We start from the raw sequence: 144179 nt of genomic DNA, 5'->3' as shown, positions 1-144179 counted from the left end.
TGGAGACTTCATGACCTCTCTGGGCAACATGTGCCAGTGCTTGGACACCCTCACAGTGAAAAGTGTTTCCTGATGTTCAGATGGAGTCTCCTGTGTTTCAGTGTGTGCCCATTGCCTCTGGTCCTGGAACTGGACACCACTGCAAAAAGCCTCACCTTGTCCTCTTTGCACCCTCTCTCCAGCTATTTATATACATGGATAAAATCTCCCTGAGCCTCCTGAACAGTCCCAACTCTCTCATAGGATAGATGCTCCAGTCCCTTTCTCATCTTGATGACCATTCATTGGACTTTGTCCAGTCTGCCCATGTCTCTTTCATACTGGTGAACCCAGAACTGGCCCCAGTGCTCCTGTCCAGCCACCAGTGTACTTCTGGTTCATGTGTGCCTACTTTTGCTACCCTCCTTTTGTATTTCTGTCATTTGTGTTGTCTTCAAACTATTTTCTGTTTGTTCTAAGCAAACCATACAGTGAGACTGAAGAGCCTGGAAGTCTTCTAGAGCCTATGATGTGGACACTAGAAATTGACATGAAGGTGGGAAGAAGAAAAAAGGCCAAGAAAACCTATATAGAGACAGAAGAATGGTTTTATTATAGGACAAGCAAGCGATTTCAGTACATTAGATCTTGAGAAAATATATATGCCAATGCAAATTGCAAAATGTATACAGAAACTTGCAAATTTTTCTTTTTTTTTTTTTTTACTCACCAAGTTCTTTTCATCTCTGCTTTTCCCCTCCAGCCTAGCTCTTATCCGTATGTCATCAAGTAAAAGTTTATACTTGTACCACAATTAAGCACTTTTGAAGCATTTAAAATGCCAATATTTCAAGGTATTTGACAATTGAGTGCTTTTAGCTTCACCAACAATCTTACTAGAGGAAGAAGTGTTCATTTTTAAAAATGGTATCAGAGGCAAAGAGAAGCTGTATGTTGCCAAAAGTTAAAACAGTAAGCACTATGACAAAGAATTGCAAATAACCTATAGCTCTGAATTCCTCTGAGCCAAGAAATTAAATGATTCTTTTCTGCTAAACTTATTAGAGGTAAGCATCCTGACTTCTGTTTTAAGAAAAAAGTACTTAAACAGGGTCACATAGAGATCAAAAACCAAGCTCATTAAGTGTGGAAACTGGAGCAGACTGCTCTGCATGTTCAGGAGGTATAAGCATTCCAGAGAGGTACAAATTCATACAATCTCTCTGTGTAACAGCTACCCAGAGAGTCCTCCTATTTCTTGTTTTCATTCTTCTTCTCTATTGCATCTCTGTGGTATGGTATTAACTTTTTGGGTTGTGGCTATTCTCCAGGACTTGCAAAACTACTTCTGTTCCTCAGACTCATTTCTTTATGCCCGATCCTATTTACCTGGTTCTCTCTCATCCTTTTTTTTGCATATTCACAAAGAGTCTTAAGATCTGATTTGGTGTATTAAAACTGAATATCTGCATAGATAAAATTACCAAGGCCTTTTTAATCCTGAAGATGGCATCAATGACAATTTGCTATGGTTGTTTTTGCAGTCTTGGAGGGGTTGAAGTTCTTCTACTTTTTCTTTGGTGAGTCCATTTTAAATCCACCTGCTGCTGTCATTGTGATCAAAACATTATTTGGGTTCAGCCATTTTCTCCACAGGATACTCCATCCCCCTCATCTCTGTTGTCGATGCTGTCTTCTTCCACTTTATCAAGAGTTTATCCTTTTGCTGACCTTCCCATATCATGCCATCTTCCAGTTCTTTTTCTGGTTTTGCGCTGTAATTTTTTTAAAGTCTTAAAGTCTCTGCACAGTTGTGTTTGGACCAGCCTATCAGATCTCATTGCTTAGCCTTTATTTCTAGGTTCCTTTAATTTTTCCAGTTCTTATTTGGGTCCTTTGAGGTTTCTTCAGGGCCCCCCACAATATATTCCCTGGTTTTGTAAGCCAAAACCTTCTGTCTCCTTGTTTCTTCAGAAGACACATATCCCTTCCTATCCAAGAGCTATCAGTCAAAAGATTTCTTTGTCCCATGATAGCATAAAACAGGAAATGAGAAAAGAATCCAGACAAGAAAATCAAATAACATGTAGTTGAGCTAACAGGAAACATGAACGATTTCAATAAATTGTGTAAGTTTACTGTTCTAAGGTCTTCTCTTCTTGCCCTGCTCTACCTCGTTGTTTTCATCTGGGTGACAATATAAAATTAGATCATAAACTCTTCCTGGCAGGGACGGCATCTTTTATTTGTTTTTTAATGCACCTAGCACAGCATGTAAATAACCACATTGTAAAACATGTAGAGTTTTGGTTATGTTTTTGTTTTTCAAGAAACTTCCAAAAGAATCATGAATAATGTAAGGCTTTATTTCGGCTCCTAATTTTGAACTGGCTGTAAAATCTCATCTGTTCAAGTCTGCTTTCATTACTTTTAAAGTTATCTATAAATGTCTTTGTGTTGCAACAATTGTCATTGTTTTTGGACTACTCAGAAATCTTTTTGTAATAGATCAACTTTAGCAGATTTTTGTCATAATACAGAACACATTTAGCAAATTCTGGTTTTACAAAAAAGCCACTGAAACGCTACTAAGTGAAAATGACTTTTCACTAGTTGATACAGCCATTTATTCTTAAAAAGGCTGTTATCATGAGCATAGGGACAAGAAATTGGAAGGGACCACCTCCTTGTCCTTATATATTTCCACTCATTTTTCTTGTACATTATTTTGGAATTCATTAGCATAACCAGCTACGGTGATGCACAGGAGATAACCAAGAATATAGGTCTGATCTGTGGTAGTGTGGACCCATGGACTGATGGTGATTAGAAGCACTTTATTAACTTGAAGTCTGGAGGAAAAGGTGGATCGAGCCATTCTGTATTTGCATTGTTGGAACCTGCCATGGTAGACTGAACATCTGGCTCCTTCAAGTAAACTTGTTTATCTTTTGGACAGATGGTCATTCTCAGTGTTGTTGTCATTACCTAATAGAAATAATGTTTCAGTGAGAGGTGAAAGGTGAATAAAAACAATAGCATAGACTCTACTAATAGACTAAAGATGGCTCTGAAGGTGGCTCTGAAGTGATTCCTGCTTCTAGTAATGAAAGCAAAGCACGTTGTCATAGAAATATACGTGGGAAGCCAAAAAGGGCATCTCAATATGTATTTTTCGGGCATTGGGTTTCAGAAGAGACTGCCAACAATCCAGAAAAGAAGGGAGAGAAGAGAGGCAGAAGAAAATTTGAGGCCACCATCCATGATTTAGGGAGAGTCTTTCTTTTTTTTTATAGAAAAAAAAATATCACATTGTACTATCTTAAATGAATGCTCTGTTACATCCTTCCTTCATAGCAATTCCTGTTTTTCACACACTCTGTCTTTCTTGATAGTTTCCCCTGTTTTAGTTAAGTACATTTATTCATTTTAAGATGAATAAAGACTTACATTTTCATTGCTGTGAACAACTGGTTGAAAAAGACATATTTAGTAAAAAATATAATAGAACTACAAGTTGTTTCTTTATTCTTCCACAAAGCTCAAATAAAAGTTTTACCTGATTCCTGACTGACCATTCAAAATTAGGTATTTCAAAGAAAACTATGGTAATTGAAAAGCTTGGGATTTAAGAGGAACGGGGATGGAGTTTCAAATTAACAGGGAAAATGTGTGCAACATCCATGACAGTATTTCACTGAGTGCTCTGTAAAACTCAGTTTGCTGGTCACCTGAGGTGGCTGTCGTAAAGGGGTCATCACTTTCAACCGAAAGCCATGTCTCAGGTGATGCTTCCAGAGAGGATGTTTACTGATAATGATACTTGTTTTACGAACTACAGTATTATTTCTAAAGGTGAGTAGGTCTGATTTAATCTGCTTTGATTTATAGTTTAATCTATTAAATATGGAGATATTCAAGTATCCCCAAATGGAAATGGAAAAATATCAAAAGGCAGCCTTGTGGCTGGCCAACTGGATGGTTAAATATTTGGGCATTTTGTGGGAAATTTTGTTCTTCATAGCTTTCCATTGCAAATACATTCAATATGGACTGACATTGAATTTCCAAGGAAAGGAAGCCTTAAGCATTTTAAGGCATGTGCAGTGCCATTGCATATCTGTAGTTAACTTATACTGCAAATAGTAAAGCTGATATTTAATATTTGGCTTTATTCCAACTTCTGAGAGAAAAATCAGGGGAGATTACAGCCTTAAATTCCAAATTACAAGTTTCTTGTTGTTTTTCTTTTTTTTTTTTTTTTTTTCTGTGTACTTCCACACACCCATATTCTAAAGGATAAGTTTATGAAATAATTCACACTGATAAAGTAGCCCAAGAGGCTTGAGTACTCTTAATAAGCTTTGTATATCAGTATGCATTATATTACACAAAGCATCCAAATCTTTTGGCTGTTACAACTGAAACACACATTCTGCTTAGAATATTTCTGTTTAAAAGGTTTATAGGGCTTTCTCTTTCTTCCCCTCCTCCCATCCCTTTTCTCATTTATACTCTGTGCTTGAGGCTTCTTAAGGCAAGCTGAGAGAATAATCTGCTCACTTCTAATTAATTTCAATGGGAACTGTGTGGCTAAATCCCTTAGTTTGAAAATATCAACCAGTTTTCCACCTTCACAGACTTTCCTCTGTAGTTAAAGAGACTTAATTTGTCTTTGCCCTAACCTTACACCTACTCGGTACTTGTGTAAGTAACTCCACAAGGCAGAGAGCAACAAAAAACAGGCCCAAAGGGACCTGAAGAGATTAAGATTTTTATGGGTAGAGTAGATTTGGTGTGATTGCACTGCTTGAGTTTTCTCTACAGCACATCTATTCTGGAAGTTACTAGCAGGAAATAAATATTTTGGGTTTTTGACGTGTTTTGAACAATGGAAGGAAGGTCACAACCGATTGTCATTTATTTAGGTATTTTTAAAGCAAAGAAAGCACAAGACAAAATATGCAGAAATGCCAGCACATTTAGTAAAATTTTTTGGTCATTTTCATAGTCACTGTGGTTTTTTTCTTCTTCTTCTTCTTTCCCCACGTTTTTAATCCCCACCTTCAAGTCTAAAAAGAAAACAGCATGGCTCTGATCCACGCTCCTTCAACATTCAGTGGGAGGAAGAAAGACCATCAGCCATCGAAAGTAAAGTCCCCAAACATCTCACAGTCTGGAGGAGAGTCTTTATCTGAGTGGCAGAAGTAGGGAAGGTTTTGCCTCGGCTGGGTAGGTTTTTTTGCTGTGTCATTTCTGGTATAAACCACTGTTACATCTTGAAACTGCCTCTCTGAGAAGACTCTTGCAGTTTGGAGCTAAGATTGTAATTTTCTCATCTGATGAATGGATTCATTTTTTGTCCTTTTATGGGGAAAAATTTCAAAAGTGTCTGAACAATGTAGAAGCCTAAATCCCATCGAATGTCACTTGGAATAAAATTATCAAAAGCTCTTTTATTCTTAGAGCTTATACTTGTCAGATGCACAATCTGCCATGGCTGTCACAAATCATCTCTTCTAGACCCATTTTCACTTCTAATTTCCTAATAGAAAAAAAGAGTAACTTAAAAGATCAGAGCAGCAGAATATAGTCCATCTTATTTAATGCAGGGGTAAGCTGGGCAGGAAATAGTGTGTTTTGCTAGGTAGACCGCACACAGCTATTCAGCTCTAATACGTTAAAAGATATTCTTTTGGACCACTTGACCTTTTTGTTATGCAGATATTCTTGCAAGAGTATTGTGGCAAATTGAATTTGCCTTGACACTCCCGCTCCATTCTGGCAAAATGACACAAAATCCATACTGTACCCATTAATGTCAGACTAACACATACTTGTTGCTGCAGGTTTTACTGTTATTGCTATTCCCTCAGCTCTCCTTTGCACCCCAAGGTACGTGCCTGAAAGTATGTGCACTTTATGACTCGTAAGATATATTCGGCCCGCGCATAGACAAAAGTAAACAGTTAGAAAGGAAAATGGTGGTCGAAATGGCCTGCATCGGCCAGAATGCCCATCTCTGTTCCTCTGTGGCATCCAGAGGTGCCACAATCTCTGGATCAGCTGTGTGCACCATCACCTCCCCTCTGCAGGGCTCTCCTGGCTGCCACCTTCCCTTTCAGGACGGACAAGAGCCGTGCGTCCGCTAGTTTAAGAGCAAACAGCCCAGCTTTGCATTGCAACAAATATGTTTTGAACCCAGACTGCCTTCCTAACTGGTAAAAACTACTTTCTCTGGAGAAATTAACTTCCTCAGGCACAGATAAGCTAGTAGGTTCAAAGTGCTCTTGGATAATGTGCAACCATTCACTGTGAGATTAATCTGTCACATTCATAGTCAGATTTTGATTGTTAGTATGTTGTGTTGTGAGAAAATTTTCTGGTTCTTCTTGTTTATTGGCTACAAAGTCTAGTTTCAAAACTAATTTTTTTTTTTTTTTTTTTTTTGGTCAATATTCTGAAGCTTATCTACTTAACATTGCCCAGCAAAAATAGCTGCCTGCATGTTTATTGATAACATAATGTAATGAATGTCTATTTATCAGCTGAGTCTCCTAATACAACCAAATGCTTTATCTGTTACTTATTGTTCCATTTTCTTTACATTATCTTCAATTTCTGTAGATTTGGGCAAAAGTAAGTCTGTGCAAAAGCTTTAGGGGAAAGATTTGATGTCTCAGTGTTTTCAGAAAAGGTGATATAAAACACAGAAAACATTTTATAAAGGGATTAGAAAAGAACTCCTAATACTCTGGAAAGTATTGTGCAATCTGGATTCTTACCTCTGCAGCTGAGATATTTCAAAACAAAACCAGTAATATAGTTCCTTAACAATTTGTTAGTTATTATTTGTGAAATAAGTCATTTTACATTACTAGAGAAAGATAAGATAATTTACAAAATAATGAGGTAAAGCAGATGACTGTTTTCACCATTGCTTACAGGGAGTTAATAGTACTGTTTTTCAGTATCACTGAAGTGGTAGATCATGAGCATTTATATGCACCAAATAACTAAATGCATATATTCAAATAAATGAATGCCAACAGGCATAGGACTAGCTAAGCATCTGGTTACTTTATGTGCAAGCCTAATTTCTGCACACAAACATGATGATTTTGGGGGATTTTTTTTAATGCAGAAACCAAGTGAACTGGTTTAGCAATATAGTCTGTGGCCTTACTGTGTTATAAGAGCATATACTACTTTCTTAGTCAACAAAAATGTCAACTTCTGTTGAATTTTGCATTTGAATATACGTGTTCTAGCATTTATGTGGATTGGTTAAACTGTGAAGGACGCTGGCTGATCCTGGGAATATCGTGTTAGAATTTGCCTCATATTTTTCAATTTTTGATTTATCAATAGAGTTATACACTTGATTCCAAAACACAAAGTTTCCTTCCTAGTATGCCCTCCTAAATTACTTTTCATATTCAAGATAACAATAAGGATACTCCATTCTGATTAACGCTGAGCGGTAATTAACCCTTCCCCAGAAACCGTATGTGCAAACAGGAGCACCTAATGATGTGTGTGAACTGGTCCATGCTTGAGAGCACAGCTAGAAATAACTCATAGAAATTTAGTAATTTAAAATGTATTTAAGTGTTTAGTTAATATGTTATTAATATTTATTTAGTATTAAGACTGTCAGGCCAAGAATCTCCGTAAAATTTGTATGCCACAAAGAATTTCTATAATTGGTCTATAAGCAGTAGAACTTTTTATTAAGTATTTATACATACAATTTGAATACTAAGACTAGATCATAATACAACTTATTTAAACCAGATAAATAGGGAAAAAAACGCTCTTGTTGCCACAACAGAGAGATGGAAAGAGAGTTTAGAGGTTCCTCTTAGAGATCTAAACTAAAGAGAGTTTAGATTATACTCTCTTGACCTCAGTATTCCTCTTCTGGGCAGGAATGGACAGGAACAATTTGAAGTTGATCTCTACTTCTCACCTGATCTGACAGATGAAAGAGATGTATATGAAATGATAACAACTCGAGATCGCATTACAGCTCCACCAAGGGATGTTTACAGCAACGCATACTGTACATCTGTAAAGAAAATTCAGCTTTTCATCTCTGCCAGGGAGAAAATTTTCCGACATTTTTTGCTAACACCCCCCCGCCCCCCGCAAAACCCTGATCAAGAAAACCTGGGACGTGTGATAAAGCACTGTGCTAGTGTATGCACACAACATTTTCCTGTTGATCAGGCTGGTGTAAACCCAGGATGAAGGATGCACAACAAAATGGGAATTACTCAACTGTAATGTACTCAACAGCAAATTAAATACAGCCTGTGTTTTACAGAGCTGTGCCTGAGCTTTCAGCTTACCCTGGCCAGCATGTAGCCCACCCTGCAGGTATTTGATAAAGAATGGGGGAACATGCAGAACTTCTTCCCTGCAGCACTTAACAGAGTGCACAATGAATGCAGTGGGCTGTGTGGGATTTTGCAGCACGTGGAGGCTGATCCCAGAGCAATCAAAGTGAAGAATAGTGGATGGCTCTTCTTTTTGGTATTAGGAGGTGGTAGGTTTAGAACAGACCAAAAAAAAAGGCATTTTTTCTCACATGGTTAAGTTGTAGAGCTCATTTTATCATGCAGTGGAGAAGAAAGATATAAATGGTTTCTAAAATGTGTTAGATACATCCTTGGATGTATCCACATGAAGATGTGGATGTAAATGTCTCCTGAGGCCATATGGCAGCATCCAGCTGCTGGCAGCTGGGTGCTATCTAGCAGTAGCAGGAAGTGCATTTCCACCCTGTTGCTTCATCCCCCTTCCCTAAGCATCTGGTCACCATAAGAGGCAGGACCCTGCGTTGAATGGACCCTCTGTTGACCGTTTTTATGCTCGGCTCTGTTGTGTAAAACTGATAAATGGCTCAGCTGCTCCGTGATAAACGGCGTGTAAGGCAGGACGTGCTGCTGCAGGCCAGGTGTTGTACAGCAGCTGTGGGATGACACAGCCTCCTGGTCTAACTCTGTTCCTCCGTTCCCATGCTGAAGTCCCTTGTAAAAGTCTCCTTTCACAGCTACCTCTCAGAAGGAATCATAATTCAACCCCTGTTGATAGCTGTCGGTAGCCAGTGGTTGGATCTACATACGCTTTACTTTTAGAAATTTTTCAGGCCACACGGTTGCAAAGCTTGGACCTGTTTTTGTTCTAACACCTGACAACTACTTTTCTCCAGAGAGGGAAAAAGTACAACATACCCTTTGCCAGCTCATGGATTTTCTTCCAAATCCTAGCAATCCCTCTTTTCCTGAAGAGTTTTTGGCACTCTGTTGCTAGAGTGCATGCTGTGCTTTGACAAAACTTTGTCTGGACATGGGTAATAAACTGAGTAAAGCCCACGCACAGTGTTAATCATATGATAAACTAATATAGATGGCTGCTATGTTAATATACAAAATAACACTGTTGTGAGGCTAGTAAAGAAAGTTCTGAACTTTCACTTTTGGAAATTCTTTTATTTTCTTTATCCCCTCCCCATTTGCAGGCTCTCTTTTCAGAATGCTTACTCTGAGCTGTGAAAGTCATCCTCTGCCTGTGGCACGGTAACTGTTGCTTTCTGAGACATATTTTTAGATGCTGTTGTTCTTCTTTATTTTCTATACACTATTTTTCTATCACACTATTGTGAGGAAATCCACTTGACAACCTAACTTCATCTATCTGCAGAATAGCTTCTCTGGTAAAGAAACATCTGATGGAGAAACAATAAACGTTGTGACTGACAGGGTCAGTTTCAACTCAGTTTAGGTTTTGTTTCTCACATAATAGAGTATATTTTATTTTTATGGTGTCTATTTCAAGTAAGCTTTGTTACCTTTTAGTATAGCAGGATGGGGGATATTTTTGCTTCTTTTCTCCTTCTGATTTTGACAGGGTTTTTTTTTTACAGTATATAATTGTACTCTGATGAAGTATTTTGGACTTGGAATAGCACGTGTCGTCATGTAACCACCGGGTAAAGCAACTACCCTTTTCTTGTCCTTGTTTTTCTTCTTGCACTTTCCCATTAGTTTGAAGATGATTATTTTCTCATGCCTATAGTAAAGCTATGACCTTGCCACTTTTTCCTTCCCATAGTTCTGTCATTATCCACCTAGGTCCAGAAATAAGTGTAACCAGAGCTGGGCTTCAGTTGAGTATTACCGCACTAGCCTTTCACCTCCAAGACCCAATTTCACATACAGGTGTCAATTAGAAATAATTTTGCTCTCCCTCTTGCCCCATTTGTCCACAGAATGAAAGCCACCACGCAGCTGGGCACAGCTGTCCGTCCTCGCTTAGAGGCACAGGGGTTGGGATGACAGAGGTGCTGCGTGTGTCTGGACCCAAGTGCTGTACCTGAGGTTTGCAGGGACACTTCACTACGAGTGTTGTGTGGTGCGCTGCCCTTTTTCATGCTTATAAGCACAAAATTCACTCCCTAGCTGGAAAGCAGTTCGACTGGAAGTAGAAGAGTTCAAGTCCTGTAGCAATTCATTGTGTGTCTGGAAAGCTTTAAAGCGCTTAGTCTTTTTTTTTTTTTTTTTCTTTTTTTTTTTTTTTTTCCTGGTTTGTTTTTAAAGTCTCCTTGTTGTGTTGTGGTGTGCTATTACTAATCTGGAAGCCGACAGTCTCCGGGTAACAGAAGCACAAGACAAAACTTCTATTGCAAGTCTGCTGCTGTACTCGCAACTGAGGGGTGATTATTGCTCCACAGCCAGCAAGAAGGTGTATAAGAAACAATTATTTGCAGTTTCACTGTGTTCCTGCTGGGTTTTTATTGTAAGACATAATAAGACATAATCAGGTAGCATGCTGAAAATGAACAAAAAGGAAGTAGTTTTTCATACAACTCCTGGCTGTGTTGTGCAGCTCGTTGCCACGGGGTATCATGGAGGCAAAGAAAATGAATAGGTTAAATTTGGTTAAGTTCATGAATGGTAAATCCACTCATGGCTACTAAACATGATTGGAATGCAAACCATAGCCAAGAAGACCCTACATTTCTAACTGATGGAAGATGTGGTAGTGTACCAGGATTTCTCCAAGCATCTCCTATTTTATATACACTTCCTCCTCTAGCTGTTGTTGGGGACAGGTTACTGTATTAGATAGACCTTTGGTCTGACCTGTTATGGCAATTTTTTGGTTTTATGTCTTCTGAGATTTATTTTTTTAATCATAGCTGTTGTGAACAATTGTATAAAGTAAAGCTTCTGATCGTTCCCGGGAAATGTGGGATCTGTCTCAGGAACGAATTTATCATGGAAAGGGTTCATTCAGAGATGTTAGAAGTTTATGGCGATAATAAACATAAAGGTGATAGGATCATTTCCTGTTGTTCTTGCTGGTTTTTGGTATCATAAGACCCTAAGGTATTTTCATACCTTTTTTTGTTGATTTGTTTTTCTTCTGATTATGTCTCTTGTTGTCACAAGCCCTGCATGCCACCTCCTGAAAACAGCAATACAGTGCTAAAGAAGGTTGTCAAATAACCTGTTCCAGTCCTAATATACAAGTTATTTTTTGATATTGTTTGATATTTATTCCTATTTAACCCCTCTTTTTTTTTTTTTTCCTTTACATAGATCTGAATAGGAATAACCTCAGATGAATAATTTAAAAAATGGCCTTGTTAAAGGCATGTTTGATACATGGCAGGCAGCTTGCCTTTTCACGGGTTTACCTATGCTAATTTTAATTTCTTTCATAATAGTCACTGACTCATGCCAGTGCATTAAGTTTCCTCAAAACTATTATTGCCAGATTGTCTAAGAGGCTTTATTGCTTCAGTTTTTAAAATGATGCAAAGTAAAGTGATATGATCTCAGAGTTGTTCAACCAGTTACACATTAAAGCTCTCATTTTCAATGACTTACAATGTACAATGTTATCAATTCATTACACATAATTTTACTCCTCATTGGATTGTAAGCTTACAGATATAAGAGTCTGTATTGGACAATTTAAGAAACCCAGTTTACTAGTTACAAAATTGCAAATTCAATACAAATTAAGATTTTCGCTTTCTCAGGGTATTTGGTTTAACGTCTTTCAACTGCTTACTGGTTTATGCAGTTTTCCATCCCTTCTAAGAAGTAATTAGCATAAATGTAAATGTATCCCCCTGCTAAATAAGACAGGAGAACCAGAGTCAACAGACATGGAGAAGCCCAAGGTACTCAATAATATTTTGCCTCAGTGTTCAACGGTAATCTCTCTTCCCACACCTCTCAAAACCGTGAACCTCAAGGCAGAGACTTGGGGAATTAAGTCCCTTCCATCGTAAGTGGGATCAGGGTAAGACGACCTGGGGAACCTGAACATACATAAGCCCATGGGACCCCATGAAATGCCTCACAGAGTCCTAAGATCTAGTTGCCAAGCCACTCTTCATCATGTTTGAAAACTTCTGACAGTCAGGTTAAGTCTCCAGTGACTGGACAAAGGGAAGCATTGTGTTAATTTTTAAAAAGAGTCAAAAGGAGGACCCTGGGAACTACTGACCAGTCAGCCTCACCTCTGTGCTCAATAAGATCATGGAACAAACCCTCCTGGAAGACATGTCAAAACATATGAAAGACAAGGAGGTGATTAGAGACAGCCAACAAGGCTTCCTCAAGGGCAAGTTGTGCCTGACTAATCTAGTGGCCTTCTACAGTGGAGTGACTGCATCAGTGGACAATACTATCTAATATCTTCATCAATGACATATACAGTGGGATTGAGTGCACCCTCAATAAGTTTGCAGATGACACTAAGCTGGGTGGTGTGGCTGATATGCTCGAGCAAAGGGAAGTCATCCAGATGGACCTTGACAGGCTGGAGAAGTGGGCTGATGTGAACCTGATGAAGTTCAACAAGGCCAAGTGCAAGGTCCTGCACCTGTGTCTAGGCAAGCTCCAGTATCGGTGCAGACTGGGTGATGAATTGATTGAGAAGGATTCCTTGCAGAGAAGGATTTGGGGATAATGGTGGATGAAAGATTGGACATGAGCTGGCAATGTGCACTCACAGCCCAGAAAGCCAACTGTATCCTGGGCTGCATAAAAAAACCAGCTTGGCCAGCAGGTCGAGGGACCTGATTCAGCACTTCTACTCTGTTCTTGTGAGACCCCACCTGAAGTACTGTATCCAGCTCTAGGGGAAAGACCTAGACCTGTGAGAGCAGGTCCAGAGAAGGGCCATAAAAATGATCTGAGGGCTAGAACATCTCTCCTGTGAAAAATGTTGAGGGAGTTGCGGTTCTTCACCCTGGAGAAGAAAAGGCTCCAGGGACACCTTCTTGCGGCCTTTCAATTTAAAGGGGGGCTTATAAGGAAGATGGTGAGGGACTTTTTACCAAGGCCTGTAGTGACAGAATAAGGGGCAACAGTTTTAAACTGAAAGAGGGTAGATTTAGATTAGATCTAAGGCAGAAATTCTTCCCCATGAGGGTGGTGAGGCCCTGGCACAGGTTGCCGAGAGAAGCTGTGGCTGCCCCCTCCCTGGAAGGGTTCAAGGCCAGGTTGGACGGGGCTTTGGGCAGCCTGGGATGGTGGAAGGAGGGTTCGAACTAGATGATCTTTAAGGTCCTGTCCAACCCAAACCATTCTGTGATTCTATGATTCTTAAAAAGGCTCTTTAAAAGCAAGATGAAACGTTAGACATTCTGAAACAAGCAGTGTTCCCTTTTCACAGAAAGATGTGTCTTTTTTTATCAGTCTAGAAGGTTCAGATAGATATGGGAACAAGAACAGCATAAGACAATCCTTAGGAAAATCCCTAGATGTTTTTGAATTGCTTGTTTTGGGGTCTTTGGGCCAGTCAAGATTAGAAGATAGTGATTCTTCCTCTTGCGAGAACCACTGTAAACACAGAGAAGTTAATCAAGTCATTTTTGGATCTACCTTAATAAAACTGAAAGGAGAATAGATCTGTTTTTGAGATTTGTGTATTGTGGTGTGTAGTATGTAATTACTTTTAAACATTATTGTTATATTTACCATGATATTATTGTTACTTTTATTAGTAATAATATTGTGGGTTCTTTGTATTACAAATAGACAAAGATCACACATAAAAGCAATACATTGTATCTTTCCAGTAGCATTATGAAGGATATGAGGAGGGCAAGGTTTTATTTAACAGGGTCATGGAAGATGATGTCTCAGTAATCAGGATGTAAGTTGGTTTACCTATGAGGATAAATAGATAAGACAGTATATTGGAGATTTTTCCTTACGCAGGAAAATCAGCACACTTAACTAAAGCCTAGAATTGAAGCCGTAGAAAGAAGACCTAGTCAAAAAATTATGCCCAAATTATCAGTATGAGTAACAGGACTGGGGTGGTTTCCACAGTCACTGAGAAGAGAATGATAAATCTGAGAGTCTGAATTCATACAATTTTTATGACTTCCTGTTGTTGTCATTTTGGTTTTGTTGTTTTTAAATAAAGAAACTAAGATTGATGGATCAAAATTACGAACCTCAAGCATTTGAGAAGAAAAATACTTTCATTAATTGAAATTTTACAATAAAACATAAACAATAACCATGAAAACCTGGCATTTTGATTTTTGAGAAAATTCCAATGATTTAGTGTTTGTGTTAGCCTTGTATTGGTAAATGATGGGACACATGAGTGGACAGAAAGATTAGGAGTTTCTTTGACCATGTTAAGAAGGATGCAGCTATGCCTGGCCCTATACTCTGAATGTTCTTTGAAGATGTTTGTATCCTGAGGCAAAGATTGCATCTGTTTATTTGCATGACATATTTGGTTCCTTTCGTTTGTGCTAAACCTGCTTCTGTGAATGCCTGCTAGTTCTCAGGGTGAAATAACTAGTAATTATTCTCTGAACACCCCACTGTACAGATCTTTGCTGTATCATCCCTCTCCTTGTTATGTTTATGGTTTTTTTTCCCAGTAAATCCCTAATCTATTATGCCTTCCCTCATAGAAAATTCGCCCCTGCATTGGATCATTCTTTTGTCCCGTTATGTGATATAACCCTACCTTGCTCTGTGATACTCTTCTGAGTTGGACTGACTAGATTTGAAGTAATATTCAAGACGTGAGTTTAGTCAGTACTTCGTAATACAATTTTCTACTACATGACACATTTTCTGTTTGATTCTCAAGTCCATTCATAACAATTTTTAACATCACATCTGAGTTTTACAATTCTTTCTGACATATTCAGAGAGTTTTTTTCCTGAGAAGTACTAATATATTGCCAAGGAATAGGGATGTTTACGAGGATTAGCTTTTTCCCCATGTGAAGACTCACGGAAATGGTAGAGCAAAAGGAATTGTGACACTGATGGCATTAGAGATATTTATTGTGTGAAGAAGAATAAGGATGAACAGGAAAAGGTCATTAAGGACTAACAGAGCTCTTACCAAGGTGCAGGTAGGATTGGGACTATCAAGGTTGGATTCAGAGAAGATTAATTTGATCACACAATAAATGCAAATATCTTATTAAATTGCCTTAACACAGAAACAGAGGAGAGAGAGCGCTGACTATCAGAAGAAGTAAAGGGAATGGGATTCTGTTATTCATTTAAATTCAGAAACTAAAGCGAGTAAATTGTACCATCCTAATCAAAGTACTAAACTCTGTATTGGTTTCCATAGAATAGAGATCCATTCAAGCCTGTGATCTACAAGTCCCAGTATGGGACTAGTCCTCACACCAGCAGGAACTTTTCCCAACCACAGCCTTCCATTGCAGTGCTCTATTGTAACAATAAAATTGCCTGACAATAAGGGATTCTCAATACTGCCAGAGCCCAAGACTTCAAAGCAGTCACATCCAAACTGTCTGGGATCCAGTAATGGGGAAGGGAGAGCAAAAGAACCAGCCAGCCAAAAAAACCAGCCACCAAAATTGCTATTTCTGCTATATTCAGTGCTAGATGCAAAGCTTGCTTTATGCTGAAACATTCCTATAGTAGCACACTGTACCTGCTTCAACATTTTTTACCCTTACAGCCAATAATCTATTCATTAAAAATAATTCTAAAATATGTATTGCTAGTGGGGAAGAGAGATCTGGTTGTCATTGTTTCTTTTGTGAGAGCTTCAGTTGTAGCAGTGGAAAATAATATATTATCTACAAAGATGGTTTCATCATTATACTTCTGCTGTATTATGTAGCGGAATTTTATCCTTTTGCTTCCTTCTCTCCAGAACATAGTTATGTCAGAAATGCCAGAATACAATTAGTTAATTAATAAATTTATAGACTACTTTTATCCCATTTCAGTAGTGAAAACACAAGTTGCCTAATTAAGTAGAATTAAGACACTGAATTTTTTTCTAGTATGATACGGATGCCCTGAAGAAAATCAGTATTTACTGCAGTAATTATAATTTTCTGCTGGGCTGTTTTAAAACTGATCTCAAACACTTTCGTTCTAAAGTTAAGCAATTTGTGTTAAGCAGTGCCATCTGTATGTACAGCTACTGTGGGTGCTAGATAAGCAGACTGGCAGGTAAGGTATTATACAGTATCACATTTAAACTTGGTGGTTATATTATTAGTATTAGTACTTTCTGAAATTGCATGCCTTTTTAAAATAAAATGGATTATACTATTACTTGTCCTCTTTTAGCAGATGTATTTAACGTTTTAGTTATGAAATATTTGATGGGAAAGCTCACCGGGGAGATTCTTGGCACTTGAAATCAAGTTCACTTGTAAGGTGGAGAAGGAATTTTAATAATTGCAGCAAAGGTAATTTGATACATTCTTAGCAATAAGTAAGCCTATGACAGCATACTTATTGCCACAAATCAGACTAAAGGCTCTATTCATGAATGAATCATGTCCCGTTTACCGTCCATTTTTATGTAGTGTAAGTTTAATGGAAATATCTTGTCATGTGTCTTTTGTGTAACATGTTTCAACATTGCACTCAGTCCTCTGTGGCTTAAACATGTAACAATACTTTTTTTAAAACCTTGGGAAACAAAAAGGGAAAAAGAAAGGAGGTGCTAAGCAGGAGTGAAATAGAGAGAAAACTTTAAATGAGTTTGTAAAACTTTCTGCTGAAAATCACTGAGTTACAAATCTACTTTACGATTTTCAACTCCCAGCATTAATTTAGCCCAGGAAGCTAGGAGAAAACTTTCATGATGTTGGGCAACTGCAGGATCTGCACAGGCTGAAACAGATGGAGGAGGAAAGGGATCTTCTTTCCTTAGATACTTTTTCGTATCTCATTCTTCATCATCTTTCTCCTTGTCATCTAATTTTTTCAAACCTTATTTTCATGGCCCTGTCCCTTAAGGATATGTTGGCCATAAATACATCCAACGGATCTAGCCTGTTACTAGGTAAAGGCATGAATGAGACCAGAATTTGGGATAGGCAAACAAACACACCTAGAATTCTTTTTGTCTGAATCCTGGTCATGATTTTTTTTTTTTTTTAAATATTATGTCCTAATTTTAAGCCTTTTTTTTTTTTTTTTTCCCCAGAGTTCACTTTCATACTTGTTGAACTCGTAATCTGGGGCAATGCATTGATTTTAATCTGGAATATATACAGAATAACAACATATTCATGGCATGAACATGGGACTTTGTGAACCCACAATAGAGGATCACATTATTTTCTAGTCAGCAAGTCACCTCCATATGTGATTTTATCCTCCCCATTTCTGTATCAGCTCTTTTATCTTCCATGTTGCTTTTCTTTTGTGTTCCTTCCAGACTGGACCCCTTCTGCCCCAGAGGGGTCCTCTACCTGCCATTTGCATCTGGACCATAAATATTTTATATAGCCCACAATGCTTTATGCATATTTTAACTGAACAATACCCATTTTGTAAATTGTCTGTCAGTATGATATATGCCTGGTTATGGCCATGAAAAATGCGTTCAGTATTGCTATAATATCAAAATATCAATTGTCCCACTGAATTTGGTCAGTTTTCTTGCCAGTGTTAACAAAGTAAAAACAGTCTGGAATTTCTGAACCTGGTTTCTGAGGAGATGTCACAAACTGTGTCAGTTTCCAGGAGTCTGCATAAATATGCATGGCTGTTCTGCTGAGTCTTACTGGCAACCAGACCAGGTGGGTCTCATTAGCTCCAACTCAGGAGGATAAAAGGTAGACGTCCAAAATGAACTTATGTCTGTTTGCTGTGATGAGAGGTTTAAAAGCTCAGGTTTAATGTTTGTAAGAAATGCTCCAAGAAGCAGGGTACACTATCATACAAAATAAATATCAATTCTTTCATGGCTATTTAGCAATTCATGTGTCCATATAACTATGCTGTATTTTAAGCACTACAGGTTTTTGCACAATTCTACTTTAAGATTGAGCAAAACTGTATTAAACCTGCTTATGTCATTGAAAATAAATGGCCTGTTGGTTTGAGAGGCATCGGGTATTACTAAACATTTCAGTCATGCAGCAATAAACAGTTTTTTGTATGGTCACAGGCACTGTGTGAATGCATGCTCATTTCTGAAAAAAGTGGTGGATGCGGTAGGACCTGAGGACCGGAATTGTATCTTTTAGGAAGGAAATAAAAGACAAGGCTCTCAATCAGGTTTTTACTATATATCTTAGTTTTTGGAGCAGTTCTGGTAGCGTAGTGTAGTTTTCCACTTCATTCTGAGAAATATTACTGCAAGTTGTTAAAGGAACAATTTGATAAACACAGGCCAGGGTCATGTGGAAAACTCTACTCCTATTTAAAGAGTTGGCTAGAAGACATCCATGAGGAATGAATCTCTGAGTATTCACCTGGTATTCAGCAGGTATTACCTGCTCCTTAAAAACCTTCCCCTCACCCAGTAAGAAAAATCCTCCCCCCCCCCTCCCCGATCCCTCAGAAAATGAACAAAATAGAAAATCATTGTTCTGGTTGTTCATGTAAATTGCTCTGTCCTCACTGATATGAGTATGACTGTGATTTTTCTTTTGTTGATATCATGTGTGATTTTTGATATTTATAAGCAGACCCTTGCAAAAAATGTCCTCATTCCATTCAAAGTGGCTTCACTGAATTTAGAGGAATTTCAGCTAGTGCTGTGGCTACACCAACAGTCTGTTGATATGGAATTTTTACTGTAGTTATAAACCTCCAAAAAACTTGCCAATTAGCTGAGAAGCATTATCTTTCTCCTGCCTGAATGCTATGTCCTCCTTATATTGCTGCGTTTAAAACAGATATGATAGCAAAATAATTTTATATGCTGTACTTTTACTACACAACACATACCTGTGTTGTTCTTGGTACTAAATTTGTGGTGAAAAGTCACTGAGTTGTTATGTGGGTGTTCATAGTGCATTTTTATGTGCATTGATTAATTTTACATTCTTTATACCATAAATCAAGGTAATAAGGAGAATTTTCAAATGTGCCACTGCAAATATATCTTTCACATTGCCTTTGTTCTATTTATAACCTTGTTTTTCTGTACATAAAGTGTTCTTATATACTGTAGAGTAGCTGATGTATAGTAATGGGTGTAGAGCTGTAAAAGTCTCTCTTGGCACTCTTAACATGGTCAGATTATTACTGTGTTCTCCGATTCAGCTAGATGTGTTCAAGGATCTTCTCTGGTCTGAAAGGTCAGCTGCTTTTAGTTGTGCACTGGTAGAATACTAATACTGTCCTTATTCAAATTACCTGCTACAGTACTTATTAAATTGATGGCCTTGTGCTCTAATTTAATACTGTCGTCGTTCAGAGGCTGGTCGCAGCTGCACTCTGTGCTGAATTAGGTGGTGCTGAGGCAAAGTTCAAGCAGAAACCATAGTTTTGGGCTGCATTTTTCCACTAAATTAGCAGTCAGATGCAGTGTATAATTAATTAGCACAAACCAGGGAAAGCTTGTCATTTAATAAGCCTTTTTTATTTCCACATTACACAAACAGTGGGAATTGATCCATTAAGTGCCTAGCTATTAATGCTGTTTAATGTATGTCTGGTTGTTAAATTGAGATGTCTAGTTACATACGTTCAGTATTTAAGAGCTCCTCACAGATTGTTCGGTGTTTGCTGAGATTTTAAGTCATGTTCCACAAATCAATAATGGCTTCATTAATGAATTTGAACATTGCTGGTTCAGATAAACGTATCTGAACTGCATAGAAAAGAAATGGTGTCTGTTATTGCAGTAGCCAAGACAGTGTGGTATTTATTTTGTTGTCCTAAATACTAAATATTCTGCTTATATCACGCCACTTATACTCTACATTACAGCCGCCTTTTTCCCTATTATCCATGTTCATAATTGCCTAAGGCATTGTATAACTTTATCTCTTCAGAGTCCTATGTGGTATTAAATGTGCAGAATAATACATTTCAGCAACCCCTTCAAGATGTCTGCAGGAGCACAGAGGATTGTTGTCCTTAAGAAAAAGTAAAAGGGCAGTATTTGAATCACCTTTATTTCTTGACAACTGTATTTCTGTACTGGAAATAGCTGTGTTCAGCTTAGTCTTATAATATTCTAGAATATAAAGGTTTTAACACTCCATATATACTATAAGCAATGTGTTTCTAGAAGAAATGTATATTGGCAATGAGTCATTAGACTAACTGCCAAATATAATATGAAATCTTGTCTGTTTAGCTCCTGTATGTTTATTCCATGTGGGAAGTGGGGAAACATGATATTTTGTATTGGGGTTCTGTGGGCAGAACACAGTGATCTGGCTTATTTGAAATAAATGACTCGAAATGAACCTAAACTAGAGGCTCAAAACCAGGGAATACTCTCCAACATTTCTGCCTGACGAAGGCAACACACTTGCCACAGCAGAGATAAATACTGTACTCTCTTCACAGTCTCTCTCCTCTGCATCTTGGTTGATTCTGCAGTTTCTCCAACAGATCCTTCAGTCTGTTTTGTCTGGGTCTTTCATTAGCATTTCAAATACTCCCTTGCTGCTGTAGCAGAGTTAGCCCATTTAACATGAAATCTCTAATTGTAACCAAGATGAAAACTTCCAAGCAGGTAAAACTCAAAGAGCAACTTTTTCTCACGAAAAGCAGAGGATTCTGTCTTGTGCGCAAGACCCAGCTTACGTGTGTTTTTAGACACCAGTGGAAGAATACAGAGTTCAGCAGCAGACCTGCAGGCTGATGAATCACCACCACGTCTGCTCCTGTGTGTGTCAACAGCGATAGAGGTCTATGGAGAGGGAGGAGAGCACAGCATCGGGGGGAGAGCCAAAGGAGATGGCTGTGTGCCTGAAGGAAATGAAATGGGATTGAAGTTTACACATTTGTACATTTTTGTTTGCAAAAACCTAAAACTTAAATTAACTGGGGACACACACAGACATTTCCCAAAAAATATTTTATGTTAAGTTCATTAATGTTAAATGTACTTGTTTGGACAAAGTAACTTGTTTTAAATTGTGGTGATGGTTGTTGGAAATTACTAGCTATCATTTCCTGGTCATTGCAACCGGTCATTGTCACGCATAAAGTGGTAAGGATGACATCTTCCACTCAGATTTATTGTGCTGCAGAGACCATAGTCAGATATTTTCTGGAGTGTAGGTTGGCAGTGTGGTCACCGAGTGAGGAAGGGGAGTGTATAACTGAAAAGTGATAAACGGACCCAATACGCCCCAGACTGCTCATCATCCTTCTCCATATGTTAGGCAAGCTGCTGCTTGGTACCCCAACTTCTCTTGAATACCTGTTTGATGGAGTAAATTAAGCCTGGTATGTGGGATTAGGTCACATCCTCAGAAAATTTCAAGTCTTCCAAGCAGAATAAAAACTGAATAACAATCTTCATGCCTGTGTATAATAAAAGCCCCAGATGAGATAAATCGAAGGAGCTGACAATGCCGTTGATGCTCTATTGTTTCCATTTGGCTACAAAACAAACAAGACAGCAATACATTGATATACAGGGTGAAGGCCTATATGCTGAGCTACAGACTTCATTTTTTTTAACAAAAAGAAAGTATACATATTTCATATGTCCCGGTTTTAAAGCTTTTTGCAATGTTTGTGATAAAATGTACTGCAGATTTGCATGTTCAAAAACATCCTTGACAGCTATGGAAATTGTGTAGTTTGACAACTCCTCATCTTAGCTAAGGCAAACAAACAAGGCCAAGTTGACTGAAATTTAAAATCTTTCCTAATCCTGGGGATGTGATGGCAGCTTGTTTGCACTGGCATCCAAAAGCTACAGTATTGTCAAAAAATTTAACAAAGCTGAGGTAGCTTTGACTGAACTGACCTCAAATATGATGTGAACAGCTGTGTGGAGAGGGATGGGAGGTGGTGGAGGGATGTTGTCTACACGCTCGTTTGATCTTCAGTCAGCATTATGTGTAAGCACAGTATTTAGATGCCTGAGAAGACGATAAGTCATCAGTTATGAAAGGAAGTAAGAGCATTCTGTATTTTTATACTGTCTATTTGCTCCAGCACTGGATGAGGGTCTCACTGTGGTGGGCACTGTGCAAAGGCAAAACAAATAATGTGCATGTAAAGATTAAAGACTTTTTTATCCAAGCTAGACAGACCATACTGCCTTTGACTGACTCAAAGAGAGTTCTGGTTCCTCTTGTCATCTAGTTTAAGTATGTGTTATTTGATAATCACACTCAAGAAATGAAGTGGTGAAGCCTCATTCATAGGAAAGGCATGTATATTACAGGTAAAAATAGTATTTCCTGGAAAACTATGCACTTTGTAACAAAGAGGTCATGTGCTTGCACAACATATCTCATCTGTGAGGGCCGGTTAGAGACTTCTTTGCAGAATGTGGTCAGTCAATCCCAGTCTGCAGCGGTAACACGTGGTTTATCGCAGCAGCTAACCAGCGTATTTTTTCAGTCTGTGGGATCACAGTTCAGTGTTTCTGTGCTTGATGACAGCAGATGGAGACCTGGTTTGGAGTGTTTGTGCTATGCAGCACCCAGATCATTGTAACCCAACTGATGTGCTGCAGTGGCATTGCTCTTTTAAGATGAAGAACGCTTACATTTGCTTTCCTTGAGCAAAAGCTACTGCCTCTGTCACTTGATCTCCCCATTACACCCCAGACACAAGTTTCTTTTTAATGATAGTATTAGCATTTGTTTGGCTTTTGTCATAAAGAATGACATATTTATATAACATTTCAGTTCAGCAACTGAAGCGAAGAGATTAAAAACAGACTAATGCGGCACAGTAAAACAGCTGCCTTTGACATATTCTCCCCCGTCTACTTCACAGGTGAGGAAAATTTGCAAGGCTGTTGAATATGCCTGGGGTCAGGATTCAGGATGCTGTGCTCTCAGGTGGGCCCCGTGGATCACGTTGTGCAACAGAAAGGGGACAGGCACGGGAGCCATGCCCTTGAGGGACGCTTGGCCAAGCCTAGCAGGATGGAGGGAGGACAACAAGTGAAATTACACGGAGCTGAGCAAGAGCTGTGCAGCCTGGAGGTGCAGGGTGAGGCTACTCCTGGGTATTTTCTTGAGAGACATCGTATTATAACTATGAGTAAAGGCAGGGATTTGGCTTACGGGTCCATAATGATGGATTTAATTTCCTGTTTTAGAGACATTGTGGATAGTGAACACAGTGCAGAGAATAATGGCACTTTACAGATGGTATGAGTGTTTTGAGGAAAGATGGAGTTTTTCATTAGAATTTAAAGTAAAGGGAAATATTTTTCTCCTAGAGTCTCCCTTGTGGTGACCTGCACTTCCAGAATAAATAACTGCTAGAAGAAATTTGTGAAAGAAAGAAAATGAGAAGGTAAGCAACATACATTTGTTTCCCGTTCTGAATTTTTTTTTAGGCTTGGTGAGCTGTTTTGGTTTTAATTCTTCTGACTGAACTGACTATAGTGTCATATTATCTGAGTAATTTCCTAAAGCTTGTTTATTTATTTCAGTTTGGTGTGGTGTCCATCGCAACTCACAGTGCTATGAAAAGCCACATTACTCTTGTGCAGCTGGGAGCATAACGTAAGTGTCTTGTCTTTCCAAAGTCACCCAGTGGGTTCAGTTAGGATGCCAGCCTTGTTCAGCACGCTGGCAGTAGATGTTTAATCTTCTAGGTCAGTGGAATCCAACCTTTAACAGTTGGAGACTACAGATCAAAATTTTTAAGAGATTTGAGATGCACGTATGCATTCTCAACAGGTTGCACCTGAGTGCATGAAATCCATTGCACATCTCGGTGAAGGCACAGAAACAATTCTAGACGGAAAGATTGCTTCTCAAGGTTTGGCGATATCCTCCTTTTAGCAAGGATATTTTTGTTTAAGTTTCCTACAAATCAGAGTTTCAGTCCTCTCCTGTAAGAGCCCTGAGCCTAGGCAGTGTTCTTTTGCCATCAGTGAGCTGCAGAGAAGCACCAGCTGTTAAAGTACAATTCAGATTACTCTGGGTGTATTTTTAATTATGTATGTATTTAGTACCACTAGGTAAATTGCTGTTTTACAGTAAGTTATCTCAAACTTAATCATTTTAAACAATGTCTTATTTTGCATAAAACTAAGCAAGATTAACTTTTTCATTATTTTGACCATCTTTGGCAGGTGGCCTAGTCATATCAAATCAGTACTTCTGTTTTGTAATAATTAAATTCTTAAATAATTTTGTTTTATTAATTTATAATATTTGGAAAACGTTTTATTTTAATATTTTAATATTCTGTACTCTGATAATGTTACACAGTTAAAACTCAACTGCAAGCCTGACAAACCCCAAAGTCATACACAACTGAAGATTAAACAAAAAAATGTTATAAAAATGGAACAAAACAGTACACAAGAGTACAAATCAGAAATAAGTAACAGAGTTGTAATAAACACTTTGTTCATGATTGATTCACGTGTTCATTCATATCACATATAACTTGTACATGAACGGAGATCCAAATTCAGTCTGTATCACTCAGTATATAAAAGGCAGCTAAATCTGCCTGTATAAATCTCACTGATGTTGCACTCTGTCACAAAGCAAGTATTTTGCATAATTAGCCTGGATACTCAGCCACATTTTTCAGGAGCCAGCTAGTTCACTGCCCTCACTGCAATAGGATGACACCCACTATAATAGGAGCTCCTGGCTGCTTAGCAGTCTTCGTAATTAGGCCTTTTATTTAATTGCCTAAGTATGGATTCAGAAGCCTAATTTTAGGCATGTCTTTTTTTCTTTTTTTATTCTTGGTATCCTATTAGGTATTATAGTGATGTTGATCTGAATAGCCTTTCTCTTCTCTCTACAACTTATTTTTTTTTTTCAGTACTTCATTTCCAAAATACCCGCTGTACTAGAATTCCACTGCAGTGTGCAAAAGAGAAAGAAGTAATATGCAGTCCAGCCATCAGATTAAAGCTGAAAGATTTGAATCATGAGATCATACAGTTATGCTAAATTATCTAGGAACGACATTTGGCCCAAATTTGCAATCTTCAGCTTTACTGGCTGTTTAACAGTCCAGTTCTTTATTGCGATTTTGGGATACCGAAGATATATAGCTCTTCCTGTTTGGAGTGAAACTGCATATTACATGAGGCTTTGGGCCTCTATGTAGTCATGAGAAAATTCATTAGTGTAAAGATAGATTGTGTATTCTACACCTCTATGTAAGTTTTCTGAATGTTAACTTGTGAAGCTCTATCAGCAAATAATCTCTAATACTGATTTGTGCAGAAAAAAATGGGATTAATAAATTTCCTGCTTCAAGGCGGATATTCACCCTCAATAGGGTCAGAAAGAATATGTCTTTTTCCTTGGATGTTCCTGTTGTCTGATACATTGGGCACTGGCTGGAGCTGCAGGCAAGATTCTCAACTTAATGGTGCAGTGGTCTGATTTAGTGTGACAAAGTCTTTGTTGTAGTAAACTGAGATCATCCAAGGCATTCTGGTTTTAAATAAATTAAAGAAAGCATCTTGTTCAAGTAAAAAGACAAATTTCCTTCCTAATACAAAGGGGTTTATTTTCTTAACTTCCTTCAGATTTAAGTAAGCAAACTTTTGTTTTTGTTGTTGTTCCAGACATCTTTGTAGATGGTCTTAGACATCTCTGAAGTACTTAGTTACCGATGCCTAAATTTCTGTACAGAATTTTAACTAGAAAGGTGGTGAGGTTTTATATTTCAGGCTGTGACTTTGAAACCTTGTTGGGAGAGGAAGAAATCAACAGATGTCAGATAGTATAAATCTGTTGTCTGGAACTGAGAACTATTTAGTTTTTTTAATCTATAAAATTAAGTAGAGAGTCTTGGTGGTTTTTGTTTTGGTCTTCAACAATATTGTTTCACCATCATTCATAACCTTTAGTGATATTTTTGACATTTCCTATTCAAAGAATAGTCAAAGAACGGAAAGACGAATTCACTCACTAACCATTTCACAATATCAGTAACAATTTATTACATCAAAGACAATAAACTGGTTGCCTTACAATGTAGATTTCTTTCACAATAACTCGTCCATCTCTCAATAAATACAGTGCTGAACATTTTGTCTTTTTTACACTGATTATTCTCTTTTGTAAGACAATGCAGAATCTTACAAATGTAAGAATGCAGGATTTTTTTCCTTTAACTCACATTAAAATGCCTTTCTTCTATATCTGCTGTAGTGTTATAGAAAATATGACATCGTCATTTAAAACAAGTCAGAAGAAATTTCTAAATATCTGTAATTGGGGGGAGAGAAGGATGCTGAAAATTCACATAAAAGATTTTTGCATACTTAGAACCTAAAATAAGGAGTAATTAACTGTTCCAAATATCCTCCCACTTATAATAATAGGATGTCTTCAGTCAAATTTGCAGAATTTATTTTATTTCGCTAATTGATTGGTATATTCATCATTCAATGATATATTAGGTAGAGCTGGATTCTAAATTACTTTTCTCTGATAAGCCTTCCAATTAATTCTTCTCACACTATTTTCCTGGTGACATCTGAACTTCTTTCATTATATAAAACACATCTTGAATAAGACATTGCTGAATAATAATCAGGGATCCTAACATGTTCAAAATTAGAACCCCTGACAAAGTCAAATGCATTCTGATTTAGACAATGACCTCACCTAATGTCATTTTCAGTGTATCATATTGAAGGGGAGTATATAGCCTTCCCCTTTTTGCATATCTACCCTTAAGTTAGAATTTAAAAAAAAAAAAAAAAAAGAAGCAATTGTAAATACTGTTGGTTATGTGGTCTCACATATTAAAGCCGGATTAGAACATAGAGCATCTGTAATTGTTATATTTTTATTCTACATTGTCTGACAATTTTCTCCCTTTTTTGTCTTATTAATCTGTCTTAGAACAGTATTTCTTTATTTGGGCAAGTAGACAAGGAAATAAGTTATTCTTTAAAATGTATGTTAAATGATGTACTGTATTACATTTGCTTGCAATTTGCATTTTTCTTAATACATCCGCCAGATTTCTTTTGCATAGATAGCATTTCATAAACCAGAGAACACTGATAATATCTGATTTAACTGACTTGCTAATACAAGGAGCAGATCATTTTAAATGGACCTTACATCTTTATAGGATGTTAGAAATGAAGACATTACTTCAAAATGTAGGTAATTATTGCCTCCTCTTTTATCAGTGCTATTTTCTGAGGTATTATCATAAGATAGCACTTTAGTATTAAGCAGGGCCTTAGAGTGGCAATAAATCAGTCCAACTGAGTCATCATTGTCCAAGGCATCTGAACTACTGAAATGTTGTGGATCCTACAGAGAGTGTGAAATCACTTGACCCTTGGCATTAACCTTTACTGAATGAATAGACACTGCTTTCCACATCGTGGAACAAAAGCAGAATAGTATTGATTAAACACCACATTCACTTGATATTAAATACTGGCTGAACTCACTTCTTGCTTTCCAGCTCCAGTGGGAGAAACCCAGAGAGTTGCTGAGTCTCAGGAGAATGCGTGTTTGTAATTCAGAGCAATGTTTTTCCTGCAAAGTTTTCTTTTTTTTCCCTTCCTCGGATCAATAACTGGCAGCCATGATCAGCCATGAGTATGTATTGTCAATTCTGACCTGTGTACTTTATCACTTGGGGTGAGAGGTCACAGTGCTGTGACTAATAATGCAGTCGTCCCAGGCATGAATTGTTTCCTGCCTGTAATGCAAGCCTTTATAGATATATATATATAAAACCCATATATATATATATATGTATTTTAACACTCTACTTTATTATAACTCTTGTTTACCAAACCCCTCAGCTATTTGCTTTGAAAGTCTGATTAATCTGCTGGATGGCATCCTATTTACAAAAGCTCTTAGAGATTTACTAAATGGTTTTTGCTCTTGGCAGGAATGTGAGTTCCCAGGAACTTGGAAGTATCAAAGTGGGAATCTTGGGAATTAACTCTCTACCGATGTTATGGAAGAAAGCTGTTTCTTCATTTGATAAGTGAGGAAACAGAAGAAATAAAACCAGGAGAAGGATAAACAGAAGGATTCTTTCAGTAAATTCTCCCATGGTTCATATTAGGGCAGATTCTGCTCTCATGTGCATAGTTGTAAGCCCAGCGTAACTCAGAAACATGCTCCTGTAGTGAATAAGTCCTTCCATAGCACTGTTGATTCAACGCATAAAGGGTTGACAGTGAAGAAAACATGAAATACAGTATAATGAATAGAAGCAGCTGCAGCAGCATCACTGCCTGTCTACAAGCAGATGACCATTTCTGCCTGAAACTGCGCTGCAAAAACTTGCCTGAATTTAATTCCTTTTTTTAAAACCGAAAGAGTTCGGAGTTTAGCTCCATAAATAATTACATACTTTAAAAGCAGGCTTTATGCAATGTGCAATGCGCAATGCTTTTGGGAAAGCTCACCACAACTAATGGTCCACACAAGCAAGTCTAGCATTGTGTCTTTTTCCAGTTCAAAAGATTTTGTAATATTGAAAGCCAGAGGTATTGCATCACTTTTCACAATTGTTTTCATCACCAGGGTCTTGATGGGTTTATGTTCTGCCTGCAGATTCCTAGCTGTGCAAATTGTGATTGTAACCCATGTAGCTTTTTGGCTAGATATCAGCATTCAGTCTGTGGAGTATACTTTAGGTACGTAAGACTCCATGCATATGAATAAGATCTTTTAAAAGTATTGAAAGACTGAAGAAAATGGTGCACAAGATCATGTAAATAACAAAATTTTCAGCTAAAAATCCCCCAAAGATTCAAAAAGGGGCAAAAAGGAAAATCCATGGTCTGGTTCAACCCATTCAGAAATGTTGATTTATTTCTCAGAAAATAGAGATATTGAACTGTTTAAAAAAAAAAAAAAAAAAAAAATAGTAATTATAATAGTTTGTTTTGGAATCTTATAAGAAACCTTAGGAGCAGAAAGGATAGAAAATTTCTGAGAAGAGAACCCATCGACACTCCTTTAATTCAGCAGGCTGCTGCTTTAGGACTTTGCAGAGAATTTGTATGATGCAGTTTCATTGTGCTTCTCAGTGCTTGCTCCTAAGTCAGAGACTTTTCAGCTGGGTAGCAAACATCCTGCTGTATAGGTTTATATTCAAAAGCTAAAATGGAGATCCGGGAAGAAATTGTGCAACTGTTTTTTCCCACCAGCAGGAAGGACTTCAGCTGTTCTATGGAATTGCAGTACAAACATTTCATTTTGGGTCTTTGTTATTCTGTCTTGTGGCTATTTTTTTTCTTGTTGACCCAAATCACATTTAAAAAACAACCAGACCTGGAGTCCAACTTATTCCTTGCACTGAGGCCATTTTACCTTTACTCCAGTGATGAAAAAAATGTAATAGATACACCCAAAACTACTTAGTGGCCCTCAGCTAATAAAAGCTAAACTCTCTACCTCGAAGTGGCTTCTCTCCAGACTGTATAATGCTGTTCTTTATGTACCCAAAGGGAGTTTCACAGAGTGGACATTGTTCTCGTACCTTTCTTGACCTGCCTGTTTATGAATCTTGTGTGTAAAGGCTATTCCTTGTCCAAAGTGACCTTCAGCTATGCAGCAAATACTTTGCATGTAATTGCAGGGACATGCCGTCTACCAAACTTCCTGGAATAGTTCTTTTCAGTTACAGTATTAACCATACATAAAGAACTAATAAACAGAAGGACTATGTTTATTTAATATATCTCTAGGCACACATAATGAAGAGTACACTACCATAATCTAAACGGGGATGAGGCAGGGGATGTTCTTTTCATGTAGTACAGGAGCACATACCATGCTGGCTGATAATGATGGAAAGGATAAAAGGATAAAGCCTCTTTAATCCTTGCTTCTGTGCTGTAAAGCTGTTAATGTTTGTACATACATGCATATTTCTACAGAGTAACAAGTAATAAAGGCAGATAAAATAATCTGGAAGTTTACTACAATCAAGAGAAATACAGTTAAAGATTGTCTTCATGCCAATCAGACTCTACTTTTCATATCCGAATTAATATAAATCTCAAAAAACAGCAGTAAAAGAGTTTACTAATTCACCAGATGCCAAGATAACCCTGTAAAAAATTCTGACTCAGTCTTTTTTTTTTTTTTTTTTTTTTTTTCCTGGAAAATAACCACGTTCACTTTTCCAAACATTATTTCTGTCAGGGAGGGGTGATGATGATGGTATTTCCCCAGATGCTAAACTGTTAATCAAGAATGCTGTCTACTCACACAGAAATAAGATTAAGATTTCAAGACTCTCAGCCAACCCCAATGAGTGGGTGCAAAGAGAGGGAGTAACTCCCTTACAGAAAGGTCCGCAAAGGCATTTGTCTTCTCAGATGCTTACGTACTCCAAAACTGTTAATTATTAGTAGCCAGACATTGTTGTGGTCCAGGTGTCCTTATATTTTTCTATATTTTTCACAGAAAGGACACACTTCTAAAAATGTCAGGTGTGCTGCAAATGTGACATATACCATATAAATAGGCAACTTCAGCAAGTGATGTGTCTGCATAGCCAATAATTTGAGATTATGCTGTAACCTGTCTAAAATGTTTTACAGTGTGAAAGAACACCTCTTATATCTGAGGTATTTCTTTAACTTATCAATATTATCCTTCTTTAATCTTCATCTTCAGCTAGTTTACTAGCTTAAACTTCACCCTCACCCTTGCCCATGTAATAGGAAAAAAAAAATCATTTTACCATATTAATGAGAAGTCATTAATTCATGCTCATGATATCAAAATTATTTTGGCATGTTTTCTCATGACCAGGGAGATACAGCGATCTGGGTGCATTATAGACAAACAAAAGTACTTGGTTATCTCGTATAAGAGTGTTTGTAGTGTAAGTGAGCTGCTTCTTCACACCCAGCCAAATATGATTATTGTGGATCCTCACCAGGAGTAAATACCACTCCATTTCATGCCAAAGCAACTAGCTAGAAGGTCAATTGTTTCTTGAACTGATAGCAAATAAGCAGGGTAGATCCCTATAGAAAAATCCTGGTCCCCCAGATGCCAACGAGAACTTTTTATCATAGCTGTCAGTCAAAACAGATTTCACTTATTTTGTGAGAAAGAATATCTTTTTTGAACAATGGATTCATGGCATATTCATAGTCGGGTCTAAAGTGGGTTTGAAAAGCATTTAAGTAACTTTCCAGACTCCACCATCACACACGTCCTTTGTATTACTCTTCCCAGTCCAAGAACTAGTAGAATTGGGTAACTGGTTTCTTGATATTCTGTTTTATTTTTCCCAGGGATTAGCCTTTGAAATCTCACCTATCTTGAACTTTTATATATCAGCCATTTTGATTTATTTCTGAAGGGGAGAGGATTGTGACAAAAGCTGAATAATTCTACATTTAAAAATACATTTTAAAGGAGCAGACTTCTAAAGGCAGTTAATAAAAAGAAACCTATACTGTTCTGCCATTTATTAACACAGAGAAAATACTGCTCTAATACTGATATAAAATATTGCTCAGGAGGAGCAAGAGTGACAAAAGCGGGTTCTTTGGAAGAATAGACAAAATACATCTTAAGATTTATAAGCAGCAGGGTACAGTTCTGTAATCTTTTTGTGAAGAAAATCTCTATCTTTTGAAAGTACGAAGAACCAAAAGAACAACAAAAAAGCCCCTTCATGCACTCTTTCCCCTTCAGTCTCTCCCTACCCAGAATTCTGGAGGCAAGGAGCTGTCTTTAATAGTATCTCCATCTTTGTGGGGTGAAAAGATATATATATATAAAAATAAAATCACTGGCTACGACTGCATTTTTATAGAAACAACATATTTTAATCAATGACAATTCTTCTTTACAGCAGGGCAGAAATAAATAAAGCTAAAACTGCATCATATAGTTGAGAATCTGTAACATGGTTGAGAGCCACTGTGGTATACAAAGTGTGGCTGAAGAAATGTAAAGAGTATAGTGAAATCGGGTTTAAAAGGTTGTCTCACAAGTCCTTTTAGCATTAAATTTAATTAATAAGGACTTTAGAGTCTCCACAACAATTAGAATTGTTCATGGTAGTCATTTTAAGGCCAAGTAAGGCATGCAGAACTTAGAAAAATAGTTATGTGCTGCAGTGCAGTGCCTATAAAAAAAAATGGTATGGGAAAAACACGAATTGAAATATAGTGAAGGAATGTAACTTTTGCATTTATATTCTTCTTTGATGGCTCAGTTTTTCCGTTTCGCAGCAATAGTTAATCTGGCAGTCTTGTTAAGTTGGCTTTGTTGAAGTTTTTTGTTTCTGAACAGCAGCTCCGATAGAGAGGTTTGTGCTGCATGGCCTCATGTGCACGACTGTAAATTAACTTGCATTGCTTGATGCACACATTAGGATATGTGGCATTGACTTTGGAATGAAGATCAATATTCTTTGATCTTTAAATCCTTTCTCTTGTTGCAAGTGGAAAGTTGCATAAGGAGAGTGTGCAATGGGCACACAGGAAGACAAAGAATTGGAAACAGTGGAAAACTGATCTGCAGTAGGTCATCTTTACCAATATAAGCAAAAGTCAAGAAAAAGAAGAAAAGGTATATTCTAGTAAATGATTATGCTTGATGAACTGTTTCCAAAATGCACTGTAGAAAGATTCTGATAATTTAATGTATTTTTATTTTTAATTTTTTCATTAGACTTTCCTAACTGACTACATTTCCTTATAAAAATAGAATCATTACATTATTTAAACTTGGACTTACTATTAAATCACCTATAACAAAAAATGACACTATTTTTTCACTTTGCACAAAAGGCTGAGTAAAAGGACAGTTTGCATATTTGTTTTTGCATGCTACCTACACTGTCTTGAGAAACAGTGCTTCCCAGGTTAGTGGTCTACAGAAACATCCTACAAGTACGATTAGCTGTCTTGTTAAAGTAAGGTATAAAAATTCACTTGAACTAGTCTGCCAGTTCAATAGCTCAAGAATGAATATCTTAATACACGTTTGTGAACTAGACTGCTGAAGGTCATGTTAGACTTTTTGGAGTTGCACTGGACCTTCTTTTGCAAGACCAACTTCACAGAGAACCTTGCCTCTACATTTTCCTGCACTGCTTCAGTGACGTGAAATATGTTTACTGCAACAGACAAGGTTCTGTGGGATAAGAATATAACAAAAAGGTGTTTTCCAACAGAAATATGAACCAAATTTCCCAATGTTTAGCTTTGTGTTTAACATATATTTTATTCAGTGGGTAATCCTATTGATTTTCTTGGAATTATTCAGGGAATGGAGTAGTCAAGATGAGCCGAATGTCAAAAACAGACATTTATTGCTGACACCCAAAACTGATGAGTGATCCTATTGAGCCTGTTCATGATTTAGTTTAGTGTGTACTTGCTATCACATGGATATTATAGTTGGCTGGCTTATCAAAAAAAGAAAAGGACTCTAAATGCAGAGCTCTCTTTAAGGTCAGGGGAAATGCTATGACTCCCTATGTCTCTGGAAAAAGTAATGACAAGATGTTGTGTCTTCTCCTTCATCTGTATGTACCATTTTTGTGCCTCTGTGCACAGTGATAATATTTTTATGACGAATACTATCCCAAAAACTTATAATATTGTTGATGCTGACACAAACAATTTCCAAATGCTCTCAATGGTGTGAGACTCAAACAGAAAACACTGCTTTCTGTAAGGGTCCTTTTGACAAGGGTTCACTTTCTTGTCTCCTGCTTAGCTCTGTTATTGGTACCCGAAGTAGAAGCATTTTTCTGAATAAAATTTAAGTGGCTGCTGACATTTTAAGCAGAACGTTGCACAACTGAATTTTAGAACAATAAGGGATTTAAAAGCCCTGGCCCTAATTATGCAGGTAACAAATGGGCAGTGATAACAGCTATGATTTTTTTTTCAGGATCTGGACTACCTAAAACAAAAGACTGTAAAATTCATGTGCCCGTGACATGAGGGTGACTTAAGATCCCAGAACTCACACTCCCTCTCTGCAGAGCTTTCCCGTGGTGTCCTGTGCAATGCTTTAAAACAGGTATTGCTTCTTCACTGTTGTAAATCAATTCTGCAGACTGAAAGCTCACATGCCCTTAAAGTATTAAGGTGAAAGTCACAGCAAGTTTTGATTCTGCAGTGTGTTCCTCTCCTCTGCGAAGTACAGCTGCTTGTAACCTATTAGAGCTTTCACTGGTTTCATAGCTGGGATTCCATGAGGATGCAAAATTTTGTTGTCTGTGTACGCTGATGTTCACGCTGGCGTTCCCTGTATATACCCAACGGTGGGAAAAAGTTTGGGAAAGGGTTAGGTGTCATTCAGTGTACGTGAGAAGTGTGAATGCCTCAGTATTTTGTAAATGATTTGAAAACTGCTATACTATGTCTCTGCTTAATTAACTGGAAAAACTGTGTTTAAATTCTGAACTTGAAAACTTTCTAATACTGTAGGATTCGCACTGTGTCCTAAGCTCCCCAGCTAAGAAAGGGGGTTAGAACCGTGTGACATGTGGGTACGTATAGGTACATACAGAATTGGCCTAGATAGTTTTATTTGCAAGTATCCATATGAAGAAGTCTGGTACAGATTTTAAATCCTCATGTTTTTCCAGAAATTTCTTATCTTGTAAGATAAAATAATTTTTTTTTTTCACTAAGACTCTATCTGCCTGCAAGGATTGTGAGACCTCATTAGTCCATATCTGTGCACCTCCATGTATCTATGCAGGTAGAAATACTGTGCAAGTAGCTACACTTGGATTGTAAGAATAGCAACTTTTATTAAAAGTCATGAGCTTTGTTAACCTATCTATTCGGCACAGCTTTCAGGAAAAGCCTGTGTTTTAGGTTATGCAGTACTAACATGGTTCTTTTACAAGTTCCTGGATGTTCTGAGCCACTTTTCTTGGGGCAAATGTTAGAGAAAAGGATGAATAGAGCTAAATTACTAGGCTGTATCATTCAAATATGAATAATATATGTATACAGAAAATTGCTATTTTGTATTCACGCTAGTCATTGTTCCATCAGAAAATAAGTTGGTAAAAACATATTGTTCACTGACATTACAGTAGCGAAGACAGTAAAATACATTTAAAAAGGGTGCTTGATCCTTCTGGCGTTTTAGCCACCCTTCTCTAAAACAAAGAAATAGAAAGCAAAAATGGTAAGCTAGTAAGAGAATCTTTTTCAGTCAGTTTATAAAAATATGCAACCCCTGAAAATTAAGGCTTGTAATGGAAATACCTTTGACTTCTACTAGTGTTTTAACCTTGCTATAATCTCTTTATTAACATTGTTAAAACAAGGGAAAATGATTCATGTGTTTTAATTCATAAACTGTTGCCAATTTTGTTGCATCTTTTCTTCTTCTCCATTTTTTTCTTTCCCATTTCACTCTGATCTGAAGGGTCTGTGGATTTATCTCCTGCCTGTCATTTGTCTTCACATGACTTTAAAATAATTAATTGCAGCACTCAGTGATGATTTATGATTTCTACTGACGTAATTAATGATACACATCAATTTTTCTTGTTAATTGAAGGAGTCACAACAAACTTTTTATAATATATGTTAAAGGAGGGCAAAATAGCTTTGGAAAATTACCTTTAGAATTTTCATTTTGTATTAGGAGGAAAAAGGAAGAGAATTAGCAATTTAACACTGAAGGCAGCTAAAGATTGTTTGAAGAGCGGAAGTAGAGACATTTTATTACCAATGTGCAAAATAATTTAGATAAAATAAACATCCAAATAATGCCATCATGAAAAATTTAATTAAGACTCTCTGTCATTTTAGAAGGAAAAAGTTCATTTAATGTGTCAATGTCTTTCCATTTTGTTGTTTTTGTCCCTTTCACCTTTTATTTAAGCAGTGAATAATAAAAAAAAAGCTTGTAAAATTATTCTAACATGGACAAAAGAAAACATATTTGAACATTTTTTTTCTTTTTTTTTAAATAAAAAGCCTCATTTCTGACTATTTGATTTGCAAACCAAGAAGGTATGAATAGACTTTGAATCAGCTTTAAGTATAGAATATTTATTAAAACATCACAAAGTTTCAAGTCACCCAAATGAAAATTGCCTTTCTCAGAACATCGTTTTATTGCAGGGCGTGAGTCGCCTCCACATTTGCTTTCTTGTCAGGTTTTAAAATTTGAAAATGAGAAAATTATATAATATACTGAATTCTGTGAAAAGAAGCAGAAATGATTTTCTGGGTAATTGTTATACTACTTTGTATGTTTAATCAATTGATGCTTAAAGGAAACTCATATCCAAGATATAAAAAAGATAGTTTAAAATAACATTTCCTCTATTATAACAATTTATTCACTTAGAATAATATAATTAAGTTGGAACTTGAGCAAAGTAATTGTTAGACAGCCACTATTTCTACACTTTTTGAGACAAGAGTGGTAGAATACTCCTTACAGAACACTTTATTATTATTTTTGTTGTTATTATTATTATTATTATTTTAAAAAGCAACAGTAGATGCGTCAAGTGTTGCGAACTTGATTTGAGCATTTTATGGTACTGGAGTCAGCTGCCTATTAAAAGTGTGATCAGGTAGTTTAGAGTGTGACTAGCTGTGTCAACAGAAGGAAAGTGGAGGATTAGTCTCTATGGCAACAACAAAGCATCCCTGTTTGTAGACAGACAAATTCTGCTACATCTGAAAAAGATTGACAGGTCTATTCCTTTGCAACTGACCCATAGAAATTAGCAAGTAAAAGTTATTATACTGGGTTGTATTGAAGGGTTCTCAATATCTTAAAGTGCTCTTGTAAGTTTTTCTGCGGCATTTGCATGAGAAACCTGGCAGGGATTGTTCTGAGGTTTATATCTATGGTTTGATAGATTCTTTGTGGGGGAGTATTGCTGGTGAGAATAACTTAATTTTCAGTTCTCTGTATGACAGAATTGTTGGAGCATGGATTGAGGGAAAAACACACATCAAAGGACCCGGGCTGAATAATATGCCACATTTCAAAACCAAGAGACATTGTAGGAATAGTATAACTGTACCTTCTCAAAAATGGAGGTTTAAAAATATTTTCTTCTCCAATTACCTAAAAATAATTACAATCTGGAGTTCCTTAATAATTAAGATTTCCATTGGAAAGATTTCATAGATTTCCAGAGATTCTGTAATTTAACTGAATAACCTTTCTCTTTCACTTAATGTACTGGAGTTGGAAGGCATGAAGTGCTCTAATTGTACTAGTCTATATCAGAATTAATAGTATTCTTTTTTTTCTTTTAAGGGAAAAAAAGAATGAAAAAATTACTTTCCTATTTAATTGTTCATAGATTGTGTATTTAGGTACTAGCTACAGAAATGAGGATTCACCTTTAGGCCAGTTATTGTAGAAGTGTCTTGAAACATCTTTTATTCTTATATTTTAATCTTATTATGTATTGGCAAAAGTCCAACTGACTTGAGAACAGATAAGGATTGTGGCTATTTTTCACATAAAAACTGAAACATATTTAGATCTCTCATAGTGAATGTTTTTCTCTTAAATTCTGTCACTATCTGTAATCCTTATATTTGGAAGTAAAAGTTTTAACTATATTTTTAAATCACGGTAAGAAAACTACTAGAGTTATGTGTTTCCCAGAGATACATGGAAAATCCTAGAAAATATGCAGCATGCTTTCTTGAGACTTTAAAATTTTGTGTCAGGAAACTTCCCAGTATTTTAACTGCTTAAACTGACTTGATGCTAAAGGCCTTCATCTCCTAAATGGCATGCTTCTAGAATTAATTTATGTTCCTTTTTGATCAAAAAATAGCACTTGAGCAACTTTTTCTTATCACAGTTGCATCTGAGTTTCTGTTTTAGCTGGAAATGACAAATGCTCCTGAATCTCGAGAAAGAGATCTTCTAGTTCCAGGTCTGTAGAAACAAAGTTTTTAAACGTTCATAAAGTGCTGGCTGGATTATAATCAGAGCAACACCCCGTATGCATGGGTATCTGTGCATAGCCCGTGGGCTTTTAAATTTTGCACTTTGTTGTGAGTGATGTAACAAAATCAAAAGATAAAGCAGATTAGAGTAAGATAATCAGCTACAGTTGAAGGGTAATTGCTGTTATGTTTGTTCCTGTTCCTACATATCCATGGAAAAAAAAAACAAAACAAAACAAACCACACCACAACTGAGAAACTCCTTTCCTTCCTCCAATATACGATAAGGTTATTTTCTTCCCCTTGAAAGGCAGAAGTGACAGAATGGTAGGGACTGTTGGTACAAGATGCTGTTCATTTCCCAAAGTAAAAATATTGATGATGATGCTTTCCCAGAGACTGGGGATACACTGGTTTATGCATCAGCTTTTATTTGCATGTGTCTGTGTGTTTGTAGGTGCACAGAGTCTCTGCAGAAGGATGGCAGGAGAGTTGTTTTCTGTAATCTCCTTACCCTGTTCCCACCCTGTTTTTGTTTTCTGAATATTTCTTGTATTTCACCAGCCATGGTCAGCCACAGCCCAGGAGGCCGTGTCTCTGGCGTGCTGAGCATGCTATAAAAATACAGCAAACGATGAACCCTGCACAAAGAGCTTCCAGTCTTTAGCCAACCTTTTTACAAATGCACAGCCTCCAATGGGAAGTGGCTGACTAGGAAAAATGTGCTTTTCTGCAAAAGACACAAACAAAACCTGAAGTTTTGACCTTCAACCTGAGTGAATATGCAGTCTCTCTACAGGCTATTTTTTAGCAAAGGTGACAAACTTGCAGTGGCAGAAACGGTGACTTTCTTGATTTGTAAAACACCAAATAAGTCTTCCAGTAAACAGAAATAATACAAAAGAGAGTTGGAATATTTAAATATTTGTTTTACTTGCTGTTTTAGGAACTCAAAGGAAAATTTGTTTTGCATAGTTACCTATTTTTTGTATGTCCAAAGGGCAAGTGAGATCAGTTTACAAAGATTTTTGTCGCTTTTTTCTCCCTTTCTTTTGATGATGCATTATTTTTAGCCTGTATTTTGTTTATTCTTTCAGGAAAGTGAATGGCAAAGCTTAGCTAAGACATCATCCTTAGAACTGTAACTCACTCTGCTTAAGTTCTGGGATTTATTTTTACTTTTTCAAATTTGACAATCATCCTATTTTTTCACTGCCTGAAACTGACACAGTACAAACATGCCGATCCCTATCACTGCTGCTCCTGCGTTTCTGAACAGGTCTTTGCATATCCTATCAATGAGCTGATCAAACTGGTGACACTGGGATTTCGTGCCTTTTGACAGCTGAAACTGCTGTGCTTTTCTCAAGCTAATTATTGTTTTCAAGGGGCAGTCACTATCAGAGCCTACAAGCTTCTTTTTCCACCCCCACATCAGGCTAGAAATGCTTAAAAGGTTTGCCTCTCCCTCCCTCCACCTACTAAGATTACTTTGAGAATAAAAGAAATGGTAGTTAGCATGAAATGTAGAGGTGTTGCTTCATATTTAAATTAATGTACAGGAGCTAAAAAACCCCACTATTTCTGAATCATTCTATAGAGATTTTGTAATTTTAAACAAAATACTGTCTTGGATGGGTTTTTTTGGTCTCTGCTACTGTAAGCTCCAGCCAACCCTTAATGGTACTATTTTAAAATAAAGCTTGCCTCACACGCACTTATAATCTCTGCAAGAAATATGTTTTGCCTTTTCTCAGTTCTTTAGGAAGTCATAAAAGTTATGGATTTAGTACTTGTGTTCATCAAGGGTCAAATAGAAGAAAGAAGTCTCTATGTGCATAGTACCTTATTCTTTGTTATTTGGTTGCTCTCCTGGAATTCCGTGGTGGCTGCAGCTCCCTGTTAATTACCTGCTGAACAGAGACACTAAGGCCATTTTCCATATCTTCTCTCTTCGGCTGATTTGCATTGGCTATCTGTGTTTGGGATGGAAAGAAGGTTAGGGATGGAAAGGTCATGACTATTCATTAGCATCATCTGTATCATTAATACCACATTTCCCTTCCTAACAACAAAACTACAGACTGGATTCATTTGTACTGGTGTCATGAAAAATATTTAAAATCCAATTAAAAATGTAGATCTTGATTTTTGCCTTGCAGTTTGCGTTACCTTATACAGATGTTTTTAGTGACACATTTTGCTGTGTAAAGATTGCAGCCGTCTGTTATATCCATGTCTAGCCTAGATGGAGATTTCTAAAGCAATGCTAAAACTGAGGATATTCACTTAAAACAAGAGCTTTGTCCAGAGCTCTGCAGCAAATCAAAACGCACTCTTGTACAGCTGCACGCCTCAGTTTTGGAGAAACGATGAGTTACTGTTAAGCAACTGCTTTGTTGAATGGGAGAAATTTTGAATTAAATTATTATAAAGTGGTACAAACTATAGACTTTCATTTACTGCTTGATGAGAGAAAGAAATTATCATGGGTTTGAGTGGCTACAGACGGAAAGGTCCTATATTTTAATGTACCTTTGTTTACAGATTTTAGAAAATAAACTGGGAGAGTTATCATGTTTTCCCATTGCTGGGGATAATAATGCAAACAAATTAATGAAAAGAACGACTACTCTTGTATTGAAAGACATGCCTTTCCATGCTGCTTTGTAGGAAAAAAAAAAAGGAGTCAGAGAAGAGGAAGAATATGGACCCTAGCAGCATAATCTGCTGTGATTTACAGACCGTATAGCCTGGAGTTTCATTTAATGGACTTGAGGAAAGCATTGTGTAGTATTATCACTTTCGTTCTGCAAAATCAGTATTCGTCCATTAAGGAAATAACATGTATTCCACTTACAGGTTTTTAGAAGGGTGCAAATCCATTCTGTAGAAGGGTTAGTGGACATGCAAAATGGAAGCGAGCTAGCGAAAACGAGTGTAGTTATAGGTTTTCTTTCCTCAAAAAAGAAAAAAAAAAAAAAAAAGCAATTTTGAAAATGGCATGTAAGTTAAAGCTGCCCCTGGCCAGCTTTAAATTATGTGATTCTCACTTATGCAAGATGCTGCTAGAGGAATTCCTTGGCTCTCATTAACATGGAATAATCCCTCTAGACTTCACACACAGCAGACATACACAGGCACATACGCATTTCTACTGTCAGTTGCACATTTCCAACTGCAAAACAATACGCAGTCTGCAACGGCTCTTCAAGGAAAAGACTTCAAGTTCCCAGTATCTTTTCAGGCAGTCCTCTCCTTTGTTTTAAGAACAGTGTTGCTAAAGTGTTTGTGAAAAAGTTTGTTTGGAATAACCAGGAGTGATTATTGTCGCTGCAGTAGCTTAAGCAATGTTCGTTTTCCCCTTTTTCTAGGCACAGTGCACCAACTTCAGCAGCTACCACTGGGCTTTTGATTCTGCTATAACCTGATGGTCTATCATAAAAGTGAGGAAACGGGAAGACTGCGTGAAGGGGGACAAACTCTGGTAACATACACTGAACTTTTAAAATGCTATCTAAGAAGCTGGGTCATAGACTACCCTATAAAACCCCTACTCCACCTGAAAATGCCCATAGCCAGCTACAGCATCTTCCTGTTTACAACCCCTAAATTTGGGGGTGCAATGCAAACTGAAGAGCTTGGATTACACCCACGTAAACCAGCCTAGTGAACAACATTTTAATGTGAAGCGCTGCTGTTATAATTCACAAAATTCACAAAGCATTGGTACATATTTGGCTGCTCCCAGGCATCTGGGATCTTCTGTGAAGGAGATATGTTTGCAGCAAATATATGTGGTTGAGAGCTAGAAGAAATGAAGCTTGAATCTTGCTCAAGGCAAGGCAAGGGTTTTTTTCCTAACAAATCAGTTGCTCCTTCTCTCTCCTTACATTACTGATTTCCCAGCTTGCTAAGCCAGCCTTTTCATTATTTCCCAATTTTTCTACAGTTGTGGGACCCTTTGCACGGAAAGGTGTGAGAAAACTGAAGTCATGGTGTAAAAAAAAAAAAAAAGGATTCAACACTGAACAAAAATGGTAGGAGAGGATGGACCCACAGACCAACATTGCCAGACATCAGCTAATAGGCAGAAACAGCCAAATTCTCATTCCTGGGAACTCTCAGTTGATGCCAGCAGGAGTAGATCTGTAGCCCCACCTGGAGGTATTGCACAGGGACTAATTGCCACAGTGCATGCCTTACTGGGGACAGCATCATAAGGACCAGATAATAGAAACTCTGGGATTCATTTCCATAAGCTTCCCTGGCCTACAAATTCTGGGGAATTTTTTGCCTTAGCTTTTGTGCTTCGTTATGGGCCCAACACCTTCCAGCTGGATAAATAGTGGTGGATAAAAGCTGTGTTGCCTCAAGTGAACTGCTGCTGCTGCAGGTGCAAATTTTGCAGATGATGAGGTAGGATTGGAGGGTCTGAAGCAGGATGATGGGGTATGGAAGGTCCCTCCGCTTGTTGGTTTTGTGAGACTCTGCAAGAAAGCTGCCTCTTTTTATCTCCCTCGTGTCCTGCCTTTGTGGTTCACTGACATACCTTCCGTTACGTTTAAGCCATTTTCTATAGAAAATGGGTCAGGCAAGATGACAATTATATTTATTAGGGGTTTCACTAAAAATGTTCTTGCTGAATGTAAACTGCAGCTCAGAATTTAAGCACGTGGTGAGACTGATCCTGATCTCACCTTGCAGCATGGACGTTGGGAAGCCAAAGCAGTGATGGTGGCATCTCTAGGTAAAACCAGAACTGAGCCTTGCACGTGCCAAACCCTGCTCTCTCCTGTGGAGCCCAAGCTCTCTGCCAGTCAAGTAGCTCTGCATTCCGAAGCTGAAATTTACTCTGTGTGTGAGTGCAGAGCTCTATCATATGTGTTGTGGGTGGTGTGCTCTCCCAGCGTGTGACCCACCTGCCAATATGTTAAGGCACTCTGCTCTGTGTTTTTTTTTTTTTTTCCTGCTGCAGTCTGATTCCTACATAAGAAGTCATTTGCTGTCTTGTACCTCAAAGCCCTTTTGATGAGTTTGTGAAGAGCTGTTTCTGAACGGGGGTTTTTTGTTTGGTTTTTGATTTTTTTTTTCCTTCCATGAAGGTGTTATTGCTTGGACTTTTTTGTTTTCTTGCCAGATAATGGAAACAAACTGAAATGGCTAAGAAAAAGGATATTGTTGAGAAGGATGATTTTAAAACACCAGGTCATAGGCAGTGTTTCTGAAATACATAAAATAAATCTTCTTAATTAAAAGATTTTTCTAAGCTATTATAATTTAGATTTGTCAGAGAGGGAGGGATGCACTTGGAATTCAGGTTTACCAACCTAGGTTATATAAGTTTGCCATGCTACAGTTTTAGTGAAAATAACATATATATCTATTAGTTATCTTGTGGTATATATTGATGACTGATCCTTGCAATAATGTGTTATCCGAGTTTTCTCCATTGCAACTGTATTTTCATTTACTCTTGGCAAATTTTTACAATTTCAAGGGTTTTTTTCAGTCAGTTTTAAAATTAGCCTTAAAAATTACAGTGCTGCAGACTGGGAAGTTCAGCCAAGAGAGAGAACATAAAGCAATATTTTGCATCATCCTTATTGCTCCACAAATAGATGCTAAAATTATTTTAAGAAATATGCAACATCTGGAATATTTCTCTGTAATCGTATACAGCTACTAAAAACCTGCTTTTGAAGAACCTCTTCAGCATAATTTCATCTAAGCTGTTTTCTTGAATCCTTCCTAAGCTATTTACTTGGTAAAAAAATATACCAATTTTCATATTTCAACAGAATTTTTACCGATACAAGTGTTTGGTAGGTAAATAACAGGCAATGTAACTGATTTACAGCCTTGTGTCTTGTGCAGGACTGGAAGGACAGTGTGTTACTGAACAGAAAACTCACAATGTATTGGCTCAGTCCTCTCTGCATCTCTCCCTCTGCCTCTTTAGACTGTAAAAAAAAATTATTCCCTTTAGTGTTCATACTTCATGGCAATACAGAGGTCAGGCTCAGGTGACAAGCTTAGACAGCTTGGTCACCTGTTGCTTGTTAATATGATATTTTCTGTCTTCAAATGGTGTCTCCCCACCAGCATCCTCTTTTCTGGGGTAATGGAAGTGATGTACTTAGCTAAGTACAAAAACATCCAAGCTCCAAAATGTGTCAGTCATGTAGTCTTAAAATGTTGGAGTTGTTTTAGAAATGTAAGTGGGAATGCTCACGAAGAAGTTGCAGTAAGGCAGTCTTTGAGCGCAATTGTTTTTTGCAGAGAAATTTTCAAACTGGAATTTGTTATTTAAAATGTCTTATTTTTTTTTTTACTTTTACATCTTCTGAAATTGTGATGTAATGACAAGTAAGGAGATGCAGCCAATAAGTGAAAATGGTGAATTTCTGTGGAGCATATATACAACATATGTATTTCTTATTGTTGATTTGTCTGAAAAATGCAATTTGACTGAGGACTTACATGGTTTATATTATAGGGATGCTAAAATTTCTGTTTGAAGAAGGCATCGTTTTGCTAAATATATAACACATTTCTGATTTCTGGAGGAAAAAAAAGATTATTATCTGCAGTTGTCGATGAAGTCTATAACTTCTGTTTTTGTCATATTTCATGAAATCAGCCTCTTAAAATTTGTGACACGAAGCACAGATCCAAATATATTTAGTGCAATATTTAGCAGAAGCTAATGTGCTCTGTCAGAAAACTGAATCTCTTGTTTTTTTGTGTGAAGTGATTATGGTGAGAGGAATATGTTCAGACTACCCAGATGCAGAAAGTGGAAACATCAGATTAAAATGAGAGCATTATATCTCTAAAGAATTATTATTAAAATATTTGAGAGAGGCCACTTCACAGCCAAAACATATGCTTAACTTCAATAAATACTTGTTTTCAAGCTTATTAAGATCCATCTAATCATCCTGTTTTAAGTTGGCACTTCCGATTACAACAGTAATTCGTTCCTGGTGTTGATCTCAAGTACTGTGGACTAGCTTTGCAGAAACAGCTCCCAGACAAGTACTGAGATTCTTTTTGTGACACTGAAACCTGCTGTTGATTTGTTTCTGGTATTTTTACAGACGCTTTCAGAACTTTAATACAATGAATATGCAGGAAAACTAGAATAGAATATGCCAGATCAAGATACGAAAAATTTTAAAAAGAGTTGCATGAGTTTAACACTCCTAAATTTGATTTCCACATGTCAGTTTTTCGTATATCTTCATGAGTAAAGAAAATTTTTTCCAATAAGGAAGAAACTTTATTCTTCTTTTCCAGGACTTAATTTCCTTACATTGCAATATGTGAATCAAATTCTCAGTTTAGCAATTACTAGAAAATAACTGCAATCCAAATGAAGGAGTAAGATTATATCAAATAATGCAAGGAATGTGCATACAAGCTTGCACACAAAACAACATCAAGATGCAGCAACAAAAAAGTATCGATATAAAGCAATCAATGCTGTAGACAATATCTTTTAAATCTATCATGCTGCCTTTTGCCCTTTATATTAAGTCAAAGGGAAGGGGCTATAATGAATGAGCATGTCCTTATTCTCGTCAGCAACAGTTCTGTAGGAAACCTGGCAATATGACATTTAACGTGATTAATTCTGGGTTGTAGCTCCAGTTTATTTTTTCCCCATGTACATGCATAAAGAGTTATTATTAATTTAAAAAACCAAACCCAAATAGAAATTGAGACTATTTCCAAAAGTTATACTGCAAGATAGACTCAAAAATATAAGGTTAGTCATATATTTTCAGTAATATATGCCTTATATTTTCACATTTATCTTTTTCTCCATTTACAATATGGTTTACCAAAGTGAAGTGCTTAGGATTGTGAATGCAAGGCTGTTCAGTTTATATTTGGCTTCTTAACAGGTTTCCTACATTAAAAATAACACATAACTGAAAGAAATCTCTAGGTATTAGAACATACCATGAAGTATACTGTGTAAAACTTTGATATTTTTTACTTCATATCAGGAGGGGGCACTAGTGATCCATTATAAATAGGCAGTGTGACATTGCTTTTGTTGTGCCATATTTAATAATAATAATAATAATAATGATAATATAATTTCCCCATTTAATATTGAGGGCATTTGTGTGCATAATTAAGATTATAAATATATAATGGTAATTCAAAAAGTTAAATAATTAATAGATTGTATGTAAATATTATCTGTTGTCCCTCATTGTCTTTTTATATTATTATTGAAATTCTGTTCTTACAGTTCATTTACTGTCTGTAACAATGAACAAATGCTGATTATTTAATACCTAATTTTGTTGATTTCTAATGTGAAGGAGGTGGATTCTAATTGTAAAAGACCTTGATAATGTCAGTTAAATACATTCCTGGAAAAAGCAGAAATTTAGATCCCAGTTATAAAAGCTATTTATGTACATTGAGATTTGGAGTATCTTATAGTTATTACAACAAAGAAAATGTGTTAAGTATTCATATAATAACCTTTATGTTTTTTCATATTAAATTAAATGGATGGAAAAATATTCTTTATCATGATGCTTGCTTATTTTTTCTTGTTGGCTTATCTGATCCCATACATTTTAGCAGATTTGTTAGTATTGCTTTGGCCTATAAACTGAGGTCAAGATGAGGAGGCTTTGCCATTTCATAGAATCAACTTTGGTGTGTGAGCAAGAAAAAGTGATGAACAATAATATGGTTTCTATTCTTTGTCCTCATTTTCTTGCTGTCTATAGGATAAAAACTGGCAGAGTGCATAAAACTGCAAGAATGTAAGTCAGTAACAGCAGGAAAACCAGCTGAATTTTTGATTTGGAGGTTGCTGAGTGATACTGTATTGTAATAAAATACCTACTTATTAGATACATAGATGGCAGCATTTGTGAAATAGTATATACCCACAGATAATTAGATGCTCTTTTGAAATGTCCACTATTATTTTCATGTATAGAAATGAGGGTCAATGAGGAGCTGAATTTAACACTCGGTAAATTGAGTCAAGTTCCACACATGAAAAACACAGTATCTGTAAGTGATTTATGACATTAAAATAGGTGTAAATATGAACTTTCTAAAATTTAAGATGTGATTTAGGGCCAAAATAGTTTTCATTAAAATTATTTGCAGGTTTCAGCCAGTTGCTGTGTTCTTTTACTCAGGTGTAAATCCAGAATTTTCTTTGTTCAAAGTGCAATTAAATCCTAAAATGGCGGTGAGAAGAAAGGTTCTTTGTACCTTAAAGGCAACTTCAAGGTATATGTCCATGAGTATATGTAAGTGCTTTATGTGTGCATATAACCAGGCATTTGTCAAACAAAAGTGCACTTTTTCATGCAGGAAACTACACTCATTCTAGATCAGCCATTTAATCCAAGCAAGCACATACCTGACCTCATACCCTTGAATCTTGGGTTCTTTTATTTCAATTTTCCTAACACCAGCGGTCCTTTCCAGATAATTATCTATGAAAGTTACAGTCAGGATAACTGGAAACTCATTGTTTTCTAATGAGAGAACCTGTCTGAAGATCTCCTGTCTATCATGTCATTCTTTACTGAACCTTTTTTTTTTTTTTTTTCTCCCTATAATGACAAAAGCTTACATATCAAATAAGGAGCTTTCAGAAAAGGAACTAAGGCAAGCTATCAGTGTAGTTTTTCCTCCAGACTGGACGTAGACAGGCGGTATCTGGTTTGCATTATCTCCAGTCACTGAATTGACTGCATTTTTATCCTTCTTAGTTATAATATATTGAGGGTGGTAGCAGTGTAGCTACAGAAACATGGAGCTTGGTGTAGGCTTCAGAATGTTTTTGAGAAACTGAATAAATAGGTGTACAGATGAGTGCCTCACAAACTATCTAGTCCAGCCCTGTGGTACTGCCTATACTGAGTTCTAGGTCTTTTTCCTTTTACTGCTGTCAATACATGAATTTGAGGCTTTACGTTATAATCTGAAACTAGCTTGAGAGCCTGGAAACTGTCTCAGCTTATTTCAGTAATCACTAATTTTGAGGCTTATTTGGTAGTAGTTCAAATGTCACCATTCTTAAACGTTTTTGTGCTTGGTCATTTCAGCTGAGATATTTATTGCTTGGTACAGTGGTAAATATTAGGACTGTATTGGAATTGACTTCTTAATGAGTGCAACTTGACCTTCAAACACAGAAAACCGCAGTTTTGTTACTTATCTAAACACTATCACTTGTGAAGTCAAAGTGAGCCAGTTTTCATGAGAGGTTGTTCGTCTCTTACATTCCTTATTACTCCTTAATTTTACTCCATTTAATTATCCCTGAATGAACTCATTTGTATCTATTAATGCACAAAGTCAAAACAATATAAAACTATATATAAAACAATAAAAAATGTATTGCCTATTATTCTATTTTTTTTCCTGCTGAAATGAAAAAGGCACACTTGTAATTGTCTAGTGTGAGTAGATACTGGGGGTTTTTTGTACAAAAGAGGCAGAGATTGCTCAGAGATGCAGAGGCATGCCTGCATGTTTCTCCTTCCTCCTCCCTTCAGATGAACTCTTTCTCTAGTCCAGTGCTGATTTAAAAATCACCATTTTGATTCCCCCTTTCCTCAAATTCTTTCCCCATCATTTCTCATAAAGGAGATTTTTTTGAAGAATTCTCTTTCCAGTCAAATTACTTTCATGCCTGTGAAAGGACAAAACCTGCAAATTACACTTATCTGTACCTACATTAATATATATCTCTGGCTCACTAATTTCTTATCATTATAAATTTCTTATCATCCTAAAAAGCTTTGGTATACTAAAGAAAGGGTAATATTTGGGTATCCAAAATGACACCAGGCTTAAATTTAAAATTAAGAATTTTATTTTACATTACTGGGGATTTATGCAAGCAGATACAATATCTGAAATTTGGTACAGGTATATTATACTTAATTTATTATGGAATTTCGAATTTAACCAATTGAAAAGCATTTTATTATACTGATTGTTCTTATGGCATTCACAGTTGCTCTAGTATCCAGAACTAGATAATCCCAGGACACAATAGTCTTTGTTCTAGAATTTTAGGTGCGATTGTCACATGGTACACAAGATTTTGATGAAAGTAAAACCTAGATATTAATCATATTTGAAGTGGTGTAAATTTAAAAATACTTCACTGGAATTTCTGGAGTTATCCCACATTGTAATGTGGAATATATGTGTAATATGTAACAATATCAATAGTTACTCAGTTATGTCAGCTCCTAAACTGACAGGATAAAAGGAGTCAGTGAAGATACCTTATGTGCACTTGAACAGGCAGAACGAACTGGTTTGTAGCTCTCCAATCTCAAACCTGCAATGGCCATTTACACTTTAAATAAATGGACTGTCAAAAAATCTGCCTGATTTCAGGGAGCATTAAGAAGATGAGAAAAAGATTTGTAGTTGTATCTCCCCACTTTGTTTGTGTAGGTCAATAAGCAAGGCACTTAAAATGATAAGTATGTTTAACTTAAAAGAGCAGAATTTGAGCAAACAGCTAATTTCAATATAAGAGCTGGAAGAGATCAAGTGATCAAGTATCCTTAAACTTTCAACAGGTAGAGCTGGAACTACAGAGCTCTTCGAATGTTAGTATTTATACTAGTTAATCACTGTAGAAAAATCCAAATTTTCATATTGAGGTCAACTTTACAGGGAAGGAAAAATACAGTTTGTTTTCCCAAGTCATCCTTCAATTTTATGCTAAATATACAGGAGAGGGTGATCTGTCAGTACTTTTAGGACTCTCCGTTATAAATACAAAAAATGCTATTCTCTCCTTTTGTGCAATGACATTCATTAATCACAAAATGGTTTATATTATTTTTATGTATTATAGAATTTGTTTTGTTTTGTTTTGCAGTTTAAAATAAAGGTGTGGAGAAGTTATTTGACTTTTTATCCAAGGACACATAGACAGTGAACACTCTGAAGTCCATTATAGTTCCCTGATGATTTTTTCAACTCCAAAGTTCTTGTGCTTACTCTAACCTCTTGGTTAATTTGTCTAGTCATGAAACACCTCCTTTAAATTTGTTGCTTGGCTCATACACTGTCATGATCCATCTTGCATTTCTGGAAACTTGAATTTTTTTCTGGTTTTCTGACTGCAATCATTTTCCTACTCCCAAAACTCAACAGCCTGAGGAAGATTACACAGTTTTTAACAGAAAAAGGGACTTACAAGACTAGAAGGAGTTTGGTCCTGATGATAATATCTTGTTTAGGGGAAAAAGAAAAAGGAACTATTTTTTAGATTACATCCAGAAAGAAATGTGATTTGCAATTTGGTCTCTAGTTTTAGAAAAGATGTGATTTCAATGCAGTGAAACATCAGAAAAAGTTTAATTGAATGTACTTCTTATCCAAATATTTTGTTCTTAAAGGGCTTGTTGCTTTTGTGCAGATTCTGTCCTTAATGTGAAGTTACTGTTTCTTTAATTGACATTTGAAATGCTATTGTTAATTTTTTGTTTGTTTTAGGGAATGTTGTTGATATTGTTTCTGGCTCTATGATATATTGCTTGTATATACAGTACCTATTGTACTCCTATTTCTCTGCACAAGGTTTTGGTTTTTTTTTCTTTTCTTTTGAAGGCCTGTGACTGATAGCTAGTTGAGAACTTGAATACAGACAGGTTCAAGAGAAATGGACTGGAATATTTAAGCTGGTTATGTGTTTTGAACATAAGACAGCACAGAGGAGAAATAAAACTTTGTTATGGACTTTTCTTTCTTCTTTGTATCCTCCTTTGTTTCATAGAACAATGTCAGCTAAAACTCCAAGCCTGGAAATGGTGTTCTGCATTCTGTAAAATGGCTGTTGAAACACTCATTCCTCCATAACTTCAATGTCTTCCTCACAAAATGTGCTCACCTGAGAACTGAATGGTTTGGCTGGTTTTCAGACTGTTAGGGAGAACTTGTGGTGGATCCTGTGGTTGAAGCTGCTGTATTTCCCCATCTCCTTTCCTGCCCTCTTGCCCTTGGTTCTCGAGTCATCATCAGTAATGAACTTTCTTCAGGTTCAATCTTTCCCTCAGTGGATGCCGCAGTGAAGTTTCTGAAGGATATTTTAAAACCAGACTTTTCAGTTTTGACTATCACATTGGCAGCAATAAGGTCCATATTTAAAACTGCTATCCAGCTTCCATTGTAAATTTCTCTTTACACTTGTATGTAACTGCAACAAAAATTCCCTTCAGATTCTGACCCTTTATTGGGCTCATCTCAAATGGTTCTTTTCCTAAATTCTAATAAAATGTTATCACTGGAATCTTAGTCTTCAAAAATTGGTGGATGAATGTGAACAAAGCAAACACATTTAGACTCTGGCTCTACAAAGTGCTAAACAACTTTATATGAACCCAGACTTGTGAAAATAAGAGCAACCTTGCAATGTAAGATCATTTCAAAAATATTAATATTGACCACTGTTGGCTGGAATCCTTCCTGAAATTTCATCAAAGCAAGTTTATAGCTGGTTGCTTTTGACCAAAACACTTTCTCTTCCTTACAGGACCCAAGTGGACTTTCAGCTCTGCCACAGAAATCCACTAAAATATAAGCAAAGTAAATCAGTCTGAACTGTTATGAAATTGCTTTCCTTCGACAATTACATTTTGTTGCTACTTTGCTTTCTGCTTCTCTATTTCTGTGCACCCAGAAATAGCTCCAGGGCTTCAGATCAGAAAAGATGTAGTGGTGATAAGGTGATGAATCGCTAAAAAGAGTCAGAAAGCACTAGGAGGAAGGCTTGTTAGTTTTGATCAGCATACAAGGAAAAGGAAAATGAGTACTCATAGGTTGTGGGAATGGGAGGGAAGTGCTAGTAGACGATGCTGGAAAAGTTATGTGGTATTATTTCGTTTTGAATAAGTGGCCCTCAGAGTCAAAAATCTTGACATTATAACGTAGTAAGTGTAGTTAAAGATGTTGAATATGCATGGCTTGGCCAATAAAATCTTAAAACAAGTATGGTTTGCAAGTTTTATTAAGGATACATAAAAATAATTTCAGTCACTGAAAATGTAAAGCATTAATAAAATACTTAAAGGTAAAAGTTCTTATTACCTTTCTCTTCTAGCCACAAAATTATTTTTTTTTTTTTCAAGGATTTCTTTTTTGAGGCAAAGCCTCCCATTTGACAGACTTTTGGGTGATATTAAGAGATGGGAATAACTATCCTCAACAAGTAAAAAGTAGTTGAGAAGGGCTGATGTTGCTGATACTGTTCTTGATCTCTGACTATTTGCCTGAGAAAATAACATTATGTGCATGTGAAAATTGAAAGAACTGCAAAACCGGAAGATATAGCTTTGGTTTTGCATGTTGATTTTTTTGTTTCCAGCCATGTTGCTTTGGAAAGGTATGGTTGGAACCATGGTTGGAAAGGCTTGTGTGTTCAAGAGATATAGCATATTTGGACCAGCTCCAGGCTTTTAGCTACCTTTTCAGTTTCAGGATCACTGTTAAGTGTTGCAGAAGAATAGAACAAGTGGATTTTAATTACAAAGCAAAAAGAGAGAAGAAGTGATGTGGGGAAGGGGAAATGTGACAGGAGAAACACAAGTCTGACTGTCCAGGTGAATTTCAGGACTTAGTCATGCCCAGTGCAATTAACGGGTCACCTGCAGTCTTCTTTCTGACTTATCACGGGTAAGTTTTCAAGGGAAACAGATGTCATGGTGGTTCCCAAGTGATAGCCATTATTTGAGTAAGGCTCCTCTTTTTAGTTTCTTGTCTCCTTAGTTCTAGTAACAGATAACTAGTTCCCATATTATCTTTAATTTTTGGCAAATCTGTATTGGTCTTTCTTTTTCCTTACATCTTCTTCTAGTCATCAGGCACGACTCCTGGATGTTTGTGGTTAGGTAGGGATTAGTTTTTAGGTTTTATAATTTTTAGACTTTCTTAAAAAGGTTAATGTTTTGTGGTTTTTTAGGGTTTGTGTTTTCTTTTTTCAGTTCAGTGGGACACGGTGTATTGGACTACAATTTTTGTTTTCTCTAGGAAGGCTTATGATAGAGGTACACAGTGGTGCTCTGATGGGATCCTGTACTGTGGAATTGCTCCCAACATGTGGCTGAATCAAAAGCTTACCTGCTGCAAATGTGGTAGGTCTGATGCTTCTGCAGACAAATCTCTGAAAGCTAAGCAGGAAATGGGCTGCAGGTTCAGAAGAATTGCACTGATAGTTCACATCCCACTTCTACTTACTTCAGTGCTCTGCAGTCTCTATCCCATCATATAATTAGGTGAAAACTTACCAAATGAAACAAAAGGAGGACATTGGAAAAGGCGAAAAAACAAGTAAGCAGCTCCGGTTGGAAGAGTTCATTCAGCCTGTTTTTTGTAGCTCAGGGTCAACTGGGAAAGTGACTAACAAGGACAAGATGATGACTAGATCACCTGTGGGAGGGAGGAAAGCTTGACTTCCAGCACCCTATGCATAAAGCATAGACCTGTTTGTACAACAGGCCCTGAAGAAATGAGAGTAGGCAATGAGAGATGATAAGGGTACTGATGATTTAATTTGTATTTCCTTAGTTGAGCAGGAAGAACCAAATTTCAACTATTTGAATGATGATTTTCTTTAGGAAAATACTGCAAGGAGGCATTTTAGTGTTATTTACCCCTTGATTAGCTCTACAGTCTTATTCACTCTGTGCTTTTATGTCTAATGACTAGTTTGCATTAATATGAAAAGAGTTGAACCCCCCTCTTCCCAGAGTAACTTAACAGAAGAAATAGTTCGTATCCAGACATGGTGGAACACATCTGGGTAGAAGTCTCTTATTATCACAAAAGGAACTAAATGCATAATACAGCACTAACACTTTATTCATCAAAGGAAACTGATTTTAGTCAGAACCGGTGACCTGGGTATTGTTTAACTGTACAGTATTTTATTCCTAGTATATGACAATGTCATTACACCACTGATTGCAATACACTGCATTTTGCCTCCTTTTCTTCAGTTACTACCTCTTAAAAGTTGCTCTAATTACAATTGGGAAGCTGCCTGTGTGGTTGTGGCTCAACACTGGCTGTGCTTATGTGTGTTGGCATTTCATTTATAGGAAACAATGCAGGGCAATAGATTATTTCAATACAGGGATTCAGGGATTGTGTTCTGTTAAACCCTCTTAGTACATAAGTAAAGAATTGAAGTTATTTTCAAATCACTAAGGGCTTGCTTGTTTTTTCTCCTTTAGCTGCATAAATAAAAATCTGTCACAAGAGTCGGATAACATGATCTCTGTAACACAAACACAGAGGAAACCCTATTTTTTCTGCACAACTAAAACCAAATAATCTTCATGTTAAACATTTTTATGATGAATATGATCTTTGTTGGCAGAAAGGATAAAGAGGATGTTCTGGAGCATAAAGTGATGAAATTATCATTGAGAGTGTTATTAAGGGAGAGAATTCATGAGACCTTCCTTAGGCCTTTCGATCTACTTACCTAGTAATGTGTAGGACAGCATAGAAAAAATATAATGTTGGAACAGTTATTATTTACTTGAAAGGTTAAATATCATCAAAGCTCAGTAGCGGGAGTCAAGGAGAGAAAAGGTGGCAAACAGGAGCAGCAAATAAAGTGGAAGGTGAGCCCGGCCTTCCTACACTTCTGGCTGCTGCAGGAAGAATCCAATTGCAGTATTGCCACAAAACCAATTGAAAAAAAAAAATGTTGAAATGTAACTGGTCTTTGAAATAAACCTGACAGTTCCCTAAACGGGAAAATAAAGCAGAATATTGCCTTCAAGAACTGCAAAAGACTGCCCTGGCTTTAACTCTGAAGCCTGTAAGGAGAAGAAGAACAGACAGTGAAAAAAGACCGGACAAAATTTTATCAGAAAGGGTAGACGTAGTACATATTAAAACACTGCTTGTATTTCATCTGAGGATGGAAAGAAAGTCCTCTTTTTACCTGTTCCCTTATTAATTTGCAGAGACCTATATCAATCTCAGCTACCATTGCTCATGTAATGTAGTTTTCCAAGGCGGGAACTGTTTCTGTGGTCATCAGCTGCTTCAGATTTTAGTCTGAAATCTCTGGGTATCTGCCTTCCATTTCACAATAACTGCCTAAAATGAGACAGTTTAGGCATGGATGAGACTGGACTTCAGTGTATATATACATGGTTATAGATACATATTTATGGCTACACCAAAGTATCTGATTTAAGACCAGGCACAGATCCCATTCCTGATCTGTGGCAGCACATAGAACAATCTTGTATTTTTTTAGTGCGCTTCTGGCTGAAAAGGGACTGAACCCATCTTGAAAAATAAAGTTAATACTTGAGAAGTCAATGGTAACTTGACCAACTTTACTATGCTGACTGGTATCTCTCTGACACGTTAGGGATCCAGTATACATTTTGTGTATTGACACTCATCCCACCCCAAATAGATCAACTTTCTCTGCCTTTTTTTTTTTTTTTAATGTGTAGAGTCAGAGAGAGAGAAATTATATGAGACTGTCACTATAAAGAAAACCACAGTAACTTTGTCAGTGGCCAGAGAAATGACATTGTCAAGTGACAAAGGCATACATCAAAATAAAAAATGTAGTGTTTTGCTCATTACCTGGTGGGTAGCATGTATGCTTCTTTGTTAACTTTTCTCACACTATAGTGTGCTGGCCAATTTCTCAGCACCCTGTTGAGCACAAACAATCCTGCTTAAACCAATAAGCCTGGTCAGCACCTGTTACCCTCCACCCCGTCCCAGCTGCTTTATGATTTATGTGAAACAAAGAAAGCGGGCAAATAGGTTGAATCAGTGACTTGGGAAAACGAAGACATGTCCAGTCTATGTATGAATAACAGTATCAGGCTAAATTTAATTCCCAGAAATTAAAGACACTCACTAGTTTCAATTGTAGTCTAGTAATAATATGTGTAAGGTGATAAGAAACACAATTGTTTCTAACTTTATCTTCTTCTCCTTACCAGCTATCCCAAGCTGGTGATTTTCTTAGTTAACTTCTGAAATACTTCAACAGCCTTTCTTTTTTTCTTTTTTTTTTTTAATTATACTTACTTTTTGTCATCTTTCAGTGATTAGGTAGTTGACATAAAGCATCAGATTTTCTGTGAGCTGGATGATATGTGATATCAGAGGAATCCCATGTTTGCTCAGTTTATCAGCAACGACCAGCTACACAAATGGATAAATAATTCATAGATCTACTTCTTAGCCAAAGAAATAATATGAAAACTTGATTGTAATACAAAATAGATGTAGCTGATATGTACTACCAGATACAGTTGTAAATATCTCATTCAAACATTAACAAATGAATATCTGCTTATTAGCCATCTTCATCACTGGCTCCGTCTCTTTTTCCTCTAAGACTGAAATCTACCTGGACACAGTATCTGATAAAATTTGCACTTTCAGGCCCTCTTAGAAGTCAAAATGCTTTTCTCACTGATGAACAGGAGAGGGCTTGAAGGGTCGCAGACAAGATCCTTGTTAACAAACCTAACCTTTAGCCCCCTAGAAGGAGAATTACAGCTTTCAACATTTTTGTTGTTTATTTCTTTTTTTCTGTTTTAAACTGAGTGAGGTTAACTCTTTTTCTAACTTTCCTTCATTGTACAGTTAGCCCTGAAAATATAAATTATTATGAAAGAAACAGGCAGCAGAGCTCCACACCTGGCAAGCAGCTGTGGTAGAAGACCGCAAAATATATCCTGGTACTCACCTTCCATGACATGACTCGGGTAGGGCAGTGGTGTAGTGCAAACACTTTCCATGTTCATGGGAGTTAACACCCAACTATAAGAGGAAAATGAATGCAAACAGTGTGTTCAGGCCTGGCACTGACACAGGAGGGGTTACAGTGGAGTGGCCTTTCATTGCTTACCAGATGACACTCACAACTCATCTTTGCACCATGTTTCTGGACTGAAACCATCTCTAAGGTCAAGAGGAGTCAAAGCTGTTAGGTCATCCTGGGTATGATTCTCTTGCTGCAAGCAGTCATGCCAACTGATGTTATCCCTATGCTGGTCCAGCCTCAGAGAGATAGTGGTGAGGACCTTTAGTCTCCTTCAACGTCCTGTCATGGTCATTGGGCAATCATTCATATATGCCCCTACTGAATGGGGATGCCCTTCAAGAAAGATGGGAAGTCCCCTGCACCCCTGGAAGGCTATGAGCTCTCTTCCTCAATGAGGTCCAAGCCGTTCACTGAGGAAGCCTGGTGTCAGAGATACATGCTAGATAGGAGACTCATGAGCAGACCCTGAAGGAAGAGAGATGTAAAAATTTGGGAAAAAAAGACTGTTTCACATCCAGACAGTTCTTCTTTGTTTAGTACTGCCTTCATTTACATTGTCAGCTGAGGTAGGAAGCATTGAAAAGAATATATGATCCTTTTTCCATATCTGTAGCCATCACTGCTTGGTTTTGCTTTGGTATTCAAACTCTGCAACTTTGTGAGCACTCTCTAGTGTCTGTTCTCACTCTCAGTCTTTCTTTTTTCTTTCTTTCTCATTCAAAACAATGACACTTTGAGAACATGGGCAGATGTCAAGTTGCAGCAGATGTTGCAATAAAAGTCTTCAGAAGCATGGTCATGGAAAACATAAGTATTATGCTCTTCTCCCATACCAACAGATGTGACTGGAGATCAACATGGCTCCACGAGCTAGGAGCAAGCCTTTTCTTCTGTTAAGTCTGCTGACTTGAACTCACAGGTGAATGGGCTAGTAGGGCAGGAAGAGCTAGTGTATTTAAATTGTACATAAACTTTTCAAGAATCTCTTCTTTCCACTTTCTTTCCTTATTTAGAGGAAATATTCAATGAATTGTTTCAACTTTGTGTTGGCGTCTTGAAGGCAAAGTTAGGTTGAATAGTGTAGAGCTAGGAAATATATATTTAATTGTTGAGTTTTGGACTCTTTGCAGCATTTGGATATAGGTCAGCTTCCTGCAAATAATGGGACCCAGGGCTTTTGTGGAAAGGGGAATAGCCAATGTCCTTATGGATTAAAATAGTGCTTAATGGCTTTCTTTGCTCATTGTATGAAGAAGTGTATGGATTTCAAAAATAAAATGAATCCTAAGAAAAATACAAGCAAGGTTACTATGAATTATTCTCAACACTGCACATAATTAAATGCCTGTTGTCCAGAGCTGGAAGTCTGTGGTTAAGCATACTTTCTAGTGTTAATATTGAGGTCTGTTGCTTAATCAGTCTGCTTTATCTGCTTATTTATTTGTGTATCCCAATAAAATCATTTTAGCCTGATTTGTGTATTAAAAAAAAATGATCTGAGAAAGACAAACAATAATATTAAAAAAAAATCTGAGAAAGACAAACACAAACCTGAAACTGCCTGTAAGCACTATTTTCTCATTAGTCTGAACTTCTGAACATATAGCTTTCCTACTTATCTATATAAAAAAACTTATCAGCTAACTCTGTTATTGTGATTCAGCAACAATGTGGGTTATGCATATGGGTAAGCTGGAGACTTTGTTCCTTAATGAATCTACCATGTTTTTTCCTCCTTTGCTCACACTTCTTTTTTTTTTTTCTTTTTTTTTTTTTTTTTTTTTTGTAATTAAGAAACATGGAATTTTCAGATCTGTAGAGAGTACATGGATTATCTGAGACAGGGGTGATAGATTCACCAGATTCACTCATTTTTGAGAAAATTTTCAGCAGTCCACTTTAAGTGAGATGTAGATTTTGCACGCAAAAGTACACATATTTTTGTCCTCCACTTATTTTTTGTCTTCTATTGTGCTTAGTCTCCGCTTTATTGTCTCTCCCATTTAGACCCAACCGATACAGCTGCTACCCAGGCTGGAGGACTATGGGGCCTCCAGTCACCTTCCCTGGTGCTCCTATCAGCAGCATTTAAAAGACCCAAATATTTTTTCAGATTTAGTCCTTACATAACTGTACTCCCTCTGTTATATCTGCTCATAGGGAAAATTTTATTGTACAATTGTATACTGTATAATTTGTATAATGGGAAATAAACTTCCCATTATCCTAGAGCAGTGAGACAGGTGTACTGTTGTGTATAGGTGTTTATAACTGAAGCTGAGGTGTTATATGATTTTTCAAATGTATAGTTGAGAACACCAAAAAATGAGCAAAAACTTGTACTTTAGTCACTTATAAGACGCAGGTCAGGAAATACCCATGACCATATGTCATAAGAGATAGCTATAGCAGGCACAAGGAGCTTTGAATCATTTGAGCTATAAACCGTTCACATAAAATTCACCCCAGTCATGTTTTTATGTTTTTCTGTATTCATTGTAAAATAGAACCAAATTATATTGCTTTTACAAGTCAGATGAAGATATTCTACTTTGTAGACATTTTGACCTATTTCTGTCTGATGATGTTTGCCTTTTCTATCTCATTCCCATTGCTCCAGTAGTTAATCCCATAAAATCAATAGCTTCTTGTGCATAAAATATAAACAACATCAGGCTGTTCCAAGCTATTTCTTATATACAAAGAAGTACATTTGTGGAGTTGGGAAAAGATGAAAAGATTAAGGAGAAAGATTTTATGGGGTGAATAGGAAAAAAGCCCCCCCCCCCCCCCCCCCGCCTCCAATTCTCTGTTAGTCCTTGTACCTGCCCTATAATAAAAATGAAACTCTCCTTAAAACTTTTATGTATATGGTTGTGATAATTGACCCGTGACTATTTTGACAATTAACAGCTATCCACTGGAATATTTATGCTGGAAAATTTGCACAGTCATTTTATGATTTTTGAGCCATGCTCTTTGGCTGGTATCTTGAAATGAGCCAAATACATGGTATTTCATGTTATGCTCTTCATCACTGCTATGTTTGCGTTACTAAAAATCTTTGCACAGATGGGCAGAGGCAGTGCTGTCAGAAAATTTTCAGTTGCAAATTCTCTGCTAAATCCAAGCTTTTTCTCCCTCCAATTGTTTAAAAATAAAACAAAACAAAATGCATAATATGCCTAGTTCTGGTTATCTTTTATGCTAACTTACAGCAAAAATGTATTGCCTAACTTTCTATTTCTTTTTATTCCTCCAGAAAAGAGACTATTATGAAGAATGGGGATTACTTGGTTTATTTCATGTTAATGCTTTCCTGGTTTTAGCCATTACTTTTCCTTCCTTAACAACCCCCTGTCCCCCGCCCCGTCCCCCACCCCGTTAGATTTTTTCTAGTATGGTTTTACATTACCAGAAATAGAGGACCTAAATGATATCAAATAAGATCAAAGCCCTTCATCCTTCACTTCGTCTAAAAGGCAATCTGAATCTACCTTGAATTTTTGAAAACTTTAACTAACTCTTTTCTATCCCTCATGTTCAGCAGAAAAATCTGATGCTTCTCATACTGGCAAATAAAAAATATGGGAAACCCTCAGTCTGCTAAATTGGAAAAGAGCGATAGTAGATTATCTCTTAATAGTGTATGTACATGGAGCAAGATTCCCTCCTTTTTCACTTCTCTTCCATTTGTATTAAGGCTGTAATAGTGTGAATCACATCATAAATAGAAATACATATGCAGAACTCCTATTATGTGATCATTTGCACTCTATGAAAATATTCAAATCCACTTTTCTGTGAATTTCAGATAGTTGTATAACTGCAGTTATGTAGTATGAAATATACGTCTGGCCATTATTCACTATATACTATGTGCTAATCCCCTGTTTAAACAGATTCATTCATCCAATATGGGAGGAGAAGTAATAAGATATGACCTTAGTGACTCTGGTAATCTATGAATTCAGAGTAACTAACTTACTAAGTGTCCTATAATATGAAGTACGTTTGAATAAACAATATCTTCAGTTTTTGTGGATGAGAAATATATCTGTAAAAAAGGGTCTTCTCACTTTTTATTAAGTAGTCTCTACTTGACCCCTACCTGCTCCTGAAACAAAGCCCTCAATTTCTGTCCCCTGGGTAGTTCTCCGGTGTTACTACTTCACCAAACCCACCTTGGTATTATTGTGTAGATCAGCCAGCAGATTTAACTACGAGGATTTTGAAGGAACAATACTATTTAAAATAAAGCCACAGTGCATGGTTATCACTGCAATGAAAGAGTAGACCCATTGCCTGCTCCGGGATTTTCCTCAGCAGAAGACGACGGGTGAGTGAGGTGTCAGGGAACATACCTGGAAATCAGCTGAAAGGTGCCAGGGATTTTTCTGTCCCTAGGGTGGCTCAAAGTCAGGAGATGACAGGCAAATTACATCAACTTTTGCTTTCCTGCTCTCTGGGAATTAAATCTCTGGACATACTTTTCTGATAGAAATCTCTTCTCAATATTTTGAGATATTTAATTCACTCATTACTAGTCAGGCTACTAATTTTGTCTGCATCTTTATCTGTGGCAAACTATATGTTATATATACACATATATATGCAAACACACACATGCACACACATATATTTATAGACATACATATACACATATTTATATGTCTATTCTGCAAACACATTATGTATAGTTAGGTATAAATATAGCTACAAACAACATTAGTATATAAAAATATGTGTAAGCTGTCATTAAATCTGATTATGATTTCTTACTTGCAGAAAGAGTACGTATGAAATGGTTTTTATGTTGCTTTTTTGAAGACTTGCTGCTAATGCATTGGTATTTGGTGCTCACATATTTTAATACGCCGCATGCCTGAATGACAGATGATTATCTGACAAAGGAAATCTGGTGTTAAACAAAATGAGCTGGTAGTACATTTAAAAACCCCAACTCTAACAGAACAACAGTTAAGTATATGTATTGTATTTTAAAAATTTAATAGCTGCCTATTGCCAGTATTGTCTTTGTCCGTGTTGACAACAAAAGGATAAATACAGTGCATACAGTAGGTCCCTCTGGTTATACCATGAACATGACACATGTCATCCTATGATAAATTGGCTCTGTGTCTGTTCAATTTCAAATCCAAAGCTCTGGAGGCAGAGGTGTTAGGAAGCAGGCATAATTCTGGCGAGCAGAGGCCTCAGATGCACAAAATTAGTGTGCATGGAACAGATAACAGAAAGCGAGAGGGAGACTGAGAGGAAGTTTGCACAGGTTTGTCAACTTCCTGCGGTTTAGGTAGTATTGGCAGATGTTAGGTGTAAAAAAAACATCTGTAAGCATGATAATGAATGTTACCAGAATTTGAAGTGACAACTGTATCGAGCACAAATGCTGTCTTGTTTCTTCATTTGCATACCAATTAAATAAAAGACCCAAATATTAGGTTCCAGAATTTATTTGACAAATAATCTGTGGGGCTTACTCAGTACATCTGGGTCAGACGTGCTGGCTGTATGACAGATGCAGTGTCAAAAGAAGATTTTAACATGGAAAAAATGTATTCAGATTGTTACTAAGTACTGTACTTAAAGCAGAGATTAGAAAAGGGTCTAGTTCAGAAATTGCTTTAAACATAGTGGTATCTACCTCTCTCTAGGCATTTTATTGTGCATTACTGTCAGGTCTGGTATGTGAGACATCTTCCTCACCGACCACTGAAGAAAGAAACAGGCAAAAATAGTGCTGTTCTGTACCATTACATTGTGCAGCTATCTTATTCCCTGGGTAAATACACATGTTTTGTGGGACTACTCAAAGAGTAAGAGACTACTTGATGTGAGTAAGGATGGCAGAATCAAGCATTACATGCTTAAGCATTTATGCAGAATTTTACATTTTTCATGCAGTTCTGAAATATTTAGTAAGTAGTTCATGTCTGGTGAAGGTTCAGGTCAGTTCTTGTTTTAGTAAAACAAGTTCACTTGACCCTGATTTTAAAGCAAACTTGAGCCAAAGAAGGATAGTTGCTCTCTTGGCCAAATGTTGCTCTGATAAACTGAACCAACATGACTTGCTAATATGTGTCCTCTTAGCAACTTCAGGGGTGTGCTACCCATGTGGCATTTCATTTTGCACTCTTCCATGCTGTATTTCTCAGCAGTGAACACTGGATTTCACATTCTACTGAGCCAAAGCCACTTCCTGTCATTTTTTATGAAATCTATCTCTTCTTAAAAATCTTCCCAAATTTCTAAACACTTGGGGATCCTAAGATGCTACACCTTGAATAATGTTAAACCACTAGATAGTGAGCATCTATGTCAGTGTTTGGAGATGTATATGAGCAAGACTTGTATAGGCATGGACCCTGGCAAACTACCTTGAAAAATTCCTATTGAAACACCAGCTGTGTGTACACTGTTATACAGAAAGGCCCTCAAACCAGGAAAAATTATTTGTCTTTCTAGTGCCTGCTTTCATGAGGGCCATTGGGTTGCTGTAGTGCAACCCTGCTGATATTCTGAGGAACAGGATCATGGTATGTGTGGCACTTCAGGGGTAAGCATGAAATAATACAGAAGTAAAATCAATATAAAAATTTGAAAGATAAAATTTTGTTAAATATAAGTTAAAAATAAATTTATTAGATCTCCCTTTTCCCATTTGCTCCTTGTTTTTTATCAAGGAACTGAATTTACATAGGGTAAATGTAGTATTTAAATATTTAAAATTTAAATGAAGAAAATCCTCTTGAATGCACCTGTACGTACTAGATATGTCTGAGTCCATTTGGTATAAGAAAGTAGGCCATGAAATTATGTGTTTAAAGACGTTAAAGTGTTCACTCACATAGAACTAAAGTTTTCTAACCTCTTCTGTAAATGGTGAACTGCTTGTGAAAATCCAGGCAGACAGAACCCAAGCCACTAACAACGCATAAAGGTACAGTTTTCTAAGTTTCAGAGTTTGGGAACTGTGGAAAGTAGAATTCCCACTTATGAAAAAGTAAGAATGAAAAAAAAAAAAAAAAAGTGTTTTATATACTAAAATAGTAACTTTTATAACATATAAAATCTTTAAAAATAAAGTGAATAAAACCAGACCACTGTAGGTTATGCTGCTATGAGGAAGTAAAAAGACACATGGTTAGTTTTGAACCAGCAAGTGTTTCATACTGCAACCAAGGGATGCATTTTGCAGGGATGAAATTGAGCAAAGGAAAATTTAGTCTTATTACCAAGGAAATGTATCTAATAGTGAGATCTATTAGAATTGTGGAATAGTCTCTAGAGAGAAGTGATGGAAGCCCCATGGTTTGAGTCATTGAAAACTGGTCTAGGGAGAGGTTTTCTTGCTGGGAAATAACTTTGTATTGGATGTAGAAGGCATGGTCAGTGGACAAATTCTGCCTCTGACATCTTCTGGACTCATTTATTCTTAGCACACTTGTATAGTGTTTCACAGAGATCCAAAAAAGAAGAGAAGACCCTGATATCGTGATGCTTTTCATGACACAACAAAAGCAAACAAGCTCTGGGATGCTCTATTGTGTGTCAGTATCATTGTTAAGTGATTTTTCATGTCCATTCAGTTTCAAGAGACTGAAGTTACTTTATGCCTTCATTATCTTTCATTATTTTTTTTTTAATTCTTGTCTTTTGTTTATATGGTTGCTGATTTCCATCATGAAGTCATGTATGAGCTGAGAGGAATACTTGCATGGGAGGAGGTAGAGGAACTCTTAATATTTGTTCAAGCTTTAAAAGAAAGTTCCTCAGACAGTAACTTGTGTTTCTTATTCACCTTTTAGGAAAACACATGTAACATAATTGTTCATTTAGATGCCAAATATAGATGTGTCATTGCATATTAACAAAAACCAGTAATGTTAAGTTTACATGCTTTAGTATTCACACTAAACAGCATACACTTCTCCAATAGAATTTCAAAATCCTCCTGAATCAATAATAATAAAGTCTCTAGCTTTTCAAGTGATTCCTGTGAAAGAAGTTGCTGGATGCCTGTCCATTTCTGTTGGAAGCACATCCTTAATCTCTACTGAGAGTCACAGAGTGCTTATATGGAGCAGCAGATATGAACTGACAAGGAGAACAAAGGTTCCTCACAGAGAGATAACGTGAAACACAAATACAAATACGACTTGTTATTCCTTAACTTCTCCTGATGAAAGTATTTTCCTTATTCTCTACAGTTGTTTCATAAACTCTTTTATAAGGTTAAGTTCAGTTCCATCTTACGCATTTTTATATTGTCAAGAATAAAGATAATAATTACTATGTTCCCATCATCAACAATGATCTGACAACTATTAAGTTGTAATATGAAAAGTTAAATACAAGGCACTAATACTTGCTAAGACATTTCTAGGCCCCAATTGACTCAGAATTTATCTTAAACAGAAACATGAGAGTGAATAAATACCACTGATGGTGGTGCACAAAAGAACAGAGAATTGGATGACAACAAGTCTGCATTTACCTAGCTTTACCATCGGTATGAAGATAAAGTTTCTTTTCATGACTAAAACCTGTTCATTCAAAGTGAGTCAAAGATTTGCCTTTCAGTCACGAACAATGCCCGGGTTTCAATGTCCTGGATTTTTGTATAAAGGAGTTTGAAAAATGTCCCTTTGGTGGGAAAGATTTTTACATTTACTTTTATATTTAACTTACTTCTCATTATTCCAGTGTTAAAGGTTAGACATTGTCCAGGAAAATACAGCATGTCAATAGCTTTGTTCTCATACGTGTGTCATGATTGCTCCTCTATTGAAACCTTCTCATCTGAAGGTTTTATAAGAACTTGTACAACTGGAAGCATAGTGGTGACAGTCATCAGCTGTGTTTCAGTTCTTCTTCAGATTTGCTGGATAACTGTATGAAGGTCATTCAGATGTCTACATAGCATGAATTCCTGGAGTCTCAAAAGATTTTAAATCTCTGTTCTAGCAAAATTTTATCTCTTTTTCTGCATTTCCTTTTTTTCTTATTTTCCCTTTCATTTTCAAAATGAATTGCACAATGAATGTCAACACAGAGCAGAGTTTAGAAATTCATTTTGCAGTTAAGCAATATAAATTTCTTAATCCTGGTTTGAAGGTGAGTCATAATTATGATATTGTAGAAAATGATCAATGTACTAAAACCACTTCATTATTATGAATGCATTTTATTTCATTTTTAAACTTAGTCTGAATTTATTTTGGTGGATAATACTAAATCTAAAATGATTTTGTTCTCCTCTACAATCTGTTTATAATATGGATAGTGTTCCTGACAAATTAATTGATTAACTATTGCAGTGCAAACGTGTCCAGGTTGACTGAAAATGTTGACTTTCCTGTCGATGGAGCTGGCCACTCACGCTTCTGTCTGATGGAGGGAAGGAGAAAGATGGGGAAAGGTGAATCTGTGCAACATAGAAAAAGGTGAATGGAGAAAGAAACAACACATTTCATCTTTGGAGTCGGAAATCTGCTAAAGCTTACAATATGATTATGTTTAGTCAGATTTTTTTTTTAAATGCCTGCTATGTCAGAGTACTTATCAATTTTTGGAATAAAATTTCTGAGTACTGTTCAAATTATATAGAGGAATTACAGAATATGAGGATGCCTGGTCTGCTTGAAAACAATTTGAGAAAAGTCCACTGATGATAAAAGGCTTTGAGGTCCAGAGGAAGCTGCTCTCATGAAATTACTAGAAACTGCACCACTTTTGGTGAAATGATGGCTCTTGAAGTGGAGCTGCATTTCGTGACGTAGGTAGGAATTTATTGCACAGACAATTTGGAGAAGTATGGAGCTGTGGCTTGATTTTATCCTGTCTCAGCTATCTAGACAATGTAAGAAAATTGTAATTTCTATATGGTGTCACATAGCTCCTGCTGTGCTGAGTCAGAAGACTCTGCTATGCAACATATGTGTGGGATTCTGTCTTCAATCTGTTCACTTTTTGCTCTGGATTACACCATGATAATCCCAAAGCTGCTATACAGTTTATAACAGAAAAATCAGTGGCCAGTATCGCTAATGAGGATGACAAAACTGAGACTGAAGAAGGGGAAGATGTGACTCAGGTGCTGAAAGGAAGAGCTTATGAGAAAATTCGTTGCGCGTGGAGGGCTGCTGGCAAAAGATCTTACAAGATTCTCAGACCCTGCGAAGTGTGAACGATACAGAGCCCAATTTGGCAACGTGCTTCACGTAGTCTGTTCCTCCATAGGCAGGAGCCTCCGTGGCATGGCTGAATTATAATACTGTTAGACTTGCACATCTTGTGGATATCTGTGCAATGTACCATCAAATTGTCAGCGTAGCTGCACTGAGGTTATGGTGCAGAATATATTACTTTCTGTAACAGGAAGAAACTTGTCCACTTGAAATATTTTCAGTAGCTCAGTTTGCTTTGCAGTTCCAAGGACTTCTTGCAGTGTGTTGTTCATATTTTAGGCAGTTAATTTTTCATTCTTTAATTAAGGTCTCATAGGTATCCTGATGAAACATCCTGTGCCATCACCAAAAAGATTCCTTTTGGCATCAGGTAGTGTAAATCTGGCCTCAAAAACACTTTAGGCTTTATCCTTGTATACATCAATACAATTTAACACCTTTCTAATTATTAGTTCCCCGGTCACAGTAGGCATGTATAGATGTATGTTTTCACTTTGAAAGGTCCTTTCATGTTGTTAAAGCATCAAGAGATAGCCTTAGAGTAAATAAGAACCATTCTCCAATCTCTAAAATATTTGGGCATTTACCTAATCTGTATATTCTAGTAAAATGGTCATACTTTATCACTTTATGAATAATGAGTATTTGTAAATTGCAATCTGACTTTGATTTTTTTTTTGAAAGCTTTCAATAGCTTTATTTTGGCCTTTGTGCATATATTTTCACAGCATGTACTGAAATTTAGGCACTATGATAATACTCATTGTTAAATGTATTTATGAATCTCTTTTGATCATGGTCTTAAGTCTTCAGACACCGGTCTTGATCTTTTAAGATGCTGAACATCCCATTCAAAGCCACCATATTACCAGACTCTGAAATCTATGAACTCCTAAATCTTCATTTAAAGGACTAACAATAGGTACTCAGATTTGGAAAACTTGCTCCAACTCAAATACTAAGAAGAAAATTGTTGATGAGTGTTGAGATGAACTCGGCTCATAAATATGCTAGACAATTTTTTCTCTTGACTCTCAAACTCTTGATGACACCATGAAATATTGAAAAAAAAAAAAAAAAAGTATATCATAGAAATTACAGAAAATATATTCTCCAAATATTCTCTATCCAATATCAGATTTTTTTACCTGAATATTTTAGAATTTTATAATCCTAATATAGAAACATTAGCCATAATCCAACCATGTGCATTATATTTGAAAAACTGAGATAAAGTCAAGGTTTTTTAGTGTGCAGTGTTTAAAATAAATCTCACCTTACCGCCTCCAATGCTATATCTTAGTAAACATTTAGGATTGTTGCAATGGAGATCTGAGAAGTGAGGAAAAACCAAAAGGTTAACTGTTTGTGGCTGGTTTGGGATTATATTGGATACATAACCTTTAAAAACATTTTAGAAAAAGCAAGTACTCTCTCATGACATCAATGCAACATGTAGACAAAATGTAGATCTATATAATAAAGAAATATATAGATAACTATAATAAGGAAAGAATGTTCCTCTAACATTTTTTATTTTCAGAACAAAAAACGTGTCCTTCAGTAGCACAACATCTCTGAATTTGTTTTGAGGCTGAAGGAAACATAGAAGAGTTAAAGAAGAGTTAAAGAAGAGTATATGACAACCGAGCCTACATTTTAGTTAAATAACTAAATCACTAACTCATTTTCAATCTGTTTGCTATTTTCATGATTATAACAATTGGACCTAGCTGAACATATCTTCTCAGTGGTCCTGTAACAACCCGTGATCTATTACAAGGTGCTTTGTTTTGGTGCTGGTTTTATAAAGCTTCTCTCTCATATTTTACTGAATTGAAAAAGGCTTTTAAAATATCTTCCTAAAAACACTTAGAAGCATAAGAAGGAGAATTAAATAAAAGATGGTAGAAATGTTAAGTGATTAAGAGTAGCCTTAGTGAAACTGAAAACTAATCAGCATACACTGAAATGTTTATTTATTATGTACTATTTCTGTAGACATCGACAGAGAATGAACTACAATTAGTACTAGATTCTGAGAAACATTCAAACTCCCTTTCCCAAACAATTTATCATGTCAGACTGTATGTATGTCTTGTTATTTTATTTTATTTTATTTTATTTTATTTTATTTTATTTTATTTTATTTTATTTTATTTTATTTTATTTTATTTTATTTTATTTTATTTTATTTTATTTTATTTTATTCTATTTTATTTTATTTTATTTTTATTATTTTCTTTTATTTTTAATTTTTTTAATTTTAATATATTTATTATAATGAATTTATTTTTGCTAAGACTACTCGACCCTGCATGCCTCCTTTGGACATACTTTCTTAGGGGATGGGAAAGCTATTTATAAAGTCTGTTTCATATTTCTCTTTATGGGCAAATATTCACATCACTAAACAATACTGCCAAAAGTAAAATGGGTAAGAAAGTGATCTCTGTCTTCTAAGCTGACAGGTGTTGTGAATGCAGGAGTGAAGGTTTGGGGGTCTTGAGGTACCACAGCCATCCATGATACCTGTAAGATACCATGACCAACCACACTGACCTAAGATTTTTGCTCAGCCGCCATTTGTTCTGACCTTCCCCTCAGAGGGAACAGAGCAGGACAAGGTAATTATTGCAAGCTTATATGGACTGGATTTGAATTCAGGTGCTTCTATTCCCTGCGGTATCATGGAGATAGATGATGACACAGATAGCTTCAGTCCCATTGGTGCTTTCCCTTCCCACCAGAGCAAGCGGTTTTCACGCAGAGAGATGGATTATGGTGTCTGTAGGGATGATATCATGAAAACATTTTTTTCCCCCTCTTATATGTTCATTGTTGTGTTTTTTTTTTTTTTTCCAGTATCTTGCTCTCCTTTTGTTTGGTTCAACGAATTGTGGTAAGAGCAGCAGGAACTACAGAAAAAGCCCTCAGTTTCTTGGTTGCTCCTGTGTATGACACATTTTCTACTATTTGCCATCAAAGAACTTTACAGTCAACTCATAAACAAAACATCCCCAACACTATTACACAGACTTAGCCGTGTTCTTTAATAATAGATGGAACTTAAGCTAACTGAGCAATGTCCTTTTACTCTGAAATCATTCTTAGTTAATTATCCCCTTGACTTCTCTTATTTCTCTTAGCAGTAATTTCTAATTTTACTGTGATCTTTTATTCACCCATAACCTTTGAAAAATATTTCCAGGGTATTTTTTTATTCAGATAATTTCAGCTGATTTCTCTTCGGTGACCTCAAAAAGTACAATGAGCAGCAGCCAAAATCTCTTCTCATGCTCCTCTCTATTTTAATAAAGCTCTTCTCTTCTTTAGCCTCTTTAATCTTCTTTTAAATATTATTTATTTATATATTCAGAAACACCTGTATGAAAAAGAAGTGTACTCTTTCACAGCTGGGCAAGGGGAAGAGCACAGAATTGAAAACAAAATGTTCTCTAGGAGCCAGGGTGAGAAAGAGATGGGAACAGATCACAGAAATCATCATAACCACCCTTCTTCAGCTGCTGGACAAACATGAAACATGAAGAACTGGAAGCCTGTACTGAGCTGACATTCTCCATAATCTTGTTTGGTAGGTCATGTTTTGGGTTTGTTGGGTTTGGGCTTTTCTTTTTGAGGATGAGATTAATCTAAAACATAATAATATTTTGTATTATTGTGTGGATAAATATCCACACACTTTCTCAGAATCCAGGAAATGATTAATTGCAAAGAAATTAAATAAGTATACATAGACATGAAAACAGCTAAAGCGAACGTCACTGACGTTGACATTGCCTGAATTCCGTGCAGCTATAAATTTGTGGAAGTGGATCAAGAGGCACCTCTTTTCCATTTAAAATTCATCTGTCACTAAGATACAAGTTCTGAGAAATGCAGTCTTTAAGTCTGTTGTGTTGAACTCTATTGTTTACAAAAAACGATGCTATCCTTCCTACTAGTTAAAGCCTTTTAGAATATTCTTCAGCTATAACCTACAAAGAAAACAGCAAAGCATGTAATTAAGAATTTTACAGTGATATTCTTCTTTTCAAATTTCGTATTTGCCTTTAACACTCAGTGACCCTAACAAACAACTGCGGTCCTAATATCTGACCTTAGTGGCATTTCATGTTAAGGACTGTGATTTTCTAACTCAGGAGAGAAGGGTGAAAAGACTGTGCCACGTGGTAATTTCTGAAGTGAGAATCCATTTCCAACCCTTAGCTAAAAATACAGAAAAAATAATACAGGAACTTGAATGTGAAGGAGTTAATGTGAGTTGAGGATGACTGGTGAAACTTCTGAAGAGATGTAGATTTATTGGATTTATGTATGTGTATCTGTGTGTGTGTGGATGTGCATGCAAATGACTCTTCCACTGTGTATGCACCACATGAATGTGTGACTTGTGAATATCTGCCTTCAAATACCCTCTCTAATGTAGTCTACTGTAACTCAAGCAAAGAAATTTACATGAGTAAATTGTGGAAAGCCCATGTAACTCTATGAATAAAGCTGATTAATTATGTTTAAATTTCTATAATCTGTTAAAAGGGTCAGCCCCCAAATTAGAAGAGTTTTCTATATTCCTATTATAAAACATAGACACCGTGCCTGAGCTAAATTAAATTTTTAAGCAGCCTCAGGAAAGAAAAAAAGATTTAAATTGCTGCCACAGGGAAATTTAAACCTGACACATAAAATAGAAAAGTGATCATCAACAGTCTGTGAAACAGAGCTTCTGCTTCTATTTCCAATTTGCCACTTTTTTCCTCATAATTTTCTTTATTCTTTGTTTTGAACATAAAATTCTACTGAGAATGATAGTACTATTTAGCAAATGCTCCTGTGGTACAAATGCAGTAGTGTAATCACGCAATTTTATTTTTTTTTTTAACAGTGCTTTAAACTTGGGAATATATTCTTTACTGTATTTCGCCACTTTCAAATGGTATGCTACCAGTATGTAATCGAATAAAATTAGAACCACATTTACTTTATTTTTAGTTAAAATTGGGATATGCAAATATCCATGCTATGTTTTTGAATATTAAAACAAAATTATATTGGTAAAAAAATAATAAGAGTAGAACAATATAGAAATTAAAAATCCGTATGTCTATAAGCTTTATTCACTTAATGTCTGATGTATCTAACCTAGAGATTATTTCTTGCAATTGACAGAGTCTAACAAAATAAACACTACATCTATTCAGTGATCTACCTTTGTTTTACTCTCAAATACAGTCTATGTTATGAGAAGTCTGAGAATTTTACCACAACCTGTTCTTTGTTCAATGTGTAGGTAAAAATAGCATGTAAGCATAATTGCAGAAGGTCTTATTGACTGCGATAACCATTATAGAATATCTTTTAAATACTCTCTATACCTACCTTTTAAAGACCTTCAGCAGAGGTCTTAAATCAGAGTTCTACCTTGAATAAGAGAAATAGGTAAATTTCATCCCGTTTGTTTTCCTTCTGAAACTGTAACTGTATTATCACACTTATTAAATGTTGTGACTATTTGCTGAATGCACCAATATTTTCTAATTTTTAAGGAGAGCTAGGATTTTCTGTTTTCAGACTGACATTTCAAACATAATTTTTGTTTAGAAGTGGAACAAAATATGAAAGATTGTACAAATAATAACAAATAAAAAAGAATAACTAAAAGGCACGGTTTCTAAATGAATCTTCTGCAATGGTTTTGATATTTTCTTCCACAAATTTTCACAGAATTAAACATTTTACAAGATATTATAGCAAAAAACTCCAGGAAAGTATTCATTAAAAAAGTACATAGAAGATTATTTTTTTTAATTTTTTTTTTTTTCCCCAGTTTTTTTCAAATCGTAGGTTTTGGAAAGTTTGGGAGAGATAAGATCAAAGTGTTCACTCTGATCTACAATAGTTATTTTGGTGAGACAACTAAATGTTTTGACTAGATATTTTAGATCAATAACGAGGAAAAAAATTTAATGGATGGTAACAAATGACCAATATTTGTTAACTAGTGTATCAGGCAAATTGTTAACCTGAATTTCCAGTGAATTTCCAATTACCTGAATCATAATTTGGTTTAGGATTAATGAAACTGTTCAGATTTCATATTTTCCCATATTTATCATCTGTCTAAATATGCACAAATGAGGTGCAGATGCAATGATTTCACAGTAGAGTGAAATAGCCATTTTATTTATTATGTTTTCAAGCCAGTTTCTTAATTATTTAGAAAGGTCTACTCAATATGAAATTAGGGTATTGTATTAAATGTTACAGTGCAGAATGGCATATTTACAACATCAAAACTCAAGAAATCATAGCTTGAAATATGTCTTTGAGTCCCTAAAGTCATTTAAATGCTTTGAGAAGGAGTGATAGAGTTCGTGACTGACCTTTTGTGTTAAGTAATCCATTGATTGTATGTAAAAAAGAGGCAGGAAGGATCTTCTCCAAGAATTTAATGTGAGAATATTAAGTAGCTTTTGCAAGACTTTTATACTATAGTATATATGCTTTCTCATTTTGGGGGAGACCATGGAGTCTGTTTGGCCGTTTCTTGCTCTTTCTATTATTATGCTTTTAAAACTAAAATATTAGAACTAGGACTGCTGGAAATGATTAAAATCTTAAAACATATGGTTTTCTATAATGTAACAGTTTTGCACCATATTGGACCTGTGAAGATTTAATGTATCTTACTCTTTCCATACAAGTTACAGAATGGCTCAAAATCTTTTAATGATGCTGTAGAGATCTGAGTATAAATGTTAAACAGAATCCTAAATGTTATAGGACAGGCCTATAGTTTAATTCAGATTGTCCTATAATGCTAGTTTGAACATAGTCTAATTGAAAAATTCCTAACATCTGAAGGATGTAGTCTTCAGACAAAACATTTGTCAGATTCTATTATTTTTTTCATAATGATGCAAATCTGCTAGTATAGATTATATTATACCTTCCTAAGGTATATGTGATATGGTGGGTGTCATATAACTGGTAATTCCATTTATATGATATTCATTCACTAAACATAAAAAGCTGTACACATATTCCCAAATCCAGAAAAATTGCAATGCTACATATAAGGCAGAAAATCTAGTGACTGAGTCTCATACGTTAACTGCTTAGGACTACTATGTTTTCTTTTTGCCCTTTGATAAGACTATTTTACTAACTTATTTGCTTTTTTCACACCTATTAAGAAGTTGTGACCAACCCAATCTAAATGTGCTAAAAACAAGGTTTTTTGATGCTGTGTGGAGGGTACCTGGATGTAAGTTTTCTAAAAATTAACAAAATTTTTATTTTATCTCTCTAGTTTATGAGGTTTTCTACTGTTCTGATATCATAAAGGAATTCTCATCCTGAGGTTTTTAATTTGAGAAATTTTGATGTCTGTTGTGTTTCAGCCTTTTTTTTTTTTTTCCAGTTTTGAGATTAACCTTTAAGCTTTGTATTTGAGACCAGTCAAGTTTGTTTAATGAAGGAAAAATGTTTAATTACTGATTCTAAAACACTTCAAATTTTCCTCAGCAATTATTGTTGAAGGAACAATGCCTCTGACTGAATAATGACTCAAACTCTAGTAATTTCAGGGCATAATGTGGGATGCAAACCTGAATACATCTTTTGCTTTAATACACTCTTCTGGAGTCCTCTGATGTGTAAATGTTATATTTAATATTTGTATTAAATATTAAAGACCGTAGATTTGGATGACATTTCATTAGGCATTTTAAACCTGCACTAAAAAGATTATTTGTGACCCAAAGCACTTCCATTTTTTCGGGATGTAGTTTAGCCAAAGCCAACTTCATACTCAACCTAAGCTGTAGGACAGCACGGTTGAACACGGTTGGTCACAAGAAAGAAGTTGAAGTTTTCTCGAGCAGAGCAGGAACACCATCAGGTCTGAGCATTTAGATCCTCTTTTGAGAAATCTGGGTAGACTGGGGACAGGCAAGTGCCAGTGGTGCCATGACAGCGACCACCTGAAGATGTTTTGTGATCTAACCACAGCTGATGTTCTGCACCTGAGCAGAACAGGTTATCATCCTCCTTGTGAACCGTACACAGGAGCACTCATGTCATGGAGGTTGTAGGGCTTCATGGTGTTTTTTACCTATCAGTTTTGACGTTCTTGGAAGATTATGGGAAGATGGGTCCTTGAAACTGATGGTTGGTGGGGAAGATTTCAATTTTCATAATACCTTTTAGTTATAGACGTATTACACTTCAGTAATAAAGTCCCTTAGAAAGACATCTCTCTGCTTGCATATCAGAGGCTATAGGGTGTTTCTTCCATATACTTTTTCGTGTCCTTTTACAATTATATTTTTATTTTAAAATATTTAACTCAGAATTTCTCTCTTTTATATGACTTCTTTATCAACTGTCTCTGGTCAAACAGGGACCCTGTCCAATGTAGAACAATGAAAAAGGTATTATGGTTTGAATCAGTCTGAAATCATGATCTCCAGGGATTATAGAAGTATTTTTATGATAGCGCTGCATGTTTAAAAACCTTGTTTCCCACTATAAATGTGAATATCAGTTTCTGTGAACTCAGCATAGTATGGGCTTTTATTTTACCTTTCCTATCCCTGTATTTAGCTGCAAGAGTTGGTGATTCTGACATCAGTTTCTAATTAGGCAGGCATTCAGTTTCCTCTCTTCCCTTTTTTGCCAAAATGTCAGCAGATGGTGACCCATGTTTCGCTGATGTGTTCCTGGAATTTCATAATACTAATTATAGGCTGAAGTTTGAGTTTGTATCCTTATATAGGCCATTTTCAACTCAGCCATTGGTTTATGGTTTCCATGGGATCGTGGAAAGTAACATGATGTAACTTGCACTTCACTGCAGACTGCTTAATGCAGTACATTATTAGATAAACCTTGATTAAGGAAAGTTTGATGTGATCATTAGCTATAGAATCTTCTAGTGAAGCTGCCACATGAAAGTTAAAGTAATAATCAATCACTTTTTTTTTTTTTTTTTTTTTTTTTTTTTATGTCTTGTAAGTGGGTCATAGGGCTGGGGGGAACCCTCTGAAATCATCCAGGCAACTCAGGTCTCCAGAGAGTCAGCTGCCCTTGTAATTTCTGGTACAGGCTTGTCTAAACTTTCTGTAAGATCTTTGTAACCTCCTAATTTATTCTGATGTTTACCATGGTTAATGTACCCTGCCTGCAGTACAAGCCTGTGACTTCTTATCCTATTTACTTGGAGAACAGTGTTCCTTTTCCCTCCGCAGAAATGGTTCATGAATTTGAAAACAGTTGTCACGTGGCCCTTCACTTTCCTCATCTTTAAATGAACCAGTTCCTATTTATTATATATTTCTTCATAGGCTATATTTTCTACACCCCTCCTATTTTTCACTCATGTTTTCTGGACTTTATGTAAGTAGTTAATTTCTTCTAGAAATACACTGTACTCAACCTAAAGCCTTGACTGGCAGAACAGAGAAAAGATTATTTCTGATAGCCTATGTGTTTTCCTACTGTTCATAAATGCAGGTCAGCACCACCCTTTCTGCAAATGAAAAACATTATTGTTTTAAGATTCATTATGAGTCACAAAAAACCTCTAATCCTTTCCTGCTGAATATTTTGTCTACCAACTGCTTCCCAGGTTATATAGCTGATTTTTTTTTTTTTTTTTTTTTTCTGCCTGGCTGTAACATCTTGCACTTGCTCCTATGGAAAATGAACATACTTTTTCAGACTATGTCTCCGGTTTGTCAAGATCATTTTGAACTGTAAAATCATCTTGAAAGATGCTAGTAACCCTTGCCAGTCTAGTGCAATCTGCAAATTTATTATATATACCTTTTCTTTCATTACGTAGATATCCTAATATTACATAGTACATTTGTAACATCCTGCCTTCTTGACAGTTAACTACCAATAATTCTCTAAACACAGTTCTTGGTTTAAGTTTACATTCACAACATGGTATTTGGTTCTAGACCTTTATGAAACTTTATTTCCTATTAAAATTTAGCTCTGATAATATAACATTTATTATCCACATCATGACAAGTTAATTCTTCCTGCATTTCAAAGACAGTTTTTCTTTCTTCACTTGGTCAGTGTTTGAGTGTATGTGCCAAGCATGAGTACATTCCTGTCTCAGATCTTCAAATTTTAGATCTTCAAAATAAATATCTTTTGTACATATTTTCAAATTTTTTGTTCTTTAACACTTCAAGGATGATCTTTCTCTTTTGTTCCTTAGTAAGAACCTTTTAGTTGCTTTAAAACAAAACCCCTGCATAATATAGAGAATTCTCAAAACAACTGGAAAATTGTCAGCAATTGTCTACTAATAGCTTTAATTATTTTCTATAAGGTTTCATCATTAACAGTGTGTTTGGCAATCACAGTTCACATTTTTTTCTGAAACTGCTCAATTAAAAAAAAAATTAACATGTACAATTGTTAAACAGATTATCTGGATATTAACCATGCCTTTGGTAAATATTCTGGAGTGTATTTACAAAAATCATACCTCTATCAGATTTGTATCCCATTTCCAACTGAAAGATTTAGAGATGAAAGAAGCCCCTGTGTATTTCCGTGTGAACTGTTTGTTAGGGTTCTTTCAGCATATCATAACCTATAATTTGTGATCATTTTAAGATAACATAGGCATGCCATAACTAATGGTGCAAAACATGTTACTCCTTTGGGCTGTGACTCCAGCCTATTTTATTTTAAAATGGGTTAACATATAACTTTTATTACATTTTGTCACATACAAACAGCCTCATATTCTTGTGAGATAATTGCACACTATACCTTCCTTGTGAGTCATCTGTGGAAATCTGGTTAAATGTGTACTATCATTGCACCTAACACTCCAGCATCTTTAATGCCTTCCATTTCCCCTCATCATTAAGATTTGCATCTCATGGCTTTTGTATGTGGCAGTGTGCTCAAACTCCCTGGGTCGTTACCAGTCCAAGTGGCTGGAATAAGCACTTAGACATAATCTTGACATAAATTATTCTCCTAAGAAAATGTTGTACTTTGTCTATATTTACTAAGGCAAACATATTAAGGATGGCCACAAACTTATTGAGATCTATTTGTATACTTAGTGGTAAATTCCCCTCAGCTTTGTTTTTTGTTTTTTTGTTTTTTGTTTTTTTTGTTTTTTTTTCTCTTGTGTAGTATTTACATTACTGCTTGTTTAGCTCTGGGATAGAAACTCTGCTGCTTTTCATGCTGCTCAAAAATTCTTGTCATATTCTTACACCATTTTTTTCCATAGCAGAATCTCATCTAGACTGCCGTGTTTCTTATACTATTAAAAACTCATTGCATTTGTTTGTGAAATATATTGAGTGTTGAACAGACACCAGACAACAATCTCCAGAATGACTTTCAAGAAGAGTACAGGTTGAACATAAATGTGTATTCTGATTTTTGTAAGACCTGTGAGAACTGTGCTGACACATCAAATATAGAAAATATGCCGAAATCTCTCATAACAATTCTCCACTTTTTAGGTGGAGTTGTGTTTCTTTTATGCAATAGAGACCCTGCCTCTGTCGGTCCTTCTGCTTTTAATAGGCTAACCAGTCTAAGATATATATTACCTTCCGCATCCTAGTAACAAGAATTATTCTAAGGGCAAGAATTAGTGGGAAATTATTATCTTTTGGCTATATCTTGTGCTCAGATGAGAATTTCTCACCCTTTGCAAATTTTTTCATATTTTTCCTCTTTTGTTCAGACTCTTTGGTGCTTCAAAAAATATTTTCTTTGAGACCTAGGATTTGAGATTAGTCCGATATTCACAGAATCACAGAATAGCTGGTGCTGGAAGGAACCTTGGGAGATAATCTGCTTCAATCCCCTAGCTCTGAGAGGGTCAACAAGAGCAGGTTCCTCAGGGTTGTGTGCTCCTGGGTTTTGAATATCTCCAAAGATGGAGACCTTACAGTCTCTCCGAGAAACCTGTTCCAGAATTTCATCAAGCTTATGGTAATGATTTTTCTTCATTTCTTTAAATGAAGTTTTCTCTACTGTGCCCATTGCCTCTTCTCCTTTTGCCGAGCACCACTGGGAAGAGTGTGGGTCTGTCTTCTTTAGTTCCCCATTAGGTATTTGTAAACATAGGGAAGATCCCCCCGAGCCTCCTCTTCTCCATGCTGAACAATCCCAACTCTCTCAGCCCCTCTCTGAATGTCAGACATTCCAATGACCTAATCATCTTTGTGACCCTTTTCTGGACTCTCTCCAACATATCCATGTCTCACTTGTACTGAGGAGCTCAGAACTCCAGTTGTACATCTCAGTGCTGAGTAGAAGGCAAGCATCACCTCCCTCCTCTTGCTGGTGCTGGTTTTCCCCATTTCCTAGTTCAACCGCAGGAGGCTGTTGGCCGCCTTTGCAGCAAGGGCACAACGCTGGCTCGTGTTCAGCTTGGTGTCCACCAGGAACCCCAGGTCCTCGTCTGCAAAGCTGCTTTCTAGCTGGTCAGCTGCCAGCATGTACTGGTGCATGGGGTTGTTCCTCCCCAGCTGGCAACTTGGCATTTGCCTTTGTTGAACTTTACAAAATTCCTGTCGGCCAATTTCTCCAGATTGTTGAAACTTTCCTCTAAGCTAGTGTGCTGTTGCCAGTCTCTTTATTCACATTATGTAGTCCATAACATAACTTAGTAAAAATGTGAAGTCATAATGCATTTTATTGGAGTTCTAGCAGTTTTTTCCAGTGCCAAATATTGCCTGTATGATGTTTTCAGTTATAGAAAGTGCAGGTCCATGATGTTGGAGGGGAACAAACTTAAGGATGTCTGGTTCTTATCATATTAAACCCTTGCATAAGGAATATGTGTATGATGTTTAGTTTGACTCTTTTAGTTATTTGAATTTCACTTCTTAGCAGTCTTACTTTGGTTAACTTTTCTTTGTAAGCATGTCAGTCTCAGTTACTTTCAAAGACGCATTTATTGTTCTGAGCTATCTGTTCTTTTCTGTGGTTAGGGTGTTCCCTGGGCTCCTCCTAACTCCTGAAATTCACTTCTCAAAAAAATATTTTTCCATATTACTAACACTTTACACAGGTCTCTTACCTTTACTGTGCCCCTCTTCAGCATCACAATAGACTGAAAAACACCTAAGCAGGATATGAAGAAACATACTTTCACTGAATTAGCCTTAATATACAATGTGAAAACTAAGCAAACGAAAGCTTGGGATGTGTAGTAAATAATGGGAACAAGAGCAATATTACATTTATACTGCAAAGCCTGCAGAGGATATTGCTGTCTTAAGAAGAGAACTGAAATAAATATCAGTTCACTTCAGTGAACCTTATGATCACTATTATTAGTAAGAAAGAAGCAAAGATAGCTGGTAAGTGAAATTATATGTTTTTTTAGATTTCAGTCACTAAACTTACAGAACTACTCATTAGATATGTAATCAGGGGCCAAAGGGACAAATCATGCTCTTAACAATCTCCCACCAAAAGAACCTCTAACCATTTAAAAAATACTGTAATTTCTGAGGAAGAATTAAGATAAACTAAATTTGTGCACAAACATGAAAGTCTGGGATGTAAAAGAATCCAAATCCTTCTTCTGTAATGTAACTTAACAAAACAGGTTGGGGACAGGACCTGTTGCAGAATTGAGCTCCTAATATCCTCTGAACATTTCTCCAAGAAGGAGGTGAACGTCCCTATGGGATTAAAAGAACTACAATGAATATGAAGGCAACCACCCATCAGTATGCTCATTAAATATAGAATTACACTGGGGCAGACCACTGTAGCCTTTCAAGGATGACATTGTCTTTGACTTTCCTGAGCCTTTGATATACTATCGTAATTTACTTTCTAGAGTTTTATCCCTTCTTCCTGTGTTTTAATTTTTAAATATCCTATTAACTCGCTCTCTTTCTTCCATCTTCCATCATCTTCCATCTTCCATCTTTTTTTTCTTCTGTTATTTGATGGTTTGTTTGTAAAATGAGGTGAATGTGGGCAGATTTTCTCCTCTGCTTTATTAGCTGGGGAGAATGTATCAGAAGAATTGATTAAGTCCTGTGTTGAGTTTCATAAGCACCTTTTCTCTTTGCCGAGAAGATTCCTCAGCTCTCTTGACCAGCCTTTAGTGTTGAGGATGTGTATGGCCTCGCCCATGCAAGAATATGCTACAGAGTTTTCCTCAAAACACACCTACAACAATACCTGTCTGCTCAGAAAGGAATTTCTTTGGGGAATGAGGCTAAATTTTGACAATGAGGTTCTGATGGTTGCTTCTTACATCCTTTTAATTGTCTTCAACAAGATGTCTAGCAGGGATAGCCGCAGGGCTACCACCACTGCACTAGGATTGCAGCCAGCCCTTCTTTCCCCTGCCACATGCAACTGCTTCATGTTGCCTGAATTCTCCTCCTCCTTCCCTGTTTTTAACAATTCCTCGAGAACGCCAGACATAATTTTTGCCCACAGCAACTGAAAAATATCCCATGAGACCTTCTCTCTTCTTCATTTGCTGATTTGTATTGGTTTCAGTAGGACACAGTTATAACAACGTTGTGCATTTTTGAAATTGCCTCCCAAATAGTGACAGTAGAGAAATGTTTTTGGCAATGTTTATACTAGCGCAAGATAAAACCTAGCTTAAAAACTAGGCTTGTAACAGTATGACAGATTTCTACTTATTTTGCTAAGCATAAAAACAGAGAAAAATAAATCAACTTCCCAACAGGTTTGGTAAAATATTTATTTCGGGAACCTTTTATGTTTAAATATGTATAACTCCTATAGAGATCTCTGAGATCTAACACAGTGACAAATTTTTCAACTCTTATATCATTAATTCCACTATGCTGTACATTACTGTTTTAAAAATATATACAGAATCAAAGCTGTCTGTTAAGCCATGTGAAATGGCATGGTGGTTTGACCCCTTAATTGAGGCAATTGGTTTATTTCACAATATCAAGAGTTCCAGTAACCACTGATTTTTATTTTTATTGTCAGTTTCTGTGCAGATATCAAAAAAAATCTTTTAGTCCCATGGAAGATAGTACTTTTTTTTTTTTTTTTTTTTTTTTTTTTTTTTTTTTCCCTGCAGGAGATCCCTTCAAATCCATGTGTGAAAGAGAGAAGCGCTACTGGCTTTACTCTCCCGTTTTTTTGGATAAACATCAGAATTATGTGGTCTTCAACAGTGCCAATTCTCAGTGCTTTCTAAGAGCTAAATAGATTCAAAAAATCAAAGAAACTTCCAAATATAGCTTTTGGAAATTGATAAATGTTTTAGCATTATAAATTTCATAGAAAAGAGAGAAAAAACAGAACTAAATATGTATTAACGGATTTTCTCAGTTCTGGGAATATCCTCCTATGCTTTCAGTTGCAAAGTGTTAAATACAATGAAAGTCTGTTTAAAGATGTTAGTCTTTGAACTTGAGCATCAGAATTGATTTATTTCATCTGATTTTCTCCCTTAAACAAAATTTGCTTGGAAAATTCTGGTGCTTGAGATTTGGCTGCAGTTGCTTTCATAGAAAATATAATTGATTTATCAAATTCAGCCTTTGCTTCTGTAATATTTCTATTGATTTTCGATTTTTGGTGTTATGGGAACTGACTGCTTTAGTTGGTTAAGACTTCTTATAGGTTACTTAAAATGTTATCAGATATGTACATTACTATTTTTTTTTCTGCATCTATTCATTTGACTTAGGCACGTAAAATATATTAACCAATTCATTCAGCTTTTAAAAATGCAAGGACATACTGGTTTGTCAGCAAGGGGTAGTACAATTATGTGGGTTTTTTTCCTCATCCACTGGATCCCACACTGTTTTCTTGTGTTGAAGTTTTTTTTTTCTTTTGTCAGCCAGAGCTGTCTTCTTTAGTTTCCACTTGGGCAGAATGAAATAGCATCGTATATGCTCCTGGTAACCTATGGCTATGTAAGATCTGATAACACAGAACAAAGCAAGATACAAGATCAGATAGGTTTTAAAGGGGATTGTCTGTAAAGCCTTGTACTTCACCAAATCTGTACTGTCATCTCTTGGTATATGTGACTGGTCTCATTTTGAAGTCTGTCAATGTTCCTGCTGAGTCCTTCCAAGTCACGCGTTAGCTCGGAGGTATCTAAATCCCCAACAACCACAGATGGATGTCTGGACAATACCATGAGACACCTGAGCTGTGCCCTTCTGTAGACCCTTCTCTGCGCCTTCTGATATTTTCCCAAGTAAACGCAGATCAACGTTACCATTAATAAGGAGGAGAAATGTTGTTTTCTTCCAACAATGCCTACAACACTATAAATGATCTTTTGTAGAGCTTTTATGCAATGCTAAATATTACTATAAGTCCTATGAAAAAAACCTTTGTTATTAAATATGTATTTATTAGCTACAAATGTTCAGAGAGAATAAAGAAGTCTTTGGTTATTTATTTCTGCATTCTTAATTTTGCAGAGTGCTAAAAATGAACATTCCATTGGAAAATAATGAAATCATTTATATTTTAATATATTTAGCATGCATACATAGCTTGACCCATTCTGACCTATTTTTGTACCTTGTATTCACCTGGGAAGCTTTGTCTTGAATATGGCTATTGTAATAAAGATTTACACTTAGAATATCTGCACTAGAAGTTGATACTGTATTAACCATCTTGTGTGGAAGTGAATACTGCTTGAGTGAACAGGTATAAATAGGAACATGTGTCAACTCAAAGCTTCATGACAGATGCATTTAGATATAACACATGATACATCACAAAGTAACATCTTAGCCAGAAAACTTGAAAAGACCTGGTTTTCTAAAGAATGCAAAGATGAAAGACAATGTTTTCCAGGGAGAGATGCCTTTATATTTTCTTCTGAAAGCTCCAGGCCTTCAGAAAGTGTTTTAATAGGTATTTGTTATTTGAATCTGTGTGGATAATTACCAGGTCAAACTTCTTTGTAATTTTCTTCTCTTTATTCAGTCTGTGCTTCAGAGCTGGCACGATGCTGACTTCTCCTTCCTTGGATACTCTGAGTAATGAGACAGACCGTGCTGGAGGAGGGAAAGGACCCATAATCAGTTGCTCAGGTTGGAAATGCAGTTTGTTCTTGGATACACCTTTCAGAAGTAAGCATCATACTAAACTGATTTTGCTTCCCCAGCTCACACCACAACTTATGCCATCCTCTTCCTCACAACTGAGCAGCACTCAGCACAAGGCATGAAAACAATGGAAACTTTCTTCTTTAGTGTTGGAGAGAAAAAAGTATTTTTGTTTCCTTTCTATTAAGTCCCTTGAGAAGAGCAACTTTATAATCAGAAACACTGAGACTATGTCAGCAATTACTAAATCTCCACTTAAAAAACACATTTTTTTGTTTTGACCCAAGATGTGTTTCCCACAGGTCAGCTTAGGGAATTGAAATTGACCCAGTTGTGTTGATCTCAGCCTGCCAAAGTGGGACGTTAACCTACAGCTACAGCTAGTGGAAAGGATTAGACTACTTAACATGTTAGCTAACATCAGTTTGATCTTGATTTCCTCTTACACAGATAACGTGTGAACAAATAAAGTTATTCAATGTCTTTTGTTTCATAAGAAGATTGAAGTAGATTGATGACATATAATCCTCATCACTCTTAAGAACAGTAAAACCGATTCATTGATGCCTTTTATTCTGAATTTCACTCTTGCTTAGAGAATACTCTCATTGACCTCAGGATCAGAAACATACTTGTGCAACAGATGCAAAGCCATACCTTATTCCAACTGAATTAGTCTTTATGAATTTTATGTACTTGTAATAAGAATGTTACTGAAGCCCTGACAGCCATTAAAAATAGACAGGTGACGGTACTGGAAGCAAAAGACTTATCTCAGGAAGACTATTCATGCAAGTCCCAACCCGGACTTTAGAAGGCTGGAAATTGCAAATCATCCAAATGAAATCCAAGGAACAGCTGTGGCCAACAAATGTATTGAGTGGTAGAGGAGGGCTGCGGGGACCAGGAAGTCACTCTGATCCCTGGGATCGTGGGTGGTGAGGCATCATTGTGCTGGGAGAGATTTAAGTTCTCTCAGACTAACCTGGCCCTTCATCTCCTACGGGACTGATTGCTGGCTGCAGCCTGCACACAGCTTTTCTTGGTTATCCTTGGAATTTTAGTCTGAAACTGAGCAATAATAATGAAAGAGTAGCAAAGTGCTGTTAGTGGAAACTGCAGAGTTACCAGAAAGTGGTTTAGGGAAATGTTACACTTAAATTTGAAGACAAAGGTCAAACAAAAGAGATGCCTTATCCTGTATAATGTACATCACGTTGCTCAGATCCCTAAGCTGGGTACGGCGTAAATCCATGGGGAGTCAGTAAGTGTGTGTATGTGACTTATTACTCTGACATGACACTATTATGTTTTAGTTTTTAGCATTTTTAAAGAGTAGGTAATAGTTATGAGAGATGAAGAACTCGGAATTAAGTACTGCGGTTATACACAGAAGGATAATTTGGTTTTGATAAATTGTCCTGAGCCTGTTAACTAATAATACAATTTTTTTAAGTAGCATCTTACCAGTACAAAAAAAGAGGTAGTATCATTATTAATGTCTAAACTATAGTGTGTTTCACACAGGATTATGGTAAAGGTCAGACCATGTTTCGCTGAATTAAAAGCTATTCTGAGCTATAGCATTCCTAATCAACTCAGACCTAAAGGTGCATAGCTCAATTATAATGAGGCACAATGAATTTAAATAAACTGTGCAACACTGTGTAGTGATTTATAAATGCACTGTGATATCCTTTTAACTCATTAGCAATGAATGATACTACTATATGTATTCTCCAGTATTTTCTGCTGTGTAATTATTTTTACTCACAATGCTTCTTAGAGTTGTTCCTTTATAATATGTACGATGCTAAATGCAACAGGGGTTATCTTGATAAACACAGAAAAAGAAAAACAAAAGAAACCTCAACCCTGCAGTAGTTAGTAAAGCAAAGCAAAGTATTAACTGTTTTTAATTTGAAAATCTGTGATCACAAGTCTACACTGTTTGGCATACAGCTGCTGCCAGAGTCAAGGATGGTTCCTAGGCTCTGCCATAGGAGTGCAAACACTTTTACCTGAAAAGAGTAGAAAAGGAATAGTTAAAGGAAAAAGAATTTCCTGCATCTGGGACATAGCCACTAGAACATAGGGTTGGAAATATGTTTTGGTGGGAAAAAAGAGCAAGAAAAGAGGATAATAAATGTAGTTTACAACATATTGTACCATACGTGGCATAAAAGAACATGACCATTACAGTTTGGGAATGTTAGTTTGTAGGAAGGGTGAAATAATTTGTGAAGTAATGTTCTAAAAACCTTCTGCATGTTATACAGCGGTTTGAGGAAGTTGAGAAGGTGGTATTAAATAATAATTTATTGGTTAATAATGAATTAACAATTGACATCATTTGGTTCATATTTGCCAGTATGGAGAACATTAACAAAGGAATTTCTGTAGGTTCTTGGCTATTAGCCTCAAATTTTCAGAAGGGTTTTGCCCCATAAATCCATACCAGAGCCGCCACAATATGGCCAGTCTCCTGAAATACTCAGTCTGTGTTAGCTCCCAGTTTTGGATAATTTATTAGCAGCAGATGTGTATATAAGATGAAGAAAAGTGTCATACAACTATCTGAAAACACAAAAAGGTGACTGATTTTCCTCCCAGCAATTTCAAAAATAAGTTTGTCCATCTGTGCAACAACACATAAGCTTTGTGACCCATCCTTTGAGTGGATAGTTGTAGAACTGTACCTTTGTGGTCAGTAGACTCATAATATACACATTTAGTCTATAAATGACCTTTTTCTTGGAAATCTTGCCCTTGACATGCTTAGCTTGACGGAAGTGTGTATATATATGTGTGTCAATGACATTTGTATTGGAGTCCTGTTGTCAGTCCAGCACAGACACACATACACAACCACATGTTTTTGGGGATTGTTGATACATCTCAACCAAGATTTGACAAGCACACACCACAGTTTTAGCAGTCAGACATGTAACATCAGATGCATGGTTAATTTCAGTTGTGTTCAGTAAATGAAATCTCATAATGAGGTGAGATGAGATGGCTAGGCTTTCAGGCTTCCTCCCCCTTTCTTAAAAAAAAAAAAAAAAAAAGAATAGGAAAAAAAAATTGCTTTTGTTTTATTTTTTTCCATCATCAGAAATGTTATTTAACAGATACAGAGGTATTACACATTAGCAAGTTTGACATCAGGCTGATTCTCTCTAATGTGAATAACCTCACTTACATAAAACTAAGAGCCCCAAGTTCTCCCACTTCTGTACTTTTCTTCTAAGAGCTGAAAGACAAAGTTGCTGCTGGTTCAAACTCAAGTCAGCAGAGCTAGAAACAGTTAGAAACTCTACCCAATACTGCTTGAAAATTACTTCAACTTTCTAAGAACCAAGTAAGACTGTTACTTATCCAGCAATTTTCTCTCTTGACTATGACTCCATCTACATGCATAGGTATCTGTAAATGGACTTTTCAAAAGACATTTTATTTGTTGATTAGAAAAGTATGCTGACACACGGATCTGATTCTATTTACAAAGGTGCCTAGAAGTATTTCAATGCAAACGTTTTTGTAGTGAAAATAAAAATTTTTCTTATAAATTAAAGTTACTCACATTTCTTCTATATCCTTGTTTTTTTTGTGTTTTGGTTTTTTTTTTTTTTTTGGTCTGCTCTGCTTTTCAGCTGATGCCTGATGTGGGATTAGTACCCTTAACAGCATACCATCATCACTTTTGAACTGTGGGGACAGAGAAGTCAAAGCTTCACATGTCCCTTTTTTTTTTTTTTCTCCTTTTTTTCTTTTTAAAGAAGGGGAGGAGGGATAAATCTAGCTTGACTGCATGGTAATAATTCCATCTACCCACTCTTGCATTAAGTGATTATCCCACTGGAAGTCAGTGATCTGCTTTGAAGTCCTCAGCTTCAAAAGAGTCACCACATGAAGCCTATTCATATAAGCAGGGGTTCCTCTAAATAGAAAAACATCCTCTGCATCTCACTCTTAATTTTTGCAGTTGATGAAATGCCTTTCAGCATCAATAGGATTTTAAGATTACCATAATTTCTTCTCAGATGCACAACTAGAAGGGCAAGGGCTTGGAGGCCTGACTTTGGAGGTTGGATTCCCTTTAATAGTTTGGATGAAACAATTGGAGGATGATTTTGATTACCTGCTGTCAAAGTATTCTCCAGATTTCTTCAGTGTTGGAGTACTCCTGCTATCAAGTCAATACATTTTCCAGACAATGAAGAATCAAAGAATATTTTTAGTCATTTAAGAAATAGTTTATAAACCTGGAGAGAGAAGGCAGAATGGGAAGAATGCTGATTTCATAGGTATAGATATCTTAGCAATCCCTACCAAAGGGCCTGCTCTGTACTCTTGAAGATCCTGTGTTTAAATCAGAAAGAAGATTGCACAAAGCTTTTATAAATATAATTAAGCATTCTGCAGCATGGCTTATAAAAATATACTTAAGGTTACTCATTCAAAAATTCACTCACAGTAATGTCCATGACTAACACAAATAAAGGCTAATTACATTTATTTTAAGGTAATGTCCCAGATGCATACTTAAAGCTGCAGCCTTGTCCTGATGTTCATGGTTGTCCATGAATTATATAACATATTTCTGCATGTAAGCAAGCAGACAGATATATGAAAGCATCCGTTCACTGTGTTTAATTTTATCCAAAACATCAAATCTTATCCAAGCAGAGAAACAAAGCACTAGAAAGGTCGTTTTAGGTTCTCATTTCCATGACCCATACTGCAGGTAACCATGTCATAAGACTGTCTCTTTAAGCAAACTCCATCATATGTGTATTAATTTTTGTGTACTCTGATTTGATTCATGCTCTTCTATTTGGGAGGAAGATCTGCAGGGAATGGTGTTCTTCTTCAGATTTACAACAAGGTGTAGGAAATGGTCCAGTTTCTAGTTATGCTGTCTTCCGTTATGCAGAGGTATGAGCTCATGGAGACCATAACACCTTCCTCTGGCATTCTGGAGGTACAAATCAAAAAAAGAGGTGCTTTACCCTGATTTCTGTTTACCTGTTCTTTCTGTTTAATTTCCTTTCATTTTCTCATGGTCTTTCCTCCACAAATTTAATTTCACAGACTGGATTCCTTATTATAGTTATTTGTTCTCACATAAATCTCTAGTGTTTGATCTAACCCTATTTGCATAACGTTGCACACAATGGTTTATTTTTCTACAATGCCTGAGATTTCTGTTTTTCTCTTCCCACACACAAACCCAAGAAATATTCCTGAGTGGAAAGGTGGGACAACACCTTCTCCTGTGAGGTGTCTTATTGGCCTCTCATCCTAGTGGAAAGGGGTGGGTTGGGGAGGGTATAAACAAATTATTGATTCTCACTAATAATTACCATATTTAATGCATAAAATTTCCAATTTCTTACTAAATCAGAGTGGAAAAAAGAGTTAAGAAGACATGTCATCAAAGGAGGATAAGAGAAGGAGCTGGACGTCCTGCTGCCTGGTGCTAGTGAGGAGACCTTTCCCTCAATGCTTAATCACCAGAGGAGGGATGATGTGAGTTATGAAGTTATGAAGAGGTGGTGAACCTGAAGCAGAACATTATATGGGAATGAATAAAAAAAAGTTATGTAGTAGTTACTGATAGATTGTTCCCAGATGATTTGAATTAATAAAATTGTGGTTTGATTAAGACACATATATTATATCCTGTCCTTTTTTCTTCTTGCATCTAGAATGAAAGATTGACTGTATAGGGAAATCCTAACACTGCTGCTTCCATGCATAGACATAAGTAAGTACAACTTTCCCTAAACAAAGAATCTTTTTTTCCTTCTCATATGCAGCAAATTTTCAGCCACTGCTGTTCTGCCCCTTTTCTTTACATAGAAGGAGAAGGCTTCTTTGACATACTCTTCTCTCTCTCTCATAATTTGCATCAATGAGCAGGATTTCAGCTTCATATATATATAAACATTTCCTCCCTTGGTGCTGGAAAATGAAAAATTAAATGTGGTGAGAAATAAAGAGTCTATGTCTGCCTTAAAAATAGTACACTACTTCCTCCTGCAATACATGTACAAAACTGTACATCCAGTTGCAGGTGCAACCGCAAAAGGAAACTTTGGGAGAAGTGTAAATTGTGTGTGTGCTTTTGGTTGATATGTAGATTTGCATATTCTATGTTTGCAGCTTAGACACAAATTTTTAAAAGTGATCCCAGAAAGATTACGAGACAAGAAAGAATTTTGACAAGCATGGCATCTGTGTACAAGCGTGTGTGTGTGTGTATGTATCTATCTATGCATCTATCTATTCCCTATGTAATGCATACTGAATATTTTAAAAGTGTTATGAAAAAGAAACCTGAATTCCTTGAAAGATAGTTGTTTACAAGAGTACCTCGACATCCTGCTTTCTTTGTTGCTCTCTAGGTTGCATCATATATCATTTGGTTCTACATGCTTCTTTCTCTTGGTATTTCTTTTTATGCTGTCAGATCCTGCCATGTCCATTCAAATCTAAAATTGTCTGAAACTATCTAAGTAACAACAAATCTGCTGTGTGAATAAAATCTTTATGGCGAGCTGCTAGGTTTCCAAGGCACATGCATAATAGAAATTCAGTATCACTTCATTTGAGTACAGGCACTGCTAGCTGCATATCATGGAGTCCCACAAATTGTCCTATGAAAAGAAAGATTATGACAGAAAGACAGCCCTATGTATAAGAGTCTACTAAATGTATTCCACAGCCAGCTGTGTGAATCACCTTGGGGAAAAATGCATATGAATGCACATGTATATTAGAGAGGCTTCTAACAATGATCTCATTCTGTACCAACTCTGAAATACTTTTAAAAAATATGACAGTTTAGCTGAATTATCCGGAGAAGACATTTGGAAAGGCTGCCTGAACATGAATTGTGTTAATTCCAGAGCTCTCTGAAACATTGCAGTTTTGGTTAACAGGGGTACCTGAGAACATCATTTTGTGGCCTCAGTTAAAGTGCGTTTGTGGACCCTAATTTCTCTTTGGAATCTGAGTTTGTAAAGTATCTCCAAATAGAGCTGAAAATGCTGAAGCATATTAAATGTTGATATTACATGAATATATGTCACAAATGAATGAAATGAAACTGTATCTGTTTGTCTAAGCTGGGCTTTGCATGACAGTGAGGTTTAGTATATCTCTGGACAATGTGAGTATAATTTGGGAAGTGTCATGAAATCCAGAAACAAATAAATTAAGTTCAATATTTTATTATAAAGATTGACTAATGTATTTCTTCCTATTTTAACTTTATTGCTATTTTTAATAGAATACAGAAAATATGTTAAACTCCAATAATCCTCCATGAAAATCATATCAAACGCTCCTACTCCCTATGCTGTCTCTTCATGTGTACCCATAAAGTCAAATAAAAGTAAGATTCTTTGCAAGTAGACACAACCATGTTCTGTTAATATAGTTACTATATTATTTAGTAGGAGAGGAAAATGTAGTAGCATATACTTTACCATGGGCTGCATGAGCCAACTGCAGACCTCAGTTGTGGTTTTGCATTGTTGATGCATTCCGAAATCCACGTTACCCCATCCTCACTGCTACTGACTACCTACATACAGCTGGTATGAGTGTGCCTATACACTTAGAGCCTTTTTTGGTGCACTGGTAAAATTCAAGTCCACTTCTTTCTGTATAATATTCAATTATAATGCACATACGTTCTGCACATACCATACTCATATATTGGTGTATATATATTTACTTAGCTGTGTCCAAATATCAAGCAGAAAAATTTCAGTGTAAAATTCTCCAAAGATGAGGTATAGCTCTATAAATGAAATCTTCAATGTAAATGAAATAAAAATATATATATTTTACACCTTCATTACTACTGAAAATCCTGTGGTTTAAGTCCTTGGGACTTTCTTTGTAATTTCTCTCATAACTGAAAATTGTCAAAAATTAACATACTCAATATTATTATTACCCCAGAAGTTCAGTATTGACAAAGAAACAGTAAATTTGCATTGTATGTAAAAATCTTTGAAATAAATGCCACCTGAGTTTATAATGAACTGTATCTTTGTAACCTTGTTTCTCCACAGGAGATTAAATATAGTCGAATTAAAGATTTTTATGATAGTGAAGAAAAGACAAATAACTTAAAAAAATTCTCAAGCAGAAGGATCATTTTAATAGATTAAGGTATCAAAATATCCTTCAATGGCTAGCTGAAGACTGATCTGATGTGACATTCCTGAAGAATAAAACTTCTGAGCCAGGTGGCCTCAAGCAGAAATCACAAGGCAAAAGCAAACAGTGTTTTTGAATCTACGAAGGGATGGCTGAGTCTGTAGAGTGGGCAATTTCATTGTGGAGAACTCTTTCTGTTCTTTAACATTCAGTTTCAAAGACTTGAAAATCTTAAAATGAAGGATTATAAAGACAGGTGCTCAACAAAAATGTAAGGTCCTTAAATAATATTTCCAGTGGGGATCAACATGAAAGATCAACATGGATGAAAGCTAGAAGCCTCTAACACAATTTAATTTCTGAACAATATGGATTGTTTTTTAAATTCATCCAGGAAGGCAACACTGCAGTACTGGAAAACAGTTTAGTGAAGTTGAGGTTTTTGGTTTCTTTTTTGTTTGTTTTTTTTGCTTGTACCACTGGACCTTTGTTAGGGGTGAAATCTTGGTACACTCTGAGAGTCTAAAGGATTGCTGAGCTAATACCCCTGTTGTGCAGGCAGAAAAACATCCAATATTTTGCACAAAAGCAAAATATCTGCAAACAGAGTCATTAGGCCAGGTAATTACCAAGGCCTGGTTGAACTTCCTGCTGAATTCAAAACAATGAGAGGACTTTACAAAACCTGCTCACTTGCTTAAGTGCACAAATCCAGATTTAATAATCTTCTTTTAACTACCCAGTTTAAAAATGAGCTAGTGATCTTGCAATCTAATAAAACATAATCATGCTTTATTCAAAATTCAAATTCTAAGTAATTATTTTTTTCTTTATGCAAGGTTTCACCTACTTGGGAACAATATTACTGATCTAACAGAATTTGATTAATAGTAGAAACCTTAAACCAAAATTACTTCAAGTGGCCCTTTAAAGGTAAAGAGGATTCCTTCAAAGCACATTTTTTCTTTTTCCTTGTATGCTTCCAGTTTTATCCTCTTTCTTCATGGATCTTGATCCACAAAAGTCATGAAGGGCTTTGTGAGGCTGGGGATCCAGCCACACTTCCAGTTCCCTTTCATGCAGGCTGAATTCTACCCTTGAGTGGAGGTTCACTAGCCCTTGTTTTGAAGACTGAAGAGGAGCATACTTGGTACTTAGACTTTGCGTCTTTGCCTCGCACAGTGAGAAAATTTCTTCTATAAGTAGTTTCACTGTCAGTGGGAGAACTCACTTTAGCAAAGCAAACAGGATTTGGCTCTTTTATTTCTGTGAAGTCTTATTTCTTAAGCTGTACTTAAAATTTGCTTCATTTCTCCCCAACTGCAATAGAGAAAAACCTTATTCAATAGGCTATTCATACTCTTTGCATTAGCTTTATTTATTTATTTATTTTAAATGAACAACTTAGGTAAAAACAACTTTGGTAAAATGGTTGTCATTCTGCATTTTGAATTGCTACTTTTTTTGGCAGGACTGTCGTATGAAAGTCAGATAAAGGATCATTCTCTTCGAGCAGAGCAAATGATAGCAGCTGCCCTCAGGTCAGCCCAGCCCCTTGAGATCAGGAGTTCCTTGTATACTTTTAGAAAGTACTACTGTCCGTGTCTTGCAGACCTGGGAATTCAGCATTGTCCTTAACCCTCTGAAAACAACTATTGTATTGTGACAGCTCTGCCCTTCATATTGGTTTATTTTTTTATCTGAACCATAAGACCACATTATATTTTAACTTCTAGTATTTAAAAGGTATGATACTTCACCCTGGTGCTTAGGAGACATCCTTGACACTCTTGACCTGTCTAGCCTGCGTCTTCTGTGAAGGTGTCTCCTGAATTGCCTGCCCACACACTGCCATCATCTCCCTCTCTCATGATACCCCACTGGCGAGAACGTTGCCTGGAGTCATGGAGGACCCTCAGCTTCCCCAAGGAGTATAGAGAGACAATTCCTTGCAGAGAATCTGTAGCCCTGGAAGGAAAGGCATGTGCCTGCACTTGTTTTTTTCAGAAGAATTACTGTCTTTGTCACCACTATCCTCTCAATACTTTAGCATAATTCCTTTTATATAGGGTACCTAATAGTTTGTCGTTATGTTGATGGACCTCATATAAGGAAAGTGGAAATGCATGAAGTTTTGCTGTTAAAATGTAGAGTGATGGTGCCAATGGTATGACTGTAGAGGTCCTATATGGACTTTGAGAAGCTGGTTCTGTATATCATTTGATTGCACTAGGTGAGAAATATCTGTAACACTTATGTTTCAGATGTACCCAGAGATGGATGAATACTGTTAGAAATTAAAACAGGAGGAATTTATGAAAGAATTCACTTTTGAATAAAGTTGTAAGGTAACAAAAATACTAAAAGAAAAAATCATAGGCATGAACATTTTGCATAGATATTGAAAAAAATCAGCTTGCCTTTCTTGTTATTTAATTTTTTAGGAAAAAAATAGAAATAACTACTGAAATAGTATAGGACTGACACAAGAGGAGAATGGGGAGGCATGCTTGTAAAACACATTTCAAAATATTTATAAACTATTTATTCTAGATAGCATTGATTTTTAGAGACAAAAGTTGTCCAAAAAGAAAATACAAAATATTGTGTGACTAATTGACATATATCTTAAATTTGAATTCCTGTATGTTGGGAATGAGCTTTTTAAGAATAAACTACGGAGCAAAAATTATTTCAACTACAAAGAGAACTAACTTTTTTGAAATGGTTGTTTCTGGAAAATTAAGAAGTACACTTGGTCATACATTTCTGAAGAAAATACATTTCAGTCAAAATTCTTGTGCTAGTTCCAGTCTTGAGGACTTTTCAGAAAGGTCTGGCAAGATTATTTCTCTGGACATCTTTGAAATTTGCTGTTATATAAAAGTGGGGGAGGTGACTTTCTGTTAATTGAGTCATTCAAATGATGACAAAACTCAAAAGTATATTCATTAAAAAATACTCAACTGACAAGAGATTTAATGCTCAGTGGGGACAAATGGTTTAATGTATTTAAAGAATTTTAGAGACTGATCTTGTAAAGGCTTACCACTGTGAGTAGCTCTACTGAAGTGAATTGTACTACATAGTTTTACATTTAAAAGCCTGTGTAACAGTACAGTGGAATTTCTGAAGTTCTTTAAATTAATCTAGAGCTTAAGTGTGTAGCAAGATCTGGATCTGGAACTACTTTTTAATTTGAAGATCACTGTGTGTGTATTATTATGAATAGAATTTCATTATATTTGACTGTACACTGTATCTGAGCTCAATAACGTGCATATCTTACATAACATACACTAAATGTAAGTCTGTTGTGGCTACCCCTATGGCACTGTGATCAAAAAATACCTGCAATATATAAAAAAAATATTAAATTAATCTGATGAACTGATAAACAAATATACTGAACCATTTTAAAAAATTGAATATTCAGAAAATTAAAATCTTAATCTCTGTTGATACGAGTCCAAATTCTTACTGGCTTTAGTAAGTAATACTTCATTATAGTATTTTCAGTTGTGGAATGTGAAATTCTGTTTCCTATCTCAGAAGTTCAACAGAGGTTCAAAGTCTGTATTGGTATAAACAGGTATAACTTTAAAGTCTAGAGATATATTCAGAGTATGAAATTAGTTTCTTTTTATGTTCTTGCATACCGTAGCATTGCCAGTTATCTACCTTGAATTTTTAGTTTAGAATCTCTTGAGATCTCAGTACCAGTTCAGTAAAACCAGATTATTTCTCTTGGTTTCCATACATGGGCAGGTCTAGTCAGAGCAGTGGCTGGTTATGCTGAAAACGGTTCTTTGAACCTGGTGATCTCTTTGAGAAGCCCATCTGAGTCTAGAGTTTCTAATTCACCACATACAGGATTGCATGACTCCCAGTTTTGTTGCACGAATTTCTCAGACTCTCCATTTTTTATTTTCTCATTAAATTTTGATTAGAAATTTTTGTGTAAACAAACAATACTTATGAATTAGGCATGGCCTAAATTCCGAGCTTCTTTTATGTTTATGCTTCTTACAATTTTGACATACAATGGGTATACTTAAAAGAGGACCTGGACTAGGAAACATTATACTGCAGTACCATAAGAAAGAAAGAGGAAGTTTTTATAAAAATAATTTTAACATTCATATATTTCTTGTCTTGCAAGTTTTGAATGTTTACCTTGTAATGGCTTATCAAGTATGACCTAAAATAGACAATTAAATGGTCATTTAGGATTAGTTATTATGATTGTGCATACACATATAGTAATTTTTGAAGTCTGTAATACATTTTACAACAATATCATGTACATTGTGTATTGCTCTTCTGCTCTTCTATGAAGGACAGAGTGGGGAAATAATTTCACACTGCATATAATGCATTGGATATGAAGGAAACTTGAAAATTATTTAGTTACAGATTTCTCTGACCAGGCTTGCAAAATGGCATATATTATGTTAATGGGAAAGAATTTGAAAATGAACTTGAATATTAAACACAGTAAGTTTGGGTTCTGACATGAATGCAGGCATGGTTGGTGTATAGCATAGAAAATAGATTCTTTTTTTAACCCTTTCAGGTCTCTTGCAGAATAAGATATTGTCTATGTCAAAACACCCATAATTATAAGTGAAATATCAGACGACCATCTGTATTGCTATTAACGTCTAGTCCCTGTCATATCAAATCCCACAGCTCATCCCGTGTTCCTTCACATCAGTGCATTTCTAAGTCAGCTGTGTTGTGCTCCATTGGCTAAAATAAGCTCAAGTGCAGCAGACTTTACTGCTAATAACCCTAGGAGATGAGCTGCTTCTGCCTTTGCAGCAGCCCCGCGCATCCCTCAGGAAGCGTGCAGAAATGGTGAGTCCCACTCTCTGGAAATTGGCCACGTGAGTCGCATATGGTTCACTGGTGATTGCTCAGTTTGTGGTGGAGGCATCTATCACAGCTGTAATCATGACTGAGATGTGAAAGACTAACAAGCACATTATGTACTCTCATCCTCAGTGTGTCAGATGTGTCATCGGTTTTTGGCCAGTTTTTAAGCAGTTTCTGAACTGTATAATAGGGGTAGACGCATGCTTAGCCATTTTATTTGGCTTCAGACAAAAGTGGTTAGAATTACATGAAATAAATAGGATTCTAGTCTTCCTCAAGGGCTGACTGGTTGCCCTGAGAAATCACACAACTTGTTGCACAAAGAGGGAACTATGTTCCCGATCCTTGGAGATACCCAAGGCTAGACTGGATGGGTCCCTGAGCAACCCTCTGGGTCTTTGGAGCTGGCCCTGTTTTGAACAGGGGATTAGACCAGATGACCTCCAAAGATCCCTTGCAAATGAAATTACTTCGTGCTTCCATGACTGTGAGCACCACTGGGTATATCCCTACCTGTGCCTTTAGAAACCGCGGTGTACAGAGTGCAGAAGTGACAGGGACCATATTACCTTGACATGGCACTTTGTTTCCCATTTTATCCAGCAGAGTGCTAGTGAAACTACTACCAAACCTTTCTTGTAGAGCACACAGAAAGTCACATGTGTCATTGTCCTTCCTACAAGCAATGAAATTGAATTGCCTGGAAGTGGATCATCGGAGGCAAACACAAGAATTAAGCTGATCCTCTCTTGTGGTTGTGTGAGACCATGATGCCTGTCTACTTGTCCCTCTAGTCCTCTAAACAGCTATATCTCTGCTCCTCCTCCCTAATTGACTGAGCAGGCACTGGGCTATGAGACACTGGTTCATAGACCCCAAGTAACTTTTGGGGTCTTCTGCAGAAATTTGTTGCTTTTCCTTATAATATAGGTGCATGACTGAACCTTTCTCTAGCTTTTTTCATATGAAACAGAAGCATTCTGTTTAAAATTAGATTTTCTTTTCATGGCCTTTCATACCCTTGGCATCCTTGAATGGCAGGCAGGGGAAAGCAGATGTACCTGGGAGGGTCTACAAATACTGCTACTGACATGTGTGCTAGAGAGAAAGGAAAATCGGAGATAAGACAGAAGTCAAATTCTGCTTAATTTGGGCTAGTAATGGACATGCGTAACACATAGTTTCTTGCTGGGCAGAGTAATGGCAGTCTCCCCATCAGTATCACAGCCCCTGCAAACAATCTGTTTGACTACAGGAGTAGAAAACTGAGAATGATCAGATGTCCAAAACAGGTTCACTTGGTGGTGATGTCCCACACTGGCCAAGAGTCAGTCTTTTCACCTCTTGCCAAAACCAAGCTCCTGACTCTCCACTTGAGGATCTCTCACCCTTCTGCTCAGGGGTGACAAGAAGGAGAGGAGGGCAGAAAGGAGAAATGAATCCTGTGGCAGACAGTGCTAAGGTGCTTTTAAACCTGTGTTTGCCAGCTAATAGAAGATGTGGTCATTTTTTTCTGAGCTTTCACGCTGAAAAGTACATTTTTAGACATGCTAACTTCTTTCATCTTTGTGAGGCGGTTTTGTTTTCCTGCTCAGCAGAGTTGGTGGCCTTCAAAGCAGGCATCATGGCAGACCAAAAAGTATACAGAAATGCGTGTTTATGAATATATTTAGCAGCTTACTAACTGCAATTCCAGCTGGAGTGGATAAAGATTTGGGAAGGGCAGTCAGGAGGGTCCAGTTTCCAAAGTGTGCTTTCTGTCATTTTGCAAAGCATGCTGGTTTATGTAGTACTGCTAAAAACTCTAACACAGCTAAGAATTTGGTAAAATAAGATATCTAACATGGCTTCAGAAATATTTAATAACAGTTACTCCAGCTCTGAGCTTTTTTCATTTGCTTTGGTGAGGCTTCAAATCCATTCCTGCAACTGGTTGTCAAAGGCAGGAACTCAACTGGCTGTTGATAACCGTGGGCTAGCCAAAAATGTTAATTTTGGCCTAGGTCCTAACTAGGCATATGGAAGAAGAGAGAACATGTGATAAATGTAATGCATTCAATTTTTCCTGAAATCAATGGTCAGCCTGGCTAAGGGTCCTCACAGGGTCTCAGAAGGAGTTAAATGATGAGCACAACTGTTGGGAGAGAAAGAGCATTTCTGAAAGCTACTGCTGATAAGTAGTTAAAGCTGTTCAAAAGCAGCTGCTGCTCTGAACGTGGAAGTGCACCTGTGAGTTGTCAGACTCACAGCTAATTTGCTGCTGAAATACCTGCACTGCATTATAGGTACTTACAGATAGATTAGCAATGCAGTGCTGTACGCACCCCATCCTTTTCCTTCTCTGTTTGGGACTGACTTGTGGTTGGACCCATGTTCTTGCCTAAAAACCTGGAGAATGTAGCATAACCACATATTTTAAAAACAGTTGATTATTTCTTAAGAGTTTTCATGTAAGTTATGGGGTTTAAGAAAAGAGATATTAATTCCTGGTTGTGTTTTATCTTAAATCCTATATAGTGAAAAAAAAAAAAAAGCCCAAACAGTAAGAGTCAGAAAAAGCTGATACATACACACTTTGGTTGGTATGTTACTCAGTCATCAATATACATTTAACTGAAATGTCACATTTCCCATTCAGACAAAACATCAGCTATCCTGAAGAGCTGTCTCTGCAGCTTCAACATGCAGGAGGCTAATAGTTAACAGTAAACATTTTTTTTTTTTTTTTTTTTCCCAGAGTATATTTCCACCAAAAGAGCGAAGCATTACAGTAGACCGGATGTTTTAGGTCATTTATTTTGTTTTTGCTTTGGGTCATTTTACAGAAGCACTTCTGCTCTCTAGCGTTAAAATGAGAGCCACTCTACTCCCCAGATATTACCCAGCAGCACTTGGGGGCTCTTAATGATTAATACCATCACAGTCCAGCCACAAACCTTTCTGGCGCAGATAATGCCAGGCAGCAAGCACGCTTGACACTTTTAATGTATAATTAAGTAGAAAAAGTCAGCACTCAGTATGCAAATTTTTCAAAATGATAAATGATGCCATACAGCAGTAGGGATTGATTTGGTGTAAATGAAACTAATTAAGGAAATGTCAAACATAATTAATAAAACAGGTTTAAGCTGCAAAACATTGTCAATTGAATGAATGAGGAGGCATTGGCTCCCATTGTTTCTGCTTTATTTAGGGCTTGTGTTTAGCTTGTACTCTGTTCCTAAATGCACTTTCTCTACCTCACACCCTCCACTACCAATTCCCAGAGAGGGGGAAAATAAATTTGCTTGTCTCTCCACTGACTGCAGAAATTAATTGCAGAAATCTTGTCCCATCCAAGTGTTACATTCACTCACAGGACATTAACATAACTAATTTGAAAGAGCCCAAATGACTGCATAATAGAGCACTGTCAGTATGCCTGACAGTCTTTGGTCATACCAAATTAGCTTGGTTTTCTAATTGAAATTTTTTTCCTAGGACTCTCTTTATAATTTTTTTTCTCAGCTATTCATTTTTGATAAGAACAAAGGTTTTATAATTTACAAAAGAGTGCTTGACCTATAATTACTAGGAGGAAATTAGGGGAGGTAGAAAAGTCAGATTTAGTCCTGGTAATGATGCTGGAGACCTTGCTCCCTCTGGGGAGCCTGAAGAATAATGGAATCTTCTATTTTTACGGGCGACCTGTGCACTGGTGCTGACTCTAACTGTGAATCCACTTTACCTTGCAGATCACTTGCTTAACACTAAAAGTGCCAACAGAATCACAGGCCATTATTCCAAATGTCATTCTGTGCCAGTGCCATTTCCAAATGCCCTTCCCTTCAAATGAATGAATCAAAGAACATCTGCCAGTCCTCTTATCTTGTCCTTGTAAATCTCCTCGTTTAAGAGTTTCACAGAATGAAAGTGGTACTTAATTTAAGTAAATGGGGTCACCAGTAAGATTTTTGTTTTAAAAAAGTGGTGCTAGGATGCCTCTTTCTAAAAAAAAGTTACAAAACCTGACTTTTCACACGCATTTGGTTTTAGAGCAGAGGCTCTTTTCCAACAGTCAAGTTGTCCTTTCTGATAATTTACTATCTCTTTTTGCATATCAGACTATGTACTTGCAGCAGACCATATAAAAAAATCAAATAGTATAATATCTTCCTGATATCAGCTCCCTAAGTTCAGGTTAGTGGTTTCTACTCTTTACGCAGATTCCAGGTTAGAAGTATGTGTATAGGTATTGGTGTGTGCACACATTTGTGTATGTAAATATGTGTGTGTGTTAGTGTGTATATAATATATATATAAAACCACCATATATATGAAACACAGAGAGTTTCAAATCTATATTATAATTGTATGCATGCATTATACATCTGTATATGTGCATATTTATATAAATAAATACATATTGTATGTATTGTTCTAATGGATGTTACACACCTGACGTAATCCAGGAGTTCTGAAGTTGGTCTTTCTGTATTTTTCCTACAGATCAGAGGGGTCAGGGCAGAGCTTGTGGTTGAAAGATTTTTAAAAATCATAATCCTTTTAATGTTACCTTTGATTATTTTTTTAAGAGATTTCTTAATATTAGTATGAAATTTTCCATTTCAACAGCAATTTGTATGCTGTGGGTTATGTTAACATAATTTAGCTATTAGAACTGCTAGAAAGAACAGTGCAGAAAACACCCATATTTAGTTCCTCTCGATGAGGAAAAATAAATCATATGGAAATAAAATTAGGTGTAAAAAATTTTCAAATTCTCTGTTATAGAAAACAGTTGCAATAATTTATTAAATCAGTAACAGGTTTTTTAAAGACACATACTTCCACTTAAGGACAAAATGATATGATTATACTTATGGTGTCGATCAGCTCTGAAATAACTCTGTGTAGAAACCTTGTGGTAGTGATTAAAATCCGTAAACCCAGATGGTTTCTGGGAGCCACCACATCCCGACCACGTTTTCCCTTTCCACAGAAGCAGCTGTGGAGAGCCCGTCCGGCAGGATTGCTGGCAAGAGGTAGGTGCCATGGGCTGAGCAGCAGTCCTCAGCGGGTTGTGCACATTCCCCCATGCTTCAGAAGACACCTTCCATCTCTGCCTGGGGCATGCTGGCTGCGGTGCCCCAGAGGGTCAGCTGAGGGCTGCAGGGACCCTCGCGGATGGAGTGAGAGATATCACATAGATCCCAACTTACAAACTAAACAACAATCAAGGAATTAAATCTCCTTTTCCAGATTGTGCAGCAGAGAAGATACTTCTGGGACTTGTATCTCCAAATTCTTGTTGTATTTGAAGATCTCACTTCCTCATATGAATAATTTACAATAAAATAAAAGACATACTCTATTGAAAATACATGTTTGAAATGAAGAGAAAAACTAACTTCATTTTAATTCTATAAATCTGAGAGTGCATTCCACCTTAAACCCCAGGTCCCAGTTCTCAGTACCTACATCAAAATTTTTGGTACTGTTTCCCCAGCTGAAGTGATGGCACTTACATCATTTCTCAGAAGTCTTCTGCAAAATACTTCAGAAGATCTAAGAAGGATTTAACCAGGTAACAACCATTTTCTAGTGGTTTCCTGCATTTTCTGGAGTTCCATCAGGTCACCCAAGCTGATTCAAAAGTTACAGCCCTTTTTCTGTAGCTGCTGGGTGAAGTTGTACATCCTCTTTAGTGCCAGAGTAACAGGTAAAAAATTAGAACATCTACCTCTGACCTTAAAGTTTCCTTACATCCACATATTGCAAGTTGAACATTGGTTATGTTTAATGTATGTAATATTTCAAGAAAATTGCTGTCTCCTGCATCTGAATCTTGTACCGTTTTATTTGTTAAATAACATCTGTTCAATTTCTTCCAGCTTATGTCTATGAGAATGCACATTTTCTTAAAGTAGAAAAAAAAAAAAAAAAGTTCTCTGATATGTTCTTTTGTTTCATCTACTATGGTGTGCATGTAAGTGCAAAAATGGAAACCACTGAGAATATTGGGGTTTAGGATTGTCAGCCTATGAGGAGTGTGCTCAGGACAAGTGCTCTTGCTTAACTACAGGAGTACTTATAGACCTTTCCATACTCTTTCATTGCCTACTGCTGTTATCCCTGGCTTTTTAAGGCTGTGCTTACACTGCTTGGCTTCTTTCCAACAGCTTAGTATAGTTTGCTCTAGAACAACAAAGAAATTAAAGGGTCTCTGGTGGATCAATGTTTTTCTTAGTACCTTGGCATCAGGGGAGGAATGCAGACTTCTTTGTCTGAACTGGTTTTCTATCCTCACTTTATGGTACATGGAAGGATTTTTAGAGTTCAATTATTGCAATGCCAGTCTAGATATTGAAAATAGTTCAGATGACTTGCTCCCTAAAAGTGCTTACTTGTTTCCTTGACTGTATTTGGAGCTTAGCATGACAAGATCAGGCTCAATCTGCCTGTATATTATTTGAGCAATAGTCGCAAACATTGCTGAGAGGCGACTCTATCCAGACACTCATCATTTTGGATTATATTTAACAATGTTTGAAATTTTTTTAACTGGACCCAAAATTTAAAGGGATGAATTACCTCCCCAAATGCTTCAGATTTACACTATCTGCCTTGACATTATGAAAAAGACAGTCCTGTGAGGTCTTCACATGGAGAGTCTTTGGGGAAGACCTTTCTGTACGTGCCTGGAAAAGTAGATCATTGCACTGTGATTGTTGTCTTTCTGTGTTTAGACTGAACAGGCAAAACCAAAAATTTTCTACTGATTTTTTTTTACAAAACTTGCTCTTGTATATCCATACATTCTTCCTGTATCTCAGGACACGTGTGTATATATATATATATAGACACATACCATATATATCATATATATGTTATATAGGATATATTTTATATCAGAAATAGTGTGGCCAGCAGAACTAGGACAGGGATCATGCCCCCGCTCTCGGCACTGGTGAGGCCGCACCTTGAATACTGGGTTCAGTTTTGGACCCCTCACTCCAAGACAGACATTGAGGTGCTGGAGCGTGTCCAGAGAACATGAAGCTGGTGAAGGGTCTAGATCACAAGTCCTGTGAGGAGCGGCTGAGGGAACTGGGGGGGTTTAGCCTGGAGAAAAGGAGGCTGAGAGGAGACCTCATCGCCCTCTACAACTCCCTGAAAGGAGGTTGGAGGGGGCGGGGGGGCATCGGTCTCTTTTCCCAGGTAGCAAGTGATAGGACAAGAGAGAATGGCCTCAAGTTGCACCAGGGGAGGTTTAGATGGGATATTAAGAAAAATGTCTTCACCGAAAGGGCTGTCAAGCAGTGAAACAGGCTGTCCAGGGAAGTGGTGGAGTCACCATCTCTGGAGATATTTAAAAGTCGTGTAGACATGGTGCTTAGGGACATGGTTTAGTGGTGGGCTTGGCAGTATTGGGTTTATGGATGGACTCGATGATCTTAAAGGTCTTTTCCAACCTAAATGATTCTATAATATCATATTGTAGATAGATAGATACATGGCGGGGAGGGGTGTGGGGAAGTATGTGTGCATTTAAGGACATATATAAACATGTATAACATTATTCTCAGATACCAGTCCTGGTTGAAGGACTCATTAAGACACAGACTGCTAGAGGCTGTGGCAGTGGTTGGGGGAAACCTCACTGCATGGTTACGGGGCTTGAGGCACTTCATAAGATCCACTCTTGGCTACTGTTGTGGTCAGTGAGATGTTTCAGCCAGACTTTGTGGGAAAATCTTCTAGAAGATTTTTGAAAAATTGGAGTATGTGCCAAAATGTAAGCATGCTGTCTGGAAGTCCACAGGTTCACCAACATGCAGTACACCTGCGAAAGCCAGGTTGTTTTGACAGACAACAGGTAGTGCTGTAGAAGCCTAAGTTGAGGTGCATGGGCTGGCAGTAAAGGACATGCATTTCACTCATATTTGAGGATTCGTTACTGCATATATATATAGTTTAAGCCAGAGGTTTTAAAGTGTATACATCATAATATAATACATGTTTTCAATTATACTTACTTTAAAGTAAGTATAAATGGTTGAATAAATGTACTTTACATTCTATCACAAAATTGATTATTATTAATAACAACAACAACAATAACAATAACACAAGCCCTAAATTACTCTGTTCCTCAAAATAACGTGAGTATGTCATGAAAACAAATAACTTTCAACCTTGGAAAAGGTTTTTCTATAATCATTAAATAAATAATAATAAAAAACCTCACATATACATTACCTTATTGCCTCTTTTTCCCCCTAGGTTCCGATTTAATGAAACAGACCATTTTTCTACACTACTAACTTTCTTATTCCGAGAACACCATGGAAATAGAGACCTATATAAGTATTCTTGAAAATATTGCTTCATTTACAGTTTTCAGAAATACTTTCCACAAGAAATTTGATGACAAAGACAGTCAAAACAGGAAAAACAATAGGAAAGTTTATGACGTATAAAATGAATTCTTCAAAAGAATTTTGTTTCAAAATGCCAAGGGTTATAAGTCAACTATATGCAGCACATATTACTATTTATTACCTTGCATTTGGCTGAAATTCATCTCTTTTGACAACCTTGGGTAAATCATGTTACATATTTCATAAAATATGAGTGCTGGACCTTTTTCTGAAGACACTACTTAGCGAGTGAACTCATTGCTATTGGCTGCATCCCAGTTGCCATAAGCTCCCTTAAGACTGGGGCTTTTGCAAAGTCCTGTGGCAGCTGACTCAAAGAAAAGGTATTTATAGAAAACATCTGCAAAGAGTTGATGTCTTGTCCGGTTTTCAGAGCTCAGACGGAAAGCTAAATGCAAAGTGAGATATGCAAGTTTCACTTTTGAGCAAATTTACTAGGTAAAGGTTCTTTTTTTTTCTTTTTTGTTTCATTTGAATATGTTCAGAGCCCCTCAGAATATACAACTTTATAGCTAACGTATTTTTTATTCTTGAAGGCTCATTATTTTACAGTGAGGTTACTGAACCTAGACCACGTAGTGCAGATTACCCAGCATAGTATTAATCAAAATATACATGGCAAATGGGATTCAAAACAGTGCCAAATAGGCATCTGCTTTTAGCAGGGAACAAAAATGCATTTAGCTCCTTTATTAAAAGGTATTATGGGCAATTTATTTTTAAACTATCTCTCTAACACCATTAACTAGCATATAATTTAATGTACTCCCAAGCAACTTGACTTTTACATTTCCTTCAAAACATTAATTTGCTTTTGCAAATTGATGTAAAAGATGCCTTTGACCCCTGGAATGATTCAAACCATTAACAATAAATTAGATTATCCTTTAAAACAAGATCATAATTTTTATTTTTATTTTTGGATGGAAAAATAAAAGTCTGCCATTTCTGGGAGTGAGATAATACTGCTTACAGGGAAATAAAACTTGGAGTAGTTACAATTATTTATTTTGTCCACCCTTATCTGTGGCAGTGTTAAGGGACTTGCTTCAGAAAATTTTCAGGCTACTCAAACATTTTTAACAGATTAAATTAAGAAAATTTTGTTTGGATGGTTGGGATGATTTAACTTCAGGAAATGGTCATTAGGCTAATGTGTTCTCTTACCGAAGTCCCACCCTTAAGTGTGACAGGTCACTCTGTTTCCAGAGACAACAGAAAAATACAATTCTCCAAGGACATGCTTATTTTTTAAAAATAATGCAAATGCCAATATTCCTATCGAAAGCTGTGCCGCTGAGAAGGAAAATCGTACTGTTTAACTAAGGCACATGGTACTGTGATGTATTTGAAGATGCTCAATAATTAGTAGTCTTAGCTATCACAACTGGCTTTATTTATATGGTGGTTGCCACTTTAACCCATAGGGGCTGAGCAGGAGGAATGTCAGAAGAGCACCCGAATATATACGACTTGAATTTGACAGGGTTGATTGCTGAAAGCTGTAACTGACTCATATCTTTAGCGTGCATATGTCCCAGGAGGAGAAGAGAAACCTCCTTTGTGGGTTGTGTTACATTCATTTTCTCCCTCAGGTCCCAAGGATCCACTTGCTAAAATCTAAGATCCTGATACAAAGCCTATGGAAATCAATGGCAAGACTCTTATTAACTTTGATGGAGGCCCTAAGGGTTAGCTTCAACCCCCTTATTTGCATTGTATAGTGGCATAAGCCTCTCTCAGCAAAACATCTAAATACACACTTAATTTAAGCACATGAGCAACAGAATGAATTATTACGCAACTGGTCTTGCAGATCGCGGTCGGAAAGGTGCAGTGAGGTGGAAAAGTCTGCCTGCACGCTACTTCGGCATTTTTTTTTTCTGAAAAGGAAAAAATTACACTGATTTATAACACATGGAGATTGTAACTTTCATCTTATGAAGTGCAGCTGTATTTGTAGTTTCTATTACAGTCCTGTGTTGGGAAAAGGTCTAGAAAAGTTGATCTCATTATCAGCCCAATTAATTATAGTTGGGCTATTTCTAAAGGATTTATGTAATATTTATAAGCTTTATGAAAAGAGTGGAGTGTGGGGTTTTCAATTTATCCCACAGAGAAGCTCTACACCAATACATATCTAGATGTTCAAAATATATCTTACGACACAGATATTACAAGTCGTTAGCATGGACAGGAAGTGACTTCAACTACCCACTTAATGTGGTTCTCAATTTACAAGAATCACTTAAGTTGTATAATAAAAGCATTTGCAAAGAAAAGAATTACTACACAAGCTTGCACCGCATATTCATATCATATGGCAGCTGCCAGTTCCAGATATTAAGAGAATAACGTGACCATGGCAATTATTTAATTAGTTATTACAAGATGGGTTTTTCTCTTAACAGAAACCCAATATTAAGGTGCAAGTGTTTTCATATTTCAAGAGTTTCAAATGTTCAAAATATTTCAAATTAAATATAGTTCAAATGTTATGCCATTTTATTATCCTTTCATGACTTAAAGCGTTCACATTTGAGTACCATTCTGACATGAGATGTGGAAAAATGGGTCATTTTCTTAAGTTGAAAAGTTTTTCTTTGCCTGCTTTTGCTGCAAAATACTGTTCTCTGACCCTCACTTGTTCCCTGTTATTTGGAAAGTTGCTTTTTTTTAAGAAAAATAATCCTGTTCTGATTTTTTGACACTTCTATGCTGTGAAACTTTAATATTCCTGACTATGTAATTTTGCTAAGCCACAATAAGTAGGAAGTTCAGATTTCGATGGGCATAGAGATTAGTGTTCAAAGCAGCTGCGAGCATTCTGTACAGGGGAGCATTTCTGGCAGTTGGATGCTGCTGAAATGCTGATTCTGTGATGCTCTCTCTTTCCCCCAGAAAACAAACTATGTCTAGGCTACGGCTAATCACATTTTATGGCAGGACAGAACACAGGTCTGGGTGAAAATCTGGGAGCCTTATTTAGTAAATCAGAGTGTGTGGATCATTTGTTTTATACACCAAAAACGGGATATATTAATTTTTATTACACTTGCTCAAAATTTCCCCTTTTTCCCTGTGTTTCCACAACTTCCAGAAAGTCCAGACGCTAGTGGCTTGGAGAGTCAGATGAGAACACATATGGAGATATATTTACATAAATTTCATTATCTGTCACTTATATTTGTCCACACTTAACAGGTTATAGACCTGATTAAATACAAAAAGAATGGGAGTTATCTTTCTACTTATTTTTCTATTTAAATGCAGGAGGAGAAAGTATAACCTTTTTTTCATGTACTTCACCTGGTAAAGAGTGAGCCATCAAACCATGTTCTGGCTTGTTTTATTGAACTGGGAAAATGGATCTTTACAGTGCTTACGTGTCTCTGTCTCCCCAAGCCATCCAGCCTTGACCTCACCAGAGATTATACCCTTAGGGTACATCCAACCTCCCTAACACCCTGTAATCCTCATTGTTCCACTCATAAGCAGATCAGTATTGAAAGCTTCTTCATATTAACTTTTAAGCAGCCAAATTCAGATGAAAAGCTAATCTATTCATAGCAGTTGCTCCTCGAAGCAGGTCACACCGTTTACTGTTGTATTGAAATGGGAAGTGACTAATAAGACAAACTTTTGCCTAAGAAAGTTGTTCTGATGTTATTCTATCACTCTTGTGAGCTGTGCAGTGGAGCAAGTTATCAGCTATCCTTCCTTTTCTACATTTATTCAGTAGCCTAATATTCAAGCTTAGACCAACACATATACAGAAAGAGTTTTTCTTACGAATAAGTGGGTAATCATTTAGTTTTTTAATACATATTCAATATATATTTAAATATATAACAAATAATGTTGCATTTTAGCTGTAGGATATATATATATTTTTAGTTCTTTTAATATAATGTAGACATCATTCTTACACAAAAGCATTTTTCTGATCTTTTTTTTTTCGATTGAATAACCATTTTTGTAGCTTGTCACATCAATTAAAAATGTACCCAAATTTCAAAAAGATATCATCAAATAAATGTACATGCTGTTCTTATTTGCCATTTAACCAGTTTTATTATACTTCTGGGTATGGTAATTATATATTTAAGCCTCATCTTGTACTTTCTGTGCCTTGTGAAGAATATGTAGCAAAATGTATAGATAAACTTTTCGTGTTATCTTGGAAACTCAAGCTAAATATTTCATTTTATTTTCATTTAAAAACAAGAGGAGAAATTACTTTAAACGTTGACACTGTAATCTGAATATAAACTTTACAATAGATGTAGCATTTTCTCGAGCACTGTTGAAATTATAGCAGAAATCAATAGCAAATGATAGTCAAAAATATCTAAAAAAGATAAATAAAGAAATAAATTATAAAGATAACATATATAAAAATTATAAATAAAGCAATATAATCTGCTTCTGAAGGTGGTCATGAATGCACTAACTTCTCAGAACACATGTAGCTCAAGCACGAGTCAGTTAAATGGGTGAAACTAATCAAGAGAGAGAAAATCCTGATTAAAGGGCCTTTTTGTTCTCTTTAAAACAGAGTACTCACAGCACAGTTAAATTAAAGAATCATTAGCCTCTACATGTCATCTGGTGACTGGAGCAGCCATGGGGGCTGCTGGGAGCGTTTTCATGTTTGTGGCCCATCTCTCCTGCTTAAATGGGCTCAGAATTTTGCCCCGAGGCAGTGGTGTACTAGGTTAGACTTTAAACCCTGGTCTGCTGTTATCCGGGTAACCTCCTGCATGAATTCATTATTTTTGCAAAAGTACAGACACTGAAGCAAAGGTTCCCCTGCAAGGGCAAAAGCAGATTTATTACTAATGGAAATGGACTACTAATTCTATGTTCACCCTCATAAAACTCCTGCAGTGCAGCAGGGAACAGAAATTAAAGAAACATTTGGAAGGTCAGCAGCACAGGAATATTATGTAAAGAACAAAGACTGTGGATTTCAAAGGGTGAACTGTAGAAATGTAAAATGGGTAGCTAATCTCCACTCATCTAATATAACTTTCAATGTACAATGTTGTTGCATATGGAAGAAAAGGTCCCCTGCCAAGCAGAGCAAAAATAATCCATTAGAGTGTATGAAAATATTCCTACTGGCAAAAGATGCCAGGTTTTTTAGTGATTAAATTTAGTTTTCTAGACTTGGAGAGAAGGAATAAAAAAAAAAGACAAGAAAAATTATGAACTTCCCTGACCTGATATTTCCTTTGCTTGGTTGCATTGAAAGAGAGATATGCAACTTTGGAATCTCTCCCTGTCCAGAGATGGTGATGGGCACAAACCTGACAACTGTATTTTAACCATTGTAGGCAACGTTTGGAAAACGAAGACCCAACAGCAAATTAATCAAGTTTGGTCCACATTGACTCGACTATTACATGTAAAAAATTCTTCATTCTACTCTGATGGTCCAAAAATCATGCAAGAGCAAATCCTTTTCAAAGGATTTGACCTCAGTTAGTCATACCCATGTTGTAGTCACAGGGAACGCACCCTTTTCAGCAGTTTGAAATTAGTATGCACTAAAATAGGACAAGTATGATGGTTTTGGTACCTAACTAAGCCAGAGTTAAGGTTGTTATCTATACCAATATAATCACTTGTGTTACTGCAGTGCAGGCATGTGCCATGGTTTTAAGTATTTTACATTTCTGTTTTGAGTTCATATCCTCCCATGGAATAATTTTAATTTTTCTTAACATAGTCTGAGTTAGAGCTGGGAAGTAACTTTTCCCTATAAACATTTCTATTCAATTAACTAGTTTTTTTTTTTTCTTTGTCAATAGGAAAAGACGTGATTGCAACACCACAAACTGAAATAATTCTACTTTGAAAAAAAGAAAACAAAATTAGAGAGCAACAGATGTTTTGAAATAATTTTTAGGGAAATTTTAATCAAAACGCCACTTTCCTTCCAACCAACTGAAGTTGGAATGTGGTTTTCAGTTTTTAATGCGATATTACTTAGTTACTATCCAAATCACATTAACAGTTATTGCAGAAGAAGAGCTGTAATAAGAAATCTAAACAAATAATCAGACATTGAGGGACTATGTTTTGAACAATAGTCAATATTTATCACAAAGGAAAATGGAAATACCCTGAAATGCCCAGAAGTACATGGCCCTGTTTCGAGCTCACATGGCACAACAGTAACAAGGCACAATGGTTTCTGCAAGCAGAATCAAGTGGTTAAGCTTCAGGCTCATCCTCTTGGAACACACTTCATTACACCATAGGTGGGGATCAATTTGGAATATCGTATGAAGAATAATAAATAGATTGTAACAGACAAAGACCTGTGATGTCAACACCTGCACTCTTTAAGCAGCAGTTTTGGTAGGTGCTTACATGCAACATGGTTGAGAAAACAATGTGATCCTTGGTGGTGTATTTGAAGGGGTAACATCATAGGGCAGAGTAGTTACATTTCCCCTCAATATAACTGTGATGATAGCTCACATGGATATTACCATGAGTTCGTAAACACTTCATCACCAAAGATAACGGAAAATTAGTAGTTCAGAGAAGAGTCCTAAACATGATTAAAAGATTGAAGGAATTATAATATAAAAAAATGTAGAACACTGAATATATATTTATGCCTTGGCTAAAGACAACTGCAGGGTTCATAATAACTATCTGTGAATATTTGAAGGGAGTAATCACTAAGAATAGGGAGCATTTAATTGACCATACAGAGGCGATTGAGTAGGAGAAATATAATGAAACTGAGAAAGGTTTAACGTAGATAATCTGGAGAAAAGCTCTGGACAGTGACAGCTGCCAGGACCAGAATAATATTTCAATTTTTATATGCTTTGCTGTTTACTTTAGCAATATCCCTTTCACTAATCCCAACCATTTGCCTGTCAAAGGAGGAGAAAGTTCATAGGCGTTAAAGAAAAAATACTGCTAAAAACATTATAAATGTTACATGACAAATCACTGAAAGACTTCCTCCTGCTCTTTCTCCTTTGGCAAGCAGAAAAATGGTGGAATTTCCTTTAAAAATGGGGCATGTCTCCCACTCATCTACATATGACCTGTTCCTAACTACACAAAAACAGTTTGCTTGTTGATACATGCAAAAATGTATTTTGGGAAACTCTTCTAGAAATAATGTACTATCACAGATGTGTGTGTGACACAGAGGAGGATTGATTTTGTATAGCAACGAGACTGCTGGCAGTATGATGGTGTTGATGACCATCCAGTGCTGTGGTATTGCAGGAGGATTTTACCAAACACCCCCTGGACTATTGGGAAGGACAAATGATCCTAGCTAGAGGCAGATATCTCATTTTTTTCACTTTTTGCATGTGAAAGATTTGGAAACGATTGCAGATGGAACAGCAGTGCAATGGTAGAAAGCGTGATAGACACAGTGACACAGTAACAGTATTTGCGAAGCTATGTCAGACAAATTTCGTATACTTTTAAAATTTATATAAAAGGAAAAAAAAAAAAATCTATGAAAAAGTACCATCACTGACTTGTGAAGTTCCTGATCCACAAACTGTTGAAGATTGGGGCAGTGTTTGAGGGTTTACTCTATTTTTGGACTACTCTTTAGGGATGCTATTTGGGAACTGTCAGGCACAAAATAATGGTCAATCCTTTATCTGATTCAGGATGGCTGTTCTTATGGAACATTGGAGCTCTGCTACTCATAAGATAGAGGACTGACTTTGATATGGGGAATAAAACAGGACCACTATATATGGTAAACTGCCCATGCTCACTCCCACAAGCCCTAATCTTCTTGTACATCCTGGTAGGGTTGTTCTTTCCATACATTTTACAATTATCCCTCCCCTCCAGGCATTATCTGCAGTATCCTTCCTCAGTGATAGCCACTTGGGGGAATTCCAACAAGGCATGTTTCCATCAGGAACTATTAAAATAAAACATTTAATAGGAAAATTGTTGGATATCACTGACTTTCTCAAAGTTCTTTTGGAATGAACTTCTAGGAGTTTCTTTTAAACTTTCCACTTACCCCTGTTCCTTTTCATGCATGTTATAAAGGAACCCCTGCACTGTGAGAAAAAACAGGATATCTGTTCCTCAGGGAAAAAAAAAAAAAAAAAAACAAACAAAAAACAAAAATAATTGCTGCCATTCTGTCGGGGCACATTTTTGAAATGTCACAGGTTTTCTCAGGAGTGGAAAACCATTTCCTACTTCATGCTGATACTGGTATATCCTCATTTAAAGAAAATGGACATTGCAGTTTAGTAATTTGCATACAGCTGCAAAGGAATTATGCCGTGTAAGGCAGTGAGCACTGCACATGACAAAGCAACCTCGGCTTATCTTATCGTAGTCTTCTTGACTGAATTTCCATTGATTCACTCACTCTACAATGGTCACAGGGAGCCCCATTTGTCTTGAAGTTTGAGGTGTTGCAGGGAACAGACCCACCTTTCACAACACTTTGCTCACACTCCAGCAGTTGGTCAAGGCATACTCAGCACGCTTCAGAAATCTGTGCATCATGGACTTCACTTACTAATCTGCTTGGGAGAGGGATATAAACTCAAAGAAATAAGTAATGAAAGTAACAAGAATTCTGTGGATCCTCAGCATTTTCACAGAAATAGTAGATTTTATGCATAATTGTGTATGGAGCTAATGATAAAACCTGCAAACGACAAAAATGACCTCGCCACAAAGCAAGATAATTTTTAGTGTACTAATTTTGTTTCTTTCTCTTCAGAGCATTTCTATAAAAGCACTTGTGTCAAAAGTCTTCTTTTAGTTGAGATACAGACTATTAAATAAATTAATAATATTCATATTTCATTCTACTTTTTACATCCTATTGCCTTCAGGAGAACTGCTCTTTGATTTTACCTCATATCTTTCTTAATTGGTGACCCTGTGTAGACAGGATAGATTTAAAGAAGCTATGAGATCACTGTAGATGTGGAGGAATGAGGTAATAGCTGTCTTGGCATGAAGATATTAATACAAAGAATTTTGTTACTTTCTTTTTTCTAACACTCAAAAAAAAGATTTTTTGATGACAGAAGAACTTTTTGTTTTCTCTTTTGTACATTGCCTGCTTCATCATGACTCATTCTTATATTTTCACTTCAGACCTAAGAGCTTTTTCCTGCCTCTGTAATACCAAGAAAAAAAATAAAAATTTCTTTTTAGGTGAGTTTAATGGATGTCTGGCTGGATTTCACTGGAACATCACAAACTGTTTAAAACTTCCAAAAGTCATAAAGAATACAAGTTTAACACTTAACCAGTATTACAGGGAAATTATATGTTCTTTCCTTTAATTTGTTGAAATTATTTTTGGAAGTTAAACAATATGGATTTAATAAAAATAAGCTGCTGAAGAGATGCTGCCATCAGTCTAGAAAGAAATAAAGGGGTTAAGTGAGGAAGATGGCATACCCAAAGGAGATGTCTCTTCAAGCAGAAATGAGGAGTATTTCCTTCATTGTTTCTATAAAAATATGTATACTCATCTAAGCTAAATTTATTTACTTGCTATAATATTCACTCTAATTTCTAGCATTAAGAAAATACTACTGAACAGTAAACCACCATAAATAGCAGGAATTTTATTTTAAAATTAACAGGAGGACTATACTGCATGCAGAAAAAACATCCACAATATGTGCGACATTGGAAATTTCTATATCCGTTGTAACTCTTGAGACGAGCAAAACTACAAATAGGACACATCATAAACAATTATTTTCTTCAAATTTAAAGTGAATGTTGATCGTTTCTGAAGTCTCTTGGTCTTGACCTCTAAGAATAAAAACCTAGAGACCAGTACCTACTCTCTTGTCTTCACCAAAGTTAATTCCTTTCTTTCCCCATGTCCCTTGCTGCCTCTTAGCACTTGGAGCAGGACATTTCACCTGGGGAATCTTCACCTACTCCAGAACTGAGTGGGTTTTTCAAAAATCCTGACTTTTATCTGCCAGATGGTGCCTACATCCAGGATACCTTAGAGTAGCCACCTGCATTTGAGAACCTGAATTTATCCTGCAAGAAATATTCAGAAAGTTCATAAAATGCAGTCAGTGTTCAGATGAAGCAGCTCAAGGTGATTTGGTGGTGGGGTTTTTTTTGGACTTAAGGATCTAAATTCCATTTTAAATCTTAATCTTTTGTGTACTTACTCTGAATCTCTTCGTATGGCATAGGAGAAACATTTCTTCTGTAGGAAGAATTGACTGTATTGAATCCAGTACTCTTAGGTTTAATTCACCTCTTCCTCCTCTAAAGGGGATCTATGTAAAACTGAGAAATATTTTCTCTATATTGAAAGAATTTGATAAAAAAATAAAGAATTTATTCATGTTCTGATGTTTTTTGAAGCAATTTCTAGTCAAAACCAATAATAATTTTTTAAGAGTATATGAAGCACACTATGTAGATGCACCTATAGATTAAGCATATGTGCACATATATTTTTTAGTTAAACATGATACTTCTAATATGTCTTATCTTTTGTTAACATTGTCAAAAGCAAACTCTATTTACCAATTTTTAGAGGTATTGTTCTAAACCTGAAACTAAGTATCTGACAAATGTTGTGATGCAATCACTACATGCTCCCATGGAAGGTGGTAAGACATCTCCTCAGTTCTGAAGAAGCATTTATTTCTTAGCCAGTAACTTAGTAAAATATTGGTAATGATATGAAAAAATGAGAAATGTTACAAATACAAAAATATGGGAAAAATGACCATGGTTTTGCCCGCCTTTTTAATTCTCAGTGATCATTTGTATCGTTGTCAGAAACACAAACTCTTTTTTTTTTTCCTCATAGTTGTATGGAAGAAGCTCTCCTGCTAAAAATTTATTATATCAGCCCACTACTGATTTTTTTTCATTGTTAATGTAGCTTACTTATCTTCTGTTAGCAAGACTTTTTCTTTTTTTTTTTTTTTAAGAGAATTATGTCAAAACTTAGACTTGTAGTATCCATTCTTAATATCAATTATTTAACTAAATCCCCATGCAGAAATCTGAAATTCATCTATGTCCAGTGGTTTTTTTTTTGTTTGTATAGCTTCATAATTTATCTTGCTTTTCTCAGGAAGCACTTCCCAATTTTTTAACCTCTTAATCTGTATTTGCTTGAAAATCTTTTGAAAACACAGTTATAGGAGCATTTAATTGATAAATTTGGATAGTTTTTAACTTGCTTTCTAATTGCAACTTGAATCTGAGACTGCCCACTTGAGTCCCTCCAGAGATATGTGAATGGTTGACAGTTAAAAATATTATCTGTGTCTCAGTTTAGATCTCTCAAGCACCTCTAACGCTTGAGAAAATGGCATACGTTTCATGTGGTGTCATGGCCAGAACTGAATTGGTTTGAAATGTAATTATCTTATTCATTACATAGAACACACTACATTGGGTAATAAGACATTTTTAATTTAAAATGCGTACCCCAAGATTTTTATACACGTATTTTTATATGTATATGTTTCTGTTTGGCAGAGCTGTGAACAGGTGTGGGTTTGGTTACCATATCTTTGCTGACGTTACAAGGATTTGTCTACCACCTCTTATATTTCAAAATAAAGTGAAACTTTCATCACTTATATTTCAAAATAAGTGATGACTTAACAGATATTGCCCTACTGGAGCCTGCCCAGTGATCACTACCAGCACAGAACTTCTACAGGAAACATGACTTGCCTTAGAGTTGCTCTGTGTCCTTTACTCACCTTTTTCCTGACCAAAGATCATAAGGATTATTTCAATCTGGTCCAGATGCTGAAAGAAATTATTTTTGTTGCTGTAGCTGTGGGATATGCATACTTTAGAGAACTTTGTTTTGGACAGAGAGACTGATCTTCACTAGATTTGAACTTGGCGCCTCATTTTCAGCAATGACTGTATCATTGCCATAGGTGTCTAGGTCAACATTGAAATTTCACCAACCAACCAAATCAGTCCTCGGTGTTATTCCATTTAAATCATCAGCAGAATCAAGCATGGCTCCGAGTAACTTGGGTTTGTGGGCAAAGGGTCTGAAAATTCTCTTGTGACTAGAATTAGAGAAATGCACATCTTTCTGTGAAACTTGTGCAAGTGGTTACCTGCAACTGAGAATAAATATATGATTGCATTTAATTTATGTTATCTGCTTTTTGCATGTAGTTTGGAAGTCAAACCAAACATGAATCTTTGCTGCTCCCTCTTATTCTGACAGCTTCTCAAAAGTTCTTGGAAGTAGGGAAGTTCAAACTTCTAACCAAATATAAGCTGTACTGCTTGGGTTCATTTCTAATAAGAGCAAAATTAAATGATACGTGGACATTTCAGAGTACCCTCAATTATATCTAAACTGAAATCAATGAAAGCTCAGGAAGGATAATTTTCTCCTTTACATTTGGTATTTAGCATTCACATATATTTCTGGGAATACATGATTAATCCACCCATCATATAAACTTTAGATTTGGGGTTGTATTTTTTCTTTTAAATGCAGAATTGATAGAAAGTGTACTAGAAGAATTTACAAATCACTTTGGACTATTTAATCCTCTTCCAGGTAATTTTCAGATGCCATTTAATCCCAAATCTAGCTACTTAAAAGTTGATATATGTATACATGAGCAATGAGACAGTCAATATGACAATTGCAGGATCAAAGTAAATCAGGTAAAAGGGAGGTGGTCATGATCAAGAAGAAAGTGCTCCATCTATTGCATCTTGCTGGCATTACTGTGAGCCATACACACCTAATCTCAAGCACTCTAATAAGTATGCCGAAACCATAAAACAGAGGAGGAAGCTTTGTGACCCTAGTTATTATTTTAGGAATCACTGCAACCATTTCAAATCACAAGCAGGATAAAACAGAGATAATGCTAAGAAATGCTGTCCCTTCAGTCTCCCCATGAATGATATCTGCAACCAGTCAATTTTTCTGTCCCTCTACTATGACTTATCATTTCTGTTTAATTTCCCCAGCATCAGTGTGGCTGGAGTTCAACCTCTTCTCACTTTGGTCCCTGCCATTTTTTTAACCTGTCTTTTCTGCTGAGTCACTGGGTTTTGGGGTGTGAATGCTGCTGCCAGCGTTTCATTTAAAAAAATATGCAGTGTGTTTTGTATTCTTTTAAATTGCTGTGTAGCTACTTTGTCACTCATAAGCTTTGTCATATATAGCTCTTTCCACGTAGCCACATCTTGTAAAGCTTTGATTGGCAAGCAAGTTTATTGTAAACGGATCTGATGTGTCATCAGTGTAAAGCAAACCTTTTGAATGACATCTTAATGGAGGAAATATTACACCAATCACACCAAGCAAGAGTCCTTGTTATTACCGCAAGACTACATTAGGTCAGCGACCCAAAGAAACAGTGCCTTGGAAATGTGCATGTGATCCAGCCCCAGCTTTGCCCCAGACACACAAATGTCTCTCCATCTCCCTCTGGTTGGACACCAAATTGTGTAAAAGCGTTTCCACAGATTCTGTTCTTTTTGAGGTAGTTTTGTCACAAGCAATTGGCAAGGGTTTTAACACAGGAGGGCTGTTTGAGTGAGGCACATTTCTAGTTTAGTTTATATCTATTGCAAAAAAAAACCCCTTCGAACATTCTTTTTAATAACTTGAAATTTTAATAAGGACCTAAGGAACAGTTGAAGAGTGAGTGAACTTATATTTAAATTAGGGCTTTGAGAGCTTGGAGATTCTAACTTGGTGAACTCTAATTAAATCCCACAAGGCCATCAGGTCTGCCTCCCCAGCTCTTGATGGTGAAAGTGAGGTCTTCAAAAAGCATCCCTTGACAGTATACAAGTGGGAGGAAAAAAAAATCCTTCAACCCTTCACGATAGCATTTTATAAAGCAAGAATTCCTGAAGGAATACCAGAAAAGAGGAACAATAGTTAGAGCATGAAACTGTGAAAAGCTGAGAAATATGTTTGGAGTATTAGTGTAGCAGTCCTCCTGAAATTCAGTTTTGTAATGTTTTTAAAAGACCACTGTTCATACAAATTGTAGTGGACCTGAGGCTTTAGAAGGTGTCATAGTATACACTTTCAATCTTCTTGCTGTTGCATTATTTTTGGCTGAAATATAAAATAATTGTTAATCGTGGCTGAAAGTTTGACATTCTGCCTCATTTGGTAAAATATATTTGGCTTGCTAAGCAATTGTTATTATTTAAATAAGTGTGTAGCGTGCATGTTTCAAACCATGAAGTACAGAGGGGTGACTAGATGACTTCTTGAGGTTCCTTCTAGCCCAAATTTTAAGTTAACTAGAGGCTTATTGGAAGTTGTGAAGATCTAAATATTTTCATTTTTATGTATCTTGTACTTAAAATTATTTGTATATGGAGATTCAAATGCATTTCAGTTTTGTACATTTTTCATTCTTGTTCTAGAGTTGACACAGTAATGTCAGAATGATTTTTATCTTGCTAGCCATAAAAACACATGACAAGATAGCCTTTTCACTTCAAATATAAAACAAAACATGAACATTTAAAAAAGACCTAAACCGACAAAACTCCAACAACTTTCCTTTTGGAAAACTTACCATTCCTTCTGAAGAATATAACTTTTTCATTAAATAAAACAGATTCTACTGAAATACCACAGACATACACACCCATTCCACTAACGTAACTCTAATTATGGTAAAATCAGTTCTTCATACACATGCAATGTTTTCTTTTTCTTAAGAAAATACACCCAAAATTGAGAAAAAAATCCATTGTGTGATTTTTATGAAAATCATGATTTACCTACGGTTAACTACCTGTAAATGTCTGCTGCCAAGTTGTCCCTGGACATTATTTTTCTTTTCTTTTTTTTTTCCCAAGAGATCCTCCAGCATTTTTTGCCTTCCTCACTACACTCACAAAAGCCTTATGCTGTGACAACCTTATGAAGGGTCAGTGGTGACTTTCTCCCGAACTCAACAATTCCCATTTTTTCTCTGAGCCTTTGCCTCTCAAAGCACTAAATAAATTCACCATCTGATTATTATTTCTATTCTGAGATGCATGGACCCAGATCGTGAAGCTGAATATGTACATCTTTTTCTGTGGAAAGTTTCAGAGTAGTTTTTTATGGAATTGATCTAATCAAAAGACAGATACAGTTGATCTTGCTGAAGTTCATTTTTATGTACTTGTACAGCATGAGGCATTACAGACATATCAACCTCATCCTAGAATTAATTCCTTTCGATAAGATGATGTGATTTGGTTTATAGTGACTTCACTGCAATTCTATGTGCTCATAACTAAGCTCCCACAAGTCAAGTCAGTCCTGTAATTTCTTGGATAAAGAATACCAGGAAAAAAAAAGAAAACATTTTTACTTTGAAGAAGACTGTTATGACTTGCTACCATTCAAAAAAAACAGGCGTGGGACATTTCTGTGAAATCATGAAAAATAATTTCTGAGAAAAATATAGGATGTTTTATTTGTTGCTATATAAAGACATTGTGGTAAGTCCAACTCTGGGTAAATGAATGTAATTTATGAATTTCTTTCTTGTTTACTAGAGTCTGTGTAGCTTTCTAAGCAGCTTGAAATACCAGAATGCAGCAAGGTAAATAAACCAGCCAATATAAAAAATGAATTAATATAAACCAGAATATATCAGAATATGATGTTTGTTTAAACAACATCATTTCAGAGCATTTAATTAAATTTATGGGGTTACATCAGGCCATATGAGAGTTAAGTTAGAATCAGCCTCAGTGAGAAAGGATTTATTTCTGGTATTGTTAGTGTATCAGGCTAATTGATTTTCTTCCCACAAGCTGTACATCCTCTGTGTTTCAGCTCTGATACCTTTTAGGGAACTTATTCATTTGTATAACCTCACATACATAATGCACAAATATAAGTATTTATATTTTATGGAAGAAGATGTGCTCCTCCATCTTGTACAAAATATATGGGGAAATACTCAAAAGCTTTATATTGTACCTTTGTAGCTCCTGTCAACTGTATGCATCAAAAGAAGATTAAAGTGCAGTATGTGTCATTTAGCTTACTTATAAATCTAGACAGAATCATCCTTGATGTTTTTCTTAATACACCTCTGACCTGAAAGAGATATTGAACTATTATATACCACCTTTGTTGTCGAGTATGAGATGCAAAAGTATTGTTTTTTCCTCTTTTGAACTCTTTCTTTTTTTTTTAATGAAAGTGTTGCAAAGGCTTTCATGGTTTCATTCTGAAGTGGCAGTACCCATTCCTTGGATATAAAAGTAACAGGTATGAAATATGAAGGTACCTTTAAGTTGTTCTCTGATCAAAGCTCTGCACATTGATCAAGTGCGTTAGGAGGAAAGCTCCATTTTTAGGAACGTTAATGTGTTTAGCTTGAACTAACTCTGATCTAAGGCTTGTGAATTACAAACTGGGTAAACTGTTTTTATAGAACTCTTAGTTCCTTTGGTTCTACTGTGTTGGTGAAAAATACAAAGAATAGCTAGAAACTACAGGCCGCTTGTCACACTTCAGTACAGGGAATGCGTACTGTTTTTATAGAGGTTACAAACTCTATCTTCTATGCCGTAAATTAATTTATTTTTGCGAGCACTGATTAAAAAAGCTAATAAGAAAGTCCCTATATAGCTTGTTCACAAAGAAAAAAATGGAAAAACTATAAAAAATATGGAAAAAGTGCTAGCACTAAGTTTTGTTTGTATTTTATTTGTTTCAGCAGAGCGTACTTATGAACTGGCATTTCCTCAATGACATAGCTCTATACGGGCTTTTTTCCACCCAGAATGCCTGTTGGTACCAATTTATGGATACCCAAATAGCTCAAGACCTTTCTGCCTCAGAGAGCATCTCTAACTTTACAAGAGCTGTTCTCGGGAGCCATGCTTACACCAGAGGCCCTATCGTTTAAAGGAAGAAGAGCTGTGTGGCAGGGCATTCCTGATGTGGGGCCACATCTGGAAACTGTTCCCAGTGTTTGATCTGAAGCGATGGGGTGTATGGCTCTCTTTTAGGGTGCATGGTAATGGGGTTTCTACAGAGGAAACAAAGAGGAGGTTTGATTATGGTGATTTGCTGTATCTCTTTTTGCACTGAGGTTTGCTGGTAGGGTTTGTTACTAGTTTGATCTCATTTGTTTTGGTAATTTTTTTTGCAATTCATGTAAAAGTCACTAGATGGATGCTGCTATAGAATATATTTATAGATTTTACAAATAACACTGAGTCTTTAATAGAAATCACTAAATACTGCTGAAATCAATAGATTTTTTTTTTTTTTTCTAGTGGGTGATTTCTAACATCTGTAACAAACATTTTTCAAGATTCAGTGACATAATTTCAGAATCATTATTCTCTTGTGTTTTCATTTTGGCTTGCAATTTTGTGGTTTTGAAATAAAGACACTAACATATTGACATCTCTTCCCATCTTGATAGAGGGAAGGTTCTTTTCGGGATGAGACTGTCTGACTAGAGGCATCACAGAGAGCCAGTGTTCTCAAAATGCTGTGCCCAGATTTAGGAATTATTTATTTGATTATGTTGTTGCCTGTTGGGAACTGGTGATTCTGTCTCAACTGTTATTTTAACTGAATTTTAATTGTCCACAGCAAGATATTCTAGTAAAATTAAGAACTGAGTAGGCTAACATCATTCTGCCCAGCATCTTTCTTCCAGAAGATCTCACAAATGCTTACAATGCAAGATACTGCTCCTAAATGGTCAAGTTTAAATATTGGTGTTGTGTAGTGTGGGAGCATGTGTACAAAATGTTAAAAAGACTACAGAAAATCTTTTATTTTCACTTCTCCTCCTATAATGTCCTTCTGAAGGTATGAGTGCCCTCTTCCTATAGCTATTGTTTAGGAAGGTGATTAGGTAGTCACATCCAATTTTATGAAAAGACAGAAATTGTGTACCAAGAAAGGCCTTTCAGCAGGAAATGTTCATTCAATTAAGTCTGCCTGCAGGTTTTGGGTATCTATGTACAGAGCTCTGTATTTGTGGCTCAGGAGCCAGTGCGACCACTTTCACTCTAACTCACTTAATGCTGTGCTTTGGCAGTGCAGGGGAAAGAGCTGATCTCTTTGGAGAAGAGTTGAAATACCTGTTCCAACAGAAAAGCAGTCCAGATGCGTTGGATTTACTTAGATTTGAACATAATTGTAATATTTTCACCTGACCCCCAGAAGTATTGGATCACCTTGATGAAATTCATCATAGTCAGATTTACAGACTATTTCCTGCATGTTCAGTTATTAGCCACAGCTATTTTCTTCAGCTTGGCAGAATATATGTTAATTTAACCCACTCATAATGAGACATGCGTAAGAACTTGTCACTCAAAGTGTAGGTCTGCAGAGGATTCTCCCTTCAGAGAACTTTGGTTGCAAGAGAGAATTCCCTTTGTGGCTGATAATAGTGATTCTTTTTAGCAGTAATGGATTGGGAAGGGGTAAAAACATGGTATTCAGGATATCCCAATACACTACAGTACAAATTAAATGTATCAAAAAGGTATGGGTTCAGGATGTATTTAAATAGATAGTACCAAGGACGTGAACACACCAGTATGTCTTAAAGCTGAAAGCTGCATAAGAGCGGAAGAATCCTAAATAACGAGCTTTCATAGAAAATTTTTGCTCCTGCATGCACCACATCATGACTTTCATTTCCCACTAATTCATCCACACATTTGGTTAAGTAACTAAAAATGTATTCTGAATATTTTTATAACAATATTTTTCTGTTTAAAAGAAAAGACACTGCCAGACACCACCATCTGTTGTGTAGACCTACAGAATATGCATCTGATGTCTGTGAGTTGCTGTCTTTTATATCCTCTTATATAATTAGAGATTTCAGCCCTCAGTGATACCTCTTTCTCTACCTAAAGAAGACCAAGTGTAAGTTTACCCAAAGTGTATTAATCATTTTCCTGCTACTCACTGATAAGAGCAGTGCTCTGTATGGTTAAAAGCTATTAAATATGTCTATTCAGAGGACATTTAAAATCCTCTGCTGAGCACTTGGCTAAAATCCAAAATTATTACCATAATACCTTCTGAAATGAGACAGAAAACATAATGTATTACAATTGATAAGTGCATAATTTGTACTGTAGATTTACTTTATTTTGGAAATATATTTAAATGTTTTATTTGTCTTTTACACACCACAGATTAAATTTTTAGTATACTTTTGGCTAACAATATTATATGTATCAAAAGAAATATGCATAATGCAAAGATATGTTGTATTTAGATCCACAGAGAATTACATCTGAAAAGGTTTAGAAGCTTCTCTATGGATCCACCCTAATTATTGCTCTGTAACTGGACTACAATAATTGGACACAATTTAATGGAAAACTGTTTCTATATTTTCAGAAATTACTAACGATTTCAGCCATTCCATCTTCCCTCTTCCTGGGTGCTCCCTCCCCCTCTTCCCATGTTCGTTCCTTGAGTTGGGGTAACAATCAAAGATAATGGGAACATATGAGTCCAAACTGGCAAATCTAAAAATTACGTTGCCTTTAAAAATTCTTGAAATTGCTCCTTCACTATTTTGTCAAAATTTTTCTTTTAAGAAAAAGACATTTTGTTCTCACAAGTGTGACCTATCTTTTAAACAAACACAACTGACTTTTTAAAATCAAAGCCAGTTTCAGTCTTCTTGTCATTAATAACCAAAATGTCTTTATTGGAAAGAAATGTCTTTATTTTGAAAAAAATATTATTTTCAAAAATCCATATATAAAAATGACTTTTTCAATTATTTCTGTCAAAATTATTTTTATTTCTGCACCTGGGCCAGACTAACCAAAGAGCGCAGTCCAGGCTGGGATCTGTGTGGCTGGGAGCAGCCTTGCTGAGAGGGACCTGGGGGTCCTGGTGGACAAGCAGCTGAACCCGAGCCAGCAGTGCACTGCTGCAGCAAGGAAGGCAGATCGGATCCCGAGATGCATCCACAGGGGCATTGCTAGCAGAGATAGAGACGTGATCATCCCACTGTAGGGGTTAGGTCTTTTCACTCTGGAGAAGACACAGAATTCCAGTACTTAAAGTGTGGCTATAAAGAGATTAGAGGCTCTCTCTTCACAAAGAGCCACATGGCAAAGGCAAGGGGCAACGGGTACAAGTTGCACCGGGGAGGTTCCATCTCAATATAAGAAATAAAATTCATATGGTGAGAAAAATCAGTCACCAGAACAACCTCTCCAGGGACATGGCAGAGTCCTCATCATCAAGATGCGAGTGGACAGCGTGCTGAATGATCTCATCTAAGGTCGCTTTCCCACAAAATGTTGGACCAGATGATCTTTCAAGGTCCCTTCCAACCCAGATCGTTCTATGATTCTAGTTCTATGAAACAGTAATTGTCCCATTTGAAATACATAGGACAGACCAAAGCAGGAGATCAAGCATGCCAAGTCTGCCCTACCCAGCTGGATGCCTTAATTGCTGTCCTAGAGTTGTCCTTCAAACTCATGACTGCTCCTCTCTGCATGTACAATAGCACTAATTCAGTAGAAAGTACCTACAAAAATTTTACTTGAAATACCTCAAACTAAGATTGCTAGAACTGCTCCATGACACAGGATGTGATCTCAAGGTCCATTATACCACAAACACTGTAGAATGTAGCTCTCCTTCTTCTGAAGAGGTGTCCTCATATCTAAGTTCGATGCTCTGCTTGACAGAAAGTGTTGGTAAATCCTGTCTAGAAGTGTAGCACTTCTGTTCCTACACCCATTATCAGTTCCACACCTAGAGCTGGGTGACAACAAGCATCCGGATGTTTGTTGTTGGAAAGGCTAACTCCTGCTGTCGCTTACAGGAGTAGGTGCCTATATCTCCAATCAGGTTGTTTCTGTCTACATGTGGGATTTTAAGGACAGATAGTGTGACTACTTTTGGTCCAGAATGGAAGTACAAATTGTTTGCAGTCAACTCCTGGTCTGGTTTTCATTTGAGAGATTGTGGCTCAAATTGAGAATTATGTTCCTAACTCCTGGTAAATCAGGACTTTCTGTACAGGTGATCCGAATCTCATCAAAACTTATTGTTAAGTGACTTTCTCTCCCAGAAGATAACAAAAAATGAGATTGGTTTTAACCACAGTTATTCTTTTCACTTACTTACCATTATAATAGCTACTGCTGTAGGCACACCTGCTTTGGGATACAAGCAATTCAGAAGACTGCTTATTTGTTCAGAAAAGAATTGCTCTGTTAATGAAAAACCATCAGGAATATGTCGGTGATTTTAGGATTTTTTAAAGCTTATTTTTATTAAAATAAAGGTTTTGGGCCAAATATGATCAGACAGTATCTTTTAAAATAATCTTACGTCTCTCATGGAAATTTCTGGAATCAAACTGAAATAATCTGCTTGGATAAGGAAGATCTGTTCAGTGCTTAATTGCCCTTGAGATTACACTTTTTGAACTTCAAAGGTCTGAACTAATGATGTTCTGTTACTTAAAGCATTCTTTCTTTTGCCCAAGTCTAAAATTCCTACTGAAATTAGGATCGAAAGGCCTAAATGTAGTTGGCAAAAGAAGATATTTGTAAAATACATGATCAGTATTGACTCTAGCTAAAAAGTCATATTTTATTTCCCTATTGGTTACATTTTGACCTTTGTTAAGCTGTCATATAAATTACATTTGTCTTTATAATACCACTGCTAACCACAGTGCAGATTTTGTGGTTGGATAATTGTGTTATATATTGTTCTATGTCTGAATTAACTCTCACCTTGGGAAAGATAAAACTTGCAATATCCAAGTTTGGTTAAATTCTGATTCTTCATTTCAAAGTTCTGACTATATAAGAGCAAATAAGCTGTTTCTGAATGAACATGGAACATCCTACTGGTATTTTAAGTAGCTTTCTTTGGTCTGCCTTCAGACTTAACGTGTAATAGATCTTTTGATTAAGATTGGCACCTATAGTAAAAAAGACTTGAGTTGAAAGCTTGAATGGTGATTATTGCTAACTTATCTTCTAGGAAGATCTTCTACTCAAGGGTTACAGAAATAAGAAATTGCACAATGGCCAGATGTCACATTAGCATATGCAAATCCATCCTACTCATGCAAAGCTATTCACAGTGAGTGTGACTAGCTGCAGCAGACTTGCTAAGACTGTCAAAAACAACCACTGTTGATGGTGTTGGAACAGGAGTAAATGGTTAAAAGGAAAACAGAGCCACAAGAAATCCCAGGTCTACAATGATAAAGTACACTGCTCGAGAAAAAAAAATGATATGTAGCTTCAGGGTGCTGATCCCATGAACTGAGTGATATTTATAAGGACCAATATAGTAGATGACACAAATAAGGAAGGTGGTAGGTCAGTCTGGCTGTAAGACCTGGGTTTAGGTGGCAGCCCCTTGGAGCTGCTACAGCACTTTATTCTGTGTAGCACTTCAAGTCATCATCTTTTACGCTCCCTGTGCAACTGGAAGTGGCTTCCTGATGCTGATATTAGCTTTACACCACTGCCCTATCTCTCTGATTTTTCACAGGTTACAGTATGGTGGAAGGGAGATACAACTCAGTCCTGTCTCCTGTCAGTCTCTCTGCTTGGTCCCTCTGAAGCTGGTCAAGCTGTGTAAGCTCTCCATGACCTCTTCCTGCAACATTCTTCTTTGGAAAATAAAACCTCCCTCCTTTTGTTGCCTGTCTAACATTTTCCAGCCTCTCCTAAGAGAACGGTCTCAGGCAGTCACTGCAATCTGTATTTTGGGTGTTTACAATTAGATGGGGAAACTAAGATTTCACAGCCAAATAATTAAATACCATGTTAATGAATTCTGTTAGTCATATTACACTGAATCATATTAAAGTGCTTAACCATGTGCTTGAAGGAAAGAAATATTTAAAGTGACTTCAGAAAATATTCTGAATACTAATTAAGTTGTTCAGAAATCCTACTTCAGTGTTAGTTTGATGATATTAAGAAGACATGCTAATATGAAATCCTATCTTATTTGTCAATTAAGGGGACATTTCCAAAGTGGGAACTCCAAAGATGTATCCACAAGGCTCTGCTGAACTCATGGTATAAAGGCGGTGAATCTCACGGACATCCATGGGTCTTCAGGCAAGCTAGTGTCCTCTTCATTTATTCAAATACCCAAAGGGATTCTAACCCCCACCTTTCACTTCAGGTGTTGGCCAGGTTTCTACAGCTGCCCTCTCTTTGACACTGGAACATTGCTGTAATTGGGGAAACCCCATCTTTAATGACAGCATCTGTGGAGAAGGACAAACCAGCTGTTTTGAGGGCCTGTAGGTAGTGTTTAAGAAATAAGAATATTCATGCGCAATCCCTCAGGTGTTTTTAACATGGCATTTCCTTGTGGTCTTTGGTTTTGAGGGGTTTTTATATTCTTTTATTTATTTCTGCCAGAACTGTCTGCTTTAAGTGATTAGAGAATCATACTTTCTTTTTGTGGAAAGAATTTTATTTCAATGGCAGACTAACACTTTTATCCCCTCCTCCCCTCTCCCTGCCAGTGGTGCAAACAAGAGTGTTACAATAACATGCAACACAATTAAGAAACATGTCCTTGATTTTTTTTTTTTCTCTTCCATCTCTCTTTTCATCACTCATGATGCATAAAGGACAAGGAGCTTATTATGTACAGCAGTCCTGATCCTGTAAAAAGGTGCATGTAGCAAATGCATAGGAACAGAGTCCTACAGACAGAACATGGGAGGTTGTAAAATTCTGTATTGGTACACATGAATCGACATGCTCCATGTAAGAAATACATTTCATACTGGGTTAAAGGGGGTAATATTTAAACAGAAGCTGAAACAAAGGTAATACATACGTACTATTATCAGACTATCATACCTGATCTTTTTAAAATGTCAGTAATGATATTTTCTTGTGATAAAGTGCTGTACTGACCTGGAGAGTCTTTGGATCCTTGCCTCTTATACCTTAGGGTAACTTTTCACACATCAGAGGTTTCTGACAAGAAAAAAAAGAAAGCAGAAAAATTGCTGAAAGGATTAATTTTATTTGTCCAACAGAAAGGGCACTGTCTTGTGCTCTCTTGTGTTTATCCAAAGTTTTTCCAAAATACTTGTGCTTTTATTTTTTCTTTTTGAAATAAGATAAATAAACAAGATACAGCTCTTTTCAAGAATCCCAAACAGCTAAAAATGCAAAGATTATCACAAATGCTCCAATCTGAAACAGGGAATGTCTAAAGGAAAGGTGAGAACTGAATCAGTCTGAGTACCAAACCTTTTCAGCTCCACCAAGTGATTTTTTAGTATGGACTAAAGCACTACGTTTTTGACACAGGGATTTGCTTTCAATCTCAGTAACTGGTTATTTTTATTTGATAGTATTTTGGATAAGTATATTATCCCTTCTTGAAAATTAAGTCTTATCAGTTATGAAATTTGCTCTGATGGCTGATCAGGTGTCGAGATGAGGATTTTTAGGGTAAGGCGAGTGACCATATAGCTGTGAAATAGAAATCCAGTAATTTGTATTACGTGGCTGCTATGCAAGAAAAATAGTCTCTCATAGCAGCTAATGGTCTATGGGAATGTATAGCTTTTATAGCTTAGTCCACATATTTTACATGTAGTTGGAGTTAAGATAGTTGGAAAAATCAGACATTTTTCAACAAATAATGCCCTTTTAGTTTTTTGGAGGTTTTTTAACATTTGGTCCCATTAGGAACTTTAGATGATGTTTTCTAATAACTGACTGAACCTTCTCAGACATTACCACAAGTATAAGATGAAAATATTTATTCTTTTTGTAAGTGATGATTAGAATATTTAGAAATGGATAATTCTTTCTCTTAAACAAAGGAAAAATAATCCACAGTAGAAACAGTACCTGTAAATTTTATGTCTGTCTGGTAGCTGTGGAACATCTACTTTATTACAATACAAATATTACTTTGAAGATTTCATTATTAATATACTATTAGAGTCAATGCAACCAGAGTATTTCATGTAGATGAAAATTTCATGAAATAGAGAGTGCTTGACGGCTGCTAGGCAGAGGAAGTTATGTGGTCGTGTTTTTTATAAAGCTTTTCATAAATTTGTACCAAATCGGCATCGGACTGCCAGAGAAACTGGAGTGCCAAGGTGTTATGGAGCTCTACATGCATGATACACCATGAAATGGGTGGTAGAAGAGAAGGACTGAAGAATAATTACATCTTATGTTGGTTTAGGAGAAATCCTCTGTGCTCAAGTGAAGGTCCTCTCCTCCCCTTCCTCTTCCTCCTTGGGGTGTGTGTAAGGATGCTGACAAGGATAAGTTTGGTGGATGTCAAACTGTGCTCTACCTGCTCCAAATTTGTGGTGTAGCTGTAAAAAAAAAAAAAAAAAAAAAAAGTGTTTGGCATTCTGAATTGAATTCGGGGTTACTTTATTCCAGTAATTGATCTCTAGATGTATACCCAGAAAAGCCAAATTACAAACATACGAGAAAAATTTTAACCCATTAGATAATAATTTATAATGGTTAGAATAGGTTATACCCAGAAGTGTGAGTTTAATAACCCTTTAAAATTCTGGTTAGCACTAGACACGGTGTCTCCGCATAGGCTTGTTACTCATGTAAATGAGAAATCTTTTTGAGTCATGGTGTGAGCCTACTGACACAACGGTGAACTGTGCTATAACTTTGCACCTCATTTATTATTTTTTGTCTTGGACAGAGGCTTCTCATCAGCACCTCAACTATTGTGTGAATTATGCACTTAAAAGGGTGTGTACTTGGCCTGTCTGAAAGGTTCTTAATTTGGCCCCTTGCGTCTATAAAGATTTTTGTTTCCAGAAAAGAACTTAAAACTGTTACTCAAAAAAGTAAAAGTGACAACATTTTTTTCAAATCTTTGGTCTTAAAAAACTGATGTTTGTTGCAACATATTTCCCATTATGCAAAACCGGTCATAATCTTGTGTCTGAAACCAAGGTAAGAAACACACACACATGCACATGTGCACACACATAGAGAAAGAGAGAAAGAGAAGGTAGAAGTGAGGAGAGAGAGAGAAAAGAATCAAAGAAGGAAGGAAAACACCTTGCCAATTTTTAGTTGCTCTTGCCTGAGGGAATACTTTGTATTAATACAGATGTATTAATAAAGAAATTGTAAAGAATTTTATAAACAGTGCTTAATACTAAGCACTGAGGATAAAGTTGAAAAATTACTTTTATTCAATGTGGGAAATTGAAGCATGCAAACTACATCTCAACTTTTTATGACACAGCTGCTGATTCAGCAGAATTTCATTTTCAAAGATGTGTATTTGCAAATGACATTTGCTTTTGTTCAAAATTTGTGTTGGAGATTTCTGAAAATTAATCTTCACGGTCCTGACATTTGTTAGAATTTGTAGACTCTTGTTGTTTTACAGGCTCCTTCACTGTAATTCCTGCATTAATTTTTGAAATTTTCTTAATTTGTAAATCTTCACAATGATGAAAAACAGTATTTTGAAAGTTCCAAAACAAAGAAATATTTTTTCACATCATTTCCTTGTTCAAATAAACTCTTATAAAGCTTGTTGATTATAGTATAAATGTTTAAGACAATACTAAAAATTATTAATAGCAATATAAATTGTTCAAAATTATCAACGCAGTATTCATATTTGGAAGAACTAATGTTTTTGATATTTTAAAAATTAATATTATGAATTTTTAAAATCTTAAATATTTTGTTGTCCAGCTTACCTCCTGTCTCCTTGTCCTGATTTTCTACAGCTGCCATATGAAGTTGTTAACAGGATCATATCCCTGAAAATATCTCCACAAATGGATAAAAAATGAAAAATTATTTTTTTTATAATATTCAATATATGATTTGAAAGTGTGATTGATTTGGTGTACCAGCACATTGTTGACATCTCTTATTATTTTACACACAAGCAGAAAAACAGTTTTTCTTTATTTTTGTATCGCATTGAAGGCTGCTTAGTGAGAAATACTAAATGCTTTTTTTGTTTGCTTTGTTTTTATTTTGAGGAGATTTCTGGGTTTTATGGTTTTTAGCAGTATCTTTAAATTAAGACACACAAATTCTGCCATATCAAAAGTATAACTCATTGCTACGCCAATGAAGTTTCATTGGCAGGATACTTTTCCATCAACCAGCTGAAATAACATGATCATTTAAGGTTTTTAAAGATTGTCTTAGGGCATATGAATATTCATTTGAGGGACATTTGCATAGAAACTTTTTCAGTTGTCTTTTTGATATTATTTATAAACTAGCAATTAATTTCCTTTTATGGTTTGACTGAAATTTGTCACTTTCATTTTTAATTTTCTTTTGGCGCCCCTTAGAAAATTATGCATTTAGTCCACAAGAAAATTAAATTAAACCCACACATTTAGACCCTGGGCTCTAAATGTGACTTCAGACACTTTTGTACCTAAATTACATCGCCTCTACCTTCCCTCAGCAATCACCTTACAATGAAAGGAATGGAGTTTACCCCAGTAAATTCCCAGGGACACTAAGCAGAGACCCTTGTGCACCCATAATATGGGATAGACAGGCACTAAACTCCTTTCTTACACTTATAGGGATGAACTTTAACTACATCATTTTCAGGGCATTAATTTAAGAGGTGTTCAAAGAAGATGCCTTCTAGATGAGTCATTATACAGAAGTGGGGGAGAAGGTAACCTTACCTTCTTCAGTTTTACCCACTAGCTCCAAGATGTTCCTGCGTGAGGGAATTTGAGTTACAGAACAGATTTGTTTGCAGAGCCCCTCTATTCTCTATAGCTACCAAGTCAGGGAGTCTTCTAAGAGCAGGATGGGAGAGGAAGTGCCTTTATACAAGGGTTTAGTCATAAGTGTCCTGTGCATCAGGTATTCTGATCATTAAGGAACAGATAGAGCTGATCTAGGGCAGAGCAGTCTTCCTACTCTTTATGGGGAGGAGTTCTCTCAAATGCTGCGATATGGATATGTAGATATGTAGTGGAATACCTGCACGATCTCAAGATCCTCCATGCCAGAACTCTACTCCTGGATGGGGACTACCTGCACTGCTCATCATTTCCACCCCTCTCTGCATAGGGGGGCAACTCCTTGTACAGGATCCTTGGAACTACTTTTGACTTGCTATTTCATACCTTCCTGCTTGCCGTTGCTTTAACACCCACCCAGTTTTGCCCATACAGCAGTTTTCACGTTGCAGTTTAGTGCTAAAGCCCCAGTCATGCTCATAGCTAGTTTACAACATCTTTGCACGGTTTCACGGGCATCCTAGACAGACCCCCAAGTTGTGGTCAAGTGCAAGTGAGTTCAATGCTCACTGAAGTAGCTGTTTGCCCACACTGGAAACTTTTTAAGTAGCAAAGTCATGCTCTTAAATGGATGCTCTTAAAAAAGTGGCTCACTGTGTGGTGATTTTGTGTTAGTAGTTGTTAAAAAAAATTATGTCTCTAAACTGCTTAGAAAGTTCAAAGGTGAATGGTATTTTCTTGATTCCTTGCAAATAACTTGAATTGAGAATCTTAGTGTTTCAAACCTGAAAGTGTTAGTAGCAGAGCTGGGTTTAATGGAAAGAAACAGTTATGGTCTGGAGATTTACATGGATGTTCCTTTAAGCTATTGGTTGGATTTGACTGTCTTAATTAAGCTCTTTTCTAAAAAAACAAAACAAGTCTTGTACGTATTTTTACTTATGTTCTAAATAGTTTCAAGCAAAAAACCTATTCTAGATAGTTGAACAATGTTGACAATTCCTGACAGTAAGTGTCAAGGACAGTTTTTGTAATAAAGTACTGTAACTGGTAACTCAAAGCAAGTTATGCTTTCTTACAGCACTGGTTAAACTAAACACAGTGCCTCAATGGGAGCCATGATTGCTTAAAAAGATGTGTGATAGCTATAGCAAATCCTTTTCAGGCATATTTGGCCTTTTTTTTCCTCTTTCCTTCCTTTTCTCCTCCCCAGTCCATAATAAAACAACTCTCCTGCAGAGATTTATTTCATTTATTCCATGTTACAAATACAACAGCTTCCCATAGGTGGTATGATTGTTCTCCTATTCAGATTTTTTTTGCCTTTTCCTTTGTATCTGATTGTCTACTTAGGGTGAGTCAGTTGCTTACTATAGTGAAGCTGACAGTTGTGTGACTGCAGAAAGTCAAACCTGCTATTCACTGTGTATAAAAAAAAACCCCAAACTCATTGAATGTCGTTGCTTTCTGTGCAAACCTTATACTTCCTGGGAATCATTTGGTCAGCAGTGTCCTCCATATGCCTGCTTGTTTTCTGATGGTCAGGCAGGTCTGACAGAATGTGTTTCTCCACCACCAGAGAAAACCAACACTTGTTTTTGCAGTCATATAGCCAGGGACTATGATAGTACTGTGAACTCTTATTGATGTAATTTAATGAAGAATCCAGAACATGCTTGTTTCAACAACTGAATAGATTTTTGAGTTGTTTCAAATGCTAGCTACCTCCAATGTTACTGACAATAGCAAGGACAATTGTAGTTCCATTTAAATTAAAGAGAAATTTAGATGCATCCTTGGTTTGTACTTTAAGTTCATTTTGAGCATGAGGCCTGAAAAAAATCAAAGGGAGGGTAATACATGATGTCTTTGCATAAAATGCAGCAGAAAATACGAGGGTTCAGTTAATGTATGCAACAAAGCAGACACAGCAATGGTGGTTTCCATGAAAGGACTTCTTAATGCTTGTTGGTCCATCATGTATACCTCTCTAGTGCTTCAGAAAAATGTATGAAAATGCATTCAGTACTGCAAAAAAACCCCATTACTGCAATATTGACTCTGATATTCATAAGCTCTCACAGAAATCTCTTGCTTTTTGTGTATTGATCTAGTCTTTCATTAGAGGAGACTTTGTTCTGTTGAACAAAGGGGCTTTGCTGTGTGAAATTAAGTGACTAAGGAACATTCTTTAATCAACTGAGACGCATGAAAAAGATCATCATTATCAATAAGGAGGACGTTACCTTACAACATTTTCTGTTGTCCGGTAGGAAACATACCTTAGATCTGTGCTGCTGTTACAGTGGTATTTAGTGGATTATGCCTTTTTGTAAAGTAAGCAAGTTTTTAATTCACTACATATGTCATTTAAGAATACATTTCCTACAAGCAATAAAATGTTTAAAATGATACAAACTGGTAGAATCTGCTTAGGTTCAGCAACATTTTTAGGTGAATAAATAAGTGAAAACAGTTATATAGAGATAAAACAAGCAAATTACTTTTTTTCTAAGCTATTCAAATCAGGCAGCAAGAAAGGAGTAACACAAATTATTCAAGTGCAATTTCTATTTACCTAACATTACTATCTGGTAGTAGCAATTCTCTGACTTTAGAAGCTTTCAAAGATTGTATACTAAAAAAGACTCTATATGTGGAACTTAGGGAACACCCAATGAGCAAATGCCTCGTAAGCATACGTATCTCTCCCAAATGGTGTATGGAGCTGCTAGAAAAAGATGAGGAGCATTCTTGTACTCCAAAATAAAAGGGGTCTGGATGTGTAGCCAAATTCCACTGCAAACCTATTATCTTCAACGTGCATGGTACTTGACTTTCCATTAATTGTTTGCAAAGATAAACTAGGTAACTGTACACATAAACCTGAAGTCACTTGTACAATTTTAATACTTACACGCTGCTGTTTTGTTGGTGTTACATGCACATATGTGCTCTTTATATTTGCTACCTAAGGGGCCAGACTCTGACACCTTGTGTAAGTTGAAAGACAAGAACTATTTGCAGTGTGAGGTGCTAATTGCTTATTTTGTTAACTTTGCTGGAAATATGACTGACAGAATCTGAAAGAGGGTTCTGATTCAGGAAAAAATTTGCATATATTTCATTTTAAGCATGTGTTAAATCCTATTCGCTTTAATTAGAATATCTACACACTAAAAATAAAGTGTATGTTTAAGTTGCTTGTTAAATTGGGTCCTACGTAACTGTTTCTCCGTTTATTTTGCAAGTCATATCAATTCTTATTGTTCAGTACCAGTTCTTTGATACTCTACTAGCTATTTTATAATTCAAAAACTTATGTTGTTTGGAATACAATGTAACACATTTTAGATGTCATTTTCTTTATAAAGCTACTGTACACTATAGTTTAAAAAGCAGATAAATTAAATTTCCCTTATCCCACAATCTCCTGGAAGAATCTCCAGGTGATGGCAATACAGCAATATCTGCATTCTAAAAATTGCTTCTTATAATATTTTTTTAAAAATAATTTTATTCAAAAGAGTTTGTTTACTATTGTGCTCAGGGGTGTGGTTGATTTTTTTTGGCTCTGCTTCTCATAAGCTGCTCTGCCCATAACAGTCTAGTGAGAGCAATGGCACGACATTGTCTGTGTTCTCAGAGCACTTGGCAGAGGTTTTATCATTTTGTACGTTATTGGCTGTGCTGTGAGATAGCACATCACAGCCCTTTGTTAAGCTCTCAGCTGAGCTGTTTATACATAGTCACTCTGCTAAGTACTGCTTCCTCCGCTGGTGTTCCTCCACAAAGTACTCTGTCCCAAAAATGAGGAAGTTATTGATGTTATTCAGCCCTGGGTGTGTCGCAGCTGAAGGTGTAACAAAGCTCACATTATCTGATATTTTCAGTCAAAATAAATGATACGACCCACAGTTTTCTAAATAATGGAGGCATAATTTTATTTTCCTGTCTGTGGAAAGTAACACCTCCCAGGAAATTCCTGAGGAAGCTCAACGGCTTTGCAGTTGCTGCTGAAGGAAAACTGATGACGTGTGCTCTTGAATCATGGTTTGTGAAAGGCCATTGTTAAACCTGTCCACCACCAGCTGACCAGGACTTTCTTGCACCATCCATATTTTCTGTGTTGCTAAGTAGCATGTGGAATTCGTGTACCATTCTTCATTTGTGCCATGTAAAGCTCTGCTCCCGCTCATCCTGCTGCAGCGTGAGGGATCCTCTCCTGCCTTCAGAGGTTTCCATATGCTTTATGGTACTGCTGTATTTTAGCAGTTTACCAATAAGTATGTTTATACCAAAAAACGAAGAAGAAGAAAAAAAAAAAAAAAAAAAGAAGCTGAAATGAGAAAGTTAACGATTGCAGCCAATTCTTCTACTTCCACCCATTTAAGGACACATGTTGATTATAATTTTCTTTTGCATTGTTGCTATTTACAGCATTGCTATTCTACAGCTGACACAAATCTTTCAATGAAACATCGTGTACTTATGCTGCCGGGGACAGGCTTTATTTTCTTTAATAGTTTTAGATATCCACAATATCCTGGTTTCTTCAGGCTGTCTCACAATTAAGGAAACAAACATCTGTTTGGCAATGAGGCTGAATTCAGCTACTTACTGAATTACCATCTCATACTTTCCACACATCCTTAATAGAAATATACTTAAACTGAGTGATGAAACTTGTGAAAATAGTGTATGAAATGACTGGCTGATCTCCCTTTCCCTCAAACCCCTTCATATGATGAGTGTTGCTGCTTCAGGAGGTTTAAAACATGTCCTAAAGCCAGGAATGGGGACTGAGATTTGGGAGTCCAAATGCAGTTTTTGGATAAGCGCAGAACAGAATTAGGATAAATCTGGACCCATGCAGATGTGAGTTGGTCATGTGAATTGCTTTACCTAGACGTACCTGGAGATCCCATCTCAGTCAGTACACAACACTTCCTAGGTGTTTGGGTAAATTATTTTCTAAGTCAGAATATTCTATACTTGATATAGCAGAAGGGCAACTGAGGTAATTGTTAAAAAAAAAAAAAAAAGGATAAAAAAGTTTCTTGACAAACTGAAAGTACATTTAACTTTATATTCAACAACATGTGTTTTTCAAGTACGTTCCCCTTTTAGATTGACCTTTTCCCTTCTGTTAATTTCTTTCTGCCAGGCGTATACATTTTAATAACGTATTTCCATTCGTTGACTATGAGGCACTAAATAAGTACAAAAGAGTTAATATATTTGTAGACTAATTAAGCTTTCCCTAGCTCTGCACACTTAGATGATATTTTTCTTAAAATAAGCTTGCTTGCCGTTTGGGTTTATTCAAAGTCCCTGTCCTTGGCATTTAGAAATGAACCTTACACTGCCATAAAACTCAGGGTAAAAGTCTATTGGTGCAGCTGAAGATGCAATAACTATGTGCATCCTAGGTAGCAGAAAAAACGATGGTGGATATTTTATGTAGTGAGACAGTGTGCAACAGGTGATTGTATTCATTCATCAAAAGTTTACTGTAAGCATTAACCGGTGGAACACAAGAACCTGTGGAGCGGACAAAGATTAATTATACCTGTGCTCATACAGTAATGTTTGTGTTCCAAACAAATTATATTTGCTTCTGTTTAAACGATGCATAAATCTGATACGTGCAGATGAACGTGTGTTCAGGATGAGTGAGCACACTTGTTTGAATGTCATATTTATCCCTGTATTTTGTCAGAAAATTAACTTCTTTGGAGTTTGCGCTTGAGCTGAGCATATGGTTGTTGATCTCTGGAGATGACAGCCTATCTGAGCAATAGCTCCTTATGGCTCGAGCTCTCCTCTGCTGGCAGATGCTTTGGGCTTTTCTACAATTAAGTGGAGATCATCACTGTTTTCTTTGAGCACTGCTGTGCCTTGTACTCTGAAGTGTTTTGTTAATCACTGTCTGCCTTCGACAGAAGCTGCCAAAGCTCTCATTAAGTTTGAATTTTGAGATGTCATGCTCGAATGATGGAATTTCATCCCTTTTCTGCATGAATGGAATTGGCTATGGAAAGGTGCCAACAAAAAATCATGACACTGAAGTATATTTGCTTTGCGTTTCACTGCTGAAACAAAAGAGAAGGAGGAGGGGAAAAGAAAACTTTCTTGCTGTTTGCCTCAGATCCAGAGCAAAGACTGGCTTGTGTGGTTTCCTGAAGGATAATAATCATAAGGTCTTCACCTTATTGTCTGTAGGGCTTATGTTGTTACTTTCTATGAACAATCTGTCACTGTCTTGTTCGCACTGTGAACTTTAAACCACCTTCCCGAAAATCTTTTGATGAATGCCACTTACTGTGGTGCTGGCAAGTGCAGTTAAAGATGCTCAGTGAGAATAAATAAATAAATAAATAAATTTGTTTTTAAAACCAATATTTAGTTTGAGGCAGGCGTTCCAGTGATGACATTATGACGAACTATAATAGGAGCACAAACTAATGCTACTTTTGCCCTTTCAAGAAGAATTGCTTGCACGTGTGCAAGCAGAAAACAAAATGCATCTGTTGGCTGTTTAAGGATTTGCAGCAGGAAACTGAGCGTTGTGGGAAGTACGGTATGAAAAGACATTGCCCATTCCTCTTGATGGATATAAATGTTTCAGCTGTATTAGTAAAAGTAAGCTTGGAAGATAAAGTTGGACTAATTGGCCACAGTGCCTAATAATTTCTATCATATTCAGTATAGCAGCTTACGAAGGCAAAATACATAGGTTCCACACAAAGTAAAATGCTCTCCGCTGTTGAATTGATGGTTTTTGTCCTGTTGACAGTAAAATTTATAAATATGTTGCTCAGCCCATGAATATAATGTCACTTGCATGTTCTCTCTTTGTTCCTGTTGTGGCTTTTTATGAAATTCTGAAGGTATGAATACCTGCCAGCTGTGGAGAATGAAAGGATTCCCAGTAGGTAATGTGTACTCTCACAGAACTGAACCCAAAACTATTAGGAATGAAAGTCAAAGTTATCCAAGCTCTTCTGAAGAGCAGGATCTTAAGAGAGTGCGGTGTCTGTTTAGTTCTGCTGTCATAAAACACAAAGCTCCAATTATAGATTCCTATGGGATGGTAATCGCTTTTAAGAAGAAATGTACAAAAGAATTGATCTTGTACAGAAAAGCCTAATCCACCTGTGTACATGACTTGGACAGGTAACAAACTATTTTGTACTTCATGTCAGACTTGGAATGCAAAAGGCAACATCTTCCCACTTAAACTTGGCATTTTTGAGGTTTTCGTGCTTTTGTAGAGTATGCTCAAAAAACCACATCTACTGATCTATGATTTCTATTCTGTAATGCTTTGCCTGGATACATACCTTCATCTTATTTCTTGATTCTTCTCATACACCTACTAATTTAACAAAAGTATCTGGTGCCTAATTGATCGGAATCACAGAGTAGCTGGGGTTAGCAGGGACGCTGGAGACCCTCAAGTCTAATCCTCCAAAGTAAGGTCAACTACAGCAGGTTGCCCAGGACCATGTCCAGTCAGGTTTTGATTACCTCCAGGACTGGAGATTCCACAACCTCTCTGGACAACTTGACCCCATGTTTGACCACCCTTACAGTGGAAAAAGTGTTTTCTGATGTTCAGATAGAATTTCCTGTGTTTCATTTTGTGTCCATTGCCCCTTGTCCTGTCACTGGGCATCACTGGCTGTGTCACTGTCTTCATCACTGTCTTTTGTACTCCACCAGGTATTTGTGGACATTGACAAGATCCTCCCGAGCCTTCTCTTCTTTAGGCTCAACAGTTCCAGCCCTCTCAGTCTCTCCTTGTATTAAAGATGCTTCTGTGCCTTAGTCTTTTTTGTGGCCCTTTTCCGGATTTTCTCCAGTATGTCCATGTCTTTCTAGTACTGGAAAGCCCAGAACTGGACAAAGCACTCCAGGTGTGTCTCACAAGTGCTGAGCAGAGGGGAAGGATCACCTCCCTTGACCTGTTGGTGACTCTTTGCCCAAAGCGGCACAGGAGGCTGACCCTAGCTGTAAGCACTCTGCTGGCTCATTTGTTGTCCACACCAACCCCCAGGTCCTTCTCTGCCAAGTTGTTTCCCAGCTGGTCAACCCCCAGGTTGTACCTGTGCCCGGTGTTATTCCTTCCCACATGCAGGACTTTACATTTCCCTTTATTAAAATTCAAAATCTGTATCTTGGGGTTCTTGATCACAACACTTGAAGCTTATCAGTTCAGCCAGCATTCAGTCCACCTCACTGTCCATTCATCTAGCTTATACTTAATCAGTTTGTCTATGAAGGTGTTATAAGACAAGTTGAAAGTCTTGCTAAAGTCAAGATGTACAACATCATCTGCTCTCCACATATTTGCCAAGCCAGTCATTTACTTGTAGAAGTCTATCAGGTTAGTAAAGAATGATTTCCCTTTCATAAATCCATGTCAACTACTCCCAGCCACCTTCACATTCTTAATATGTTTGGAAATGACCTATAGGAGGGTTTTGTCCCTCACCTTCCTAGGAGTCAAGATAAGGCTGACCAGGCTTTAGCTCTCTTAATCCTCTTTCTTGCTCTACGTGAAGATAGCATTGATTCTTAATTTCTTTCTGAGGAAGGAAGAAATCTTCCCCAATTGTCTTGACTCTTCAGCAAGGATTAAGAATGGCCTGACAATGACATCGTTCAGCTTCCTCAGTGCTTATGGGGACAAAGAATGAAAGTAACATCTTTCTGGAATATATGAGAAAAACAGAGAAAAATTTCAATACATTTAAGACTTCACATGGCTGCCCATATTGACTTACAGAATATAATTAAGAGGCTAGATATCAGTGTATTGCTTTTGGAGAAAGTAAGCTTTCTAAAACTGCAAAGTTTTAATGAAGACTGTCCTTTCATTAAATTAATGAGCTTGAGATTTTGACCCTAAGCACTTGGTGCCACAGAAATTCTGAAAAAATAGCCTTTATATGAAATTGGTTGTAGTGCACTGAGGTACATAAAGATCATCTTTGATGATCTCTTCAGATATATTTTGTGATTATGATGAAAAGACATTTATACAAGCAAAAGCTGTTCATTTGATATGGTCCTGTTTAATTATGTAAGCTTATTAATGCATCCTTGTAATATGAAAAAACACCTTGGCTTAGTAAATCTACAATTATTTTATGTAGATTTTTTAAAAAAAATATATTCAATTTGTTTCTAAATATTGGGTGGATACAGAGTTTGAGATTCTGAGCATTTTTATGGAAATCTAAGAGGTACCTAAAATTCAGAGTCACCACTGGTAGCTTGAGGTGTGGGAAGATCAGCGCTTTTCTTGTTGCTCTTTCTTGTTTGTGCCCCAGAAGATCTTGGAAGAAAATACATGAGGTTACAGCGAGCTTCCCAAAGATTTTGCCTCTCCCTGGAGAATGCTGGTCAGATTTCTGCCTCACAGGAATGATAAGTTGATTGCAGTTAACAAGCTCTCTGGAATAAATTTTGTATAAATAAATTCTGTCTGATTCCATGTCTACATTTTGGTCTCTCTATGAATGATGGCAGGTTGAGATTATGTTTGGATTTTCTGTGCTCATATTCCCCTAACTTCGTGCTTGCTCTCTGGAGAGTTGCTGGCTTGCTCACTTGCCTTTATGCTACTGTGTTTGTATAAGTAGTTTCTACATCAGTATATTCTATAAGTATACGGTGACAACTCTTCAATACAGTTTACAAATGGTTTTGACCCATACATTACAAGTGTTAGAAACATGGAAGTTGACCAACTTTTGGTCTTCTCAGGGTTGAAATGTTTTAGAATTAGTATGTCTTAGGTGTGTACATTTTGAAAAACAGAGTCATTCTGACTCTTATGATAACAATAATAAATGACGTAATACTATTGCCCAGAGAATTTTTTATTGTGTAAGACCAGAACTATGAATTGAAGATTAAGAATTATTTCTATTTTTTGAGAGCCCAATGATATCATGTTAGATACAGGGCTGCATCTTTCATTGCAAGAGAGATCACCTGAGTTTTAATTGAAAACATCAGAGAAACAAGTCCTTTCATGAAACAGACAAAATATTGTGAAGGCAAAAACAGAAGTTTCAGGTATTGCAGGAATCTTACTAAAGCTATTGTTGAATTAGCAATAATAGAAAGAATATGCCTTAATGAGAGGTCTGGAGCAATAAGAATGCAGTTTTTCAGTTAACTGATGATATTAAAGCCATATATGTAAAAATAATTAGCCTACAGCCATTGAAATTTACCAGATTGTACAAACTGAATTCCGTAAATATCAACAGCATAATGAATCCTGTTGAGTTCAGTGAGAGTCTGTTTATTGACATCTGTGAAAGCTGGATTTGGCCCATGTAACATAAAACAAATCCTCAAAAGATCGAGGTAACTGCAGCTCCCAGGAGGTCTAACTTTTTTTCTGTTTTCTCTATTAAAAATAAATATGGATA

The sequence above is a fragment of the Strix aluco genome, chromosome Z (assembly GCF_031877795.1).
Source record: "Strix aluco isolate bStrAlu1 chromosome Z, bStrAlu1.hap1, whole genome shotgun sequence".
NCBI lineage: Eukaryota > Metazoa > Chordata > Aves > Strigiformes > Strigidae > Strix > Strix aluco.
This window is presented reverse-complemented; position numbering follows the sequence as displayed.